Source organism: Glycine max, chromosome 3 (genome assembly GCF_000004515.6).
Source record: "Glycine max cultivar Williams 82 chromosome 3, Glycine_max_v4.0, whole genome shotgun sequence".
Lineage (NCBI taxonomy): Eukaryota > Viridiplantae > Streptophyta > Magnoliopsida > Fabales > Fabaceae > Glycine > Glycine max.
In genome coordinates this window covers 40,201,481-40,324,780 of record NC_016090.4, presented here as the reverse complement: position 1 = coordinate 40,324,780, position 123,300 = coordinate 40,201,481, and the positions used below count along the sequence as shown (strand labels likewise).

The 123,300-nt window shown below is 31.9% G+C and overlaps 15 protein-coding genes, 1 long non-coding RNA gene and 1 pseudogene across 24 annotated transcripts; 8 read left to right on the top strand and 9 right to left on the bottom strand.

The window, feature by feature from the left end:
- The first annotated feature begins 4,386 nt into the window (after positions 1-4,386).
- LOC100811944 (MLO-like protein 3) lies at positions 4,387-11,694 on the top strand. Of its 2 annotated transcripts, XM_003520599.5 has the most exons (15): positions 4,387-4,540; positions 4,659-4,716; positions 4,805-4,962; positions 5,120-5,239; positions 7,364-7,424; positions 9,249-9,337; positions 9,579-9,653; positions 9,770-9,861; positions 9,951-10,000; positions 10,092-10,132; positions 10,228-10,401; positions 10,507-10,542; positions 10,668-10,735; positions 10,843-10,903; positions 11,266-11,694. In XM_003520599.5, the coding sequence occupies exons 1-15, from the start codon at positions 4,415-4,417 to the stop codon at positions 11,545-11,547; spliced, it is 1,491 nt and encodes a 496-aa protein (XP_003520647.1). In that variant the 5' UTR covers positions 4,387-4,414; the 3' UTR covers positions 11,548-11,694. The 2 variants fall into 2 exon arrangements, with proteins under 2 accessions (XP_003520647.1, XP_040870050.1); XM_041014116.1 differs by lacking the exon at positions 10,668-10,735 and having other exon boundaries at positions 4,398-4,540.
- Positions 11,695-12,294: 600 nt separating this feature from the next.
- On the top strand, positions 12,295-14,806 carry LOC102667501 (uncharacterized). The gene is made up of 2 exons (XM_006576949.4): positions 12,295-13,399; positions 13,532-14,806. Exons 1-2 carry the CDS (start codon positions 13,133-13,135, stop codon positions 14,045-14,047), a joined length of 783 nt encoding a protein of 260 aa, XP_006577012.1. The 5' UTR covers positions 12,295-13,132; the 3' UTR covers positions 14,048-14,806.
- A 2,505-nt stretch (positions 14,807-17,311) lies between these two features.
- On the top strand, positions 17,312-18,960 carry LOC100499820 (DNA-binding protein S1FA). Its single transcript, XM_003521333.3, has 2 exons — positions 17,312-17,522; positions 18,564-18,960. Exons 1-2 carry the CDS (start codon positions 17,469-17,471, stop codon positions 18,777-18,779), a joined length of 270 nt encoding a protein of 89 aa, XP_003521381.1. The 5' UTR covers positions 17,312-17,468; the 3' UTR covers positions 18,780-18,960.
- Positions 18,961-20,475: 1,515 nt separating this feature from the next.
- LOC100527489 (uncharacterized) lies at positions 20,476-22,290 on the bottom strand. Its single transcript, NM_001249837.1, is given in 5 exon segments — positions 20,476-20,760; positions 20,853-20,909; positions 20,993-21,055; positions 21,952-21,992; positions 22,162-22,290. Coding segments are annotated over 5 exon segments (351 nt in total). The 5' UTR covers positions 22,277-22,290; the 3' UTR covers positions 20,476-20,685.
- A 1,675-nt stretch (positions 22,291-23,965) lies between these two features.
- On the bottom strand, positions 23,966-26,520 carry LOC100778825 (cell number regulator 8). Its single transcript, XM_003521332.5, has 3 exons — positions 26,068-26,520; positions 25,279-25,481; positions 23,966-24,442 (listed from the first exon to the last, which is right to left on the bottom strand). Exons 1-3 carry the CDS (start codon positions 26,315-26,317, stop codon positions 24,203-24,205), a joined length of 693 nt encoding a protein of 230 aa, XP_003521380.1. The 5' UTR covers positions 26,318-26,520; the 3' UTR covers positions 23,966-24,202.
- Positions 26,521-33,383: 6,863 nt separating this feature from the next.
- On the bottom strand, positions 33,384-34,244 carry LOC102668411 (uncharacterized). Its single transcript, XM_006577646.1, has one exon. The coding sequence runs from the start codon at positions 34,242-34,244 to the stop codon at positions 33,384-33,386; it is 861 nt and encodes a 286-aa protein (XP_006577709.1).
- A 13,053-nt stretch (positions 34,245-47,297) lies between these two features.
- On the top strand, positions 47,298-51,507 carry LOC100778285 (DEAD-box ATP-dependent RNA helicase 57). The gene is made up of 12 exons (XM_041014115.1): positions 47,298-47,521; positions 47,620-47,758; positions 47,849-47,979; positions 48,056-48,147; positions 48,274-48,370; positions 48,540-48,620; positions 48,701-48,933; positions 49,455-49,649; positions 49,760-49,850; positions 50,243-50,365; positions 50,668-50,818; positions 50,975-51,507. The coding sequence occupies exons 1-12, from the start codon at positions 47,441-47,443 to the stop codon at positions 51,172-51,174; spliced, it is 1,614 nt and encodes a 537-aa protein (XP_040870049.1). The 5' UTR covers positions 47,298-47,440; the 3' UTR covers positions 51,175-51,507.
- Positions 51,508-52,636: 1,129 nt separating this feature from the next.
- Positions 52,637-56,102, bottom strand: LOC100810873 (pentatricopeptide repeat-containing protein At3g53360, mitochondrial). Of its 2 annotated transcripts, none has more exons than XM_006577645.4 (2): positions 55,997-56,102; positions 52,637-55,589 (listed from the first exon to the last, which is right to left on the bottom strand). In XM_006577645.4, exon 2 carries the CDS (start codon positions 55,117-55,119, stop codon positions 52,828-52,830), a length of 2,292 nt encoding a protein of 763 aa, XP_006577708.2. In that variant the 5' UTR covers positions 55,120-55,589; positions 55,997-56,102; the 3' UTR covers positions 52,637-52,827. The 2 variants fall into 2 exon arrangements, with proteins under 2 accessions (XP_006577708.2, XP_014629349.1); XM_014773863.3 differs by lacking the exon at positions 55,997-56,102 and adding an exon at positions 55,689-55,979.
- Positions 56,103-57,713: 1,611 nt separating this feature from the next.
- Positions 57,714-61,395, top strand: LOC100777749 (beta-1,4-xylosyltransferase IRX9). Of its 2 annotated transcripts, XM_003521330.5 has the most exons (4): positions 57,760-58,247; positions 58,854-59,541; positions 59,853-60,084; positions 61,137-61,395. In XM_003521330.5, exons 2-4 carry the CDS (start codon positions 58,868-58,870, stop codon positions 61,257-61,259), a joined length of 1,029 nt encoding a protein of 342 aa, XP_003521378.1. In that variant the 5' UTR covers positions 57,760-58,247; positions 58,854-58,867; the 3' UTR covers positions 61,260-61,395. The 2 variants fall into 2 exon arrangements, with proteins under 2 accessions (XP_014629348.1, XP_003521378.1); XM_014773862.3 differs by having other exon boundaries at positions 57,714-59,541.
- A 6,538-nt stretch (positions 61,396-67,933) lies between these two features.
- On the top strand, positions 67,934-72,120 carry IQD7 (protein IQ-DOMAIN 7). 3 transcript variants are annotated; one of them, XM_006576947.3, is made up of 6 exons: positions 67,934-68,176; positions 68,923-69,056; positions 69,132-69,455; positions 70,155-70,376; positions 70,481-70,600; positions 71,095-72,120. In XM_006576947.3, exons 2-6 carry the CDS (start codon positions 68,982-68,984, stop codon positions 71,785-71,787), a joined length of 1,434 nt encoding a protein of 477 aa, XP_006577010.1. In that variant the 5' UTR covers positions 67,934-68,176; positions 68,923-68,981; the 3' UTR covers positions 71,788-72,120. The 3 variants fall into 3 exon arrangements, with proteins under 3 accessions (XP_006577010.1, XP_006577011.1, XP_003521377.1); XM_006576948.3 differs by having other exon boundaries at positions 68,005-68,176; positions 68,961-69,056; XM_003521329.4 differs by having other exon boundaries at positions 68,005-68,176; positions 68,868-69,056.
- Positions 72,121-74,386: 2,266 nt separating this feature from the next.
- LOC121174604 (uncharacterized) lies at positions 74,387-76,020 on the bottom strand. The gene is made up of 3 exons (XR_005890784.1): positions 75,882-76,020; positions 75,338-75,439; positions 74,387-74,738 (listed from the first exon to the last, which is right to left on the bottom strand). It is a non-coding gene; the product is annotated as an uncharacterized lncRNA (long non-coding RNA).
- Positions 76,021-77,657: 1,637 nt separating this feature from the next.
- Positions 77,658-82,279, top strand: LOC100810346 (interactor of constitutive active ROPs 2, chloroplastic). 2 transcript variants are annotated; one of them, XM_006576946.4, is made up of 4 exons: positions 77,658-77,914; positions 79,112-79,208; positions 79,963-80,143; positions 80,339-82,279. In XM_006576946.4, exons 2-4 carry the CDS (start codon positions 79,189-79,191, stop codon positions 81,998-82,000), a joined length of 1,863 nt encoding a protein of 620 aa, XP_006577009.1. In that variant the 5' UTR covers positions 77,658-77,914; positions 79,112-79,188; the 3' UTR covers positions 82,001-82,279. The 2 variants fall into 2 exon arrangements, with proteins under 2 accessions (XP_006577009.1, XP_003520644.1); XM_003520596.5 differs by having other exon boundaries at positions 77,668-77,914; positions 80,336-82,279.
- A 3,415-nt stretch (positions 82,280-85,694) lies between these two features.
- Positions 85,695-87,638, top strand: LOC100776345 (40S ribosomal protein S23-like). The gene is made up of 4 exons (NM_001255569.3): positions 85,695-85,955; positions 86,724-86,879; positions 86,978-87,104; positions 87,195-87,638. Exons 1-4 carry the CDS (start codon positions 85,951-85,953, stop codon positions 87,333-87,335), a joined length of 429 nt encoding a protein of 142 aa, NP_001242498.2. The 5' UTR covers positions 85,695-85,950; the 3' UTR covers positions 87,336-87,638.
- Positions 87,639-89,519: 1,881 nt separating this feature from the next.
- On the bottom strand, positions 89,520-93,453 carry LOC100809816 (mucin-5AC). Its single transcript, XM_003520595.5, has 8 exons — positions 93,222-93,453; positions 92,908-93,099; positions 92,550-92,828; positions 92,274-92,308; positions 91,696-91,794; positions 91,402-91,552; positions 90,659-91,302; positions 89,520-90,432 (listed from the first exon to the last, which is right to left on the bottom strand). Exons 1-8 carry the CDS (start codon positions 93,346-93,348, stop codon positions 89,689-89,691), a joined length of 2,271 nt encoding a protein of 756 aa, XP_003520643.2. The 5' UTR covers positions 93,349-93,453; the 3' UTR covers positions 89,520-89,688.
- Positions 93,454-95,660: 2,207 nt separating this feature from the next.
- On the bottom strand, positions 95,661-96,079 carry LOC100809280 (probable calcium-binding protein CML18; annotated as a pseudogene).
- Positions 96,080-101,489: 5,410 nt separating this feature from the next.
- LOC100820170 (nuclear transcription factor Y subunit B-10) lies at positions 101,490-105,882 on the bottom strand. Its single transcript, XM_003521324.5, has 7 exons — positions 105,599-105,882; positions 105,279-105,506; positions 105,054-105,183; positions 104,839-104,844; positions 104,646-104,720; positions 104,497-104,547; positions 101,490-101,831 (listed from the first exon to the last, which is right to left on the bottom strand). The coding sequence occupies exons 2-7, from the start codon at positions 105,491-105,493 to the stop codon at positions 101,793-101,795; spliced, it is 516 nt and encodes a 171-aa protein (XP_003521372.1). The 5' UTR covers positions 105,494-105,506; positions 105,599-105,882; the 3' UTR covers positions 101,490-101,792.
- Positions 105,883-106,860: 978 nt separating this feature from the next.
- LOC100808740 (probable LRR receptor-like serine/threonine-protein kinase At1g67720) lies at positions 106,861-114,068 on the bottom strand. Of its 3 annotated transcripts, none has more exons than XM_006576943.4 (15): positions 113,818-114,068; positions 112,688-113,222; positions 111,927-112,432; positions 111,648-111,780; positions 111,409-111,480; positions 111,248-111,316; positions 111,096-111,167; positions 110,792-110,860; positions 109,577-109,731; positions 109,256-109,494; positions 108,513-108,639; positions 108,374-108,442; positions 108,059-108,245; positions 107,783-107,918; positions 106,861-107,428 (listed from the first exon to the last, which is right to left on the bottom strand). In XM_006576943.4, the coding sequence occupies exons 1-15, from the start codon at positions 113,912-113,914 to the stop codon at positions 107,093-107,095; spliced, it is 2,802 nt and encodes a 933-aa protein (XP_006577006.1). In that variant the 5' UTR covers positions 113,915-114,068; the 3' UTR covers positions 106,861-107,092. The 3 variants fall into 3 exon arrangements, with proteins under 3 accessions (XP_006577006.1, XP_006577008.1, XP_006577007.1); XM_006576945.4 differs by having other exon boundaries at positions 108,059-108,224; XM_006576944.4 differs by having other exon boundaries at positions 112,688-113,219.
- Positions 114,069-123,300: the final 9,232 nt, after the last annotated feature.

Here is a 123,300-nt window from a genome sequence, read left to right as displayed (position 1 = left end):
CGTGTGTTGGGTGGGGGTACATTACTATAAGGGTGTATGTGTATCACTTCTCTCTCTCTCTCTCTCTCTCTATATATATATATATATATATATATATATATTAGTTAATTAAAAAATATTATTAATGTAAGTTTTTATAGGATTAAATATAATTTTGATTTTCCTATTTTGTCCAATCTATAATTTTGGTCAATTTATTTTAGATATTTGTTGCTTTTATTTTAAAAATTTATAATTTCGATCCAATTCTTAACTTTGCCTAGGTTTTATTTCTTTTATTTTGTTTAAATTAAACTCTAGATCTAACATATTCATTTTAGATACCATCAATAAATGATTTAATTAATTAACATATAAAAACAAAATAAATAAATGTGGACAAAATTAAAGATTGAACCAAAATGTTATATTTTCTAAAATATGGGACCAGAGATCTCTCTTTTGAAATCAAAGAACAAAATTATGTATTTGATAAAATATGAAAACCAAAATTATATTTAAATTTTTTTATACTTAGGGTTTCATTTTTTTTGTTTAGATAATTATTAATATATTATACATTGCAGGATTTTAAAATCTATGAAAATGAAACTAAATCTATCATTGACAAAGGGTGAAATAGATATTTATTTGAATGAATCAACAATAAATGATGATGACGTGGAGGAATTTAATGTACTTCAATATCATAGGACTAAATTTTTTTTTAACAAATTGTCTATAATGACACGAGACATGCTTAATATTCCCATTACTATAGTGAAATTAGAGTCAGCTTTTAGTATGGTGTGTACTTACCAAATAACCTCCACTCTCCCTTAACAAGTTAATATAAACAAATGTTAATTTGCACTCATAAAAGCCCCCTTCCTACTCCATAAGGATCTTTGCGACAAAGTAGTCAAGGGAATAAAATATTTTTAGAACTTAAAGCTACTAATTAAAGTACACCTTCAAATTTATCCAGGTAACTAAGAAATTATAAATGTTAATCATATTAATCCTTAAACATTAGATGCATTAATTTTAAAGATTACCACGGCTGATATTTATGATTCCTTAAAAATCGATGCAGAATTGTTACCTTCTCAATAATTAAATATGTTGGCCACCAAATTTGATCGAAACGGATCCAATGGGCTGAGTCTTAATGTCGTTTATGACCGTGTCTCTTGCGATTCCTTTCGGAACGGAAATTCATTATTGATATTGTAGTCAATCTACTCGTCCTGATCTGTTTGTCTTAATGCTCAGTTGTATATTGTAGTTAGATGTTATGTTCATGCTCATTTCTATCCTATTGCCTAGCTAGAACAAAGACTGGTAAAATCTTCTATCAGTTTTGCAAGATTGAATATTGTAGTTAGATGTGATTATCAACATAATTGGATGTTATGTAACTTATGTTAGTGTTTGCCCTCCCTTTTTAAAAAAAGCACATAAACTTTTCTTCTTTTTTGTTTTATTAATTTTTGTCTTCTGGTAGAAAGTGTTACTCAAGTAATTTTCTTTTATTTGTGAGTAAATTTCAAACTGCATTCGATATCTCTTCTTTTTTGCATCCTAAAAAATATTCATTAATTATTTAACTCACGTTATAATCTTCCCTCCTAGATAAAGTTCAATAATTTAATAGAAAATAGACATATGAATCCAATTTTTTTTACGTAAATCACCTTGTTGGTACACATGTGTTAATATTCTTCATTCTTCTTTTTCTTTTTTTTAGTTCAATTTTGTTAGTGGATGTTGAGTCGTTTGATTGCTGTGTTTTTGTTGAGCGTGTTCCCAACCATGCCTATTGATTGAATATGATCATTTGCTTTAAATTTTAGTGTTTTGTTCCTGCATTTGTTTTAAACTCATTTCTTTGACATGTTTATTTTTTTATGGTTAGGTATTTGATATAATATCTCAATCAAGAACTACAACAATGAAATAAGAGTCAAATATTAAAGGAAAACTGTTATTGGCTTAAGAAAGATTCATTCACATGGTCAATTGTTATTTTGTTATTGAGTATTTAACAAAAATGTTAAGACAATTTTATTTGTTCACATATTTCAATTGATGTTAGTTAACAACGTTAAAAGAAGGAAAGTAAAAGTAATATAAAAAAGGAGGAGTATCATGTGTAATTTGAAAAAAACATAGGGCTGTGAGTATAATAAAGATATTAGAATAATTTCGTTAGGATAATTTCGTCTGCTTACATATTTGAATTGACATTAGTTAAAATGTTAATAGAAGAGTGTAAAAATAATATAAAAAAATGGAGAAATATTAAGTGTAATATGAGAAAAAATACAAGAGGTACATGTATAATTTATTCTTTATTTTTTAATTTCTCCGCCACGACGATGGGAAATTGGAAATTAAGTACTTAAAAAGGAAGAAGCTGAATAAAGATTTTTGTTCTTGATTTAGCACATCTATCATCTGTGTATTATTATTATAGAAAGCAGAATGCTTAAGCTAAGTATTATTATATAAAATTGTGTTTACTGAATTAGAAGTATATAACAGCATTAATTGTTGAAGTAGTCTATACATATAAAATAATATAAAAAGATATATTTATATATATTTTTTACATAAACTATATTTTTATATTATAATTTGAGCCATTTTTATAAATTTGAGCATTCTAATTTCTGATTTAAATATTGGTTTGCGATTAGAACTTTTAGAAAAGCGCATGTTCTTTCCTACATGTTAAAGCATGCCATAGTTTCTTTTAGATTTTGGTAGAAACAATTTCTTATGACATAACTGTCTGTAGCACTCGGAGTTTACGTGAGGAGTTATAAGTGCACATGTAATGTTTTAATTTTTTATGTGCGTTATATATTTATGAAAAATTGTATGTGAATTTATGTATTTTTATTAGTGAAGATCGAGCAAAGATCAATTAATACGATGTTGTTTGACATATAGGATGTTGAGCTGTGTGTTGGTAATTTAAAAAAATAGTCTATCTGTAGATATAGATATATTTATTAATCAATTTTAAGATGCTAAAACATTACATTTAAGAATTATTGTGATAAATGATTTAAAAATAGTCTAGTTCATAAGTGATATATAATGTATATTTTACTAAAGACTATTTGAGTGGTGGGGTGGGGGTTTAAATTCCACCTCTACCACTTTGTGAATTTTTTTAAATTTTTTATTTATCATGTTAACACGTTAGTCGGTTATTATATCAATATATATATATATATATATATATATATATATATATATATATATATATATATATATATATATATATATATATAAAAGTCAGCATTACATGATGTTGATGTCAGCAAAATTTAGTAGTTCAATTAATGAAGAAAATTTGAGTGGCAGTGTGATGGTTTTCACCATTTTGTATATTTCCTCAATTTTTGCTCATAACTTTAGCATGCCCAATCGACCATGTCGGCATGTGTCAAGCAAACACATAAGTGATGACTTTATGATTGTTTCAGTAAAGTCTATTAAATGTTTAACAAATAATGAACAAAAGAACTTGATTATAAATCTTTAACATCATACCTCTGCAAAATTCTCAAATTTTGCTAATTATATCAACACGTCCAATGAATTATTATGTTAACATATGGGTGTTGCATCATTATATCAACTGTCACCTGTGAGTTACCATGCACGTTAGTAAAATCTATTAAATATAAATTATTGATGAAAGAACTTGATGTAAATAGGAGGATAATTGGGAGACTCAATTTTTACTTTTGTTATAACTGAAGATGACTGAAGAACCAAAGTGCAATTAAATCTAGTTCTTTTATAAGGAAAAATATTTTTTCAATAGAAGAGGGATTTTTGAGATTTGTATAGATTGAAAAATAAGGAAAATAAAAAAAAATGTATACTACACAAATAATTAAATATAAATGCGGCAATAATAATATAATATTTAAATAATAGAACTACTTTTTAAAATATTGGTTTTGCCTTTTGGTATAGCTCTGGGCAATTATTATAGCTTTCGCGTTGAATTGGACTTGAAAGATTTATTGTTGAAAATTTGTCTTTTACAAGCAGAAAGTTCCTTCCAATTAGTTTCCTCTGTTGACAGGAGTCTTGAACTGAACCGTGTTAAGGTGTTTCCATGGAAAAATTCTCAGAGAATGACAAAACGGACAGGAATTAAAAAAAAGGCAAAAAGTCACGTATACACATCACTTAATGATTTTAGATATCGACAACATTAATTATTCAGGAAAAGACTTGAGTGGCGCATATTAAGTAGCATGTGGGTAGATGGAAAATTTGTCCACCCTTGAAAACTAAGGAGAGTGATATATATGAGAGAGACAGAATCATGGTCCCTTAAAATAATTTTATATATAGTTTCAACTGTACGAATGAAACAACAAAAACGAGAACTAACTAGGTGAACATGGCAGCAGGGTACGCATCCGGTTATTCTCTAGAACACACTCCAACATGGGCAATTGCCCTAGTTTCTTTCATTCTTATCTCCGTCTCAATCATCTTGGAGCATCTCATTCATCTAATAATCAAAGTCAGAACCTTATATAATGTTCCTTATACTAATTACCTTTGCTTTGTTACGTTATAATCTGATTATTTTTTTCATATACAGTTAGCTAATATCTATCTATCTATCTATATGCTTGTAGTGGTTAAAGAAACATCGGAGGAGCGATTTGGTTGAAGCAATTGAGAGGCTTAAATCAGGTTAATAGAGGAATAATGATTTATCATTTATTTGTCTAAATGGGTATTATGATATATGAATAAGGTTTCCCTGCTTTGTTTGCTGCAGAGTTGATGATCTTAGGATTCATGTCGCTTTTGTTGACAGTAACTCAAGACGCTATAATAGAAATCTGCATACCAGTGATGGCTGCAGATACTATGCTTCCATGTCGTAAACGAACTAACAATGCTACTTCAATTTTGGATTCTTGCAGTGCCAAAAATGTATGTGTATATATAATTAATTAATTACGTACGTGATCAATTAATCATTTAAAACCTAAAGTAAGAAATGTATAAAAAATAAAAAATGATAAATACTGTGATGAGTCGAACCGATTTTCTTGTCTCTTTGATCAAAGTGAACTTGGTTTGCCTGCAGGCCAGTAAAGTTGCTTTAGTATCAAAACATGGAATCCATCAACTTCACATGTTCATTTTTGTCCTAGCTCTCATGCAAATTGTGTACAGTTTTCTCACCGTGTCTCTGGCAAGGGCTAAGGTAAGTAAGAATCACGGACACCAAGTTCCTGAGTTCTGATGAGTTCTTAGTTTCTTGTATGCTTTCTGAAGGTTTTTACGTCTTCTTAAGTCTTAACAAATAGTAACTAATATTTTCCGAGACTAGGGGTGACTGTGGAATGGGTTAGAATGAGTTCATTTTTGTCTCAATATAACTAGAAATTTTGTTAAAGTCATTAATTTGAACTTCAACTCAAATTCAATTCGATTAACACTCGAAATATTTAGAATAAAACTAGGTTAATCCGTTGTAAATAACGTATACCAATATTAACATTTGTATAGTTAAATCATATCATATGTGCGTGAAAGATGGTGGATGCTTCCAAGCAGCAAAAGGAATTTCAGTGAGAAGGAAAACCTGTAATCAGATGCACCCAGACACTCCAATAGTTAGAATGTGTAAAGATGTATACTTAGATAGATATATAAAATATCTAATACATCAGTATTTGACAAGTGAAGTAGTTAGATAGTTGTTTTGGGTCAAGGATCCATGTGAAAGCTCAAAAAGGAGATCCAAAACAACTGGGAGCCTAAGTCGATATTGCTTTAATTAAACAATATCAACTTAAAAAGTCTAGAAGTGGATATATCTTTTAGAATAGTTATCTTCAAGCTGATTGTTTTGGTTTAAGCAATATCAACTTAAGTCTAAAAGTGAATATATCTTCCGAATTAGTATATATAACTAAGATATATTTAGTAATATATTTTAGGTTTAAATATATTTAAGATTTTTTATAAATGATCAAATTTTGTTGTTGGTGTTAGTATCTAATATATTAAAACTTTTATTTTGAATTTTTATTGTCAATTAAATGATGATGTAACACTATCACAACCGTTGATGGCATTGGAAAAATCAATTTATAAAGTGATATGTTATCTCTTAATTGATGGTAGAAACTTAATTAAAACAAAACTTTTAATATTTTAGGGATTTAAAAACAAAAAATTATTAAGAGCTCAATACAAAATTTGTTCATTTATCACAGACTTTAAACATATTTATCTTATATTTCAAGATAAATAATATCTTTAATTCAAAAGATTGACAGAATAATATAAGGTCTGGTTGTGTTCACATAAATGATAACGATTTATTTAACGGGAGAGAATCTATGTTTGATTCTCGTCAGATACAAATTTTCTTTGACCAACAACAATCATATATCACGAGTAAAGTTAATATTTGATCTAAATACACATCGCTGGTCTCTAGAAAAAAAAGATAAATAATATCTTTAACAATAATAAATAAGATATCCCTATTTCATCTTCACTTCTATTTTAAGGCTTTTTAATCCTTTAACTGCTATTAAAAATTGCTCCACTATTTTCAACCTCACACATTAGTTAAATTGATAAAAAAAAAAAAAAATCCGCACCAATTACCTATACACTATGCAGCAAATCCAATTCCAAAAAAAAAAATGCGAATACGCATGCACAATATCAATAATGTCTGTCTTTCCGCTTGTCAATTTAAATATAATAACATGGCATATAAAATATTATTTATTAAGTAAAAAATACTAAATAGTATTATTAATATATAACTATTTTAAAAATATACTTTTAAAAGAATATTAAATTTTGGACTGTATTTGGATGACTGAAAAGATAACACAAAATTAATCTAAAAATACATTGAATCAAATTTTTAAACTCGAACTCGTCAAAATTACCAGAGTTGTGTCTTTGAGATAGATCAATGGGATTGCTTGAGTCGTGAACATCTCTAAACTACACTTTCTGATCATTTACTTGAAATATAATAAATAATTTTTGCATGAATATTTAAATTAAATGAATTGTGTCGGACATTTATTAGTAAGATATAAATTATTTGTTGTTTTCACTCAACGACAACGTAACTTAGAGATTAATTACTGTCTATCCGTTCTTTAATTTAAATAAAACTTAATGCGTGTTAGTCATAAAATTATTTATGTGTTCTTACTTAAACTTAAGCTTATGGGATAGTTTGTTGATGAAAATATTCACATAAAATCAAACTGTAATTCATAAATATCCATATTTTTGTATCTGCCAATTAATTCATCTACTACTTTCCAATATCATTTGAATGATCGTGCAGATGAGGCACTGGAAAGCTTGGGATGAAGAGACTCAAACAGTTGAATATGAAATTGCCAACGGTAAAGTTGTTTTTGAACAAATAACCTAGTTAAATATTCATTTAATAAGATCATATTACATGAGAGTTTGTGACTTGTTTTGATAATCTTTATCATGAAAATATTAATATAAGTTTTAAAAAAAATTATATTCATATATAGACTTAAACCAAGTAATTGCTTTACTAAAGAAATTTAGTTCAATTAGTTAAAAAAATGTATAAGTTTTTTTTATAAATTCTTTAATATTCATCTTCATTCTTGCCAATAAAAAAATCAAATACTTATTTTTTAGGTATATATGAACTCCCCCCAACTTATATAGCACTCTACATTTGGTTTTAGCAGCCTTGATTTAGCTCCTTAACTATTTTGATGATCATACTAGTTATGAATTTTGATGCTTAACATTTTACTTTGGGGGTGCAATGCCTGATCATGAGCCAATCAAATTAATTAGTTTTTTTAATATGATTCTGAATAACTTAACGTACACACTTATTCGTTATTGATTGGAAAGATAAATAAATATTGATTTTTATAATAGGAAAAAACATTTTTTTTTTGCTTGAGCTGTGCATTCTTTCCAAACGGTTTCTCATGAATATCAAAATACTAGTATTATTGCCTAAAAACTTATTATTGACATACAAAATTATTATTAAATTTTTAGTTATTTCATTTTTAGTATAAATTTTTAATAAAGATTCTGTAAAAAAAATTATTATATACATATTCACTTAAAATAGTAGTAATGCGGTAATAATTTATTCAAAATTTAATTAAAATTATATATTGAAAATATATAATATAAAATATATTTATTTATTAATTAAGAAATTTATAATTAATCAAATATATAAAGGGGTCCCCAATTTAATAATTATGAGTGAAAGGCTCTAACTTCGCTGAATTTGTCTTTGCTACGTGTTTGGGGCCTAGTCCCTTTTCTTCACCAAAAAAATTGTCATTACTAAGTACAATTCCATATTTTGATTTTCATTGCTTAGAAACAACAAATGTAAGTTGAATGGATTTATTACCAAAGTTCCGTCATTATTTTTCATATTTAATTTAATCCTCTCCTCCTATTCTTTTTTTTTTCTCTTTTATGTTGTGTTTTTTAGTCAAATTTCTTTTATAATTTTATCTTCAAGTGTAACAAAAAATATTATCTCCAAATGCCGTAATAGATGCGTTGAAACTTGAAAGTACTTATGAAATTACCTATGGACCAAAGGTTTTAATGGCTCTGACTCGTTGAGACGCTCTTTTTTCAGAATTCCCACTAATACGTTGTTGTCAAGAGTTGACGTTGAATGAGTGATGATAGGGATACTGATTGCTTTGCATCAGGATAATCATCCCAACAGAATAATTGAATATTAACTAGTCATAAAAATGTTATAAGGACGGATGATAGAAGAAGGGAGGGAAAAAAAAAAGTCACAGATTTGATTTTTTATTAAAAAAATTAATAATTAAATAACTAATATTTATTGATAAATAAAAAAATAAAAAATATTATCAACACTTCTTTTTAATACTTTTTTTCTCATGGATCTCACTAGAATAAAGCATGTTTTAAAAGTTGACTTGAGATTTCACCCATAAATCAAAGAATTATTAAGTTCCGCTAGCATTCTTAAAATCAACTTTCAGTTACGTCTTCCAATTTGTGATTTGTTTCTACTATTATGTTCATGTTGTGAATGTATGTCCAGGATTCCATTTCCTTTCCGGTAATGCTGACTATATTTGATTTGCAGTATAGAATAGACAACGTGCTATGACGTTTTTGGTTGGAAAATTGACCCTTTTAAAGTTTATGGTTCACGATTTCAGACCCTAATAGATTCAGATATACAAGGCAAACAACATTCGGTAGACGGCACATATCTACTAGTACGCCATCACCAGTATATGTTTGGATTGTAAGCCTTTTTTCTTCTTCTTCTTCTTTTTCATGCTACAATAAAAAAACAAGCTTCTGATTAGACACATTTGCACCATTTCTATAATTCTCCAATTATATCAGCGGTCCTTAAATTAAATGTGACGAGGAAATCACTAACTTGGTTGCTTTGGTTTCAAATAAATAATTGATAAAATCAAGGATATGGAGCATAGTTTTTTATAGCTAACGTTGTTCATTAATTTGTGAAAATGGGACAGAAATGTTTTTTCAGACAGTTCTTTCACTCAGTAGAAAAAGTTGATTATCTCACCCTGAGGCATGGTTTCATATCAGTTGAGTAAACATAGCATATAATCTCCTATTTCCATAACGTCAAACTCTATTATTATTATTATTATTATTATCATAGCTAAACCTTTCATTAAGATGTTCCATATGCACCTCTCAGGCTCACTTTTCAGCTAGGAACAACGACTTCGATTTCCAAAACTACATTGAACAGTCACTTGAGGAAGATTTCAGAATCATAGTGAGCATTAGGTTGTTACTTGCTTACTCAATTATGCATGTGTTTTATCAATTAAGACACTTTACTCACCTAATCACATGTTATGTGTGTTCCCTGGCAGCCCTGTGATGTGGTTCACTGTTGTTATTTTTCTGCTGGTGGACGTACACGGTTAGAATGTTGCCCTCTTTCATTTCCATTCTTTAAAAAGTTTTTCTATGTCTAAGTCACTGGTTATTTTTCTCTGTGTGAACTATATTAGGTTGGCATGTGTATCTCTGGTTATCCTATGTTCCCCTCTTGGTTAGTAATAAACACGTTGCAGTTTCTTTCGTTTGTCTTAATGAATATGCATGAGCATGGCTTCTAATTCAGCTTTCCCTGCATTTTAATTACAGCTGGTTCTGGTTGTGGGAACTAAACTTGAAGTCATTGTCGACCAAATGGCTCTTAAAATGAAAGATGTCAATAATGTGACCAAGGGGACCCCACTTGTTTGTCCAAGTGACGAATTCTTCTGGTTTGGCCATCCCGGATTTGTGTTAACACTCCTACATTACACTTTATTCGTGGTAAACCTTTTATGTACATGAAATATGACAAGAATAATGTTTGTGATTTCCAATTATCCATGATGACATAATTAATCACTTATTAAACTAATTTGATCCTGACAGAATGCATTCGAGCTTGCCTTCTTTATATGGGTATCAGTAAGTTGTCTTTCTATTTGCTTCCTTTTCTTAAAAAAAAAAATTAACATTAGAAATATTGATCCAATATATGTATTACCTTAACACGCTTCTCTTTATTTCTATATTGCTTTTTTGATTGCCAGACACAGTTTGGAATAAATTCTTGCTACCACGAACACAGAACATTTACAATCATAAGGGTGGTGATAGCGTAATGACAAGCATACAGTTTATTATAAATTTTTTAGGCATATTGATTTTCCTGGGGTGAATTTTCTTTTTAATCCTCGGTGACATTTTGATTTACTATTTCTTCAGGGTGGCAGTTCAAGTCCTGTGCAGCTATGTTACTCTCCCCCTCTATGCACTAGTGGCACAGGTAAACTCTATTTAGACATTGATGTATTTGTGTGTTACTCTGTGATGGGTGAGCATTTATAAAATTGATTTTGAAATGAAGTGATTTTTATTTATATACTTTTATCCTAAAAGCAAGTTTATTGTAAAACTTAAGTGTAAATTTTTCAATTTAATGCAAAAGTCACTTTTTATTACTTCTAGACATACTAAGATTTGGAAACAAAATTAATTTTAACTAACAATAACTGTACATCTGTATCCTTACTGAAATCACGTTTGATAGAAAGCAAAATCAACTTTGATACTTTCCATTGTGAAACCAAACAGACACTTAGCACTTCCTATGTCATGTGGGAGTGTCTTGACATTGGATTGTTACAGATGGGTTCAGAAGTGAAGTGCAAAGCATTGGCTAAAATGCTGAAGCAGTGGCATGTTGAGGTGAGGGAGAGAAGGAAGAACCGAGAACAACTCAAGTCTTTTAGTTTTAGGCACACAAACATGTCCTCAGAATGGAGCCAAGTAAATAAGACTGCCCCTGATTTTTCTTCCACACTATGTGAAAGCATTCGTTCTTCTGATGAAGGAGAAATTGTAGAAGAATTGGAGCATATGGATAAAACAAAGGCGTGCTCATCAAGTGATCCACCTGGTGTTGTGTAATTAGTCAAGTGATCCACCTGGCTTTGTGTAATTAGTATTGCCAAATATGAGGGGTACATAATGAATTAGAACTTCAATTAGTATTGATTCTATTCGACGTCATCATATTCATTTTGGGTATATAATTAATAACTTCCGATTTTAGTAGTGTAAGTTGCGTTAATGTTTCAATCTCTTGCATCCATGCATTAATTTGTACTGCTTATATAGTAAAATCTGATGTGACTACAATCGTACAATATTATTTTTTTCAATTACTATAATTGGATATGTGCATCCTGCATGAATTTTTTAGATATTTTTATAAGTTTTCATTTATATTTTTTACTTAAGTTATGAAACTAATTTTTTATTTGAGATTTAATCATACTTAAATTTATTATTTTTCTTTAAATATATGTGAAAATTAAACTTAAATCCTCTTTTATAAGCTCAAATGTGTGTTTTCAATTAAATGGCACTTATAAGATAGAAAACAACTTATATTATCCCGTCTCAAAACCATAACTCTAGTTGAAAATTAAACAATAACCAAACCTTATTCCCTTAAACGTTTTTCTTTTCTTTCTTTCTTTATTCTTTATTTTGTTGAAGGGGATTTTAAAAGCATATAAACAGGAAAATCCTCTTGTAAAGTTAATTTACTTGTGTCGTATCTGGTGAGGACAGGGAGTCATCATATGCAAGGATGAATTTACTTAATAGCTTCCAAAGATCAATAAGCAGTCACCTGAGCACATCCAGAATGAGAAGACTGTTGCAAGTGGTAATAAAACAATTTTCTTTTTTGTCACTATTACTTGACTAAGGTCTTAATCCCATAAGTGGTGTCTCTGGGGTGAAACCAATCATGCAAAATTAGTAGTACTTTTTCCATGTCGGTATACCCCATCCTCACTCTATATTGAACTTAACCAGCTTGCATATCGGATTTTGTTGGTGTGACAACTGTAATGTTAAGATGCCCAAATCCATATTTGGATCGATTATTCCCTTCATGTATTTGCTCTTTTTTACAAACTTTAAGAAACTTTTGGATTTGCTGACAATAAACAATTTATTTGGGGTCCTTGGCTTTGCGTTAGTCTCTTGCTTGCTAGTGATTATTTTTTTATCCCCAAAAGTTAGTTATTATTATTAGTTCTTGGGAGCGTGAAGATTTGAAACCGCCACATTTCTTTCTTTTTCTTCTTCATTCATCACTACACCAATCTTATACCCTTTCTTGTTTGCTAGTGATGAATCATGAACCCACTCTACTTGGTTAGATCTAACTTGTTCTAGCATATGATTTGACATGCAAGTATAGAGCATTGTATTCTCCTTTTGAAGCATGGACATAAGAGTCATTTTATGAGCACTGAAGATGTGGAGTTTAGAATCCATGTCCATGGTGACCACACATCCTTAATTAGTTGTATAAGGTTGTCCCACACACTTCTCCACGTTCATTTGCCTTCACTCGCTTCTCTACTTCTCTTACTTTTCACCACCACCACACCTGCCGACAGGCCTCTACTACTCCCTTCAGCCACCAAGTGTTAAGAAAATCATTCTCTGTCTCTCTCTCACACACACAAAAGAAATGGCAAACAAAAACTTTCTATGCATTATAGAAGAAATGGATAGGCTTTGGTTTCACCATGCTATTCTTTTCTCAGAACCAACAGCATCATTTCTTTCATTACCATCTCCACCAGATGAAGAAAAACCTATTCCCACATCAGAATCTGTGTCTTGCTCATCATCCATTCTTTCTTCACCACCTCCACCAGATGAAGAAACTTCAACGGATGAATCACCCTCTTCAGAGAAACAACTCTCATCAGAGTCAATATCAGTGCCTCTTCAGGTATATAAATTCAAAAGCAGTTATTTTTATTCCTTCTATCAACATTCTATCTATTCTATTTATGTGCTCAATTTTATGCCATGACCATTCTTTCTTCTTCTTTTGCTTATGTTATTTTTTACTGCCACAAAGGATGGTTCAATCAACAATGAAGAGGAAACGAAGGAAGGGTTGACTAGAATGAACCAATCGGATAACAGAACTCGTTCACATTCATCCTCACCATCAACTCAAAACCGTCACAGAAAATTGAGGAAACCAGCTACTACTACTTGTGCAAGGAAACTGCAGAAATCCATAAGCTGCAGAACACTTGGGGAGCTAGAACTTGACGAAGTAAAGGGTTTTATGGATCTTGGTTTCACGTTCAAGAAAGAATATCTTAGTCCAAGAATGATGAGCGTTGTCCCAGGCTTGCAGAGACTTGGTGTAGTGGATGCCAGAGAAACGGTTGAAGGAAATCATATTGAAGCAGAGGAACAAAAGAGAGACATCATGAGACCATATTTATCGGAGGCATGGCTTATAAAGAGACCCGATTCACCGCTACTAAATTTGAAAATTCCCAAATGTTGTTCATCTTCCAACATGAAGAAACATCTTCGGTTCTGGGCTAAAACAGTGGCCTCAGAAATCCACCAAGAATGAGTTATGGTCATTGGTCAATACTCAAAAATAGTCACAATTCACAAACTTAAGCGAAAAGCTCTATAGTAATAGTTCATAATAGGTTTTTTTTAATTGCGTGAGTTGGGTCCAAGGACTCACTAGACCAAGACAAATTTTAAGGTTCAAGAATGCTTATAAAGATACTTACAAATTATCCAGCAACAAAGTTCTTAAATCAGTTGCAAAAATTGAATTCACATATTTTTTTAGATATGAATTCGTTTTTTTATCAACTTGACCATTGTTTATTGGCAACAGCTGATAATATGTGACCAGCAGCCACGTGATATAGTATATGCCATGGCTGAATAATTGTATGTTAATAAAATCAAGCATAATGATAGAGGTAGCTAGCTAGGTGGTGCAATGAAAATGTGATTTCTGAATTCTCCCGTTTCCTTTTTGTCTGGTAGGCAACAAAAGGGAAGAGTTAGGAAGGTTCTTATTGGAAGCAAATATGGAGGCTTAGTTAATGAGTCTTGTTGTCGTGAGGAATACGTTAGGTAGATAAGGCAGCAAAAAGATAAACACACACAACACAACTGAAAGGAGGGGGACCCTACTGTGATGTGTGTTGCCTCACAAGTGGGGTTTCGGCATTGCACAAGCAATCGACAGCCCCATCAGACTGTTCCATTGTTTTTTGTTCGCACATATGACCGGAGAAATCGTTATTCCTGTCATGTCTGGCTTCTTTGTTCTTATTACATGAATAGAGCAATGATTTTGCACCTACTTCAATCCTATTCTGTCCTATCTATATTTAGCTTCTCCACACACTACGTTTGGAAACAAAAGTAAAAACAAGTTATGAATAAGAAAATTAACCGTTTAATATTTCTTACATGTAAATAATAATCAGTAAATTATACTCATCACTTTTGAGGTCTCCTTAAATTACACAAATTCTTCATATATTTTTTTTACATTTATCCTAATCTCTATATTTTTTCAAAAATTAAGGAGAATTAACGTAAAAGAAGATAAAAGCAAGAAAAGTTTGTATAATTTTACAAAATTTAAGAAGTAATTATAATTTACTCAATAATAAATCATCAACCACTTGACATGTAAAACGATTCTAACGGATTATTCTAGTCTGGTTAATTATCTAGAATTTGATCATTGAATTTACGATATTGAGAGAGAGTGAAAGAAAAATTTGTTCTTCATAATAATTTTATTTGACTTAAATATAATTATTTCTGATAGAAAAAACATGTGATCTTCTATAAATAAAAAATAAATAAATAATTTGCTAAAATCAACAACACACTTTTAAGGAAAGACAAATGACTTGAACTGAAAAATTAGTCACCAGATGAATAAAGTTTGGATAAAATATTACTATACTTCTTATATTCAGGATTTAAAAAAGTTTAAATGAGTTACGTCTTACTTTATTATATTTAGAATAAGTCTTAATTAAGAGTAAAAAATACTTAAATAAACTCTTTTTTTTAAAAAAATATAGGCTGGTTTCTTATTATTTGGATCAACTTTTGTTGTTAGGAATGAAAATTGAGAAACTAAATTCTTTTAAAATAAACAAAAACGCGCCTAAAATCAAACCTAAATTTAAGGTATCTCATGTGCACCTTTAAATTTGATGACACTTGTTTTTCAGAAACACTAACCTTAGAACAAATTTGTCAAGCTTTTGCATATTCGAGAATTAATGAGTTGAACTCGATCAACATTAACAAATGATCCTAAATATGGCCAAGATCAAATAGTTCCATAAGCTGGCCCATAGTCACAGGCTCACAGCAAGTCCATGACCTTGGTTGAATGACTCTACACCAACATCCACTGGTTACCCACTCACCCCAGCTATATTATCACCATCACCATTTACCCAGCAATATATATTATAAGTACTGCAACACTGTCGTTTTCTGGGCTATAAATATCTTCCATGATCGCATGGTTAAAATAGATATCAATAGTACCATTTTTGTCTCTCCTCCAAGGTGAGTGATACTTCAAAAACAAATTAAATTAAATGCGTGTTTGAATTGATGATGATAAAATTAATTTTACAAAATTGATTATTGTAAGAATTGATTATGAAATAATGTGATTTTTGTTTACATATTTTTAATTAATGTTGATTTTGAGGTTATAATGATCAAAATGACTTTTAATAATTGTATACAGTTTTATCTATAATTAGATTTACTATATTTTAAATAAATAAATAATAAACATATGTAGGAAGGCATTGATGTGAGGCCGTGAGAGCTAAATTAGATAAAATATTTTTTAATATGATTTATCACAATATTAAGGGTATGAATGTGAGAATAAATTAGATAAAATGAATTCAAAATTAAATAAATATTGCCAGACTTTTAATTATATTTTTATTTTTTCAGATTTAATTATATTTTTAAATCAATAAATAAATAGTAAACATATGATGAGGGTATTTAAGTGAGGGTAAATTATTCAAAATTAAGGTAGAATTGATTTTGGTAAAAGTAGAAGCTATTTCTACTTGTTTTAATTTTATTATGATTTTTTTTCATCAAAATTGATTCTATAATAATTTTGAAAACAATTCAAACATGTAAAATTTAATCAAAAATAAATTTAACTCACCTCACAATAGTCTATCATGATGTTTGAGGTTATCCAAATACCCACTAAATTAGTCACCCAATTTTTAAAAATTTATAAATTTTAGTTTAATTTTTAATTTTTTTTTATATTTTTTTTCTTTTTCTTACATTTTAATCAATTGAATTATTTTTGTATGATACCTTAAATAAATATATTAGAAATAGAATCAATTGGACCAAAATAAAATAAAAATTAAAAAAATGTATAGAAAGTTAAAAATTGAAGTAAATTATTAATTTTTTAAAACTGACTAAATATATTTATTTTAAAAAGAAGGAATCAAAATTGAGAATTAAAGAAAATAGATGGAACAAAGTTTTATTTCACCTTATTTATTAGTATTGTAAAAAAACTGAAATTTGAAACACATTTAAGGATTGGAGAAATAGATGGAGCAACATTAAAATTTTCTAAAAGCACGTCTTCACACATAAGATGGTTTGTCCCAACTTAAAAATATATGTACTATGAACACACGATTATATTTGGATAACTAAAAATAATAATGAATAAAAAGTTATTATTGTATTAACTGTAAAATTAAATAATTAAAAAGAAGGGGCATTTATTTAATAAAAATATAATTATCCATATATATATTTTTTAACTCTTTATACAAACGTGAGGCCGCAGTAGTATATTTTTTTTAACTAAAAAAAAGACACTGCGTATGGATTTGGTTTAGGGTTTAGGGTAAATCCGTGGCTGGTTTCTGGAACTTTTGCATCCGAATCTCCGTTTGTTTTGGCAGAAGCACAGGTTCTCCGCGTCAGCCATGGCCGATGACTTCGACTTCGCGGATAAAGTTCCTCCTTCATTCGATCGCGTGGTACACTTACAAATTCCATTGCAAACCTTTTATTCTATTATCGTTTATTACTTAGATCTGATCTTAATCAATTCCTGCACAATGTTAAATGCTCCTCCTTCCACGTTTTTCATGAATTAATTAGGTCTTGAAGTTATGGATCGAACCTTGCATGTGCTCCTGCCGTGTTTTATTTTCAGATCCTTGGAATCATTAACAAATTTTGCTTCTTTTTTTCTTCTTCTATCTTCCTGATGAACATCCGTCCGAGTTTTTCAATGTTACAAATTCTTAGCGATTCTAATGTTATGGATTCGGTGAAAATCAACTTAGCAATCCTCTTTTATTTTTTAATTTACTGTTCAGCTTTAAAGCTAGGATTTTGATCTGGTAAAGGTTCATGTTCAGATTTAACGAATCAATTATGATTATTGAATTGTTTATTTTTATGGCTATTATATTAGGCAACTTAATTGTTTGTTGCATTGCATTACTATTGTGAACCGATGGAGCAATGGTTCGTAGTGTCAAGCCTTGTTGTGTAGGTTAAAATTTATTATTTTTATTCAATGCATATGCTGATGCCAATCCATGTTTTGGATTTTAAATGATAGCGATACTACAGAACTAATGGTTTGTGGTTAGGTTCAACTTCAAACAACACATAAGAAGACGAAATGGTTTTAATGATTTACACACCCACTCATAAGTTCATTTTAGATATTTTGTTTTGGTCTCAGATCTCAATGAAATGGGATTTTCACACCCACTGATAACTCCAATCATTTAATTGTTCTTTGAGCAATAATTCTATTAAGATCAAAAGAAGTTGCACATTGTAGTCAGTCTTCAATTGTTCAAATGAATGGATTGGAGACTCACCCTTGAAGATTGATGTTATTGTGTAGGATGACTGACTCTGAGTACAATTGTTATTGGTGATGAATTGCATTTATATTTTCCTCTTAAAAATAAGTGCATTTTTGTTGTTTTTTCCAATTCCTTTTTTGCCAAGTGCTTCCTGGTATGGCCATATTTAAGTGCCTTTTTTTTTGTACTCAGGGAAATGTGATCAAGGATTCTGGATCCAAAGGGTTCAATCCAGGATTAATTGTCCTCCTGGTTGTTGGTGGGTTGTTGTTGACATTCCTCATTGGAAATTATGTGCTCTACAGTTATGCACAGAAGACCCTCCCTCCTAGAAAAAAGAAGCCTGTTTCAAAGAAGAAGATGAAAAAGGAGAGACTGAAGCAAGGTGTCTCTGCACCTGGAGAGTAGACTTTGTACTCAGTTTTTGTTCTATGTTTAAATTGTACTATTTAGATGAACTTTCTTGTTCTGTAGTGGTGTGTGCATTACGTTGATTTTCATCGGTTTATACTGTGTATTACTGATAGAAAGCTTAGCCACATAAATTAGTGCTTTGGTAATATATGGGACGGGCTATTTAATGGTTAAATCATTATTTTGCTTCCCCACTGATTATTCTTACATGATGTTTGGATGACGAGCAATTGAGAAAGTGAAAGGAAGTGAAGGGAAGGAAAACACGTTTCCTTATTTGGAACTTCGGAGGTTTAATAAAAATAAGAAAATGCCAGATGTTACTAATTGAAATTTATTAAAAATTATAAAATTATTTAAAAAATACAAAATTACAAGAACTTTATCTCATTTAATGAGTCTTTATTATTTTATAATTTTTAATAAATTTTAATCAATAACACAGTATTAGAAGAAGAAGAAGAATGGCTTCTTCGAGATTGTGTTAATAAATGAGAGTATTAGAGTATTTAGCTAACACTTAGTTTCTTATCTACATTTTATATTCCAGTTTGATTTTTTATGTTTAGAAAGTTGCATTTAATTTCCTTACAGTTTTTGTTAAACCAAAATAGTTATTTTGTCTAGATAAAGGAGATATTTAAGCTTCAATAAATACTGACGTTTTAATCCATGGAAAAATAAAAACTATTGGTCAGGCTTGTCGCACATTTAAAATGGTTATATACCAAATAACGGTTAAAAAATATATATTTTATCATTTGAAAACCATTTTCAAAGAGAGGAACCACCGGGCTCTCACGTCAAAATTGGTTCCACCTAAAATTGAATGGAATGTGAAAGAAAAGAAGGATATTTTTAACTAAAAGACAGAATTGTGTAATATGTCCCTCCTTGGACCACCGGCTCCTTACTCTCATCCATTTGCATTCTCTTCGGATGCTTTCTTCTCATCTACATTAAATTCTTGTGTTGCTTTTTAAGAGAATTGCATTCTTGACATGTATATTATGAACTCAAATTAAGATTTGCTTAAAAAAATTATGTTCACATATTTTGAAATATGGGACAAAATCAATTGAGATCAGATGCCAAACTTTCACATTTACACCAAACTTTTCATATAAAATACGAGTTTAATTAATTTAACCATTGAATTATTTAATGTTATCTTTTTTTTATTATATATATCAAATATCATGTAAATGAGACATTTGTTGGGTATATTATTTACTTATATTTTAAATAATATATTACTCATCAAAATAAGGTGGTGCGTTTAAATAACAATTAGTTTTTATTTATATAAAATTTTAAAACTTAATCTACATTGTAAGACCATTAAATAATATTTTTTGAAAACCTCTTCATCTGTTTAGAAACTTTATTCAATGTTATTTCTCCTTGAAATAAACTTATCTTTCAATTTTTGAAAGATAAAATGGAAATTTATCACCTTTCATTTATTTTTATTTTATTTTATTTTCTGCTTTTTTATTTATTTTATATTTAATTTTATTGGATATTGACATTATTTCATTGTATTGTGTTAAGTATATAGTGATAAACAATAAATATAATTAATAAAAAAATTCATTGTATTGTTTTATATCTTTCTTTTATTCTGTAAAAGAAAATATATCAAAAAAATTATTTATGTACTCACAAAAAACTTCTAAATATATTTTTTACTGAAAAGATTAATTGCATTCCATTCCATAGTATTTGTCATTTTACACACATGCTTTTTTTCCTTCCTTTTTCTTTCTACACAATCAATTAAGAAAGAAAAATTTAAACTTTCTTTTCATTTTCACTCCTACCAAAAAAATCATCTCACTTTTCACTTTTTTCCTTCCACTTTCCTCTCCCAAACTAAGCACAGCCTAAAAGTAAACCACTAATTCTCCTGAGATTGATGACCACAGCCGGTACATGTGTAGAAAGTAGTTTGCCCTTCATCTGCTGATCTCATCTGAAATTAGAATATTTAAAATAAATAAATTTAGGCTATTAAATAAGCTTCAAATTGAATTGGCAAACCTACGTGATAAAGTCTAAAGATACCTGTCTAGTATAATAGGTAGCTTCACCATGGCCACATTTTTCACATTTCTTGCTGACCTGTCAAGAAACAATAACATTTAAACATTCAAAAATCAGCAAAAAAACAAGCTACTTTTACATAGTATTGCAGGATGCATTACCTTAGAATATTCCATCACCGCATGTTCCTCAATTATTTCCATTCCAAGCTCTCTTCTGATATCCTGCCAAGCACAAGGTTACATAAGGAACAATTGCAAATAGTCTACATAAAGTGAAATATGTTCATGATAATGATGAAATCACAAATTAGGCTTATTAAAGTAACTAGTTCATATTATATCAACTAGAATCTGTCAAACACACTCGAGCTGGTCAGCTAAGCTGTTGCAACTATAATGTATCTGTGATCCTATTTGAACGATATTAATTAATTTTCATAAATATTCAGAAACAAAAAACACTCAAATTATTAAGTTCTCCCGCTTGATTTTTTCTCACTTTCTCATTCAGCTCTGCTTTCTATCTTTGCTACATTGATATTATAATTCTAAACCCAGGTCCAAAATTCAAAATGGCTAAACTACTCAAACTCTCATAAGGGTGTTTTCCTCACCAATTCCCACCTGGACAGAGAGTAAGTGTGCGTTTGGATTGGCTTTGATTATGCACATTCAACTATGAATTGACGTCAACTCTTCAAAACTCTTCAAAAAGGACGCAGAAGCTACTTTAAAATACATCAAAGTGACGTGCGTCTTCTCCTTTCAATGCATAACCAAACGGGCATTAAATTAAGGTAGGTCTAAGAGCATGTATGAAAACAATTGTTTCTAAGGAAACAATCACCTATTTTTCGAAAGCTCTCTTAGGATTTAGGAAGTGGGCAAAAATAAGTGATTCTCTCTTCAAAATGAGCCAAACCAAACACACACTAAACCTGTCATTTACTTACACTAAAGCTATCAGTTTATCAAGGATTTGTGATTCTTGTGTCAAAGTTATAGTGGAAGTAGGCATATTCATGTTTCTTTGATAAAACATTAAACATAAGAACATGAAACAGAACATTGTTATATATGCATAATCATATATATTAGGTGACAGAAGTAAAACATACCTCATCAGAAATTGTGAAACTTATTTCCTTATCACAAATATCTGAAGACAAAGATATTCCGTTACAACACATAAAACATCAAAAGAAGAATGTTATATTTATGTACCCATACATAATATAAAAGTAAATATCAGTAAATATGAAATCAAGTTATCAATGAAAAAAACAAGCATGCGAAATAATTTGAAAATAATAAGAAGAGGGTTTGACCTTGTATGTCTCGGCGAGTTTTGCACAGTGGGCATTGTGCGTACTCAGTGGAAGGGACAGTGAGCATTGTCCCACACAAATTACAGAACAAGAAATCGAGCCGAGAAGAAGCCATCGATTTTTGTGGTTAAAAAACGCACAGTTTAGTGTGTAGTGCAGGAGATGAAGCAGCAACTGCAAAAACCCTAACTAATGTGAAGAAGGAAGAAGCATTTTTTTTCTTTTCAATAATGGACCTAAAAACTAACAGCTCGTAAATGGGCTAATCCGGCAAAGCCCATAAGGTGGGGTTAAAAAATCACTCTAATTTTGCTAAACTTAACCCCCGCCCCCTTTTCTCAACTAATACTTGAACTAAACAAATTATAATAGTAAAATATTCTATAAGATACTCCTTTAAATATATAATTATTATTAGTTATTATAAAATTATGAGTAAAACTTATAAATAAGAAATGAATTCTACAAAATTTTGTAATATCTAAAAAAAATTAATCAATAATAAAAAGTGTGTTTAAGAGTGTCGCGTTAACATTTTTTAATCAAACTTTTATACTTTTATGCACAAAAGCTAGCCTAAAGATACTGAAACAAGCCTAATAAGAAGAATACTTAATTTTTTTTTAATGTCTATGGCGTTTTTCACTTTTAGATACTATAAGATTTGTTTTTATTTTTTTCCCTGTAAGTTCTAAACATTTCATTTTAAAGTTCTGAACACTTTTAGATGCTATTCCAATTCCCAGTATAGCAGTAAGAGATTTGCTGTTATGGAAGCACACTGAAAATGGTGAGTATAATGTGAAATCAGGCTACTATGTGGCTTTGGAAAATATGTGAGCAGGTTAGGAGCATCTGATTTCATCCCCCTTGTCTATCGAATTGATCTTTTGGTAACAAATTTCGCAGAATGGATCAACTCCTGGTTATTTTCAAAGGAGGAGGAGGAGGCAACAGGTATGATTTTTTTTTTTTCAATACTCTCTGGGCTATCTGGAAAAGAAAAAATCTATGGATTTTTTAAAATAAGAAGCAACAACTAACAAGGATCAACCTCCTTCCCCAACCCGCGAAAACAATGTGCAGTAACAAAGAGGAGTGGTCATGGCCAAGTTATACTTCTCCATCTCCACTTACCCAACATGTATTACAAATTTCTCTATTTCTTTTCGTCTCATTTTTTTATTATCAATCTAAACAACACATTTTTGCCGTAATCTTCAATTTTTATACTTTTTTTCTTCATTTATTTAGCTTTTAATCCGAAAAAAAGCATTAGTAATTAAAATGTTGCGATCTATTCATAATTTCTCATATGATATACATGATTTTATTTTCATGAGACAAGTTATACTCATTTTTTTGGTGTAAGACTCTTAATAGTTAAAAGTCATTTTAGAAGACGACTGATCAAAAATTCAAAATTGAGTCGATATACCTACTTAAGAGTAATAAAGTTTCTAACACTTTTTATTCATGATATTCGAACACGAGATATTACACAGAAACTCAAGTTATTTTCACTTGATTGTCCTCAATAATTAGTGATAAAATGTCACAGTCACCAATAGAGTTCGCTAATGTTTCGTTAAAAACAGAATTAAGAAAGGAGGTAGTTAGGAGAAAGCAGAAGAGACCGTCAAGTAATGACTGTTACTTTTTAGCTGTCTAATTTTAAAAGAAAAATCCATTTCTATTTATCTATTCATTTAAAAGTTCAAGATAATATTAATTACAAAATTTTCATAATTGAAAGAGAAATAAAATTGTAAGTTATATAAGGAATGTAATTACGCATAGACACTAGGAGAAAAATTTCTCCAATATCATTTCAAATCCATATATGATACAAAACAGTAGGGAAGCAAACAGAAATTATGATGATGTTTCATGTTCTTATTTATAAAAAAAAATAATAATAATAAAGGGCCCTCTTTTAATAAAGTCATCACACGGTTCGACAACATCAAGTTATATAATATAGAGCAAGACAACGGTAATATACGCACGAATAGCACTTCCAAGATGAAGGAGAAAATTTTCAAGCCTCACGTCCCATGGTCTGCTCTCCTGGGGGAATCATAACCAGTACTGGTTGAGCATTAAAGCCAGGATGAGGTAACCTACGACGGAGCTCACGACCTTCTTGACAAAGAGCACATACATGACAGAAGACATGAGTTGCCAAGTCACATGCTGACTCACAATGTTCACGCTGCACCTCATCTTCCAAAATGCTTCCGCAGCACCCGCATGATCTATTAAGTGCTTCGCAACTTCCCTGAAACCCAAGGACAATAAATAATTCATACAAAGATTTGATTTTTTTTTCATAACATGGGAATGTGATTTTTGTGTTTGAGGGAGTGGCAGATTCTAAGCAAAGGCAAATCTCACTTACACATACGCAGGCTTTTCATTTATCAAGCATGGCATCATATATGAAATACTATAAACCAAGTAATTTTCAGCAATACAAAGTTGATATTGAATACACCAGAAGTTAAATTGAACAAAACTTCAGGCATAGTAGCATATAATTTGGCTGACTATCAACTCCCTACAAAATTTACATACAGAATACCGAAGAGGTTTAAAGTGCACAGGTTGATCAATTAATAACCATGCCACCTAACCCCATTCTTGGGACCAGGAGAGTCACATTATCCAATCTAAAATACTTGTGATATAAACGGATCGGATCACACAGAAAAAAGGTACGAACTGTAACATCTCATCATAATCCCTGGTGTCAGTGTCATATTAGCAGAAACATAGATAGATCTACAATGGGTTACAAGACTGAACAGAAGGAAAAAAGATACAGTAGCATAGGGTGTTTGAGATACACCCTCATCTCTCCTATGCACTCCTTGGTCACTACTTCCTTACCTCCCCTCTCTACTCTGCTCTCGTTTTATTTTACTGTAGCTTTCTACAAAATTTCCCTCCGATTTCCCCCAACATCCACGCTGGCAGTTAATTACCCCCAGTCATGCTGCCCAATTAGGACTGTGATCGCCTACAATTCTTCTTTCTCGCATACACCCTCACAAATAGGAGGTTTCTAAACACATCACTAGATTATAAGGAGCATAGAATAAGAAAGTAACATACCTCTAAATTGAACCTGCGACGAATAGCCGTCCGGCTAGGATAGGAAAACCAGGGTGCAAGGCAATTCCAACCAAAGCAGGAATTTCCAATTATATACATTCCAGAATAAGGCAAGCAGTGATTGGCAAATGTCCCACGAGCAGATCCAAGTCTCTCAACATTGCTTCCATACAGCACACAAGGAGCCACACTCCCAAGAAGACCTATCCCATGACATCAGTTCAAGTATAAGAAAAGTGAATAAACTTTCTATGGATCCAAATCGAAAACACATCAAAAGGGGAACGGGAGGCTTATAATCCACAAGCAATTTTTCTTTATAATTATAGCACTTGTTTTGTTTTTTTGTTTCTTCCTGATTTAAAATTTAAAAACAACCCGATACAAGGTAATAACACATGATTTCACCGGTCATATACTCATATCATAAAGATTTAGTTAAGAGAAAATTACAATCTAGATTCAACTAAACAAACTACTCATAGCTGATTCTGATGTTTCAGCAGCTGAGCTCACATACACACACACACACACACAAAATCCTAAATTCCAATTCTAAGGGAACCAAATGGAAACCTAACACGTGCCATTGAAACATTCATCCGAATCAATCCTAAATTCCAATTCTAAGGGAACCAATATAGACTCTAACTAATTAGGTATTTTTTGTTTCGCTCAGGATTCAATTGCACAAGGTGAAAAATGAAAAGAGGAAAAATAATAGAGAATGGAAATGGAGCATAAGTTAGGTCAAAACAGGAATGTGAGATGAGAGATGGAAGGACTGACAAACTTCGAGATCGCTGCTGCAGAAGTGATCGTTTTGGCCGAGACAGGCGCAGATGGAGGAGTTCCAAGGGGCGCGGCCCATGGGCTGGCCCACGACGCTGGCGTGGGCCAGAGGGAGCCCATCAGCGGTCCAGCCGAGGAGAAACTCGGGAGTCTCAGGTGGCGTTGGTGGTTCGGATTTGGGTTGGGGATGGGGCTGGTGGAGAAGAGGACTTGCCTCCTCGTTATTCGGTTGCTCATTATCGGCCATTGAGATTTTGAGATTGAGCTGAACGGAACGGATTGGAATGGGATCACAGGATTTGGAAGAGAAGGGATGTCGGTGGAGACCGGAGATTCCCCGCGTCGTCGTCTCCTCCTTTTATTGCCAAACACTCCAACACGCGTCAAGCTACTATTTCTCACTTCCTTTAATAAGATACCAACACACAACCGTTGGCTTGGATTCAGATCATGACGTGGAGTCCTCCACCTCTTCCATCAGATACTATTATATAATGTATATTTGTTCCCTATATTTTTAGTCAATTTTAGTTTTAATTTCTATATTTTTAAAAATATCAATTTGATACTTATACTTTTAAAAAAATACATATTTAATCGTTGAACATTAAAAAAAAACTAAATCCATTTATTTTTTTGATATTCAAGGACTAAATTCATCTATTTTTTTAAATATAGAAATTAAATCCACCAATTTTTTTAAATGATAAGAGTCAAAAAAATTGTTTTGACAACTATAAGAACTAAAACAAAAATTATTTAAAAGTACATCATGAAAACATATTTATCCTTAAAAAATATATCATCTTGGCTTCATTCATACTCATAATAAATGTAGAGTTATTCCAAGAAAAAATATATAAGTTTTTTTTCTCGTATTCTATGTTTATTAGAGTTTAATAGTTTATACATGATGGTGGTGTAAAAAAATTATGCCATTAATCAATTAAAATTATTATTAGTTAAATAATTATTATAAAAATTAATAAATTTATTATACGTGATAATTTGTGGTTTGATGTTAGTATAAAATTATTTTATATTATTAGTGTATGATTTATTGTCTCTGTTTATTATTTCCATTTTAATGAAAACAATGCATTTTCAATTATTTTTTATAATTTAGTAAAATAAAGATATTAGTTCTAAAATGTCTATTTTGAATTAAACCAACATCTTCTCACCTCAAACCCATTCCCGATTAGATTGTCTGCCTCAGTCACGGATTGGGCGGGCCACTATGCAGATTAAATCTAAGGGTTTGGGCTGATGCATTTTTTGGGTCTCATGAGTCATGACTAACTTTATTATTTTTTTAACATGAGAATTGCTATTAGCATCCTACAACTGAAATTTTAACCCCCAAGTTTCCATTTTTATTTTTTTTATCAAAAATACCCTCGATAAAAACCAGTTCATGTTGTGTTAGTAGGGAGGTGAATTCAAAATGCATAATAGAAACAAGTTTTTGTCCTATTAAACTTTTTGGAAAAAAAATAGTTGTGTTAACATTTTATGAAAAATTATCATAACAATTTTTTTTCCATTATGTTAAATTTAATCAATGAAACATGTTTTTGCCAGTCTAAATACCAAAAGGATGTTTTTGTCTTCTTCACTTTGGTTGGGAATTTTAGATGGTAACTTGGGGATGCCAATAGCAGAACACTTTTAACAATTTTAATTTTTTTAAAGCTTGAGTACTTCATAGTTATAGAATTCGGACATTAAAAGTTTTAATTCCAATGGCCCAAAAGCCTAATTACAAGATTTAAATATATTTTAAATTTTTGATAAATTATCAAATTTTATTTTGAGTCTCTAATAAAAAAAAATCTTTGCGTTGAGTCTTTAATAAAATCAAATAAAATATTTTATCCTTATTATTTTATTTTATTATTTTTAATATGTCTATTTTTTTGTTTTTCTCCCTAAAATACGTAGACCATTTGTCTTTAGTATCTATCAAAATATTTTTAAAAGAGACTAATACAAAATAAATAAAATATTATAAGAACTCAAATGAAAAAATAGGTAAATTGAAAATGACTAAAACAAAATAACAAGCATAAAAAATAAATAAATTGTTTTATTAGGAACTAGGACAGAAAAAAATTATTACGGATTTAAAGCAAAAATTATTAATTTATAACTTATTAGAGATGTAAAACATATTTAAGTCATATTTTAATTAATTTTAAATTTAGAATCTCATGCTCTGGTTGCTTATTTGTGAGATATTTTATTTTATTTAATTGGTCACTGGTTGTAAATTAATTGGCACTCAGGATCATCACTGAAGTCACTTTAGGGTGAATAAGGCCTTTTCTTTTTTTGACGAAATAAGGCCTTTTCTAAATTATACAATTTGAGCTTATTTGAATAAACTTTTCCAAGAAGTACTTTTAGAAAGAAAAAAAAAATGAAATAGTGACTCTATAAGCTAAAAATGAAAAAAGTTTCACCCCACATAAAATAGAAACCGTATCAAGACATTTTGTCCTGAAATGAAATTGCCATTTATCCACAGTAACTCACATTGGCGGTTTCTTTGTATTTTTTTTCCTTGGCGTTTAGATCAGCTGATCGCTGGTGCTGGAAGGTTTTAGATATTAAGTGGTCCCAAATCCGAGATTAGTACATACCCTTCTGGGACCAATCTCCTTGATCATGACATTTCTTTTTGACAATATATGCAAATACAATCTTCCAATGCCTTCCCAAAATCTGTGAAGTTGCAATTCACTGCACCCATTACGCTTATAACCATAGTACAACCTTGCTGAACATTTGAAAGTTGTACAATAATTGCTTTCAGGAAGAATTTTGTTAGATTTTATCTTAAAATCAATTGGCATTAAGTGAAGTTGCTCAACAGATATATAAGTTGCACTCCAAGGATTGAGACAACCGATGTGGGACTTGGGTATTTTCAAATACACCCCCTTCACGCCCAGCCCTTATTGGACTTGGTGCGTGAATCACAAATGGTGGGTGCTCGTCGCAACGGAAGCGAAGGCGAGGTCCCAGGTCAGAGCCTGCTCTGATACCATGTTAGATCTCATCTTAAAACCAATTGACATTAAGTGAAGTTGTCTAACAGGTATATAAGCTGCACTCCAAAGATTGAAGCAGCCTATGTGAGACTTGCGTATCAAAGCAGGCTCTGACCTAGGACCTCGCCTTCACTTCCGCTGATGAAAAACAATCCCAGTATACTCACAATTTCTTAAATCAGATGAACGCCGTTCCTAGCTAGATAGGGTCGTGCCATCGTGGGGAATGGCCCATGCGGTATCGGGATAAAGTAGTCACCTCTAGTTTTTCCATGAGCTCACATAAAGTTGAGGAATAAAATGTGTACAATAAATTTTGCTTTCATTTTTTTTACAATCTTTCTTCATTGTTTCGGTAACAAAAGTAGTAAAATGGAAAAATACTCTCAATACTCTCTATTTCAGTATAGATTTTCTCTTGGGTTTGAGACAACCCTGGCAAAACATTAATTAAGTGCACTTTACTTATTTTTCTAGTCTCATTAGGTCTTTCTTTTTCATTATTAGAGTTGAGAGTTAGTTTTTACAATTATGGACAGAAAATCAACGAGTCTCTAAGATTTTATTATATAAGTAGCATTTCTCAAGTTATTAGAACAACTTTCAATCACATAACGAAATCTGACATCACATTTTAATATAAAATTCTAAGATAGGTTTATGAATTTTCTCCTCGTTTATATGATATTTAACTTTTTCATTTTTATTTGATGTGAGACTTCACCCACACACTTGTACTCCAACAACAGAATAAGTTTTTGTACAAAAACTCTCTCTCCCTAATAGCAAAACAACAAAACACTAGAGGAAAATAGAGACCAAAAAATCGGACAGAAGGAGATGAAGAAGAAGAAAGTAAAATATAAACAAAAAATAGATATACTGATGTAAGGGGGGTCGCCACGGAGAAGGGGGAAGCGGGTGAGATGCGAAGGAGGGAAAGGAGATCAAGGCAGAAAAAGAAGAAAGAAAGAAAGAAGCACCTGTGAGGAGAGAGGGAAAAAAAGGCAACATGAAAGGAAAGGGAGGACAAAAAAAATTTTAAGTTTTTTTAATGAATATTTAATTTAATAAATATTTAAATAAAATATTTAAAAGTGAGATACATGTGAGATTATAAAAAATTATTTAAAATCTCAAAATGAGATCTATCATTAAAAGAAAAAAATAAAAAAAATGTTAAAAAATCTTCGATTCTAGATAATGTTGTATGATCTATTATAAAATAGTCTATTGATACTAATTTGAAACCTAGTAGTAAAGTTACTCTTACCCTTTATTCTAGTTCCTTAACCCTTATGTGCTCGTGCGTAATCAATTAACGATTGCTTATTTTCCATTTTACCTTTGAAAATTCGCACTACGCGTTAAAGAGAAGAATATACTATCATGATTTTTGCACATTATATTTCTGAACGTCCAGAGGAAAAACCATCCTAATTTCATAATTGTATCGGAGAAGATAACATCTTAGAAGCATATCTCTCACACTCAGTGTAAGATAATAATACGTGAGGGAATGTCTACATCTTTGAAGGGAACATGAATGATGACATATTTCATATCTAGCCATTCATTTTTCTTAAAGAAATGCAACATCATGCATATGGATCAAGGCCACAAAACACATCACAGACAAGCTTCAACGAAAATAAACAATCAAGGTTAGAAAGTACATCGACTGTTGGTGTTAGATTTAAACAAGAGAATCTAAACTTATGAAATTTTAAAATAATCGATTTTACATTTTTAAATTTATTGGGGTGTGATAAGGTACAGTTGTATGGTTATTGTTTTGCAAATCATTATATTTTAGTTATTAGAATGAATTTTGCAATTGCAATATTCTTATTAATGCTTTTCATTTTTTTTCGTCAACAAGTGCCATGTTAACTTTAGAGCAATTGTTAACAAGACTTGATTAATAATCAAATCCACAAATTTTAGCCCAATAAATAGTTTTGCTAAGAATATAAATCAATTCAGTAAATTTACTTTTGAATTTATTGCTTGCTTCATCTAAAAGTACTTCTTTGAATTTCAACAAGGCTTCGTTAGGTTCAAATATTCCGTTAACTATGCCATCATAATACTAGAAATGAACGAGATTTTAATGCAGTAACAACAGAAGCAGGGACAAAGATGGACCACTCGTTGTCAACTAGTAATTATCAAGTTTGCTGTCACTTCATCTTATTATAAATGCTCTTCTGAAGAGTCACATGCCATTAACAAACGGAAAAATTCGACAACAATTTAATGTAACTGAATCACTGTCACATACGCATTTTACTTCTGTGGACCGCGGAATATAGTATATGCCTCCAGCAGAAAATAACAACTGTGTGCATTTGAGTTTGTGAAAAAAGATGTACATTGTACAGGTGAATCTTAGGTTCAAAATACCCTTACACATCCATTTTGATTTTCTTTTCATTCTATATATGAATATTGAAATCACTTCGAACAATAAAAATGTAATACATTTTTCGTAACGGTTTTAGTTTACATGTGCCGTTATCAGACTAACAAACCCATTCCCATTGTGACAGTATCCTCCTAAAATCTGAGTTGGAAATTTTAGAGGGAAACAATTCAAACAAGTTATGGAATTTGGTTGAACTAAGTAGTAACTAGTAAACCATTTGTGAGCTGGGACGCCTAAGATGCGTGTTCAAACCTGATTAGAACTACCATCTTCGAAGTATTCTTCCCCATAACATTTATTCTTTAAGGAAAAAAAATCCATCATATAATTTTCGTGTAAAAATGTGAATGGTGTGAAAGTTGTTTAGTGGCAATCTATGACTATGTTTGCCTGTATTTTTTTTAGCAAATTTGAAATGATAAAGGTCATAATAATAGTTGCAGACCAAAGATAATAGTAAAAATATTTTTTATCAGAGAATTTATACTTGTTTTATCATAGAATTTCAATATAATAATGCACAGATCTAAAAAAATAAGTGTTAAATGACCAATATTACGTATATATAACATGAAAAGTATTGAAAAATGTACTAAATAATTATTTATTCAAGCAGAGCAGAGACCATGTGTGTATTTTTTTTATGGCCAAAGAACAAAAACAAAATTGATATTTGTTTCAGGATTAAAATAAGGAAACACAGCTATGGGTACTAGAGTTGTAGTGGTTGTTTTATTAGTATTATTTCTAGCGCTTAGTAATTAAAAAAAATACATGTTTTAATAAATATTTATAACCAATATTAATTGTTAAGCACATGTCAATTTTCTAATGAGTTTAAATAATTTAAAGTTAATTCTATCTAAATCAAATTTATACAATTTAAAACAAATGAGCAATCGTTGAAGTTAGGTAGTGTGCGCTCCCATTGCACATTTCAAGGCTCATTGCAGTATACTTTGTGAAGGAATTCTGGTACTAGCTGCTATTTATCCAATAAATTAGCGTTCTCTGTGCTTATTAAAAATAAATATTAGAAACAAGATGGGGCTCACGGCAGAGTCCTAAATAGTAAAGATACAGAGTTCCAATCCAAATTAACTTTCCACTTTGCACTTTCCACCCAGTTGGAAAGTTGGTCAGAGAATCCAACGATAATCTAAATAGTTAAAATTAAATTGAACAACATTGGGATGAGTGTTATGCTGTTTTTTATGGCAGCTTTAAAAAATAACTTCAAAATCTTACTCCAAACAGTATCTGCGCATTCATTAGCGTAAATTAATTTAGAAACAAAGGCGAAATTATTAAGAAGAAAATTACGCCTAAACCCCATTTTCACCTTTTCTTTAATATTATTTTTGAGATTAATTAATGAACTCCGCGAAGTTCGATAAGTGAAAGAAACAAAAAAAGCAGCACATGAAAGCAAATTGCAGAAAGCAGCGAGTTCAGGTTCTTAACATGGTTGGCAGAGAAAAAAGAAATTCAGACTTCAGGCTTGTGTAATGTAATGACAAGAAATGCATTAACTACTGAGAGGACCGAAAACAAGTACCTGAACTCACTTCTATACTTTCCTCTTCCTTCGTTCTATTTACAATTACTACACGCTCATACCACCTTTTTATGTTACCAACGAGCCCCACCGATTAACGCGTACACTCCAGGTGTCAAAGACTCAAACATATTCAATTCAATTAAATAATTACATATAAGAAAATAAACAAATAAGACTATATTCAAATGAGTAGTAGTAGTAGTAGTAGTAGGAAGGAAGGAAGCAAAATATGGAGATAAGATAATAATTAAAAATAATGGATTAATGATTAATCAAATTCCAACCTTCTTTTATTCAACAAATTACTAGTATTATTTACCAGAGGGTCAAGAAGTCTGTGTCCGGTTCTCGCCGGTTCCGATTTGCACCTAGTGAGTACAGTAGGACGTGATGATGCAGACTCTGTTTCTGTTTCAACTTCCTCAACCTTTTCCGGTTCGGTGAGTGAAGCAATTTTTTCTCTGAGAAAACCTAATTCGGGTTCCGTTTGGGGTTCCTCGGAAGTGTGTTGTTGTTCCGTCGTGTTCGGAATTGGAAACTCCGTTTCTTGGTCCTTAACGGGAGAACTCCAGAACCTACTAGCCAAAGAGGAAGATCTGTACGGCGCGGATCTACAGCGAGTTAAAAGCAAAGCGTTTCTCGGGGGCGTGCTTGAATTGGAAGCAAAATCACTATCCTTATCGACATTCACTCTCTCATGGAACGGTAATTCTGATTCTTGGTCGTGAAAATTGCGCTCGGGCTCGGAGTGATGTTTGAGCGTGGTGGGCTTTCGACGGAAGAAGCTGGGCCAGTTGGGCCAGAGGGGTTTGCAGCGGCAGGGGTGGTTGTTGGGGCTTCGGATCCAACAGCAGTAGCAGCGGCAGCGGCAGCGCGGGGGAGCTAAGTCACGTGAGGTGGTGGCGGCTTGTTTGACTCGGACCTGGCCCATGCACGTGACCTTGGGGGAAGAGGGTTCCTGGGTTTGGGTTTCGATGGCGGTGGTGTTTTTTTTCCTTACGAACATTGGGCTTGATTTGGACCTTCTGGTGCTTCTGCTGGCAGCATTGCTTCTGAGAAACCTCATGAGTGGGGGAGGGAACTTGTCTGTGCGACCCGGACTCGAAATGGGTTTGGCTGATAGCTTCATGGTTTGTGGAGAAGAAAGGAATTTGAGTGCTGCTACTACTCACTTGTTGTCAAACGCAAACCAGATTATGGGGTGTGTCTGGGGCAGCTTTGCTTTCTGCAAAATGCTTTTCCCATTTTTGTTTTTTTGCTGTGGACTTTTTAAATTATATTGCATCTTCGCACGGATGGCTGAACCCGCTTTACTGTCAAGATCTTTTTTTATATATTATTATTATTTCCAGGTCCTCAGCTTCTCTTTCTCCTTCCTCTTTTTTATTTTTTATATTTTAAATATTGTTTTAAACTGTAAAAAATATTATAAACGATACAAAATAATTTTATTTTGTAATTTTAAGAATGAAAAATAAAATAAACACATTTTATAAAAATTAAAATAAAAAAAGTTATAAACAAAAATGAAAAAAAAAATCCTAAACAAGAACAAAAATATATCTAAGTTTTTTCTTACATTTGTTATGTCAATGTTGTTTTCATACTCTTTTTGCTATAATATAGCTTTAGTCATTAACTTTATTTCCTCTTTAAAAACATAATAATAATATTATTGAAACGTTACTTCATAAATGGTAACATTTTGTATCAGTATATGGGCAAAATTACATTATCATATGGCTATAACAACCAATCTTATTTAAGGCTTCCTCATCAATTTGAGCCAATCGTTGTCTTTTGATCTCCCTCAAAGCGTACGTGTTACACTTGTGTTCCGAAAAATGAATTAAATATAAGATAAGCAGTTTTTTTATCTTTAAATGTGCAATTGTATGATATAGAGGATGAATTTGTCATTACGTCATAATCTTTATTTATCAATCTAGAAATATATTTGTCATATAATATTTTTTTAACTTTTTTATCATCTCTAATTATCAACATAATGATATATTTGTTATATAATATTTTTTTAATTTTTTGTCTTCCCACTCTCTAGAAATGTGGGTAAATAGTCACTTTTATCCCTAAATATGTAATTCGCTAGTAAATGTATCTTTAAAGAATGAAAACACAAAATTTAATCTCCGAAAGTGTAAAAAAATATGAAAAATATATTTGGCGATTAACTTTTGTTCGTCACCTTTAATAAAATAGTTAAGATTCAAATAAATAAAATATGAGATATATTTATCTTTTAGGGTAATTTGAAAAAGTTTGTAATGATTGATTTACTATTGCAATGTTTTATTTTGGTAAATTGATACAATATTTATCTTTGATAATTTCTATTGTGACATATAAATTATGATTGATAATCAATATTATCGTTATTATTATGTTTGTTTTAAATTATGTTTGTCAATATATTTTTTAAAGTAGTTGTGTGTAATGTTATGTTTGTAGTGATAAAAAAATGATAAAAATTTATCTTAAAATTATATTTTACCCTTAAATGAAATGAAATTTTGGATTTATCAAATCAAATTAGTCCAATAGAAATATATTGATATTTAGGTTCAATAAAAAATTAATGACATTTTCGTTCAATAATAGTAACTTATTAACATTTTTTGCCCAATAAAATATACTAACATTTAGGTAAAAAAAATACTGACAATTTCCTTTAATAAAAAATATTGACATTTTCGTCTATCAAAAAATTATTGATATTTATATCTAAAAATAATATTTTATTGGTATTTTTGTTCAATTTAGTCAACATGATCACATTGACATTCATTTCAATAAATTTGTCTTTTTATGTCATATAACTATTTTATTAATAGTGACATAAAAGTTAATGATCGAATATATTTATCGCACTTTTTACACTTTTGGAGACTAATTTTATATTTTTATCTTTCAAAAATGCATTTATCAACGAATTACGCATTTAGAAAAAAATGACTATTTATTCTTAAATATATTTCTTTTATTATGCAATTCAATTGTTTTACTGAACTTCATAACCAATGTCTGTTGCATGAGAACAAAACTGATGTTGGGGGTGTTAACTAAGGAGAGTATACGCAAACATTATTATCGTCACTTTTAAAACATGTTTGGATTAATTTTTTTCTCTACTTTTGTGAACTGAACTTCTCAATACACATAAATATAATGTCTTTGTTGAGAGCAATCCTATAGACAATAGAGTTGAGATTGGATCAATCTTCAAAGTTGAGTTTGTAAGGAGACAAGAAAATAGTGACCTTTCATGGTTGCTCATAAGCTAGCACATGCATGCAACTATATATATAGTTTCAATTTTCTACAAAATAATCTTTTTTGTTTAGCTTGGTGCACATATATTATGGCTCAATATATTTTAGTTAGTAAACATCTATATCTATATAGATATAAATATAAATATAAGTATATAGATATCAATTAACATATATTAGCATCTATTAAATATTAAAAAAATTAAGAGCCATAATTCAAATTCTGTATAATATTTATGTTTATGGCGTGTGATAAAAAATACTACGTACATAGAACTAAATATATATTGATTTACCTATTTCTATTGAAATGAAAATAGTTTTTTCTAGTAATATAATGCATTATATTATTATTAACTCGTAATATAATTATATTAATAGATTTTTTTATTTTCAAATTAGATAAAATCATTATAAACAATAAAATTATTCCTCTTTCTTTTTCTGAATATCTAACGTAATTATGGGCATGTCACAATAACTCAAGATAATTTGTTAAATTGAAATTACTCCACCCCATTTGATAGCTAAGTAGATAATAGAAATCAATCTAAAATTAAATCATTAGTTATACGACATTTTTTATACTATATTGTATATTCACGATACCTGTTATCAGTCACCTTGTAAGACTTTAATTAAGCCGTTTTTATGATAATAAAATATTTTAAAACTACCCTTACGATTATGACCTGATATTAAAGATGCCAAAAAAGATTGCAGAGCATATATTTTATATGATTTTTTAAAACTTTAAAGCAAAGAAATAATTAGGGTTTGCTTAGTGGCATAGTGGTAAGAGGTTTAGGTAGTATAAACTAGATCATTAATTCTAATTTTAGTTTCTGCAAAAAAAAAAAAGGAAGTTATAATTTGAGTACAACTTTTTTATACCAAAAAAATCATGATATATTTATCTCAGCATTTTAAATTAACCCCTAAAAAGCACTCTTAATTAGTTAGTTTATTGTTTTCTTTATGATTACTATTTGTCTTCTTTTATTTTTTTTTTTCTGAATTTGTATTGTTGTTGACGGTAAGCAATCACATTATTTTTCAATTATGCTATATTTAGATATTAAGAAAATACCCAAAAATATACATAAAATGAGGTTTCCACATGTTATGAAGATAAAAGAGACGGTGAGAGTGTGCAATCTTATGAAGACTCTTATGAAATCTTAAATAGTTTCCGTACGTAAAATTTACTTTTAATTATTTTTTTCTTTATCGTAGAATTTTTTATTTTAAAAATATATTTTTTCTTATGTCATGTTACGATTACGAGGCAACTATTCTGGACTTGAGACACACGGTTTGCTTTGATAGGTGTAGATTGATGGATGAATATTATCTTCTAAAATACGTGCATTATGCAATGGGACAGTCGGGATCCAGGAAAAAAACTAGAAAGTTATAAGAAAGAAAGAAAGTAGTACTCAGGATACAAGTGTTTCAGACAATCCAGTCCACTCAGTCAATCAAAATAAATTTATTATTGGATTGCTTCTTATGCTTTTCATTTTTTAAACTTGTTTAATTTTGGAGAGCTATTACTCATGGACAGGGGTGTGAAAAAAATGGATTGAATCGTACTCTAACTTTGAATCTAAATCAAATTAATTTTTTTAACTAATTTAAAAATTTGAGTATACTATTTTATAAAATAAATTCCATAATTTTTTTTATAAAATCAGCTCGATTAATTAAATTGATTTTTATTTAAATATATTTTCATTTAAAAAATAGTTTAAAAATTCGACTCTTGTTTAAAATAAATTAAAAATTAATTTATTTTCAAATCAACTTTTAAAACAAATTTAATTTTAAACCAATTTTTAGATTGAGTTGATTATTTGATATAAACCTGAACCGATTAAAATACTTTAAAATTAATTTGGTTTAATTTTTTTACCAAACTAATTTCTTATACCCTAACGAACGAGAAAGCTCCTACACTAATCAGATTATCATCCAAGAAAAATTATAGGCATGATGTTTCGTGCTCCCAGCTCCTTCGTCAATCTCCCCGTATATAGGATGAATATGAATAGGGCCAGTTTCCAAGATTTTGTAGTAGGCAGCACAGTGAAAATTCCTGTATGTATAATTTTTTTCTATTTACAAAATTTAAACTTTAAATTTTATTTAAAAAATCCAAACTCAGTACTTATAATATATATATATATATATATATATATATATATATATATATATATATATATATATATATATATATATATATATATTGTGTGTGTGATAGTTTATTAGAGTACAAGAGAATATTTTAAAATTTAATTAATGATAATAAAGTTTAATTTTTGTGTATTAATAATGTAAAGAATTTTTATACTATCAATTAATTAGAATTCAGGGTAAATATGGTGTTTAAATAATTTTTATAAAATTAATAAATTTATTATTTATCATAAATTTATATTTAATAATCATATAAAAATTATTTACAATAATATACAGACAATTTTCTCACGAAAATATATATTTCTTATTCCCCTCACAAACCTTTAATAGTATGAAATGTGGTGGAATGATATTGAATTATTGATAGAAAATCAATACTATCAAGTAAGGTGGAATGATATTTTCTCATGAAAATGCTAAATATTTTTATAAGTTAGAATTTCTTCAAAATAAATTGATTTTGGTATTGACTCTTGGATGCACGAGTGATTGACCTCACTTTAGTTTATTTATTAACCTTCTTAAATTTTAAAAAAATCCTGAATAATTTTTTTTAAAATGTGTAGCAATATCATATCAATTCGTTTGCAACAAGAAAAATATATTTTTTTTCACGGTGATTATTTTGTTTGCTATTGGACTATAGGTTGTACCATGTACGCCAAAAGAAAACAATGCCAGTGTGTTATGGACTCATGGAGTTGTTTGTTTAAGTTTTTTTTTTATATAATAAGTAGTATATTTTTTTAATGTGTTTCTCTAAATATTTAAAAAAAACACTTTTTTGAGAAGCAACTGTTATTTATTTATGAAAAAAATATTTTTTTTTTCTTAAAAAATTTAAATAAACTGGCCTTGTTCTCCAAAAAATAGTGTTTTTAGAAGTGAGAAGTTGACAAGTTGAAAGCCGAAGCCTTCTCAAACGCCATTTCCAACATCGTGGAACCATAGTTTGTCGTGATTTTCTTTTGTTCAAAACATGTCCTTTTCATGAAACACATCTTAAGAAAAATACTTATTCCGTACTTTAGTCCTGCTTCTATTCGGGCATTGCCTCTTCAGATTAAAATACATTCATCAGAACGTGAATGTCAAATGTTTTGCTAGCCCTGGGAAGACAACGAATAGCCATCTGCGGCATTTTTTAATCAAAACCACTTATCATTTAAGGAAAGGGGACAAAAGGGGTGGTGAAAAGTGCTTGCAAAAATTTGAACAAGCATCAGTGATTGGTTATGGGTTGCCATGAATTATTTTTTCTTATAAGAGAAAAAAAACGCAATCCTCTAATGCATGCTGGCCCCCAATACCATGTTCTCACGCCTTTCCGTGCTGTCTCTCACAACATAGTGAGTCAACCCACACTATGTTCAAGATTCCGTCAATAATTTCTTTACAATCCTATTCTTATGTGGATGCAATTTAGTTCACAGAACCACACAAAATGTGGATGCAATTTGGTGATTTCAGTGTTTATATCTCCCAACAAGAGAGCATAGAAAGTCAAAAGTATTTCAGTTTCAGCAGCCTCAGTTCCTTGTGCGACTCGTGAAGATAGCTTGTGAATCAAAAAGCAATGGCATTATTATGTTATGGCCCCCGAGACAAGAGCAAATCTGAGATCAGTCTATGGAAAATAGACGTTGAAATATGAAATCCTCAAAGATCAATTACTATATTCACATGTCCATACTGCAAAGTACATCACTACATGGGTTGCAACTTGCATGTATTAAAATTTAAAAATATGAATATGGGTCATCTTGAGATCTGCTACCTGTAGAATTAAATGATACATCTAACACAGTAACTTTATAAGCAGTTGTTCTATCAGATTTTAATTTTATCAACTTGCATGTGTTAGATGTATCATTTAATTTTGTGAATGTACTTTGTATGCTCATATACATCAACACTAGGTTCAGAATATATAGGTGTTTTCACATCACCAACTGATAGCAGTGACTTAGAGTCCAGAGTGTTACAGTCCCAATCGCTGGTTCCCTTGTGAGCCTCAGTTTCATGATCTGAGAACAATAACCGATATTAGAGATACAGTTTTTTTTGCTAATAAAGCATAGTAATGCAAAATGAATGAAATAAAGATGCAGTTTCAACCAAACAAAGCAATCATTATGAACCTTGCCCGAAACTGTGGATAGAGGGAGTTCGGAAAGGAGTGTGATGCAGTTCTTTAGTGCCTGGAGTTCAGCTTCCTTTTCTTGGAGTTTAGATTGAGCCACGTTAAGTTCAGATTCCAATTCCGCAATCTGGTTTTTCTGTTGTTCTATCAGCAATTGAGATCATGAGTAAAATCAGATATATGGTGTGGCTACAAATGGGACTATATGTCATATACTTGATCACAACATTCAGGCAGTAAGCAGATTTATAAATTTGATCAGAGAAGACAAGAATAAGAGAATTCTTGTTACAAACAGAGGACAAAGCTAGCTATGCTAAACTACACTAATGATTACCTTCATAATTATTCCTTCCTTCTTATTTCATCACTGTCATATTTATAATGATTTCAACAAAAGATAATATATAACATTCCAAATGGCCATAACAGAAAGGAAAATATCCTAATAACAACCGAATGAGATGAAGTTTGTTATAACAAAAAGATATTTTGGGGCAATAACAGAATTAGTGGAGTTAGTGGTGGAATATCCTAAAACGGGTGCCCATGCTGTTTTGTTAGAAAATAAAATAAAAGTGAAAGAAAATAAATAGTAAAAAGATGCACAGTCTTTAATTAAATAACAAAAATTTAATTGACAGCACATGAAATTAGGGGAAGAAAGATATAGTCTGGGTTGAAGCGCATAAACGCTGTCCTTAGAGAGAAAACGCTCCCACGGGTAAGAAATTCTCTAATTGCGCTCCTCTCCCAAGATACGACAACCCGTTGATTCCGATCGTGTGCAGCGAAAGGATTCCTGGACCTTATGAACACCAATGCTCTTACTCTCAAGAAATAAATTATTTTATAAGAGAAGAAATAGAAAAATATGTCGTTAGATAACAACTTAGAGGTATCAAAACAACCTTAACAAATTATTGACTCATCAAAACAAAATCTTAAGAAAATCTAAAATAAATATTTTATTTTATAAAATAGAATTAATATAATTAATATATATTTATAAATTTTAAATTAAAACACAAATATTTATCAACATGTTTATCCTACACTTCAGTCATAACAGTGTTGCTATCAATTCTGCTGCACAAAAACAAATCTAGGAAGACAAACCACCAATTATCTAAAGAAAATAGAATATTCTACATGCAACTTGAGTTTAGACTAAAGTATATTAAGTTATAAACAACTTGAATGCCCACTTTGGAAACAATAGAAATAAATAGGAATATGGGATGATACTAATTGAATTGTCACGCCTCAAAAAGAAAAGGCCAAAATAGTATTAAAAAATGCGATAACTGAAGAAAAAAAGATGAAAATTTTCTCGTACAAACAAAAGAGAAGATACTCATGAAGTTCACCTCGTCTAATTTAGGCCTTATTTCTTCATGGAAATTAGTGTCTACAGGATGCCCAAGAAGCTTTTGGAGTTGATCAAACTCAAGTTCTGCTTCCAGTTGATCCATTTCCAGTACCAGCGGATCCGAGTCTTCTGTAAGAGCACTAGTTTCACATTCACCATTATCATTTACTGGGAGATTCCAAAATTTGACATTATTGTCTCTGAGTTCACTCTTCGTCTGCTTGAGCATTATTTCATCTTCCCTGCCACTCATTTTGCAACACTCCATACCAATATTGCCAACATAATCCAAAACTTGATGAGCAAGTGATGATTTTCTTATGATGAGCTCATATTTTAGTTCCTCAACGGTTTTTGCCATTTTGCCCATGGTGTTATTATTGGGAAACTCGAACATTCCCGCTTTGTGAAGTTAAGATAGACACTTAGTAATTAAAGGTAGTAATGAAAACACACGATTATAATTCTTCAATATGAAGATTCTTCCACTATAAAAAAAATAATAGTAGGGTTATAAAGATGTATTTACAAAATTGACTCACAATTTTTTATGGGGGTAGTAACAAACCGACACCTTGACAACAATTTTTTCCTCGAGGACATCTCGGATCCAATGATACCTTATGTCAATGTGGAGGAGAGTAAACATCGAATAGATTTACATCGATGGACCACGAGTCACCATAGAAAGGAACTTGACACCACACTTTAACCCAAAATCTTAAAGCTCAGATTTATAGGTCTTTCTCACTTTTACATTTTTACCCGACGTAAGACTTCATCTCATACTTGTAACCCAACACTTAATTAGTTCATTGATCTCAACTTTTCCAGCCATCATACACATCATTCCAAATCTAACTCCCGAATCAAATAAGGCGCTATCTGAAAAAATATATATGATGTTAAAATTTATTTTTTGCAAACAACAACAACAACAACAACAACAACAACGCCTTATCCCACTAGGTGGGGTCGGCTACATGGATCAACTTCCGCCATAATGTTCTATCAAGTACCATACTTCTATCCAAATCATTAAGTTCGAGATCCTTCTTGATAACCTCTCTTATAGTCTTTTTGGGTCTTCCTCTGCCTCGAATTGTTTGCCTTCTCTCCATCTGGTCTACTCTCCTCACTACAGAGTCTACCGGTCTTCTCTCTACATGCCCAAACCACCTAAGTCTATTTTCCACCATCTTCTCTACAATAGGCGCTACTCCAACCCTCTCTCTAATAGCTCCGTTTCTAATTTTATCCTGTCGAGTCTTACCACACATCCACCGCAACATCCTCATCTCCGCTACACCTACTTTAGTCTCATGTTGGCTCTTGACCGCCCAACATTCTGTTCCGCACAAAATCGCCGGTCTTACCGCAGTCCGATAAAACTTTCCCTTTAGCTTGATCGGCACCTTTGCATCACATAACACCCCCGATGCTTTTCTCCATTTCATCCATCCTGCTTGAATGCGATGATTCACATCCCCTTCAATTTCTCCATCATCATGTATTACAGACCCAAGATATTTAAACCGTGTGACTTGAGGGATAATATGGTCTCCTATTTTCACCTCTGAGTTAGATACCCTCCTACTTTTGTTGAACTTACATTCCATATACTCTGATTTGCTTCTGCTTAGGCGAAAGCCATGTGTTTCTAGAGCTCGTCTCCAAGTTTCCAACCTCTCATTCAACTCCTCCCTCGACTCTCCAAGGAGGACTATGTTATCTGCAAAAAGCATGCATCTCGGCGCTATCTCTTGGATTTGTTCCGTGAGAACATCCAGAATTAAGGTAAAAAGGTTGATGCAAACCAACTGTGATGGGAAAATCGTCTGACTCTCCACCCTGTGTCCTAACACTAGTCGATACCTTATCATACATATCTTGGATAGCTCGAATATATGCAACCCTAACCCCTTTCTTCTCTAGAGCTTTCCATAAAATCTCTCTAGGCACTCTATCATACGCTTTCTCCAAGTCAATAAAAATCAAGTGCAAGTCTTGTTGGTCCATGCGATATTGCTCCATCACCCGCCGTAATAAATAAATCGCTTCCATGGTCAACCTTCCCGGCATGAAACCAAATTGATTCTCAGTAACTTGAGTCTCCTTTCTTAATCTCCGTTCGATCACTCTTTCCCATAATTTCATGGTATGACTCATGAGCTTGATTCCCCTATAATTTGCACAATTTTGTATATCCCCCTTGTTCTTATAGATTGGCACTAACGTGCTTCTCCTCCATTCTTCCGGCATGCGTTTTGACCTCATAATTTCATTAAAGAGTTTGGTGAGCCACTCAAGACGTCTATCTCCAAGAGTTTTCCACACTTCAATAGGTATGTTGTCTGGCCCCACCGCCTTACCGTTACTCATTCTTTTCAACGCTTCCTTTACTTCCTGTTTCTGAATCCGACGATAATACTTATAGTTCCGGTCCTCTTCTCTTGTGTCTAGACTGCTAGAGTCGTATCCATATCCATCATTAAATAAGTTGTGGAAATACACCTTCCACCTTTCCTTGATATCTTTTTCATGAACTAAGACTTTGCCTTCTTCATCCGTAACACACTTTACGTGATCCAAATCTCTAGTCTTCCTCTCTCTACCCTTAGCAAGCCTATATATAGATCTTTCTCCGTCCCTGGTTCCTAGAGCTTGGTATAGTCCGTCAAAAGCTTGGGCTCTTGCCTCACTCACCGCGTTTTTGGTTTCATTTCTAGCTATCTTATACTTCTCCCAAGTTTCAGAATTTCTACACTTAGATCACTCCTTGAAACACTCCTTTTTTACTCTAACTTTGCTCTGAACACTTTCATTCCACCACCACGATTCTTTACCCTAGGTCCAAAACCTCTAGATTCACCCAACGTCTCTTTAGCCACTTTAATAATCTCTTGGGACGTCTTGTTCCACATATCATTTGCACTTCCTTGTGATTGTCCACACCATCCCTCCCATATCTTTTGTTGGAAGATTCCTTGTTTCTCACCCTTCAAGTGCCACCATTTGATCCTTGGTGCTACCATATGACTTCTTCTCTTTGCCCTATCTCTAATTCTTACATCCATAACCAAAACTCTATGTTGGGTAGTCAAGCTCTCTCCCGGGATAACTTTACAGTTCAAGCAATACTTCCTATCAGACTTCCTGATAAGGAAGAAATCTATCTGAGAACATGTCCCTCCACTTTTGTAAGTGATAAGATGTTCCTCTCTTTTCTGAAACCATGTATTGGCTATAGAAAGATCCAAAGCCTCCGAAAACTCCAAGATGGATTTACCCTCCCCATTCATCTCCCCTAGGCCAAAACCCCCATGCACCCCCTCAAAACCTCTATCCACGCTACCTACATGTCCATTGAACAAGGAAAATTCAACTTAACAGAAGTCCTTATCTTGAGGTTGAATTATGTTATAGACTAGAAGGCAAATTATGTTTGAAGCAAATTACTAATTTAGCTGTCATGTTGTTATGTAAAATGATACATTATCAGATGGTGCGGAGTGCAGAATCTACAGTTCCTTTGACTAGTATAGTCAAAAGAACAGTGAAAAATTTAAAATGAAGTAGCACAAAATTATACATTGAAAATTAATAACATTGTGACTTAAAACACTGAAAACTGCGCAGTTTAAGTCCATTAAGCACTGCCTTCCACATATCCTTAAGCGAAGCCATTTGCAAGATCATTAATGATTAAACACGTGAGGTATAGCATCTTAAACATTTTATAAACATCAAATAATAACAATTACAGAATAATTGGATCAATCCCATAAATTGTTGCTAATTGAAAATTAAAATAACCAAATTAATTTTTTATTTGACTAAATCAGGTTTTAAGTTTAATTTTTTAAACTGATTTAATTCAATCCAAACTAATTTTTTCTACATATATATAATATATTTTTTCGTAAAATTAGCATATTATTATACTTTTATAAGTATATATTTATAAAATTACAAGATTTCTTTTTTCTTTTTATGGTTTTATTCTCTAGATTATATTTTATTATTTTAATGTATTTATACTTTTTTTTTAGATTTTTGATAAATTAAAAATGTGTTACTGTCATTTAAATTATATCTTAATATAGAATTGAAATATTTTCCTTCTTTCAAAAATCTGATCCAATTCACACATATATCCAAACAATCCAATTTCTCTCCATTTCTATCTAGCACAAAATTGTTATCCATAAGATTCATTAGTTCCATACGTTATTTTTCACCAGCAATGTGTCAAATATGATATATTTGCTACAAAGGTTACTAACCATTTGAAAGAATCTTGTTTCAAATTTGAAGTTGAGAAGGGGAGAAAAACTGTTAACCTTTGAGAGGAAACGATTAAATGTTTATTTGATTCCTACATGCGTTCTTATGAGTACATGTTGGGCCTTGTTGTTATTGTATTTCTTACTTGAGTGAGTGTTATATGTAAAAAATATTTGTAAGGGATGGGAAAAAGAGAATATTTGTAAGAACAGAAGACAAGTAAGTATAAGTGTGGCCTTTGGAAGAACAGAATGCAGTATTCCCAGGTATATTCTTGATGGGTTTTCTCCTCTTGAAAGATAAAGATGCAGTTTTGCCAGATATATTCTTGACGGTGGCGAAACACGTGGATCCTACTGCTACAACAGGCCACATTGAGAGTGAGACAAAGCAATGATGACGCAAACAGAACTACCAAATCAAATCAAAATGTGCATTCAGACAAGAAGAAGCTAAATCTCATGAGATTACTTCCTGCTGATTCTATCTTGGAGAGGAAGGCATGGTAATTTTTATCGTGTAATTCCTTTTTATCGGGTCATCTCGGTCTTTCATTTTTTTTCTTCTTTGTTTCATTTTTCACAAATCAGATGAAAACTAATTTTGTAATCTAAAATTTAGATTATAGGAACTAATTTCCATAATATATTTAGTTGTACTAGGTTACACTTTTCTAAAATTATATTTAAAAATGGAAAGAGTATGTTTTATCAAAAGAGTTAAAAAGAAAAAGAATAAAACTAGCACAAGTATGAAGAGGAAAAGGGAAATGTGGTAGCCACTCCTTGGAGGCTTGAAGGGAGCTATGCGAGGCCCAAATATAAGGTATGGGCCGAAAAAAAGTTTTTTGCTTTTTTTTTAAAAAAAAAACACTTTGTCTAGTTGGGTTTGGTTGCCTTCCTTGAAAAGTTGCAGAACACAGTGGCCGGCCGCCGCGAACAAACGAAGAGTGCAAGTGTCCGCAAAGCCGTTACTCTTACTCATCACATGAACCCCTAAATCCTAATTGCTTTGTTTTCCCCCAATTCCCAATGGCGAACGACTCGTCGTTTTTGTTCGCCGGCATTCGTTTCGATAGAAAGAAGTTCGGCGCCGATATTGCCAGGTTCCAGGTACCAATCTCTTTTCCTCTTCGTCCAATTTACTCATTCATCTATCCACTCTTGTGCCACATGCTAACAACTGTTATTTTTCCATTAAATTTGAAAAGAAAAAAGACAGTGATACTGATTCGGCGATGATTTTGAGCGCCGCCGAAGACGAAGGCGAGAAAACAATAGAACCTCTGGAAGAAGAGAAAGTCGCGGCGTCAACGACGAAGAAGAGGAAGCGCAAGGGAACCTCTTCCGGTAATTCAGATTCTCTTACTACACTATGCTATCTCTTGCATTCAACGTGATGCATCTCACTTTTGCTTCATTTTCGTAAACGCACAAAAGAAACGGTCGAAGGATTCAATGTGTTCAGAAGTTCGACGTCTGTGGCGCAGTCGAATGATGAAGTCCGAGTCATTGAGGAGTCCGTTGAGCTGTATAATAATAATAAGAAGGAACAAAATAAGCAACTCGAGGTTCCTTTTCTGTTTTGTGCAATACGCGTAATTCTCAGTGTTTATGCAATGGCTTCATATTTTGATCTGTTTTCAGCGGGACGCAATATTCAGAAAGCAACACAACATTCATGTCTCTGGTTATAACGTGCCGTCTCCGCTTCAAAGCTTTGATGAGTTGAAATCAAGGTATCTTCCATAAGAATATTATGTTATCTCATTTCTGAGAACCACCTTGTATTCCGTTTGCTTCTCATTCTGCTCATTTTGTTTACAAGAAAGGGACTATTCTCAATCTTAATAAATTGTTTGCAGATATAACTGTCCTTCATATTTGTTGCGCAATCTGAAGGAACTTGGATTTAGAGAACCAACACCTATCCAAAGGCAGGCTATACCAGTACTTTTACAAGTATGGATTTTCTGTCTGTGCTATAATTGTTCTGCTTTTAATTTTTTAGTCTTGAGAAAGTTGTTACTGAAGTTTGATCATGATTTTATATGCAAATTATGTTGTCCTTGAGTTAGGCATTAAACATAATATTGTTTTCGCTGTTGTATTTCTTCAATTATTTGGATAGGGTCGTGAATGCTTTGCTTGTGCACCAACTGGCTCTGGGAAAACCCTTGCGTTTGTGTGGCCAATGCTTATGAAGCTTAAGGTATTGCTCATTTTCTCCAACTGTGTTTGCAGTTCCCAACTTCGGTGTCCTTGGTTCAAATAATCAACTGTGTTTTACAGGATCCGGAAAAAGGCAGCATTCGAGCTGTGATCCTTTGTCATACTCGTGAATTATCTGTTCAAACATATCGAGAGTGCAAAAAGCTTGCTAAAAGAAAAAAATTTCGCATTAAGTTGATGACTAAGAATCTTTTAAGAAATGCTGATTTTTCAAAATTTCCATGTGATGTACTAATATCCACACCACTTCGATTACGTTTGGCTATCAAGAGGAAGAAGATTGATCTCAGCAGGTGTGTGATGATGAATTTTGTCTTATTTTAAATTTTAAATTTTAAATTACTAATCATGCAATCATTAGAGTGCATGCATTTTTTATCCACGAGGAATACTTTGATTGCAGTTTTCTGATCATAAATAATTGATTGAACTATACTTTGTTCATTATCAATCAATTGCATACTTGATATGAAATTGTTTCCTGGGATGGCAGGTATGATAAACTTGATGGACATTTTTCCTTTTAGTATTTATTCCCTTGCTGTTTTGTTACGCAACATGTCTTATTTTAAGCAACTTGTATAAGCAATTGCGTTGTAGATGCTCTCATTTGGTGTTGGTTTTGCCCCTCAATTAGTTATTATATGTAAGTAATGTAATGTAATGTCAACTGCAGTAGGTGTAGCTTCACTTTATAGATCAACTACTTATAATGCTTTGCACATTATACACTTTTGCTGGATGCTTTTAGATGTATGATTTATTACATAGTTCAATGCATTGATTTTTTTTCCAATTATTTTGGGTGCTTCAGAGTTGAGTATCTTGTCCTGGATGAATCGGATAAGCTATTTGAGCCTGAATTATTCAAGCAGATTGATTCTGTTATCAAGGCATGCTCAAATCCCTCAATAATACGCTCACTGTTCAGTGCTACTTTACCTGATTTTGTTGAAGATCGAGCTCGAGAACTTATGCATGATGCTGTTCGTGTAATTGTTGGCAGAAAGTAAGTTTGTTGCAAAACATTTACAAACATGGTGCTCCTAAGCATTTTGTTAGTTAATACAGTTTTCTTCACATTATTTAGTTGATGTCTAATTCTTTTATGTGCATCAGGAATATGGCTTCTGAAACAATAAAGCAAAAATTGGTTTTTACTGGAAGTGAAGAAGGAAAACTTCTAGCAATTCGTCAAAGCTTTGCCGAGGTAAATTGCTAATAATAATGCTTCTGATAAATAACACCAGTCTCAGTCCAATTTTCTGTCAGTATATTGTTTGAAAAGAAATTAGAATTGTCACTGCAATTAACTATTAATATGTATTTCCTATTTTGAAGCCTGATGTTTGTTTTACTGATTATGTGCTGCATATACTATATATAATTAAACATTCTGCTTATTCTGGGTTTGGTGTTAGATAATGTGTCATGTACATGATATAAAAAATGACTTGGAATGCTTATTGCTGTATCACTTTTGGCTTCACTTTGGAACTTGCGGAAAGCCTATAATGTTGTATTCCCTCCTGAGTCATTCCTATTAGTATTTTTAAGTTTGTTTCCTTTTTTGACCTTTTTATTTACTGCAACATCTTGTAGAGTCTAAATCCTCCGGTATTGGTTTTCCTCCAAAGCAAGGAGCGTGCCAAGGAGCTGTGCAGTGAACTTGCATTTGACAGCATTAGAGTTGATGTTATCCATTCTGATTTGTCTCAAGCAGAGGTAGTTCTCAATCCATTTGAACAGCATAAGATATTTATTGGAAAATAAGAAGAAAATATGAAACGTTTCTCCTCACCTCCAAAAAAACACCAAAATAAAAAAGAGATAAGGTATTTGACTAAGAAATGTCAAATTATGATATTCCTTTTGACCTCTGTTCTTTCATACTGCTTACTCTGATTATAATTATTATGCTTAATGTCTTTTAATCATCACCAATAGGTACTCTAATGCTAAAGCATACTTGTTAAATTAGCAGTTTTTGTGGTTTCCTTAATTCTGATCTCTTGCATTGTGTATAGCGAGAAAATGCTGTTGATAACTTCAGAGCTGGAAAAACATGGGTTTTGATTGCTACTGATGTAGTTGCCCGGGGCATGGATTTCAAAGGTGTGAACTGTGTGATCAATTATGATTTCCCTGATTCTGCTGCTGCATATGTCCACAGAATTGGTACGTGCAGTTATATTAATGTTGTTTTAGATTTCAGAAAAGATATTTATGGGATTATAATTTGTATTATTCTCTCATGGAGCCTCTTGATTGCTAGATTAATGAATTATTATTACTATTATTATTTGCTAATAGAAAATGTTGATTTTTCATTAGGTCGTTCTGGCAGAGCAGGGAGGACTGGAGAAGCGATTACTTTTTACACGGAAGATGACATTCCATTCCTTCGGAATGTTGCTAATCTTATGGCAGCATCAGGCTGTGAGGTTCCTTCCTATCTCATGAAGTTGCGCAAAAAGAAGTGGAAGAAGCACCGACCCAAAAGAGATTCAATCTCCACAAAACCAGACCTATAGCCCTGTAATAGCATAGAATGACAACATGCTTTTAACCTTGAAATTTCCAGTGGTGTTTAGTATTTCTTAAATAGGCCGGGCAGCCTAGTGTCATGATTGCCCATTCCCAAAAATGCAACACGATGGAAAGGGAAGGGTGAGGCTAGGCAATTGCGACCAAGAGAGAATCACGTTTTATAGCTAATGCAAGGCAGTGTTGCCTAAATTTAAACCATGATTGTCGTCATATACTCCTCAGCCCTCACTGTAAGCCCCCTAAAGTGTAATCTCATGTGAAATGGGAATTTTTGTGCCTCTAGAAACTAGAATGTTTATTTGAACAACATTTAGAAATTTTTGTGCCCCCAAAACCATTATTTTTATATGCTTATTCAGCCCTCTCTACTGTGTTGGCTTTCCTCGCTGTACAATGATGATTGCCCAAATGCTAGGGCATACATTGCTATTAGAGTGGAAATGAGTCGAGCGGTAAAAGCTAACCAAACTTGTATGTCTGAAAAAGAAAACAAATGGGAAACAAGAATGGTGCTAATTGAAGGATGGGAGGATAACGGTGACGCCCTGGCAACTAGTGGATGTTTACCAGAATGGAATATTAAACAAAAAGGCATAAAACCAATTTATCAGACCTACAATTAGTGCCTTAGTGGAATGAAGACCTAAGTGGCAACAACTACAATGCATTACACAGGATAAATCACATTTTGAATTGAATGATGGGAGGAGATTCCCTTATTCTTAAAGTTACTTGTGATGCTTATCATTCATTTTCTTAATATCAAATGGTTGTAACAAGTAATTAATCTTAATCATTAGATCTCAAGAAAATGAATGATGAGGATAAAAAGTAATTTTAAAAGAGTTACTCTTGAAGTAAGTAAATTCTCCTCTTGAATTATTTTCAATTCATATATTATCTTCTTCCTATATATGTTTTAGCTTTCTATTTTTTTTTTTTCAAAACAATTGATGTTTTAGAATTTAAAAGTCTAATTAATGTTTTTCCCCTCAAATATACCCTTATTTAATGCCTAGGGATACAATTATTAAAGGGTAAAGTATTAAATGAGTGTATTTTAGTCTAAGTATATCAATTTTTAGTTTTATTAAATGTTTCTTAATGTATGTGTAATAAGCTTAAACACCAAAAGATATGGGAAGGAGGTAATACACGTTTGTTCCGTATTTTTTTAAAAAAAAATACATGTTTGTTACGATGTGGGGGAGGCAGAGAGATTAGAGGTTACCTTGCCTTAGGGTAAGTAACATTCAATACAGTATTAAATGCATTATTCTGCTGTTTACGCCTCCAATACAAAGCTCATTAGCACATAGACACACTTTTCTCCTCACTTCAAAAGCAAAAAATAAAACTAAAACGATCAGTTATGAATCGGGTTTTAAAGCTCAGAATAAAAGTATAAGAAATGATTATTAATAGATAAATCACACACAAAAAAACAGCGCCAATTACTATTACATAAAATGGGAATAATGATAACATTTTACATTTTAAAATTAACAACGTCAGTAACCCTTGAGATCTATCAAAACAAAAACTTGTATTTCTGCATCAAAACTATCTAGACTCTAAAGGTAGTTCATAATCAATATAGACTTCGGAAGGGATATAACATAACCATTGGTTACTGCCTACCAAATGCTAATGTCTAACCTCTGACAAGGATCATAACCATCATCCAGCATCTGCAACCACAAATCTTCAAGCATTGTGTAAATGTCGCCCCTCTGTTGATGGGAATTATCTTCTGAGAAGAACACATGGATCTGATCCTTAACTGCTATCCAACTTTGACCAGGAACCTTCTGTACACCCATTTGTTTCATCAAGTTCCTTAATCGGGCAACTTCTTTCCAATTGCCCACAGAAGCATGTATATTAGAAAGTAGCACCAGAGCAGCAGAATTGGAAGGATCAAGTTTAAGTATATTCTCTGCAGCCCGCTCAGCAATGTCAACATTACCATGAGTTTTACAAGAAGCAAGTAGAGTTTTCCACATAGTAATGTCTGGGTTAAAACCCATCTTCTTAATAAAATTCTCAGCTTCATACAAGCATCCAGCACGAGCAAGCAAATCAACCATGCAAGAAACATGCTCTCTTGTTGGTGGAATCCCTAGTTCTATTTCCATGGTGTTATAAAAGTGCCAGCCTTCCTCCACCAATCCAATGTGACTGCATGCACTGAGAACCCCCAGATATGTGACCTCATTAGGCTGGACACCAAGATTCTTCATCATTCTAAAGAGATTAAGAGCTTCATGCCCAAGTCCAAACTGAGCATAACCAACAATTAAACTACTCCATGAGACAATATCTGGGTTCTGGGTTGAACCAAAAACATCTCGAGCATGTTTAAGTGAACCACACTTTGCATACATGTCGATCAATCTATTGCTGACAGAAACATCAACTACCAGTCCACTTTTAACACTAAAGCAATGGACTTGATTGCCAACTTCTAGAGATGCCAATTCTGCACAAGTTCCTAATATGGTAGTAATGGTGATATTGTCAGGCTTATTTTCAGAAAAAAGCATTAGCTTAAATAGTCTGAAAACCTCTCCTGCCTGTTTGTGCTGCAAGCATGCTGATAGAATTGCATTCCAAGAAACTAAATTGGCATTTTCACTTACATCTTTGAAAACATTGAATGCATCATGTAGGTTTGAACACTTTGTGTACATGGTCAGCAAAGAGTTACATACAGCTGCTTCCTTATCCAAACCTATTTTGATAATATAAGAATGTATTTGTGTGCCTTGGTTGATTGTCACTGGGCTCCCACAAGCACAAAGTAAGGAGAGAAAAGTAATGCCATCTGGCATCAATCCCGTATGCATCATCTGACAAAAAAAATATATGGCTTCATTAACATCACCACTGTCAGAAAATGCTGCAATAATTGCATTCCATGACACTAAATCAGGGCTTTCAATTTGATAAAAGGCCCTTATTGCTGAAGGTAAGAATCCAAATTTTGCATACATGTCACAGAGGGAGCACCCAGCAAAAACATTCCTCCCTAAACCAAATTTAGCACACATTCCATGTATTTGCCTTCCAAATTCTGGTTCGAGAAGGCTTCTGCAAGCACTGAATACACTGCCAAATATAAACTCATTTGGTTGATAAAAACCTTGCCTGAACATATCTCTGAAAAGATATAAAGCTTCTATCTCATAACCAAGTTGGGTGAACCCCGTGATCATGGAAGCCCAGGATATTAAATCCTTTGTAGAAATCATAGTAAACACATCTGATGCATGTACAATTTGTCCAAACCTTGTATACATTGAAATAAGAGCATTTTGTGCAATCAAGTGATGATCATACCCTGATTTAATGACATGACCATGCAGCTGCCTACCTAAATCTATATCCCCCGCAATGCAGCAAGCCTTAATTATGCTTCCAAAGGTTAACGGATCTGGGAAATAACCTGATTGCAGCATTTGAATGTACATAATGATGGCATCATTCTCTTGACCATTCTGCGAGTATCCAGAGATCATTATAGTCCAAGAGACCACATTTCGCAGCTGCATTGTGTCAAAAGCTTTTCTAGCATCTTTCAAAGAACCACATTTTCCATACATATTAAGAATATGATTTTGGAGAACAAGGTCTGGTTGACAGTTGGACTTTAAAATATGATCATGAATTTTTTTGCCATATTTAAGAGATCTAATGCTGGTGCAGGCCAAGATTAAATTCCCATAGGTGCTTGATTCTAGCTGGATACTTGAATTCTTAGGATGGAAATTGAATGTATCAAGCGCTTCTCTGTAATGCCGTTGCTTGCACATCAAGTTGATGTAACTGTTGGTTGATAACTCTCTACTGAGACAGGAGACGATTCTTGTTGGTAAAATAGGTCTTACACAATTATATATACATCGAATTTGGCTTTGAATGGTCATGGACAAGGAATATTTAGAAAGCAAGTGAAGTAAAACTCTTGTTATAGTTGAGAACCTTGTTGGGTGATATGGTGTCAGGACAGTAAAGTGGTCACAAATGAGTGTTTTTGATTAATGAAACAAAAAATCAATAATTGGATGAACCCATTGAGAGTACTTCTGTAAAGCCAGGTATTAACTGTAACTTAAGAAACTGCATAATTATGAAGTAGTACCCTTGGCTAAAACCTCCTTCTTGATCTACCATCTCTATCTATATGAATTAAGGAGGTAAAAGCCACCAGCCAGCCAGCCACTGGAGTTTCATGTTCTCTTGTCAGAAATTCATTGAATCCATGAATCCGAGAACATCATCCATGAGTCAAGCCACACCGATAGTCAAAGATGTTACCTATGTTGTTTGATTAGACAGACAAACTGACATGGGATTTCGTCCAATCCATCACTAAAACCAAGTGGAGAGATTCTCCCTGCAGGAACCAAACAAAAGCATAAGATTATTCTACTTAGACATTGTTACATAAAAATCAGAGACCCGTCAATCTAAAACGGTCAATTAGCCAATGTACCTCGTTAAATTTCTGCAACTAACCAAACTATAAACTTCTCAAATGTTAATGCGTGAAAGATGGAAATGAGCCATGTAATAGACTCTGCAAAAATATCTTCCTAGCAGCTCTTGGTGACCATTTTTCGAACAGTTGGTATGCAAAAAAATTGCATTCTCAAATTCGAAATCAAGGAGTTTGGAAAAGCGTGTATGCGCACAAGTGATACTAACACAGATGAAAATAGTTTAATAAAAAAAACATAGAGAAAATTCATCTTCCAAGTTTAATTTTCCTACAACACAACAGTATAATGGAAAATAACGTACCTCGAAACAAAAATCTCTAGTCTCTGTATACAGACAGAGTAATAAGCAACTCTTCAGAGTGCACTCAAACGTTAATTTATTTCTTCTTCTTTTATTCCTGAAAAAGGAATTCTTGACATTAGTAAAATTAAGGGGGAATATTAGATTCGGATTTTAAAGAATTTTAAAAGAATTTTTTTATTAAAAAGTTTTATCATAGAATTTTTAAATATTATAAATAAATTTTTTGTTATTTAATTAAAATTTTTAAGATTTTGTAAGGAATGTAAAAAAAAATAATGATATTCAATTAAGATTTTTTATAATTCATAAAAAGTCTTTTGGTATTTAAAAATATGTAAATTTTGATAGATTTCATAAGACTCTTTACTATAAACATTTATCAACCAATTTCACTCAAATCTTTCATATTTTGTTAGACTTTTTTTTTTCTTTTTTCTTTTACCAAATTTTCTTTTCTCTCATCACATATATTTTCTTATCTCTTTAATATTCTTCAATGTGTGTGTCATATATATTTCTCTTATTCTTTTGAAATAAAAAAAAAATGACAAATATACTCTTCCACTATGCACTTTTTCCTTTGTTTTATATAAAAAAAAAGTATTTTAAAATCCTTTGAAATCTTAATCCAATACATTCTAAATTAATATTTGTCTTATGTGTTAGGATTAATCATGTTTTCCTTATACAAATTATACTTATAACATGTTAAACTTAATTTTTTGTGATTGAGACTCTTAATTTTGTCATCCAGATGATAACTCGTTAGCTCTCTTATCAACTTTCTGCCTTTACTACTCTCTTCTAGTCAATGTTTATTATTGCACCCCATTTAAACATGTTGTTAGATTTATCATTAAATAATTATAGTAATTTAAACATGTTGTTAGATTATAACCCCAAAAGTAAAAATGAGAAGATGTTATTATAAGAAATGTTAGCATATGAGAATATAAAATTATAATTAATATATCTATTAAAAGATTAAAAAAAATATTGATTTTAATTTTTTTATTTAAATCTCATCATTTCTTATTATTTTTTTACTTACTCTTGTACTTTTGAATGCGTTTTTAAAAATTCACATAATAATTTTAAATCTTATAAATTTACAAATTACTTTCAAATCTTTTAAATACTTAAAATATAAATCCATTAAAATCAAAACTATTATGAAAATTTTGAAAAAAATATATGATAAATCATAATATTTTTATATAATCTTTAAAATTCAAAAGACTTTTTTTTATGTTAAATTAATCTTTTAAAATCCTAATTCAATACACCCTTAAATGATATCAATTAATTTTCTTAATTAGTATAAAATTAGTTTTTTATTTAAATATGAGTACAAAAGTAATATATTTTAATTTTTTTTGTCAAGTTGAGTTAGCAATGCTCTCATGCAAATATTGTAATGGGCCTAAGTGAAAGATGATCCTCAACATGTACTGCGTCAGTAGCCCAAAGTATGATTTTGTGGAAAAAACACAATATTTAGTTTGAGGCATTCATATTCCACACCTCCAAAAGACTCCAACAGATTAAATTACTCCTTTGCCAACTATTTTCATTCCGAAACAATTATTTCATAATATGAAAAATTATATTTTAAAATACTTATTCTGAAATATGAAAACTTATATTTTGAAATAATTATTCTAAAATAAAAAATTATATTTTAAAATATGATACATTTTAAAATAATTATTCTGGAAACATATTTCGGAATTTTGTATTCTAGAATAATATTCTAAAAACATATTTTGGAATAGTCTGGAATAGGTGGCAGAACCCCCGCATGGTTTGGGCCACGGGGGAGTTCTCCAGGTCCTCAAAAACGGTGTCGTTCTGGCAGAACAAGGTTTGGGAATTGGGAGTGAGAGGGCACGGAGTGGAGGACGCGTGACTCTGTCTAGAGGAACTTCACGTATTTGTAAGCTTCTTCCAGAAGCATCGCTTGGTCCGTTTTCTTGTCCCACGGCATCAGCTTCTGGAGACACCGTGTTTTCTGGCTTAGCTTCTGACGACGTTGGCGAGCCAGGTTGCTCTGCGGGATCACCGGAGGTCATTACGACTCCACGCGCTGCCACTTCTGCTCCGGCGAGTAGAGGGGAGGGAGGCGGAGGTGTATCTCATTAAGGGTATTTTTGACTTTCAGAAAGAAATGACAGGTGCAAGATACACTATAGGTAGTGTAGGATTCAAAACCTCAAGTTTGAAGGATCCAAATCCACCCACTATAAAGGTTACTTCTCACCCACCCAATTACATTAATTTTATAACTAACTACCAAAAGATTCATTATGCTCATAATAATTATTTTTATAATCCATAATTTTTGTCCAAAATCACAATTATTCTGACAAGAGATTCCAAAGTTTATTGTTAATTTTTTTTCTTTAGATTCCTTATATTAGACTAGTCAACCTCAGATTAAAAATTAAACTCCTAACACCACGAGCATGATTCCTAGTATTAGTTAAATGGCCTGGTACAACACATTCTTTATAGATGGATGTGTGCCATCCCACCTGCTATTTGGTGTTAGATAACAACTCATGGTCTCACACTAGCTTTTCCTTATGTTTATTTTTATTATATTACTTTTACTTCAAGGTGCAACCAAGTGAAGCCACCCTCCTATGAAATGCCTTCAAACGAAAAAGCTAAGCAGTCAGTTTGGCAGTACCAATCATAATAGGCTCAAATAGTTGCAACATTTTCCTTAACAAAAATGTGGTACCCTTAAAGCATCTAAGTTTAGTTTATATTACATTAATTTCACAATCCCTCCACTTCATTCTGTGCCTCCAACTTGTCATTCAATTCCACCCTGAAGATTGTGCTTCAGGTGGTTCAAAGAAGATGGGCTCACTAGAAAGATCAAAGAAGAAAGTCCTTCTATGGAAGAAGGCCATGCTCCATTTTTCTCTATGTTTTGTGATGGGGGTTTTCACAGGCTTGGCTCCAACAGGTAAATCTTCTCTCTTTTCCACCACAGTTAGTGTCTCAAATAGAACAGAATTTGCACCACAACCCAGTGAAATGTTACACCTCACAACAAATGTCAATAGAAGTTGGATAGCTCCAACCCCAGATTCCATGCCCGTGAAGCCTAGAATCCTTGAAAATGAAAAGAAAACAACAACAAAAAAGTTGCATGTAAAAGCACAGCCCCAGTTGAAGCCTAGAAGACTCCTAATCATTGTAACTCCAACAAGCACAAAACTACCCCACCAAGCAGTGTTTTTGAGAAGGTTGGCAAATACTATAAAGCTGGTTCCTCAACCATTGCTGTGGATTGTTGTGGAAGCTAAAACCAATTCCAAAGAACTGCCAGAGATACTAAGGAAAACTGGCATCATGTATAGGCATGTGGTTTTCAAGGAAAATTTCACGGAATTAGAAGCTGAACTCAATCACCAGAGGAATCTTGCGCTTAAGCACATTGAGCACCACAGGCTCAATGGCATTGTACACTTTGCTGGCCTTTCCAATGTTTATGATCTCCAATTCTTCCATCAGCTTAGAGATATTGAGTATGATTTCCCCCCCTTTCTGTTTGCTATACTAATTTTAGTAAACTATTATTTGCATTATTTCTTTGGGGGCCAATTTTTAGGGGCGGAGAGAATGTGCTAGTGTCTAGTCACCACTCACTAGTGCTTATTCTACATTTTCTACTATGTAGTAGATGGTAGTTTTAAACATAAACAATTTTGAGGGCAAGTGGATTTCATCTTTTGGCATACCAAACATGGGTGGTAATAACAATCATGCATCATTTTTCACCCCTCCATGGTGGTTTTTCTAACTGGCATTTCCCCTTCTTAATTATGGATTCATTTAGGGTCTTTGGAACATGGCCAACAGCTTTGTTAGCTGCACACAGGAAGAAAGTGAAAATCGAAGGACCTGTATGTGATTCATCACAAGTCATTGGTTGGCATCTTAAGAATATGAACAATGAAACTGATACTATCACTCCCCCAATTCATATTTCAAGTTTTGCTTTTAATAGCTCCATCCTTTGGGACTCTGAGAGATGGGGTCGCACTTCCTCTGTTCAAGACACTTCTCAGGTAAACATTATAATTTTATACGTTATGAGTGTCCAATACTGTTTAAGAAATATTAGTTACTTGACTTGCCTAAGTAATTGTCCCATTTTAAGTTTTACTTTCTACAGAAATTTCTATAACCTTAATATTACTGCTAGAAAGTTTTTGTGCAAGCTTTAGTGTTTTACACTATTAAAAAGTTATCTCTAATGTTAACATTAGGCACACAACTTATTTTTACGTGCAGGCACTAAAATTTGAGAAAAGATTACCATTTTCTTTTTTCTTCATTTCTTCTATCAGATAAACTTTTGAAAAAAATAAATAAAATAGAGATGATACCACTTTATGAAGAGTGACATTTATTTTCTCAAAAGCTTAATAATTAAAAAATAAAGAAAAAAGAAAATAAAGAGGATATGTTCTCCTCAAATTTAAAATGGAGACAAATATAAGAATCAAGTAAATAGTTTAACAAAAAATTATATTTTCTTTTAATTACTTTAAGTTTAAAAATACATTTTATATTTTTTTTAGCATAATCAATATTTTAATTTTTTATTTATTTACATCAGTATACTAATAATGTGTTAACATTCCCCTAATCATTTTCACCCGTAAAAAACTAGCTCCCACTAGATTCCTTACCGTAATGCTTGAGTACATATAAAATTGGATTAGGTATCTTCGATATAAAGATTTTGCTTATGTTACTTAACGTTTGGCCAACCTCCAACTACTTCAGAAAGAACAAATCAAAGGAAAAAAGAGAGTAAAATATTAGGTAATATAATGACACCTTGATTGACTAGTTGAACTAATCAAAATACTAATTATGTATTGTTTTCTACTCCGGCATAATACCATTGATAATGCATGATGCTTCCTTATATTCCAAGATAGAATCCACTTTAAAGTTTCAATGTTATCTCAATTAGAAAACGTGGTCCATTTGAAATACAAACTGACAAGATATATGCATCATTATCACCTAGAAATAATCTCTAACAAGGAGTTTTGTTGCTTTTAATTTTTGTCCTTATTATTGTGCCTTTCTTTTGTGGTTCTACTAGAATTCGATCAAGTTCGTGAAACAAGTAGTTCTAGAGGATGAGGCTAAATTAAAGGGAATTCCACCAGAGGATTGCTCCAAAATCTTGCTCTGGCGTTTCAATTTTCGTGCCAGAACTCATTAATTTCTAGATTTTAGTCCAAGGCAAAGGGGAAAGACATAAAATAACGAGTGATGAAGCAATATAGAAATTGGCAGTACAGAAATTACTTTCCTACTACTATATAGAATTTATTCATTTTTTTTTTCTCTTTTTCAAATTTATCCTATGTTTAATTGTTTATAGTTTTATTGGTTCTTCCTGTTTTCAAATTTTTGTTAGCTTATGTAAGTGAGAGGGTCTTCTGCTAAGAAGCGAAAACATTTAAAGCATATATGAACTTTTTCAAAAAAAGCTTCCCGAGTTTATGGCATTTTTTTTCTTAATTGGAGAAAAAAATTGTTGTATTAATTGTGTGCATGCTAATGATTTGTTCATGAAACAACTGGATCAAGGTTGAGTTTGGGCCTCCACTTATGGACCTGATTAGAAGTAATATTATATGATGAAGCCCGAGAGAGGACAAAGCTGTCCCTTCATTCCTGTTTTGGGTGAAAGTATGTAGCTAACTTTTTGGGTGATGGTGTTATTGATTTGAAATATCATCAAGAACTTAATTAATTATTTTTAGTGAAATTTTTTCTTTCAAACATATTTTTTTTTTATCTGTAAGACTCACACAATATCTTATTTAAAGATTTCAAGTCCAATACACTTGCACTAATGACTTGTGACATATAAATCATTTATCTTGCGGATAATACTAATAATCTTCTAATAGAAAAAAATAGTCTTTTTCTACGGTGAAGGTTTGAAAACAGAAAAATAATGTAAACAATATTTGGGTACTACTCTGGACATAAAGCTTCATACTCAAAAGTAGCACGGAAAATTTGTCCCAAGAAAATTAATAAGCCTGGAATAGGCGAAAAGCCAATCACTGGAACATGCAACTCCTCGAAGATCAAGGTCAAATTTCCTGTGAAAGGAATTTGAGTTTTATTTTTGAAGAAGTGTGACTATGATCCGGTATAGATTCTGGGACGAATTTGAGTTTTTGTTTCTATAATTTTTGTTACAAGTGTAAATTACTTGAGCTGAACAAGACTTTGATTATCTCAACTCAAAGTAAACTTATTTATTAATAATATACTTCACCGAAAAAACAAAATTAATATACAAGTGGTGTTAGATCATTTGAAAGTTTGTATTCACGTAAATTAAGTTTTTCCAGTGAAAAGAAATTAAGAGAGAAGAGAAAATGTTGAAATTTAAATTAGAAAGAAAGTAAAATAAATAAGTAATTTTTTTTATTTCTAGAGATTGTTGGTCTTTCTTCTTCTTGTTTACTGTCTTTTTTCATCATAACTTTTACTTTCTGGCTAATCAAACAAAGAAAATATGTTTTGTAAAAAAACATGTTTTCTTTCTTTTATATTTTTTCGCCTCTCAGCCAAAAATACCAACAAAGTCCTCATGATTTGAGATATTTATATCGTATCCGAATATTATAACCAATATCTTCACATGATTCTGTTTAAAGAATTTTATATTTTCTCGTATTCGGTCCTATTTAAAATATCGTCTATCCAAAAATATCATAATGGTCGTTGCTGTGGGGTATGATTATTGTTCACTATCATCAATATGTGAGTGGAAAACTTTCTAATAATCTGATATATTGAGAAATATTCATATCTGTTCGAATTTCCATATGCAAACTTCTGTCTATTTATAATTTAATGTACTGAATACTCATATTTTAAAAACATAATTTTTTTAACAAAAACGGAATATGGATAAAAGTCAAAGATAGTCGCATATAAATAATTGAATTTAATGATTGTATAAAATAATTTATCATTTATTTTTTTAAAATAATTTTGTAAATTCTTATAAAAAATTATAAAAATCAATAGATTTATCATAAATAAATAATGAGTTGTAATTGGATGATAATATAAAATTATTTTACATACTTAATATATAACTTTTTTTTCTCTACATAATTACTATTATTATGCTTCTTTTTTCCTTTTCTGGTGAATACATTATGATGCTGAGTTAGTGAACGATTAATTAGCTAGTTGTTAACCAATCGAAGGGTCTATCTCGTTGATTTTAACATCATACATAAGTTGTTGTAAATATATTTTTGCTTCTGGAACTTGCTATAAACATATGATATTATGATATTTGTGTTCGATATCTAGGATTAAAAAAATAGCTATATAGCTGTTACGTAAAAAAAAAACCAGTGATGGTTACCGTTGAGGGGTATAGTTCAGTGTGGCGTTGCCTAGTGGATGGGTATGATGTATTGGGATGTTCATGTATGATATGCAATATGCATAAATAAATAGTAAATGAAGTTACCGAATAAAAAAAATGAAAGAGAACTGAAATACGAGCATAGCTTTCTAGTGGTCGTTCACGTGACTACATATTGACCTTATAATGCGATTCACATGTGCTTAGCCTGAAAATTTTTTTATCAATTCCCTTAATAGTGTACATTATTATTTTTTACGATTTTTGCAGATTATATTATTGTTATTATTAACCTAGATGAATAGTGGAAAACATGGTTGGGTTAAATAATAATAAGAATAATAAAGGTCTAGGACTCTAGGTTAAACATATATATATATATATATATATATATATATATATATATATATATATATATATATATATATATGTTGAGCGGGAAAGCATACTTGCAAGCGTGTTCAAGAACTCGTTAGCGGTGACATGCAGCTTGTTGTTGCTAAGCCAACAAGGTTTGTCTTAAGTCAAACTAATTAAAATTCACAAATACAAAATTTGCCCACAATTTCTTACCTACTCCAATAATAATAGATTGTTAGATGCAAGTACTTTGAAAACGAATATTAGACGTGAAGGGCACCGAATTTGGTCACATGGATGTTCTTATATCTTCCCATATGTTTTTTATTTTATTTTTCTTTAGATATTTTTTCTTATGGGTATTTAGATAATTGTCAGTCTTTTAGTTAAGTTCTAACACAGAGATTATGAGTCCGTCGTGTTTCACACTACTTTGTTAATTGACACGGTTTTTAAAATCAGATTAGTCATTAAATAGATTAAGAAGATAAATTATAGTTTAGTAGTCTAGTAGTAGTTGAATTAATCATAATTAAATGATACTATTTTAATTTTTAATATAATATATTAAACAAAAACAATACAATATTTTAATTTCGTAATATTAATAAAAGTTTCACTTATTTGATGCCATCATTCATAAACATACAACATCCAAAATTAAGTATGAAATCAAATCAAGTATGTCATGACATTTAAGTAAGTTGAACAGTACACAATTCATTATAAAATAGACCCGAAATAGTATAATTGATATGGTTGTATTTGGAAATTTGTTTCCATCATTACAAATAGGAGTCACGCTTTCAAAAGCATAAAATGGAAAGCAAGTTTTTATGTTTTTTTCTCATAGTTAGTAAGTTTCCAACTACAAACCAAACATACATAATCATCATAATATTGAACTAAAATTGTATTAATTATTATAATATTAATTTTTAATTAAAAATAAAAAACATTTTTCCAACTAACCAAATTGTTTAGTTTTGAATTAGTCTAAACAACTTTTGTCCATTCTTTACAAACTTGATTTTTAATTAATGTAGCGATCTAGTGTTTTATTGTCGGTCTATCTTCTTGGTTAATTCAATTTTAATAATTATACTTTTGATATAAAAAAATTATTTTAATTTTTTAAAATTGTTTAAATAGGAATTAAAAAATTATAAAAAATATTTTAATTTTTGTAAGAAATTGATAAGAGTATTTTTACAATATTTGAAAAAATACATAATTTAAAAATCATTTTTTAAACATAAACTGGCTTTATATTTATGGATAACGAAAAATGAAAATGGATTGCACTTGTTAGTTGAATTAGTCAGCACCTTGTGTCCCACTACTATAATTGAAACAAATTAGTAGTATTAACTTATATTTATTAGGCCTAAAACATTCAGCTAAAAAGTTAATGCATAAATAGGAGATACCTATAAAATTAACGAGAAATAAAACGGTTACCGGTAAAAGATAAATAATTTGAAATGTTTTTTTATAGGCAAAATAATTTGAAATGGTGATGGTTTATCAGCTCCTACTATAATTTGATGACGTACTTTATTAAGTTGTCACAAACTCGTAACGGTGGAATTTGCAATTTAGGCACTTATGTTTAAAACCTTCTTGCTACCATATTTAAAAAAGGAAATTGACTTGGCTAGGCTCGATTACCAACTTCATTTTATTTAATACTGCTTAACTGGTTTTCTGCATTAGTATGCACAAGACTTGATGCGATTCAAGAAGTATGAAAAAGGATGTGGTTCAGAACTTCAGACACGGTTGGGCTTTTTGCACCTGCTAGTATATCATTCATCGTTGAATTAATGCACAATTTGCAGAACCTTCGCCAAATTCAAGTTCAAAATTAAGCTTAAACTCACTTGTTAAGTAAAATAAATTAATTTAATCAAGCATTTAGCCTTTGTTTGATTTGAAATAAAGCATGGAAAGAAAATGGGTTTAATAAATATAGTCAATGTAAAAAAAGTTTAATATGATTTTTTATGATAGTTATTATCAAAATTAACAAATTTATTATACATAATTATTTATTAGATGATAATATAAAAATTAATTCATATATTATTTTCTATAAAAAAAAATGTTAGTTTCTGCTCTTTTGTTAACAAGAGAGAATTCAGTGTAGGAAGTAGGAACGTGTTGTTTCTTTTAAAAAAAATAAAAATGCCCCTTAAATAGATAAAAACTGAAACACCACAACAATTCAATGAAAAAACTATTTTTGGTTATATATGGAGCCATCGCCCTATTCAACAAAAGTTTCTCCCTTGTTATTCAACAAGAACCACAAGTTATTTCTAGCATCTTAGGCGAGACCATTACTCAACTTGTACATTTTGAAAACAATGAAGTTCTGAAAGGGATCTAGGTTATGGATTCAATCCTCAGGGAAGTTAATAGTGTTTAAACAACTTTTAGGAGTAGACTTCAATTATATCATTTGATTAGTTAAGTGCATTACATTCATAGCATCCGTTTTTATCTATTGTGAGTTTGACACATGATTAGTTAAACACATTATTCTTAATTTTTTAGTTTTTAACTAATTTTGTTAAATATAATCTTATTATTGATATTAAGTTAAAAAAATAATTTAAAGCAATTTTTAAAATTTTTTTATACAATTAAATTAACAATAATATTAATTAGCTTTTTCAGAGAGAGAGAGAGAGAGAGAGAGAGAGAGAGAGAGAGAGAGAGAGAGAGAGAGAGAGAGAGAGAGAGAGAGAGAGAGAGAGAGAGAGAGAGAGAGAGAGAGAGAGAGAGAGAGAGAGAGAGAGAGAGAGAGAGAGAGAGAGAGAGAGAGAGAGTCCTAACATTTCATAGACATCTTAGCCAAGTCTTTAGATCGTGTTCTTATTTCTCATTTTTTCTCCAAGCTAAAAAAAATACTTAGATATACATTCTTCAACTTGTAAAGAGATATTAACCTTAAAGTTTAATGATTATGCATTAATAATATAAAACAATTTTATATTATCATTCAATCATAAATTACCGTTTGAATTATTTTTAAAATCAACAAACTAATCACACATAATGAATTATGATGAGATGATTATATAAATTTCTGTACACTTTCAATGCATGATTTCTTTTTCATTTTATAAATTTTAATTTAGAATTCAATAGTCCAAATAATTTATATCATAATATAAGCTTTTGAAAGAATGCTATAGGTAAAATGCTAATAGTTAGTTTAGAAAAACTAAATAGTCAGTAAAAAAAATATTTTTTTTTTATCAAAATATGTTCTTACACAAAGTCATAGACTAATTTATTAAAGTATCAAGATTTATTTAAGATAGTGAACTTTTCTAAATACATGTTTTTTACACACAAATTAAAAGATCTAATTTTTAGACTATTATGTTACACAAAATTAGTTAAAAGTTGTAAAATTAATTGGTAGCTAAAAAATTAGAAGTATGTAGTAGAACTAATTATTGAAGTAACTTAAAAATACAAAATGGAAAAAATTATAAATCATGATTTGTTTAAAAAATGTAACAAGAAAAAATGAATAAATATATTAAGGATAAAAATAAAAAATATAAAAAATTGAAAGCTATCATTTAAAAAAATAATAAAAGCTATTAAATTTTTTTATTTATTTAACAGTCAAATAAATTTTTCAATTAATAAAAAAAGTTAAAAATAAACAAAAATATGTTGGCAAATGTAAAGTTAATCACGTATTTACATAACATAGCTGTTTGTTAACTAGTATATCATACCACTTTTTTTTTTACAATAAATACTCAATGAACTACTCATGTTGACATTTTCTTTCCACATCTCAACAAATAAGGTGAGAAAAATTTAAAAATGCTACAAGGCATGAATGCGAATTGTCAGCACCACATTGGCCATCATCACCAACATGATTTACTCGTGAGTGATAATATTGATAATAAATTTTCATACCACATTTTACAACTTACTGTTAAATTTACATGTATATTTCTCCTTTACCTGTCTTATTTTATTTACTAATACTCTATTTATTTCCTTTTTCTATCTTTCCTAAGTTATAAAATTGATTTACTGCAGCATTATCCTTCACATATTAGTGACACCTTGGTTAATTTGATTTGAATCTTTGAACTTGATAAAGCAGCTCAGGGCCCACTGTTACCAACCCAAGTGGCAAGGTCTCAATATTAGCCGAAACAGCTGGTCCTATAATTCAAACCATCCTCTCTTAGCATTTGGCAAGATCTGATTTCCCTCTTCACAAGGAGAGAAATAGAAAGGCATATGATCTTCTTCAAGTTGCAATCTTTTTAGAGAGAGAGGGTTAGAAGAACAACATACTTGAGATCTGTCACTTTGTTTGAGTTCAGGTACCTCTCTCATCTTACTTCTTCATTGGGCTCTAAATTTTTTTAACCTCATCTTTGCTCTGTTTGTTATATGATATCCCATCTCCCACTTTCACTCATTCTCTCTATTCTCTGGAATTTCCTCTCTTATTCTCTTGAGTTACCTCTTCAATTTCTTATCTTTTTTTTTTTCATTTGGTGAAAACCTTCTAACTTCAACTTTGGCTAAAAGACCTGTTCCAGCTGATTAAACCACTTGAATATGAATTCTCGTGTGTCAATTCTATGTGCAAATGCAAAGGGGAGAAATTATTTGACTACTTTTCTTTTTTGTTTTTGACTTTCGGTGCACTAGGTCTAGAAAATATAGATGTGGTGTTTGTTTTTCCAAAAGCGTGATTTACGTCCATTTATGTGGTACCCAGATAGAATTAATGTAGAATTGATATACAACTAGGATTATTAGGAATTTGGATGGATTTTTAGCATAAAGCTTTTTCTTTTTTACCTCTATTTCCCCATTATGTGCACGATATGTCTTGGAGAAGCTTACTGTTCTTTTCCATCTTATGTTTTTTAGACGGAAGAAATAATTATGTTGTATTACAGAATTATTGAGACTCTTTGCTTTTGCCTGTCAAGTTTGGTAGTGCTAATTATGACATTTAATAAATCATCAAAAATAAAATGATGACATTTAATAATATCACAGGATGCCATTGGATTTCTGGTGGAAAATTAAATTGTTTTGCTCTGTGAGGTTTTAGATCTTCAAAGTTTCCTTCCTTGTTCTTTTGGTGCAAAGGATCAAATTAAGGAATGCCAAATGGGGAGGAAGGGGAATTGGTTTTCCAGTGTGATGAAAGCTCTCAGTCCTGACTCAAAGGAGAAGAAAGAACAGGTTTGGGTGAAATTTAATTCAACTTATCTCAATTTTCTGGGTTGTTTCTTATAGTTTTATCAATTATTTTTGCAGAAATCAAGTAAATCTAAGAAGAAATGGTTTGGGAAGCAAAAATTGGAGACTTCAGTCTCATACTCAGAAGCTCATAAAGCACCACCACCACCGCGACCTATTCCTCCACCAGAAGCGATTAAATTAACTGATATTGAAAATGAAATCAGTCATGATCACGACTATGTTGTTGAAGTTGCAACTGCCATGGATGCCGAGGAACCTGTTCCTTCTGTTCAGATAGAACCTGTTAGGGTTGAAGCTGCCCCAATTGCTCATTATGCTGGTAAACCAAAGGATGAAGTGGCAGCTATCAAAATTCAAACAGCTTTTCGTGGATACTTGGTACGGGTTGCAATTTTGATTCAAAGCAATATAAATTAATTAATTATCCCCCCCTTCCTTTTTTCACAATTCATTTTTTTTGGTTAGTTTTCACAATTCATTTAACTCAACATTCAATGAGAGTCATTTTACTTTTTTTAAAAAATCCTACACAAAACTCCCTTGTATTTATTAGAGATGATACAATTAACTCTAGAATGCCAATTATCAAGCAGAAAAGAGTTGTTAAAGGACAAAACTTAGATATTGTTCCATAAGTGCTTTTGGTGTCGTTCTTCAATCAGAATTGGAATTTTGCCTTGGTAATCTATGTTGACCTTTGATGCAAACCTTTATTATGAGCACCCCAAAAAGTATGTAAGAAAATGCGTCTAAGTTTTTTTCCTTTTTGAAATTGGGCCATTAACTCATTGTTTTGTAATCAAATGCCATTCATATTCTTATGGAGCCTTAAAAAAGAACATATTTGTTTAGTGCAACTCCACCTTTAATTGATTTAAAGTTTTACTGTAACAGTAGATTAAATTTTAACTCTTTAAAGTTATCAAAACAAAAAAATTAACTTTTTAAATTTGAATCCATACAATATCTTTGTTAAATGTACTCTTTATACACAGTTATTATGCTATCTATCAATAATTGCCACAAAAGGAATTGTTATTTGAATTTCAACCTACACTTTCTTTTGCAATCTTTTAGGCAAGAAGAGCATTGCGGGCTTTAAGGGGGCTGGTCAGGTTGAAATTATTGATGGAAGGGCCAGTTGTTAAACGCCAAGCCACAAGTACCCTCCACTCTATGCAGACATTATCTCGCTTGCAGTCTCAGATTCGTTCAAGGAGGATCAGAATGTTAGAGGAGAATCAGGCTCTGCAGAGACAGCTCTTACAGAAGCATGCAAGAGAGCTTGAGAGCTTGCGGGTCTGGGTTTCATTTCCTAATTTATTTTGAAATTTTAATCTCATTTGACTTTTTAACATATGGTGTTTGGAATGCTTTTAACTTGCTACAAATTATGATAATAGATGGGAGAGGAATGGGATGACAGCCTACAATCAAAAGAACAAATCGAAGCCAAGTTACTTAGCAAGTATGAAGCTACTACGAGAAGAGAAAGAGCGCTGGCTTATGCATTCACTCATCAGGTTTTTCTATTTTTCTCAACAATTTATACATGCGAGGAAATGAATGAAAAATTTAATATGAACCGGAAAATCTTTTAAAAAAATATCATATTATAAACTCTAAAATGAGAAGTCAAGCATCCTTATTATACTACATACTCTTCATTGTTTCTTTATCTCTTGAATCTGTTACACTTTTCCATCTGAGACTTAGTCCTGATAAGTGCATGAGTCCTTCTCTATCTTGTCACTATCTTCAGAGCCATATCCTCTGCACTCTCCTTTTTCAATGATCTTTTGCATAATCCAATGATATGCTAATGCTTTGTTAAGTTGCAGCATAAGTTCTTCCTCAATTTTGTCAATGGCAGTATTAGTTACTGAAATAAAGTGGCATGCTATATTATGTGCCTAACATATTTTGAATGAATAGCATTCTGCCTATGATATAATTTTCAACCATAAGTGTAAGTTCCTTGATGCTTTGAACAAAATCAGTGTTTGACATTTGGCAGCAAAATTGGAAGAACTCATCTAGATCTGTAAATCCAATGTTCATGGATCCAACCAATCCAAGCTGGGGTTGGAGCTGGTTGGAACGATGGATGGCAGCCCGACCTTGGGAGAGCCGTAGCCATATGGATAAAGAGTTGAATGACCACTCATCCGTAAGAAGCTCAAGCCGCAGTATTACCGGTGGAGAAATCAGCAAGTCATTTGCTCGTTTCCAGCTCAATTTGGAAAAGCACTCTCCAACAGCCTGCCAGAATCCTGGCTCACCTAGCTTTCAGTCCACTCCTTCCAAGCCAGCTTCAATATCTGCTAAGAAACCAAAGAAGGTAAGTCCAAGCCCAAGGGGCAGCTGGGTTACAGACGAGGACTCCAAAAGCTTGGTCAGTGTACAGTCAGACCGGTTCCGGAGGCACTCCATTGCCGGTTCATTGGTGAGAGATGATGAGAGCCTTGCTAGCTCTCCAGCAGTTCCAAGCTACATGGTGCCAACTCAATCTGCAAAAGCCAAGTCCAGGACACAAAGTCCATTAGCCCCAGAAAATGGAAAAGCAGAGAAAGGTTCCTTTGGGAGTGCGAAGAAGCGGCTTTCTTTCCCAGCTTCACCTGCCAGGCCAAGGCGCCATTCAGGTCCACCAAAGGTAGAAAGCAGCAGCTTAAATGCAGAGTTAGCTGTGGACAAGGGTGTGGACAGTTGATCATACAAGTAAAAGGATGGAAAAACATTAAAGTAGGATTGAAAATATATCACTGAAGAAATAAAACAAAAAGAGTTTATTTAAATTGAGTGTTCCATTTATTTATTTTATTTTTATGTGTATCCTAACGTTTCTTGGAGGCTTTTGATTTGGGGTGAAAATTGTTTTACTTACTTTTTTTTATCAATTTGTATTTTCGTTTACTTTCTCACTAGTTGCCCCGAGGGGAAGACATGCGATTCATGAATCATGTTGGTCAAATGATAGTACAAATGAACTGTCCGAATCCTTTCTGTGCTTCCCCAATCAAGGACAAGTATCATTCTGGTCAAAGTTCCTCATTCTTGATTCTTAGTTGTGATATAAATGTAAATTTGATTTCATTGTCTCATTTCTTTGATGCTACTATGTTTTGCTTTGAAAATTGTAATCAAGGAACTGATCAAATATAAAACAAGAACCTTAAATGAATAATACCCTTGTAAACGTGATTAGCATCACGGAATGGTCTGTACCAACATGCACTTTTATTTTATTTATTGCTAATTTTTCGACCTTTTTTTTTTCTTTTTGGGGTGGGGATACATATTTCATTAATCGGTGGTTAAATATTAGTACTCTGCTAGAAGCTCCCAACTCATATTAGTACTAGACTAGGCCTAATCTCTCCCTATCACAATACTTTTTTATGTTAACTGCCTCATTTTTTGCCAACTAAATTTGAAATTTTCAGTTTGTTTTAGAATATGTTAGAGGATAAAGTACACTGTCTGTTTTTCAGATACGGAATTTCAACTTAAAGTTGTAATAACAGAACAAAACAATCAAGCATACTTTTTATTTCTTTAAACAGTAGTGCATTAATTATTTCCTACTTTTTAAATTAATTCAAACACTAAATCTACTCATTTATACTATATTTATTTATCTTAATTTCACATAAAAACAATTAATTATCTACTATATTTATGTGTATTCTTCATAGTTATGAATGGTAATTTTGAATAATAACATAAAAATCCAATTAAAAAATGCCGTAATTGATCATATACAATTAAAATTTAAGATTATCACCATATAACAAATCCACACAAGAGACCCCATCACTCTGTTTTAACTGCTGAGCAGCTACCTAAGTTATAATGGAATCATATAACAAAAGCTGCACGTCCAGAGGTATGTTCAACTTGATGAGACCTTCTGGGGAAGGTTTCCAGACTATAAAGGTTTCATATCTACACTAGTTAATTATTAGAGAACTCTAACACCTTTGTAGCACCTCGGATAACTTTACCTATTGCTAGGAATCTGGTAAAATAAACCATGGTGTAGTGTTTGGATAAGTATAAACATGCTTTCCATAAGTCATCACAGAGCAAGGGTCCCATTCCCAACGGAAATGGAACCATAAACATGCTTCATCACATATCTTGTCTGGTGGGATAAGTATTTGTAAAATTTATTTTGAAATGAAATGATTTATGTTTGAATATTTTTTTAAAAAAAATAATAAAACTCAAGTATAATTTTTTTATCCAACACAAAAATTATTTGAACTTATTGTAATTAAACGTGTGAATATTTACCAAAAAATATAATCATGTTAGCTTTTATATAATCCAACTCTGAACCATAAACTACCTATGCTTTTTAGCTAACAAATTTTATCCCATGCAACTAAGCGACATTTAATTTCCTCTTGTCTGTGACAGATCTCCAAATAAAATTAGCATTATCATGGTATATGGAAATATTAATTTAATGGTATCATTACAAAATTATATATCATTTGATACGATTACAATATTTTCTATTCAAGTCTACTTACAAGGCTAGTAACCTTGATGGTAACAAGTACGTGATTGGCATGACTATAGTTTTCCTACATGGTAGTATACTAGTATGTCTAATGCCTAATGGAATTTCAGTGATATTTGAATTATTCTGAGTCAAGTTCTTAACAAATTATTTTGCTAAATTGTTTGCACGTGTTTCTCCAATAAATGTTTCTCTTGCCAATTTGTAAATCATCCCGATGCAGGTGGTACCATAACCTTGCATCCAAAATTAAAGAAGCAAAAGATAAAAGATAGTGTTACTTGAATACTTGGAAAGACCAAACAGCATTTTGAAGCTGGTTTAATCCTTTCTTCTGCGATCATATATCAATACCAATTTCAATAATTCAATTTTAAGGGTCTTAGGCCAGTATTTTTTCGTAGACTCGATTGCACACTACACAGTGAGAAAATTTAACATGCATGCAATGATGCAAATAAATACATTCATTGAGATGGGGAAGCTCTGTTATAACTTGACTATAGTCCTTTGATAGTTAAAAAGGCTTAAAACCAAAGCATTTTACTTTCATCATTACTATCACTTCCTCGTTCATTTCTTTCCTTATTATTTTGTTTCTCTCCTCTTTTGGTCCTCTAGTATTTACTTTGGTCTTTACATCTAGGAAGCATATTAACCGATTCTTTTTTAATTTTGTTTCTCTTTCCTTTACTTTTTAAAAAGCCATGATCCAGCTGAATAAAGAAAAAGTTCTTCCTCCGTGAGGACAGAAGAATTTTTCAGTTGACATGATGTTGGTATTTTGATACGCGTAAGGAATACGCCACATACCTTTTGTTTTCCCCACTTCAGGTACATTGGTACATATACCGTGTTATTTAGACGCAGAAAATAAAACAAAATGTTCCTTAAACTATAAAAATGGGACAACCAAAATTGTCTCATTTGATTTTAAAGCGTATTTTCCTCGAATGCAGTTTCCTCTTGTCGTTCAACGGGACCTTGTGGGATTCCAAAAAGAGTGGAAAAAATCTTCCTATGGCACACATCACAGAAATAGAAATAGGAGAAGTGGCCCTCGCTCGTTTAGAAGGCAATACCCGTGATATGTATTCCGTCATTCAGGGTGGGACCACTCTATTGTCCAATCCCTGTTTTTATTTATAATTGAAAATGCAAACGTAAGATTCACACAAGTAAATAAAATAAAATAAAAGCTAGTTACAATAGAAAGAACAAAAAGCATAATTTTATGATTCTGCTTTTTTTCTTTTCTTTCTCGAGATACATAATAAATTTGAAATATGTATTTAACACATAAGATTTAGATCGAATCAATTTAGAGGAATCATTAATGTTTGTGTGTGTGTGTCTATAATTAGTGAACATCATCACACTCAAACTTGAAGATGGGCTTGTCAGCTTGTGTCAATTGAGCTACGAGTTGATGGAATCTCTACAAAAACTCCTTCCTATTAAAAGATACCACTGACATGCAATTAAGTATGCTATTTATTTACTGATAAAAATAAAGTATGCTATTTATTTTAATGCATTCTTAATAACTTCCAAAATCTACAATTTAGCCTGCAAAAATGTCAGAAATGAATAGAGGAATGCACCATAAAGGGGTCATGTTATGTATCTCATAAGTAGTATCTGGCAACTAATAATAGAATATATTGTAGAAATAATGATAGAAAACACAGAACATAATAACAGCAATACACAAAGAAGATCGTATTCAAACCTGCCATATGTGTATATGACCAAGAAATCCTGCTAATTCACATTCTGCCTGACTGTACGTGGACTTCAACAATAGAAGTATGCCTCTTGTTTGACACTTCCTCTGCAAGTGAAGTTCTTCAATGTCAAAACCCCATTTTTATATTCAAAATTCAGCTTTACTCATACTTCAAATGACAGTTACACCAAGAGAGACAAAGGAAAGAGGACATGCATTTTAACACAGACTAACATTTATAATTATAACAAAACATTTGCTGTCAGATGTAGGTGAGATGAAGCTATAGCACATTATGGCCTATACAATTTAGAAGAATGATGATTATACAAGATATTCCAGCACACATTAACACGTCTTCTATCATAGTACTACATACTAAGGCCTTGTGGCTTTAGTTTCTTTATTAATAAAAGTAGCTTCAATACGTTGCCGTTGGATAAAGTAAATTTTAAAGAAGATGCATATATTGGATAACTATAGTTTCTTGAGTAACAGACAATTTTCACAATTGAAAGAGCATGGACAGGAAATTTGAACTGAATACCTAGCAACACTTTCCAGCTGACATTAATCCACTTCACTATTGCCAATACAGAAACAAAAGTCAGTGCTAACGAATACATAAAATCTCCTCTTAGTCATGTGCGGTTCATATGGATTAATCATAGGAGCTAACATTGCGGCACCTGCAATTTCAGGTAATCATGAATCACATCAGAATTTATAATGTGTTTCTTCCTCTTCTTCTTCTTTTTTAGGGGGGGGGGGGGGGGGGTGTTGTCAGGTAGAAAAGAGAACAAAACATTCACACAAGAGGAAGGCAACCAAAATTTGATGCATTACCACAATCCACATACTTTTTTTTTCAGTTTCTTTCCCAATAAATTTAGTGAATGCAGATAGTCACAATAATAAATTCATTCTTTCTTATTTTAGATTTGTATATTTCACAAAGAGGAGTACTAGCAACTAGCAACACTAAAAGCTTTCAAAAGGGGGAACGACCAGCAATTCTCTCAGGAATATATCTTAGTGAAGCCCAAGAATCCATCGCTGACGAGTTGAAATTCCGGTTGGGATGAGGATCACTCTCCCTAAACCCAGGAATATCATATGTGACCAAGCGACACCATACTCATCAAGCAATGATGTTTTAACTCCAGGTATACCTACCATTAGGGAATTAAAAAAGCAATAGAAAAGTATAAGAACTCAATTTCTAGGTGCATAAGTTCCTGAATAATAAGGATATATAGGATACGCTGCAATTCTAAGTAAGGCCAGTTTTTTCTGATTATCAAAACTTCTAGCTCTGTCAGCGGGAACACCTTGATCAGGATAAGCCATGTATCTACCATCTGGAAGTAATACGCGGCTAGCACTAGGAGGATGCATGCGCACCTTCACCACTTCAGTTAACCTGTCATGATTGGGATTTATACTTATAGCTGCAAATAAACTTATTTAAGGTCAGTAAATCTTGTGTCAGATTGGTATCAACAAGGAAGATATCATTTGTAAGAAATTAAACAATTTATTCCAAAATCCAAAGAATATAAATACATTTGAAGTGACTGAATTGGTTGGAATAGAGATAGAAAATCAATAAGAGAAAACATAGAAGTTCATTTGTGCTGCAAGGAAATGGGCTGAGAATCTTTTACTTGCATTATAGAAATTCAGTTATTATCTAATCTAGTATTGTTGTTCATTGACAATTGCAATCCTAAGTTAATACATTCATGCGCACGTACATTGTAGTCTCTTCATCAAGTTATCAACATATACAAACTGGAGAGACGAACAACAGAGGACACACTAATAAGACAAATTAGTGAACAAGGTGAAATAAATCATCCTTTCCAAAAGCATTCAATAATCAACTATGTATCCCGTGCAAATAGGTTCAGATAATAAGACAAGGAAATTGAAATATAACAACATTAAAAATGAAGAGTAATTAATTTATTTTATTGCAAGGGGTGGAACCGAGAAATGAAAGTTGTATGGTGAAGAGTACTAGCCAAAAAAAAAAATTCAATTATCAATTTGATCCTCAAATTATTTTAAATAGTTCAACTTGGTTTTTAAATTTAATTTTTTTTAATTTAATTCTCAAATTGTTAAAAATAAATTAATTTGATTCTCAAATTTAAAAAAATTTTAATTAAATTCTTAAATTCTTAGAAATAAATCAATTTAATTCTCAATTTTTTAATAACTTCAAAATCAAATTCAAGTATTTAAAATAATTTAGAAATCAAAGAGCCTTGGAGTGGAAAGAAGCGCGTGGAAGCCAAAGAGCGTAGTCATTAATGATCTATTGGCTTGAAACGTATTTTTGGTGTTGGCTCCTACTTTCGCCTCTGACACAGAAAATACAATGACACAAACTCGGGAACTGAGCAACATCACATAAACCAAACTCAACTCAACTCAACAACCTCTCACTCACCTTCTATTCTTATGCCTTCCCTTCCCTTCCCTTCTCTTCCCTCCCACACTAGGGTTTACCTCTCTTCACACTTCACACTTCACCCTTCACACTTCACACATTGCCATTTGAACACTATTTGGGTGAGACTCCTCATAACTCATTACTATACTCTCTTTCGTCAACTCTTACTGCTGCTCCACATTGCTTCTTCTTTTCCTTCGTTCCACTCTCAATATGCAGTAATTTTTTCAAACAACATTTTATTTTTTTTCTCAAGGGTAATTTAGTTTAGCGTTCCTCGGTTTGCTGGTTGACGGGTTGGTTTGTGTTTGTTTTATTTCTCATTGTTTTGCTTCTCTAACTTTCTCCTAAGAAGAACATTTCACACTTCACTCTTACAAGTTTTTTTTTTTTTTGGTCTTTTGAATGTCCCATTCTCAAGTTGTGATTTTTTTTCTGGCAATTTGCTGGGGGCACTGGTTTTGAGATGAAAATTTTTGTTTTTTTTGTTGCTAAAAGATTATTGGTTGCAACACAACATGTACCTTGTTTTTACTGAGGTAGGTGCAGGGTCTCTGTTCCTGCTGTCTTCGTGTTTATGTTACTATGCCTTCGGATTAGTTAATAGTTATTTGGTTTTACCGTTTTAGAGTGCATGTTATGTAGATCTGGGTTTCTGAGGTCAAAGATTCTTGTGCTGTCATTGGACTATTCAACTTTGTGTCTTGTTCCAAACTGGAGTTTCACTCAACTAAAAAGTAAAAGAAAAGGGGATCAGAAAATGAAAAACTGTTCCTACTTTTCTCAGCTTCATCTGTCTTCTTTTGTTTTGAAAAGTTTGGCAAGGAATCTGGAAATTCACTGATAGCAACAAGGCTTCTAAGTTACATTGCAGAAGAGGAGCTGAAAAAAAATGAAGAACTATTTCTGAAATGCTGAAACTTGAAAGTGTTTTGAAGCTTTGGCTGTCTGTGTGAACTTTGCCTAATAATTTATTATTACGGAATTTAATGTTAGTGCAGCATTATGTGTTTGTGGTATGCTGACGGTCACTGGAGTGGAGTTAATGATAGTAGTTGTTTAAGGATTTTGGTGCAAGATTTTATTTATTTGCTTTTTTTTGGTATTTTTGATTTGGTAGGTGGTAGTGGAGTTAGTTTACTTGGAGTTTCTTTTAAGGGATTATATGCTGTTTGTTTGTTATGGGTTTTCACTTTTTTTTTGTTGTTGTTAAATGCTGATCCGTGGTGGGCATCTGCTGAGAACTATTTCTTTTTTGTCATGTTATAAATCAAATTCCTTTTCGTCTTTAATTCTTACACAGTTTCCTATTGCAGGAATAGTGGGTCAGGGAGTTTAAAGGAGTGGTCTTTTCGTTTTCCTTTGTATCCTTTACGACTTGGGAGATTATAATATGCAGACACCAAAAGCAAGGTAATATTGGATTATCTAAGATTTCTTGCTTTCTATTTTCTATGCCACCTATATGACTGTATAACTATATCTGGGGTCTAAATGAGGGATGTATTACTCTCTTTTATTAGATTTGGATGTGTAAATAAAGGATTGCTAGTTTGTAAAATGAAACATGAAAAAATAATTATGGAAGCATTTTATTTAATTGTAAAGTTGATTAGTAAACTTCGAAACTACCACATTATGAATGTCGTTTAAAGAAATTTTAAAGTAATTTTTCTGTTGCTGGGTGGAAAAATAATTCCTTTACCGGTTCTTATTGTGCTGGAGGCAATCTTCTATGCTTCTCTACTTCATTGCCTGATCCATTATGCTCATGTAGCCCTAAGTTTTAGTTTAGTTTCACTCAGTTGTTATCAGGATGCCTTTACAGTGAAGGTATTAGTATTAAGATGAATCTGAAGAAAGGTCTTTTTATTTCTTGCTACAAATATATCATTCTTGTGCTTTAGCAATTCTTATCAGGTCATGATCATAAAGTTATTTGGCCTCAACTTTAGCTATATCTGAATTTGTCACTGATCTATCATTGAGAAAGCAACACCTGTTTGAATGGTGATGTTTGAAATTAGCGTTGCATATCTTCATCCAATTAATGGATTCGGATGATTTGACCACTTCAGTGTTTTTTCTCAAGATGCTTTTTGATCCACATTCTAAATTCTTACATTTGTTTGTGCATATTAATTTGCTTATGGCTGACTGTAAGCAGAGTTGGTGCTTCAGAAGTGCCCCAAAAGAAATCTCCTGCAACTCCTCGAACTGCTCGTCAGTTGAAGACACCAAACTCTGATGCATACTCTGTCTCCTCTCCAAATGCTGCAAAAAAGACTCCGAAAGATAGAAGTCCAAAGGTTATTGAATGCAGGTCACCTCATAGTCCAATATCTGAGGTATTTGAAGTTAACTCTTGTTTGGAGCTAAATTACCCTATCTTTAATACAATTATTTAAGCACTTCATAAATCCATTGCCTATATGTATATGTATATGTATAAACTCTGAAACATCATGCTATAATGTTATTGCCAGTTTGTAATTTTTATTATTCACTTTGTGATCTCTCTCTTTATTATCTGCCTCTAGAAGAAACGACCTAGTAAGGTCCAGGAATTGGAATCTCAGATTGCTCGGCTTCAAGAAGATCTGAAGAATGCTAAGGATCAACTTAACTCATCTGAGTCATGGAAGAGAAAAGCTCAACAGGAGGCTGAAGAGGCAAAGAAGCAGCTTGTAGACTTGACGAAAGAGCTGCAGGAATCCCATCAACAGCTTTTGGACTTTTCGGCTTCTGAAGAAGTGAGGCTTCAAGAGCTCCGCAAAATTTCTCAGGATCGAGATCGAGAATGGCAATCTGAACTAGAGGCTGTCCAAAAGCAACAGGCAATGGATTCAGCTGCTTTGGCATCTGCCATGAATGAAATACAGAAATTGAAAATTCAACTTGAAAGAGTATGTGGGTCTGAAGCTACTCAGATCAACAGTTCAGAATCAGCTCATGCTGAAATTCAGGAATTGAAGATGGAGCTTGATAAAACTCTCTCTTTGGTAGAAAAGCTAAAAAATGAGGTAGGTGATTGCAAAGAATCTGAATCCAGGGCTTTGGAAGTAGTTGGTAAAATGCAAATGCAATTGGAAACAGCAAATCAGACTGTTGAAACTCTTAGGTCCGATGGGATGAAAGCAGCAGAAGCTTACAAATCTTTAGCTTTTGAGTTGGAGCAATCAAGAACTCAAGCAAAATCATTGGAAGAACTTGTGAGTAAACTTCAGGCTGATTTGCTTAGCAATGCTAACAAAAGTATGTTAGGTCCAACTCCAACCAATGAAAATGAACCTTCTCAGGAAAATGAGGAAATAAACCAGCTCAAAGCCGAGCTTATCTCTGCAAAAGCTGAAGTGGGGCAGTTGAAGTCCGTATTGGATATTTCGGAGGTAAGATACCAGGAAGAGTATATCCAGAGCACATTACAGATTAGATGTGCTTTTGAACAACTGGAACGCGCAAAGTCAGAATCTAGTCAGAGAGAGGTTGAGTTATATGAGGAATTGAGGAGAGCTAAAGCTGATACTGAGGAGCTAAGGGCAAACCTGATGGACAAGGAATCTCAGTTGCTTAGTTTGTCGGGTGAGAATATGGAGCTCAATTCCAAGATCAATGAAAACCAATCTACTAGAAGGCAATCTGAGCTTGTGATAGAGCTAAAAAAATTGGATGCTGATGTTGAAGAGTTGAAGGAAAATTTATTAGATAGAGAGACAGAACTGCAAAATATAGCAGCTGAAAACAGTATGCTCAAGATGGACATAAAGGAGGAGTTGGAGAAGAATAAAATCACCAATGAAGCCCTTGCTTCAGCTGAAGCAGCAAGGGCGGCAGAGCAAGAGGCTTTGACAAAACTTGGCAGCATAACAGAAGAGGCTGATAAAAGCAACAAAAGAGTGGTTCGGGTGACTGAGCAGTTAGATGCTGCTCAGGCTGCAAATTCAGAGTTGGAAGCCGAACTAAGGAGACTGAAAGTTCAGTCAGATCAGTGGAGAAAGGCGGCCGAAGCAGCCGCCTCTATGCTTTCTGCTGGAAATAATGGGAAATTTGTCGACCGAAACTGCTCACGTGAAAACAGCTTCAATTCTGTTACTGGCAAGATGAATTCACCTTATTTATTAGACACAGATGGAGAGTCACCTAAGAAGAAAAATACAAACATGATGAAGAAGATTGGAGTTTTGTGGAGGAGGAACCATCATTAGATGCGGCACAGGTATTGGTAATCATTGCCTACACTTTGATATCTTGGCTAAAATGGATTTAATTTTATATGGTTGGTTTCATTGTTACGATTTTTCGGTCAAGGTATTTTGTGTTATCAAGTTTCATGAGTCATGAACATTGAAGCAGTTCCTCAGGGAAATTGTGATAAACTCGTGACGGATATTGTGTTGTAGTTAGATATGTTGAACCTACAGTAATGGAGCGGCTTCTTAATGGCGCAGAGAACTAATGTAGACCACTGTATTTGTTTCTAGGAATCAAGTCTGTTTTCTTGTCTCTACATCATTATAGTTTACGAGATTATGGGTGGGAAGGGCAATGTGACCCCAAAAAAAGTGTAGGTTCCCTTGCAATGATGAATTTATTATCCGTCATATTATCATATTCTGCTGCTCAGATTTATCCGTCATATTATTCATTCTAAGTAGGTTCCTATCATCGTTTTCGTCTTTTTTTGGTCCGGGAATTGGCAGCGAAACGGGAGGAATGGTGAATTTTTCATTGAGCAAATATTAACTTTTGAGATTGTTTTTAAAAAAGAGGGCTATCATGTTATCACAATAAAAGGGTTTAAAATTGTGGTGATTCAAAATTGAAAATACTCAATTGCTTCGGAAAGGTAACACTGCAAATTTGAGTAAACATTTAAAATGATTTTTTTTTTAAAAGATGAAGAATCAAAACAAACTTTAATAATAAAAAAAGGGTAAGGAACTAGAAATATATTTTAGTCATTTGAATCATCATGATAGGTTAGGATGCGGATCGGTGAAGCTTCAAGAGCATTACAAATAAAGTCTAGAGCTAACTAAAAATTATGACGCTAAGTTGATTATGCAATCTATGTATTAGCCATAATGTCTGCAACTTGGTTAACTTCTCACAGTCATGAACCCTAGTAATATTCCCCCAATGCTTATGAATCTCATGAATTTCCTTAACCAAGTTGATTATAATAACGATGCCAAAGACAACACCCATTAGTAAAAAGAGTAACAATTCAAATTTGAGTAAACTCTGATCTTAGGTAAACCTCTTCCCCACAACTGGGCAGAAAATACAACTATAAATAAATCCAATAAAATAAAAGGACAAGTTCAACCTTTTATTAAGGTCCCTTACCCTTACCTTAAGGGCACTGACCTGGCAAGTGGGAAGTTGTAGGACAGATCCGTTCTTGAACTCTTCACATCCATTATTCAAGGCATATTACTATATACTATATTGTAAAACTATTGGTCAATGGCGAATCGCGATAACTCTTTGTTTTTAATATAGAGATAACCACGTAAAATATCATCTCGGAAAAACATGCATTAAGTTTCTCATAAGAAGACATGCAGTAGAAATCTTATAAAGGGGTTGGATTTTTTTTCCTCTATAATTATTTAAATGTCTCATTTTTAATAAATAATAATTTTTTAAAAAAATTACTATATTTACACATAAAATTGAAACTAATTTTTATATTTAATGATTATAACCTTAACTATTGTTATAATAACAACAAACTTATAAATAATTTTACACTAGTTATCTCTTTAATCATTGCAATAAAACAACAAACATAATTATTTTTACACAAATTTATACTAATTAATATTAATTATTATTATAATAACAACATACAAAAATAATTTTAAACTAATTAACTGTATATAGATAAAAAGTTCGAAGAGAAGGGAGCTCGAATCCATGCTCGCCCCCTCTCGATCACTCCTTGAAGATAGGTAAAAAATTTAATGATTAGAAAAACAATAAAAAAATTATAGAAGAAAACAAAAGTTGAACATTTATGTGAGACAAAATAAAGCACTTGAATTTAAACTTTAACCAATTTCTTAACATTTTGGAAAGTACATTCCGAAAAAATATTTTTTGATAAAAAATTTACTTTTTTAACATTTTGGAAAGTACTTTTTTGGAACACAAAATAATATTTTAGAAAAGTACTTTCTAGAATGTTAAAAATAAATTCTTTAAGAAAATACTTTCGATAATGTTAAAATCGAAATATCGTTCCAGAAAATTACATTTCAGAATAATGATTTTGTATGAATGTTATGGATATAAAAGTTATATGTGATAATAAAAAATAGAAAAAAACTAATTAGGAGTGTGCTTAGAAAAAAGGAAATGGGTATAGCAAAAGTGGAATAGAACCAAAAGTCGTTTACCCAGACCTAATATGGGCACAGCTATGAGTAGCCTCATACGGATCAAGAGCTGATCTGTGGGCCCAATTTGAAAGTTTTTGTTTTTAATTTTTTTAAAAAAGTATTACGAATTAATTTAAAAATTAATAATTTAAGTAAGAATTTAAACTTATGATCTGTGGGCCCAAGCTTAATTTAAAAATATGTGTTATTAATATCATATTCTAACCAACTAAGTTAATAAATGTTATAAAATAAATAATGTTGTTATACATAATAGTAAACTTTCTAATGTATATTTAATGCACATATAAATTTAAATGATAAATTTTGTGATAATTAATTTTGATATAACTCTTATGAATTATTTAATTCGTATAAGTTAAAAAAACACTTACAAATCACTTAATTCATAAGTGTTTTCTTTTTTTAAAATATATTTTTTAAATTTATTAATATATTAAAATTTTTTAATAGTAAATATTTGTTATTTATAGAAAAGTATATGAGGTGGAGCTTATCCATATCTTTCTACAAGTAGGGGTGGATAAACGGGCCTAGGTCCATAGAATGGTCTGCGGGCCCGCGGTTCGGCGGGTTACGGACCAATTTTTTTAAATGATCCATGATTATGTCATATTTTTGGGTCCGCCCCGTTTAACCCGCGGACTTTGCGGGTTTGACCCGCGGGGTCCGCGGGTTGCCCGCAGCCCGCATTAGATTTGATTTGTGTGACCCTGACCTAATTATATTAGGTTTGATTTTCTCTTTTTCACTTTAAACTTTTCTTTTAAAATAACAGATAAAGAAATATATTAGATACGATAAAGATTTAAAGATAAAAGTAAAAGATTTAAATTAAAAGATGATAAACACAACAAAGATAAGATAACAAAAATAAAATATTAAGATAAAAAAAGATAAGTGATAACATGCTAAAAATCTTCATTTTCATATCTGTAAGCTATAAATAATAAAAATATTAATTCTTATCATTTAAGTTAAAAATAATTGTTAAATAAATATTTTTAAAGATATTTCAATATATTTTTATTATAAAAAATAACTCACATCATATTTAGCCGTTATCATTGTAGCAGACTAAGAATATTTTTTTTTCTCACGGTTTTTCTCCACCACGTAGTCACGCACGTGCAAAGTCCTACGACTTTTTTCCTTACAAAGAAAACAAAACGCAACTCACATGGAGAAGGCTCAAGCTACTTATGGAATCATTTGTTGTTGGAGATGTTTAAATTTCATATTTTAGATTTATTGCTTGAATTTTCTTTTATTAAGACATTATTTATTTTATTGATGTAATTGACTAATTATTGAGATTTTATTTACATCTGTATTAACTTAATTTGATTATATTGTATTTTTATTAAAATTAAAATTCTTTTAAAACTAGGCCCGTGGACCGGCCCGTTTGACCCACAGGGTCCACGGGGGAGGGGAGACGGATCAATTTATTTGGTCCGTGTAAGAAGCGGGGTGGACTGGCCCAATCTGCTGTCAATGCAAACTTATGTGGACCGGCCTTACGCGGGACGGGCCGGCCCGCTTACCCACCCATATATACAAGAGGACAAAATGAAGAATTTACAAAAATATTGACTGAGTGCCCTGACATAATAGCCTTCAATCTTTATATAAACACCACGACACTCCTTTTTTAGGGTTAGGGTATTGCACTGCGGCTGCTACTTCGGCTCCATCTTCTCCGATCTCCTCAAACTCTATCAGCGCAGAACCAAGCCTCTATCACCATGGGGTAATGCAACCTTACGTTTTTGACAATTATTATTATCATTCTCCTTTTTATTTTCCTGAACTAATTCATTATTGCAAAATTCTCCTGGAATTGCTGCTTCTGGTTCAAACCTTTGATGTTTTTGTTCACATTGGAAATTCTTACTACCCTAGATCCTTTTGTTGCTCAATTTTGATTAACATTGGATAATTTGCATTTATGGTCTGTTTTTGTTTCAACAAGTAGCTTGTGCCATGTGCTGTGTGTGGTTTAGTTCTTGAATTTATTGTTGCTTTTGTGTGAATCTATGTCCAGTCCAATCTTCTCATGGCTTTTTCCGACATGAAAAGTTATTTTTTTTCTAGTACAAGACTTGTGTAGGGATTGTGCTGTGTGATTTACGTCCTAATGGTGTTTGTTCTACCACCTATTTTGTGGACGATGTTTTCCGAAGGCATCTTTTGAGCTTTGGTATTGCATTCACTAGAACACTGTAATTGAATTTTGTCTGTTCATTGTTTTAAGATCAACTGCCTAGTGGGATAGGACTATTGCTATGGTGTTTTAATATCAATAGAATGCACGGTTCATTTGTTTCCATTAACAATAGTGATTTATCCTTTTAGAGATGATATTCTTAGAATGTCGAGTGGGATATAGGACTATCGTTGTTAAATGCTATTATTCCTTTATGTTTGCAGATTGCAGACTACCGTTTATTTTTATTTTAAATTTTCATGTGAACACTGGGTTAGAAAATTAAATCTTTATCGTTTCCAACTTCTACAGGAAGACACATGGAATGGGAGCTGCCCGCAAGCTGAAGTCTCACCGTAGGAGACAAAGGTGGGCTGACAAGTCATACAAAAAGTCTCATCTGGGAAATGAATGGAAGAAGCCTTTTGCTGGTTCATCCCATGCCAAGGGTATTGTTCTTGAAAAGATGTAAGATTAATTTAACTCATACCGTGTTACATTTACTTGCATACTTCCTCAATTAGATAATCTGATGTTAAGAAACTATTATGGTATTCTATGTGCAGTGGTATTGAGGCTAAGCAGCCCAACTCTGCCATTCGAAAATGTGCCAGGGTTCAACTCATCAAAAATGGGAAGAAGATTGCTGCATTTGTGCCAAATGACGGTTGCTTAAATTATATTGAAGAGAATGTAAGTGATTCATCAATCATATTTACTTTATTTTGCTGTTATGTTGGTGCTGATATGCTTATCCTAATGTTATGTGGTTGATGGTTGTAGGATGAAGTCTTGATAGCTGGATTTGGACGAAAAGGTCATGCCGTGGGTGATATTCCTGGAGTCAGGTTCAAGGTCGTGAAGGTTTCTGGTGTGTCTCTCCTGGCCCTTTTCAAGGAGAAGAAGGAGAAGCCTAGGTCTTAAGCTTGTGGGTCGTGTCCTCTCTATAGTCTATCCAAAAAATTATTATGAATTTTGCTTCTTGAGACTGGATGAGTTCTCTGAACAATTTTGTATCTCTCTAATAGTAATTTTTCTGAAACTTAATTTGGTTCGTCGCACTTCCTCTCCGTTTTTCTTATAGAGAAAGCTTTGTATGAAGTTCGGTCAATTTTACGTCATTTGGTATTGTGAAATATTCACTATGAATATGGTTTTTAAATAATTAAATTTTGATTGAATGAGAAATTTTACAGAAGTAATGTATATTTCGCACAAATTTAAAATTCTCCAATAAATTTTGTTTGGATATTTTAAGCAACTATTTTGTAAAATACTGAATAACTCGTAACAGGGTATTTGAATTGCCAGATTTAGTGCGCATTTGGATGTAAATAAAAAATGCAGAGTTGCACTCTTTTTTTTGTCCCAACCCGAAGGTTTTATATTATTTTATTGTTTCTTTTTTTTCACCTTTCTCATCAAAAGAATGAGGTGTATTTGATTTGAATGATGAAAATAGATTTTTTTTTCCTATTTTTATCCTCTTAGTCAAGCACATTTATTAAAAGACGAATGTATTGAACGAGTGTCCAAACAAGCTGGCTTCTAGAAGTATTTGGCCTAATGCATTATGTCCACCACCTTCAATTCTTTGTCGATTAAGTGGGAAGAATATTTTCATATCCAATTGTTTTTCTTTGCTTAGTTATGAAGTTCTTAGATTAATCTTAGGGGATGTTTGATACATGGGAATTTTTTATTTTAATGTTTGCTTTATTTTTAAAAAATAATATTTTTAGAAACAATGTTTAGGGTGATTTTGCTAAACTAGTCATATATTAGTGCATTATATCATAATTTAGCACTTCAAACCCTAACTAATATTAATTAAGCAAAATTATACTTAATTATCTCTCTAGTTAAGATTATGATTAGGTAAAGCAAGTCTAATTAAGCTATTAAAGTTAGTGTCTTTAATTGTAGACTTTTAGCTAATTGTTGTGTGATTAGTAATTCTAAATTTCTCTAAATTAAACTTAGAAATTGAGGTGCTTCCAAAATTAGGAGTTTTCAGTTACTTGTTTGAGGTGTTTCCTTATTGAAAGTTTTGAAATTTTCAATTTCTGTCTGCTAAACTAAATCTAAATGTGTATAAGTTTTTTTTTTTTTTTGTCAAAGAGCTATATTCATTTCTTTCACCACATTTTAAACTAATGTTTGAATTTCTGAGTCAAAGTATTAACTCACAAAAGTTAAAAATACTAAAGAAGAATTACTTTTTTTTATTAAAAAATGAGATATGTTTTTTTTTTAACTTTTTACTCGTTGAAATTTTTTTTGGATAAATAATTTTTCATGCATTAACTTATTTCTCCTTCTGGCTCACCGCAGTAGTAGGGAGGCCAATTCACTTAAATAATAAAAAATAGAAAAAAAAAGAGAGTAGATTAGCTGATTATGTAACTTAATTCAACGAGTTATATATATGTAATATACATCCTACAGATAGAAATCGATTTCCCAAAAAAAAAAATATGACACCTTTAAAAAGACTTAGTTTAGATTTAGGTTTTTTATTTAGTAAACTTCAACTAAATGAACTAAGACTAAAGCCTTTGATTATTTATTTTATCCAAACTAGTCCTCGCCATTTATTATTTGAATGGTTATAATTTTATAATACTTAATTTAATAATTAAACAATATAATAAAATTAATAACATTTATTTTATCTTATACCAACAAGTTTGAATAATACTAGATTGTTCACAAAAAAAAAAAAAAACAGCTATACTAAATTTAGTTCCGTTAAGCAACATTTCAATTTCAAGGCTTATGAATAAAAAAAATATAATCAAGAGACAAAATCTCACAAAAAATAATCAATCAGATAAAAAATTAATCATCGATAAAGTCAGTAAATATTTGATACCACATGTTTAAAAAATAACATTTACTTTATGCATAGCTCAACTCAGTAATGTTGTTCAAGGTTGAATAAAAAAAAACTATTTATTTAAGTCACTTCCTTATATAATGTTGGCTTCTACAAAACCATATAACAATGCTTAATGAAAATGCAAACGAATGCATCTCAGGCATTTAAATTCCCAATGGGAAACAGAACATGAAATCCAAAAGGAAACACAGCAACGAATCCATGAGTAAGAAATCTAGAAGACCCATCAAATTAAAGTATAAATACTAATAGTATAACAAGTATTTCAAAAATGATAAAGACTATCCATTCATGACTTGGACAGAGTACATCAGGATACCTTTTGCACAAAGCAGCAAACTCCACGAACATATAGTTCAACTTAATTACACAATCTCACTCGTTTTCTTTCATAATAATGCTCTCCGGCACAGGCAAGTGGGTCAATTTTGCCTCTGAAACTGTTGATTCTGTAAAGACAACACCATCCATGTTGCAAAAGGAATCTTTGACCGCAAAGGGTGTCCTTGTTGAAGCTGCCACATCAAAGCTGGTTGGGGAGACAGAAAGGTATGTAGTAGATAAACCATTAAATAATTCGTCTTTCTTAGGACAATCAATAAGCTCTTTGTTACTAGATAACTCCAGACCATTCGATTTATCTTGGGAGCTGATATCATTATGCAATAAATACAGGGAATCACCATTAAACTTTTCCCCTGTCTCAAAATTTATGTCCATATGTCCAACTTGTTTGCTCAAATGATCAATTTGATCGTCATGATGAGCATTTTCCTGGTTATTGATACCATTAAGTGGTGGCAGATCATGATGAGCTTCCTCCACTACATGGAAGTGTGATGTATTTTCAACAGCGCCCGTGGATATGTCAGAAGAGCTTTTGACATTCTGCACACTATTAGATGTCTTAATTGCAACATCTAATGATCCATGAAAAGGATTTGGATGGGGAGCCTCCTGGTTATTGGGATTTGTATTATCAATTGACACGATAGATCTGGATGGTTGCAGCTTCCCGAGTTCTGCTTTGTCTTGGCCTTCTCTTGGACTTTCAGCTCCATGTTTTGGCAAGCCACCAGGTACAATAGACCCACGTGGAGTGCGCACTAAGGGCTTCACCTGCACAACAAATGCAGTGTAGTAGAGAGATCACCAAAGAAAAAGGAAAAGTAAAATATCATAAGTTGCTGAAGCACATATTCCACCTGGAAAACCCACTAAATAGTGTGTGACCAAAGTCATAATGATATGAAATTTGTATACTTTTTTCCAAGAAACTGGTACTAACCAACCACTAACCCACACGGTTACTAGCTACATCAAATATAAACAAAGCAAAACTCACCCCATCAAAAAAACCAATCTTTGGTGAAGGCAGTCGAAGGCCTGAAGCTTTCTTGGAAGCTGGAGGAAGAACTGCTGCTCCAGGTGCTGTCCTTTCCTTCTGACTAATAATCCCACTATGCCAAGCCTCTTGCCTTTCTAATAAGCTTGAATCACTCAGAGGAGTCTGAGGATGTGTACCTTGATCTGTATCAGTGTTCAATAAAACCTTTCTGCTTGACCCACTATCAATGCTGGACCTTGAACTATTACACACACGTTTAGCCATAGAAGTTGTTGAGGATGACTCTGATGAAGACCAGTCACTGATAGAGCTAGCAGGTGAAATACTAGAAGAAAGCTTTGTGGCAGACATCAAGCTTGAAAGACTAGAAATCTCAGGTTCAGCTTTATTTCTTGAAGCAATTCTTGAAGGTGTTTTGACAACCGAGCAACACGAGGTTGGCTTATAACTTCTTTTTAAGTAACTAAAAGAAGATTTACCAATATTGTCAGATAAATTGTTACCGGAAGATGTGGAAGTCACTGATCTAGTCCTGGTTGATACTGTTGGACCAACAGGTGATTTGGATGGTAGTGTTGGCTTAGGCACAGAACCTCGAGAACCTCCAAGAACAGATGCTTTTGCCACTGAACTGACTCTATCTGAAGAGGTCAAAGGAAAATAAAAGTTAACTACAATTCAGAAAATGGAAACCATTATGCCAAAATGAGAAGTGGAAAAATGCTAAAGCAAGTTCTAACCACCAACTGTTTGTTTTGCCTTGTCCCTTTCACTTTTGACATGTAGATTGCCAAGTGAATCTCTCTTGGATGGAAGAGTGGAACTTAAACTAGACCTAACTGGTGCCTTTGATTGCTTTAAAATAGATGACTCTCTCCTTGTAGCCACAGGCTTTTTCAAAATAAGAAATATAATCAGTTAATCACTCAAAATTTCACTGAACAAGCCTGAGTGCTTTTGCTCTCTGCCAATCATTAGCAAGCAAAATTAGAAAAGCCACTGGTTCTCTTCAGTGGTCTTACTTAGTTGCATACCTGTGGAATTTGTGGGAAAATAGGATTATTCTTCTTTGTCATTTTCCCAAACCCTTGCATGCCAGCAATTGGATTCTTAGAAGCAGGTGGGACCTTCATCTAATGGCAATACAAAGTTATTACAAAGTTTTTTGTTTAATTTGCGCGTGTGTGTGTGGGGAGGGGGTGGGGTTACAAAATGGGGCTATAGGAGGCAAACATTGTGCCCCTATTCACCACCGTGCTGCAGTAGAAATCCTCCCCATTTCTCATAGGAAATGCACATCTCCATTTCTCATAGCAAATTTCCTTTACACAAGAAACCATAGAAATGAAGATGTCCCTTTTCTATGGAAATATGGAGAGGATCTTTACTCACCATGCACATTTCTCTGCGGTACCTATGTCCCAAATTGATAATAGGTGCCTCTGAGATGGGATAACTTCGGGGACACATACTACACCCACAAAGTCTTGGTACAGCTGAACCAAACCCACTTGGGCAGCACCATAAACATTTTTTTTGAAGTATTCTTGAGAATCATTCAGACATACATTAACATTACAAAAACTTTCTAGTCATCACAAATGCTATTTACCTTCTTGCGAGAAACCATGCCAACCTTTTTCGAAGCTGAAAACAAAAACCAGAAATCAACAATTTGGCCGATTGGGTATGAATCAATACACCAAAATAAATTTCAAACACTCGCCAGAAATTCAGAATGCACACAGGCAAGATTATTAATTTTTTTTAAGAAGCATCTGAAATGTTCGTCCACTCATTCCATGCATCTAGAACCATTTTTTAATTACAACTAGAACTAAAATCACTTTCAAATAACGTTTATGAAAAACAAATCCGAAAGACATACAGTCATGAGTTTGGAACAATGGAACCGCGGGGGAAGATGGCACTTTGGTGTTTGAAGCTGCAGGGCAGGACTTTTTGCTAGATTTCTGAATTGAAGCTCTTACATCCTCAAACAAATCACCCTCCATGTCCACACTTTCAAAGGTCAAGCTATCACTCGCTAACGTAGATATAGACTCACACGACTTGTACACATCCTCTTGAATAGCCGGTAATTCGTGCTTTTCATCCTTCTCAACACCTTCAATTATACAAGTCAACTCCTCCGGATCCAAAACCCCTAAAAATCACTCATCAATTAAACGCAAAACTAATCGACATCCAATCAAACAAAACAAATTGAAAGTACAGAAAGGTACCGGCGCTGGTGAAAAAGGCACTGTCCCAGGCTAAACTCTTGCGCAGATTGCATTTGCTGTTTTTCTTAGGTTTTCCGTTTCCGGATGAATCATTGGAGTGAGGATCGTGCTCCCACTGTTGGAGTTTGGTGGCGGCGTCTTCGAACTTCTTCGAGTTCGGAGTGCACAACATATCTGAGTGCTCTTGATTCTCTGAAATGGAAGATCTGAATGAGTTTTCATTTGATCTCGAAGGATGCATATAAAACGGCAAACAATTGAGAAGAAGTAGTAGTGTCTTTGCAGTTAAATGAGAATGAGAAGATAAAGATAACCTGAATGTTGGTGGCTGAGAGGGTTTCCATCGAGAAGCGAATCGTCGGCGGAGGAAACGTCGATGATGCTGAGGCGTCGGTCTTGGACTTCCCTCTTTCTCAGGGAACTCGCCGGTTCGGAAATCATCGGAGGAATTGAGAGAGAGTGGTGAAGAATGAAGAAAGGAAAGGAGGGGGGAGGTTTTGGTTTCGGAAAATTTTGAACTTGAGAGAAGCGGCTAGTGTGTAAAGGGATTACACAACTGAGACTTGTTAGTTTTAAAATATTATAAAATATGACACTGGAATGTGCAAAATTAAATTAGTGTTTGGAGACTTTGATAAAATTAATTTTAAATACAATTGATTTTTAAAAGTGATATGACTTATGTGTTTAAATATTTTTATTATAAAATTAAGTTAATAATAAAATTGTATAAAATTTTGAATTTAACACATAAATTATTTCGTGTATATTTAAATAAACATTGATTTTAAAATTATGTAAGTTATACTTGGATAATTTATTATACGAGTGATATAAAGTACAAAATTTTGGGTCAAATGTAAGATATATTCGAAGTTATTTAATTATTAATCAATTCTAAAATATTGTCTAACGTAAAATCAACACATATAAAAAATATATCAAAATTAATTATGGATTCACAATTAATTTTCATATGTCAAACTAAATACACACTCAAAGATATTTCAACCTAAAATTAAATATAAATTATTCTTCTCTAACCTAAAAACAAACATATAAAAATATATTTAAAATCAATTTTAAATTCAAAATTAATTTCTCAACATCAAATCAAATAAGCAAAATGGACAGCGTCAAAACGGGAGCATTTTGTGTAACATCATTTCGTCACCACGTGCGAGTGCCACTGCCATTCGATCATTTTTTGAGTTGGGTTGGATTTGTTTCAACTCTTCATCCAATTCGATCAATTTTTTGAGGTTGGATTTATGTGAATTTTTTATATGCCTGATCGAATTCAACCTGATGAAAAATATGTTGAATTAATTAAGTTTCAATATTTAAAAATTATTTTATATTTTATGAAAATTAATTTTTTTAGAATAATAATTTATTTTTGTTTAAAGTTTTGTAATTATATGATAACTAAATACACTTAAGAGAGGTCAAATTGTAATAATATTTGATTAAAGAATTAATGATTTCAATGTTAATATGATATTTTATTTTATGTAGAAATAATTTTTTGTATTAGCATGTAAAAATATAAATAAAATCAAGATTGAGATAAAAACAACAACTTTAAAAAGAAAAAAAAAACATGGGTGATTTAATTTAATAATTTCATAAACTATATGAACTAATAATTAATGTGTTTTATATTTAATAATTAATTTATATATAATAATACATTTAATTATATGATATGAGTTGAGTTGGATTGGATTGGGTTAAAAAAATTTGTTATCCAACCAACATATGATCGAGTCTTAATGAAATTCGATTAGATTGGATCACGGATTGACCCAAATCCATGAACATATAACAAATTTTTTGTATTCTTTTTATTTAGTGCTTTAAAGAATAATGATTTTTCAAAAAAAAATTAGGAAAGAAATTTATTATAAATTAATTGAATTTAAGTTATTTAAACATGTAATTGATAGCTTTTTTATTATCATATTATTATTATATTAGAAAGTATCTATCGATTTTGTCGATAATTAATTTATGTCAGAGAATCTGATTTGCCACATTTGATGTGATTATTTTTTTTCAATCATATTTTTTAATCTAAAAAGCTAAAACCCCAAATATTAGTTAAAAAAGCTGATTACAATATCATTCTAAACCAAGATTTGTGAAAATTTTCACAAACTATGTACTTGATAGCTTAAGATTTTATAATAAATATTCTATGAAAAAATTACTAAAAAATCATATAAATACAGACAAAATCATTTGGTGGATATCGAAGACAATTGCCTACACTCCGTTAGAGATCCATTTGTACTCATTATAATTATCAAATATAATGGATGCTTGTCAAATGCTACTAGTATTGAACTATTTGACAAGCATACAATTATTGTAGGACTTAAAGCAAAAAATATAAGCCATCACATTTATATACTAGTAGCATAAGATATGAAGGTAGTAGACTAATGTGTAGCCCCAACAAAAATGACAAAATTTGGATAAACATTGTTATTGTCAATGTAACCTCAATGGTTATCTCATTCAACATTGTTTTAGAATCAGTAAGAAAGTGTCGCAATAAAGCACTAAATAATTGATATGATATATTACATGAAGTGATAAGAAAAAAAAAGTCTCAGAAATACGACCATAATTTATGTATTCTCCAAGAGAAACAAAGTAACACGTGTGGGATACGTTTGATATGCGCAAAAAATGGTATTGAATAGAACAACTCTAGTTGTTTGATGTTCTCCTTGTGTTGTATTACATTACCTAGAAAGAGAGAGATAGGGCCAGGAGTTATGAAAAGCAGCAGAAGTAATAGTTTGAGCGAACTCCTTAAAGTTGATCATGTCATCGCCGTTAGTGTCAGCCGCAGTGACGAGGCCGCTCCCGTCGCGGTCGAACATTCGGAACAAGTGCCTAAGCTGCTCCTCTGTGTAAGGCGACTTCGCCGGCAGAAGCTCCGGCGCCACCAATGTGACGAACTCCGGCCACCAACCGATTATTGTTGGTATCCACCCTTTGACTGATCCTGACTCGGCTTCAGACCCAGCGATCGCAGAAGCAAACTCAGCTCCAACAGCGTCAGGCTCCCGTCCTTGTTTCGATCGAATGAGCGAAAGATTTCCCGCTATTCTGCAATTTGCTCCTCGTCCAATTTCACCACCCTCTGCTTTTTGCTCATTTCTTTTATCTTTCTAAAGGAATAATTCTTTTTTTTGCACGTGCACTTTCAAATCACCCTTCTATCTGCACTTTTTGTGTGTATGTGGATGAAGTTAGGCTTTTTTTTGAGTGTTCCAAGAAAGAATAGTTGAAAGATTGATTTTCCAGAGATAATAATAATATAATTACTTGAGAAATATTTTTTAAAGTAACTTATTTAAAATACTAAATTTAATGTAAGTATTAATATAATATTTAATATTATTATAAGATTTATTGATATAATATTTAGTATCTAACTTTTACTATCATATTTTGATTTTAAAATTTATTAGCTTCAAAAGCCCAGAATTGGCACCGCATTCGTTTACTTTCTCAATTTTCCCGCCAAGAAAACGAAGCTCGCTCGCCAAAACTTGTGCGGAAGCAAAAAAGGGCGGCCAAGAACGTCGTCGGAAACGGGATGCACGGAGCATCTGATCGGATCTGTATCCATGGATCCATTCGGGTTAATTGATATACTCGGCACTTACTTTCCTCAGCAACTCTTCACCATCGATGACACCTGGCTCAATCTCACTTCTGCTCTTCTTTCCTTCTTCTCTTCACCGCCGGGGCAAAACCTTGTTTCTCAGGTATCGCAATGTCTCTTCCCTGTTCAACTCTTTCATTTCTTATCCTCGGCATTATTATTGACATTGATTTGTCGAATCCATTCCCTGAGGCACTTAGGAATTTTAGATTTCAAATGACAGACCTGGATTAGGTTTCTGATTTGTGTTTGCGATATTGCATTCGTTAACTACCGCATTTGTTGTCGGTAACAAGATGTTAATGTGTAACGAACGAATGCAATTCTTAAGAACACAAATAAGCAAGAGGAACCTGTATATTAAAATGAGCATCAGAAGAAGCATCTATATCTACCATATATTAAAATTGTTTCTTAGTATCCTATGGAAAATAGTGAATAAAGTAAGAGAAAAATGTTACCAATACACACTCTTTTGATCACTCCCTCTCCAATTGGTTGTAATTTATTAAAAATCACTCAAAATTATAGGTCTTATATCTTATTTAATGATTCTCTCTCGTGATTTTGTAATTTATAATAAATTTCAACTAATAATGAAGTGTGCTAAGACTTGAGAGGAATGTGTTAGAAAATATATTGTTACTAGCTAGCACTCCTTGTAAGTAAGAAGAGTGGAATAAGGATTGAGTTTAATTTCTATGTACCACGAGGGTAACTTTTTTCACACTACCATCTACTTAGAAATCATCGTTTTTAAAATAATTACTGTAAAAATGAACAAACATACCATACAATCCATACAATACAGTTTGTGGTTGGATGATACGGATTATTTTATTGTCTGCATTGTTAGTGTAAAGACTATTTATTCATACGGATTATTTAAATAGTGTATTTTTTTCTCTGTTAAATTAGTGTTTGGTAGCTTTAGTTTGTGAAAACAAAGGAAGGAGAAAAACTGATAGAATCTTTACTCTTTTTGATTTTAAAGCTTTCTAATTAAGCTCCCAGGTTTTGGATACAGTGATAAATTTGACTGTGTGTTATCTTGGGGATGATTTTTGTGTTATGCTGACAGGTGAAAAAACTCGACTTCCTGCAGTTGCAACAAATATGTCATGTGGAGGAATTGTATAAAATGTTAACGGAGAAACCTAAAATCGCTCTCTTATATGAGTGCTGCTGTTCATAAGGTATGCTTGAAGTCCCGCCTGTTGTTGTTGCACAAACAAGTACTTATCTAGTGTTGACCCAGGTTTTATATTATTTAAATAATAAACTGGAAATAGGTTTTTCTTTCCAAATGGGTGAATGGCGATCTAGAGCATGGTGCAAAGGTAGATATTCGTCTTCATAACTGCCCTGAAACTATGATTGCTCTGAAGAACTTAAAAGCAGCTTATATTGGTGTATCATATAATCATTGTAGTGATTTTTATAATTTCTTTTTTTTTGGCTTGCTTGCCAAGGTTGAAGCTTTCCCACTGTATAGGAAAGAGAGCCATTTTAATATTTTATCATCTTTCTGTTATTTTACAGACAAGCAAGTCTCAGTTCGTGGTACTGCTGTGAAAGTCAGCACTGTCAGGCCTCTGGTGGTGGAAATGAGTTTTTGAATGCAGTAAATGTAAACAACCAGTTACACGTATATTTCCTGATGGAAAATATTCTCCACCATCTATATGCAATTTGAATGGCTGCAAGAGCAAATTCTTTATTTCGTTGCGATCTACTGCTCAAACTATTGATTTTCAAAAAATAAGGTCAGCCTGGTGCTTGACTCATTATCTCTATTCTCTCACATACGTTGGAGCATCAGTCCATTAAACCCTTTTCTAATGCATGTGCTGCACTAGAGTTCAAGAATTATTAAAGCCTGAAGACCACGAAGAAGGACGGGTGCCTCGAACAGTGGAATGTGAACTTACCCAAGATCTTGTTGATGCATTCATACCTCCAGGGACGAATCATGACCCTAAATCAGTGAGAATAAATTATAAAAAATAAAATTAATGGATTTAATTACATAAATATAAATAAAATAAAATATAAAATTATAAGATTTTATTTATAAATTTGATAAATTTTAAAAAATAAGGGAATACAAGTGCACCTCCTCATCTCCTCATTTAAACGTAGGTCCGCCACTGCATACCTGGAGATGTGGTGACTGTTACTGGAATTATAAGAGGAATTAACACTTACATGGATATTGGAGGAGGTATGCCTGAGCTTGCATGTCTTTGTTATCCACCATATATGGTTCCCTGTTTTAACACTTGCTTGGATGTTGAAGGGAAAGCAAATCCAAGTTTGTTAGTCAAAGATACCTGAACTCTGAAGTTTTACTAGAATATATATCTAACACCATTTTAACACCATATATGGTTCCTGAAATTGACACTTTCATCGAAAATTTAAACAGTGTTGGTTATCTACTCAAAAGGACCAAAGACATACCAGGTATGATGGCATTTTCACTCCCCGGTCTTTTGTGGTTTGTTTGGCTACAATCTCATATCATAGATTCATTTATAATTTTGTATGATGGCTTTACACGTTGTTTGTATGTGTCTTTTTATTTATTGTACTATAAGCCTATGACTTAACGACAAGAATCTTCACCAAAATGCCTTCACACTCCAGCCACCTCTTTAAGTGGACAAAAATTTAGGATTTTGCCTTTTTAATTGAAAAAAAAGTTAAATTAACTATTTAATGTTTTATCTTATTTTTTGATTCATTTTAGTTTTTTATATTTTAAAAAATTCGATTTCATCCTTTATTTTATTTTATTTTATTTTTAAATTAATTGTTTATCTTAATTTTTTTTAAGTTTGATCCTTTAGTTTAATCAAAATTGATGTTAATAATCATTTAAATATAAATTTTTATTTAATTTAATCCTTTAATCTGAAAAAAATAATAATAAAAGATCAAAAACAAACATTTGAACTTTAAAAAATACACTAGAACGTAGAATGCAAAGTTGTAATTACTATTAGTTAAACTTAACAAAATATATTTTTTAACAAATTCATAATTTATAATTTTATTATACTGCATTTTATCACAATCTTGATAATTTTTCAATCAATGATTATAAGTTGATACTTACCTCTTTTTGAAAAAGTCAAATCCAATTTTTTTTCTTTTTGTGACGAGCATCTTTTTTAACTTTTGCAGGTATTATCCTCTTCCTACGCACGAAGCCTACCGTTTAGGACAAGGAGCTAAACTGAATTTGAGTGTTCTACATTTTCTCCTTATACTGAAGATCCCCTGCCCAAAAATACTAGGATTACAGTCTACAGTAGTACTGTACTAGCTTTTGTAACGACTTCGTCCTATGATTGTTAATATGCCATGTCATGTACGGGGGCAGGGTAACTAATCCCCCATGGTGTAAGTTCTATCTAACTTAAAGTTTGTAGTAAAAGTATAAGATTGCGTTACAAGGCTACCAATCGTTACTAGGGGAGACAAGAAGAAAAATCCAGTGGCAGTGCACAATTAGGACAGAAGCCGAATCACTTCTCATCTCAGTTTCTTTTGCTGTCAATATAAAATAGCAAAAAAAATATTATTATTAAAACAACATACAATATAAAGGGCCAAGATTTGGGGCCGATGACATAAATTTGCGAATATATCTTAAATTGTAATTTTCTTTTCTGATAAAAATAATCATCAATGATTCACATATTGATGTTGAATTTTTCATAATGAACAGTTGATACCTATCTTACATTTTGTTTTTATGGACTGGGGAGGAAGGAAGTTCAATGGCAAGAGGATTGTAATATGAAAGAAAAAAAAAATCAACATTTTTAAATATACGACATGGGTTCTAGCAATGCAATATGATTGAACTCTTATGTCAATTTAAATGAATCATCATTTCTATGGAGATAAATCTTTGCTTAGCAAATTACAAATTCTATCTTGGTAGGACATGTATTTTTAGTAATGTTCTCGATCATAAATATAATGTTATTAAACTCAAATTGATCATTATATACAAATTTCTTCAAATTACAAATAAACATCCTATTTTATTTACCATTACAACAATCTCCCTTGAAGGATACATATTGTAATATTTTTCAAACAATTAAGGAGAATTAATGTAATGTTCTTGGAGCAATTAGCTAGTTTAGAGCAGGTATAAAAAAGGAGGGATATTATATGTAATTTCAAGAACCTCAGGTGTTATATTACTATAATTTGCTCTAATTATAACAATCAAGTTGATGACGTTATCAAGAAATTGCACATGACAAATCCAGCACAATGATAAATACATGCGTTGATTTCAAACCCTTACCTAATAACACCGTCTGATAGAGCCTATCAACATGATGGAATACAATTTTAGCGACTCGTTCTTTGATAAGCATACTACTATATTCATATTTATAGGCCAAATTTAACTAGATTAGTAAAGAATCATGTTGATAGAAAGATAGTGACAAGAGACATTAGAATGGGGTTGAGGAAGGCCATGCATATTAGATAAGGCGTTACATATTTCAACTGCTATGCCACTTTCTCTATTTGCCTGCAAAACTATTAATATCATATGATAAAGCAAGTTATTTACTTATTGCCATTTTCGTGATGCACAATTTATATTAGTTACTGTCCAATAGTTAGGGAGTTTAAATTCTAAAACAATGAATAACACTCACTGATATGGAGTATGAAAAAAAGAGGTGGCGTGAATGGTAAAATATGAAGTGCAAATCAGATAGAAATGGTACAATTGACCAAATCATATCCACCAACTTGTGTTGTGTTAGGGAAGTAAAAGGGCCACACTGATACACGGGTGCACCACGCTACAAATATAAAAGAAGCTCGAGCCTTCTTCATACATTATTGTGCAAAGAAATTAGGAAAAGAATATTCGGATTTATGCTTACAATCAGTCCTAAAATCTCGGTCTTTACCAAGCCGCCTGATGGATTCAGACAACAGGGCTCTAGGATTTACAATATAATAATAACTTTCAAATAATAATTCGAATCCAAAGATAATATACAAACCTTAATTTAAAAAAAAAAACGGACACAAGAACCAACATCTCCTGTCAGTATTCACATAACATAAAAAGACATTCAATATGCCGTGAGCACTTGGTAACTGGCGTAGAAAACATACGTTACAACAAGAGGGTCAATAATAAACTTGATACCTACTCCGGGCCTTGCATTGGAACCATCATATGTTGACCCTGAGAAGATTCAAAAGAAGAAAAAAACAATTAACATCACAAATTCATCATCTGTAAGAGTTCTTTTACTTGTGATAACATCAATTCCTAAAATTACGATATAAAATTTGCAAACCACAGCGGAAAAAACATGTGTATCATAGATAACTATGTAATCTGAATCATCAAATCTTATGTTCCTTACTAATGGAGAGGTTCAACGGACACTTAAACCACAAGGTTGTTCACCAATGTGGCATCTTTAGGGATCAGTTGTGCACTTAGGTAGAGTGAGACGATTTGTACTTCCATTGAGTTGGCCAGCGACAAAGGGGCAAGGAAAAGATAATTGCCTTTGAAGGGTCAAAGTGAAATCAATGTTGTTAAATAACTGTTATGGCACCGCCATAACATGGCATTTTTGGACTCTTCTGCCATTTGCCATCTGTTATTTGCCGTTGTATGGCGCTTTTAGTCTATGATTCTGTTGTTTTAATTTATTATGCTATTTTTTGCTGTTTATTTTAGTTTTCATATACACATACACAGGCTTAAATAACCTTTTAGTCCTTAATTTTTTTATTTTAGTCCTTTTAAAATTTTGTTTTGTTTTAGTCCCTAGTCTCAAATAATAACATTAAATGATGACTCGCAAGTCGCAACCCATTGACTTGCAACGTCATAAAGAATTTGACAGGACAGTCACATGTATGTTATTTTGGTAAGTTGTCTATCCTCATTTGTTTAAAACACTTGATAACATCAAACTAATTAATGTGCGATTTCAAAAAACATTTTATAAAAAAATAACATGTAATTGGCTTGTCAAACTCTTTGATGATGTGACAAGTTAATGGATTGCCAACACATTGTTACTTAACAACAAATACTAAAAAAAAAAACTTATTTTATAGGGACTAAAAGGTTATAGGCTCCCCCCACCACACACATATATTATCTTTTTTTGTCCACCATGGCTTCCGTCATAGGCCGCCACACCATCCACTATATGTATATGGCAATCCATTCCAAGTGGGCTATATTACTGATACCAACAATCAAAGACATTATATCCCACATTGAGTAAAGACAACAACTTAAGTCATGAGACTCTGCTACCCAATAAACTAGTTTTATGGCATGGGCTCTTATAAGTTATAACATTCATGATAACAACAACCAGACTAATAATATATCACTTATACAAAATGCTGATTGCAAATCATCTTATTACTACTATGAAATAACATCACCATTTTCACCCTTTATTAGTTGGGTAAAAACTAAGTTACTTTTGGATTTTTTTATTCAAGCACTGAAAATTTAGCTTTGATATTAAACAATAACTTTTAAACTTCTTAAGAGCTATGATAAAATGATTCCAGAGTACTTCAGGAAATCCAGTTCTTACATCAGTCACAATTTAAGGATCAGGTACCCTTGTAGCTTAAAATACTTCAATGAATTTGTTTCATTCACTCAGAATTCACTGCCAGAAATATTTTGAATTTAAAATCATGACCACCAGCATTCTTTTGTTACACGTTTGCAAGAAATAAAATACCTATCTTAAAAACAAGGTAAACTTAATGATATTTTAACAAAACCACAAAATAATGTCCCATTTGTTCCTAAAAATAGCCCCGGGAAGTAGGCTCTAAAAAATCTATATATAATACTTCAATAAACAAGAAGGTGGGGAGCAAAGCTTGAGCTATTCAAGCCAGAAATTTCAGCAATCAAGCTTAAGAATAAATCTTAAAGATATATAACTAATGACCCTTATCCATATTCAATAGCATGGACCAATCCATGAGTGATGTACTGATGCCAAAAGCATCATTCACACACACCAATGCAGATTAGCACAAAAAACTATATACATAGGGGTCTGAACTGCTAAGAAACCTCCAGCCAACCACCACCACAGGATCCACAAAACCTCATTCAATCCTAATGCATTATGTAAAAGAATTTTAAAGAAGCCTCGTGCCACAGCAAATTTACATTTATTATTGTGTGTGATTTGTACAATCCATTAAGGAAGAAGAATTTTCAATAACACTCAGTGCCCTAACAAACTGAGAAGGACTGCCCTTCAAAGATGGACCACATATTAAATAACCCCAAATCAACCAAAAAAATGTTAAAGTAAGTGGGAGACACTGAGACAGTATCAAGAGATAAAATCATTGAACCTAAATAAATTAAAAAATCTGCAATTCACACAACTTTTTATATAGGACTTTAATGGGTGAATTGATTGTGCTACCAACCAAAAGTAGCTGACGCATTGACAAGTAACATTAAGCACTAATTCTAAGATGGATCTTTTACATATGCAGTGCAAATATGTTTTCTAAATATCAAATCAAAATGGTATTAGAGCCAGTATCGTGTGGAGTATTTTGACTAAAGTAAGATTAAAAGATTTTCCGAGGAAAAGGGATTAAAGTTAGTTCTGCAAATGGAAGTATCAATGAGTCACATTATTTCTGTCACAAATTCATAAAAATATTTTTACACGTTTACAGTAGTACTCAATGTTGGAAACAGAAAGTTATACAGTACTCACAATTCAGAGTTCAAACAACCACCTTAGAACCTTCATTTAACATTCAACATTGACAGCTCGGAAGTACACAAAGAAAGGAGACATAGCATCAAGCAAAGAGAGCAGAGTTACCTGAGAATTCGGGTAAGTAACATTTTGTGAGAAAGAACCTTGATGAGCAAGCTGCAGATTTCACAACAAAAAGACGCCAAAATCAGATGTTATTGTATTCTGCGCATATTCCCACAAATGCAATCAAGCATGATTCGCGCGAATTCTACCTGAGCATTAGGACTTGGCTGAACATCTCTCTTAGCAGATGAGTCTCCACCCTTGGCAGAGCCCTTCGTATCACCCTGAAATACCACATTGAAAAAACAGTAACATAGAGGTGTGCACAATGAGATTCAACAAAAAAAAAATTACAAAGCAGAGTAGTTATTCAATCATTAGAATAAAGATATTAAAAATTACCTCCATCTGTAACATTTCCAATCCGCCCACAACAAAGCCATAATCAAAAATAAAAAATTACCAATCAGTAAAATCCAGAATCCAACAGCAGAAACCCGTAAAAAATGTTAGAAAATAAATCACACACCGTAGACAATATTGTTTCCGGGGGCCAGAAAAGCTTTTGAAATTAAAAAAAGAAAGAAAGAAAATGAAATTGTGTAAATTAAAATTACCTCTCGGTATCTAGTGAGGTAAATTTTAAGAGGATCCATATAATCCTCGAAACCGAGAGTGGCCATCGCCCAGAGCAAATCATCGCCGTTAATAGTCTTTCTCTTTTCTCTCTGACACTTATCAGAGGCCCTACAGAATTCAAGGAATTTTAAATTAAAAGCAGGCGATGATAAATAAGAAAAACGGAGGAGAAAAGAATCAGAAGAAAAAAAAAACACACTAACTCGCTGGTGATGAAGCTGATGAACTCGGAGACGCATTCCTGAACGGTCTCTTTGGCGTCCTTTGCGATTTTACCGTTGGCAGGAAGTGCCTTCTTCATGATGCGGCTTATGTTAGCGATAGGGAGGTACCTGTCCTGCTCGCGCACGTTAGAGCGAGGGCTGTGGTCGCCGCTCTCGTGGCTGCCGCCGCCTGGGCTAGCCGGACCGTCGGCCATGCTCGCCGGAACCCTAATTTGAGAAAGGAAAACATGGTGAAAATGAAACCCTAGCTAGAGAAGAGGGAGGGGTGTGTTGGGGAAGGGAAATGTTAAGAAGGATACCTGGGTTGGGTTGACACGAATTTGTATTTGGCGCGAGATCGGTGAGAGAATCGGACGCTGGAGAAGAAAGCAAGGTGGAGACGATTGAGATCTAGACTGAAGCCTATCACCACCGTTCGTTTTCTTTTATTAAGCAACACTGCCCTCACTCGCTTTTCGCTTCTTCCTCCACCTTTTTACTTCTCTCTCCTCTCTCTGGATTATTTTATTCGTTGACCCCTCAGGCTCAGCCCTCAATGTGCTTATAAACATATTTATATATTATCTATTACATCATGCCAAAAATTAAACCCATCTTCTTATTCTTATTCTCCTGTCATATAAATTATGATTTTTTTTTTTATCAAGTTAACCAACCTTCTTTTTTTTTTAATTTCTGGACGACTAACGACATTATTTATTTTAGAATCTTACTAATAAGTGTTTTTTCTTATGTTACTGAGAAATTAAAAAATATATTTATTATGTAACATAAAGAAATTAAAATAAACATAATTTTATGTATTTTAATAAAATATTATCTTTTAATTTTTAATTAATATTGTAAAAACACTTGTTAATATTTGTTGATTTATTTTAAAAGGTATTACTGAGATGATTTATTTTAGAGATTACATTTATTTACTTATTGATTATTGAAAGGTAAAAGCCTCTCATCCAAACACAGTTGAAATTATTAGTTAGATAAGGATACTCTTGTGCTAATTAGTGTAGTGCTGTGATAAAGACAATGAGATAAATAAAAATTAGCTTATTTTTCGAGCGTAAAATATAATATATTTTTTTTAAAAAAAAAGTATGATTAAAAGATGTTTCTGGTGGTTCCTTGGTGAATGTCATAAATGATTCTGACAAGGTGCATGATTCGACCACGTGTTGGGACTGTGTAATGTACTCGGAGTCCCTCCTTTCTTTGCCTTTTCCTGTTTGTGCGGTTCCTTCTTTAATGCTTTCCTAATTGCTATCAGAACTCGTTTCCTCCTTTATATTTACTGGGAAACTACTCAAACTGGACTTTTGAAAAACGCTTATTTATTATAAATACTATTGTTGCGAATTTTGTTAATACAAAACTCATATACGAATGACATGGGATGATTAATTTCTCTAATTTAACCTATCTACGAACCCTTAAATGATTATCCAATCAAAAGTAAACAAATAAATTCGTGCAAGTATTTAGGAAAAGTTTTCCTAACAAAAAAGTAATGTTGTTCTACCTCAATCACGATTAATCAGCCTGCTATGGAACAAAGAATCAATATTTTTTCAAAATTGACATCCTGCTATGGCAATTCAATGTATACAATGCCATCAGTGCTTGCAAAGGCAGAAGACATTAACTCCAAATACATACATATAGACTGTTCATTTGTTTAGGAGGTGGCACCAATCATTAAATCGCATATTAACAAGGCCTCCACATACAAAGAAGTAATGAAAGAAAAAATAAAATCCGAAGAAGGAAAATTTGCTTTTGTTTACAAGAGAGATCTATCTTGCTGTGGGCTGTGCAATTGATTCATCAATTGACAGGTAACTCTCAGCTCCACCTAGATCCATTGACCCCATGTTCATGGAAGAATGAAAAGAATGTTTTGACATGTCATCTGAATTGCCTTCTCTTAATGCTTCTGCCTGTCTCTCAATAGATATTGCATCTTGGATCTCCTTTATAACTTCTGAAATCGTTGGCCGCATATGTCCGTGGGGCTGAACACACATCAATGCTTTCTCTGCTATTTTCCACATCGATTGAAGGTCATAGTCATTCCGCAGCAAGGGGTCGATAATACCCTGTATATCTCCACTCTCAATGTGTAATTTTGCCTGTGAAAACATTGATGCAGGCAACCAAATTTAGTTGATGTAAATGTAATTTAACATAATGTGGCTGGTCTTCATGTCTTTATAGTTCATTCAGTGGTACCTGTTGCACTATTACCTCTAGTCTGAAAATATTGCTAGGTTAATTTTAGGGGAAAACTTACTTTTGTTTTAGTAACAAGCATACACAGAGATCCAAAAGAATCATATAGCTTGCCAACTTGATAAATTTACACGTGCAATCTTATGCATGTTAAATGTTAATATGACTTTTTTCAGCATGCCAAATTAAATACAAATCATTTCATTCATTGGAGGGGAAAAAAACTTTGAAGACTTCCTTGTCACCAAGCTTACCCATTGGACTATGTTTCGGCAATTTACACCAAAGCTTTCATTCGATATTGCTTCTTGACCAGATATGAGTTCAAGAAGAATTACACCAAAACTATAAACATCACTCTTGTCAGTCAGCTGCTGGGAAATATAGTACCTGTCAAGAACAGGTTTCAAGGACAAGTTTGAGATTACTTGGAGCAAAGGGAATTTGAGTTTAGTCATCCAACCAAGATCAAGGCATAATAAACTTTGTGCTTGAACACACAAATTCACTGAAAATAGATAAGGCCTTACTCAGGATCCAAATATCCTACTGTCCCCCGAACTATGCTTGAAACATGGGAAACTCCATCAACAGCAAGTTTTGAAAGACCAAAATCTGAAACCTTGGCTCTCATGTGCTTGTCGAGAAGAATATTGCTGCTTTTTAAGTCTCTATGGATAACGACAGGAATGCAACCTGTATGAAGATATTCAATTCCTGAACAAGCATGAGAATATATTATAATGTGATTGATCATAAGAGGCGGAACATTCAATCAGAAAATTAGAGGAAAAATAATTATATATTCTTAAATGCATTAGCTTAATAATTCAAAAATCATAAACCTTTGGCAGCATCTTCTGCAATCTCTAGGCGCTTAATCCAATTGATACTCCGTCCATGCACTAATGGGCCTACAAGAAGTTTGGCATAATTACTGAACATATGGATTTCTGCTCCATGATTTAAATCATGCGGGCTTACCATAAAGATGTTCCTTGAGAGTGCCATTATGCATGAACTCATAAACAAGCATACTACTCTCTTCATCTCGGCAATACCCAAGCAGCTGTACCAAATTTCTGTGATGTATTCTTGAAAGAAGGGTAACCTGGATCAAAGAAAAACATCAATTCAATTACAATAGAATGGAAAATGGAAAACAACATCTGCAGAGTAAAACCATAGAAGAGTTGATTTCAATTACAATTACAATAGAATGGAAGACATGCATTATTTTAAAGTTCTCTGCACAATTTCAGTCAATATAAATTTACTCATGCAACTTTGTAAAACCAAGTTGCCACTTTGGGACAACAGTTGGCCTCAGATGATAAATACCAAAAAAAGATGTTGCAATTTTCTGCAAGGACAACCTTCTGTCCTGTTCAAGAACATGGTTTTACACAAGGTTTTTATTTATTTTTAAATAAGCTGTTTTAAGATGATTAGTGTATGAATATTAGCCAGTATATGCATTCACTTGTTCTTTTAAATTAAATTAAAAACATTTATGCCAATTAGCCACAACAAACTTTTATTTCTCAAGGGATCGCTGCAACAACTTTCTGTTGGTCCATGCATTATTTCCATTATTGACAAATCTGTTTTACATCCATGAAACAAAGAAAAATCTCAAAGAACATAAAAAGAAAATGCCACAAGCAAAATAATAAGGGACAGTGCTATGCTGGAATACTTAGAGAGGTTTATTAAATGCAGGTTACCTCGTTGGAGAACTCTCGCTTGCCTTGATAGGAATTACTGGTTAAAACTTTAACTGCTATCTCTTTTCCATCTTTTAGCTTGCCATAGTATACAATTCCAAAACCACCAGAACCAATTTTTGTCTCAAAGTTATTTGTAGCATTTTCAATTTCCGGAAAACTGAAGCAGTGAGCAGCTTCTGCAGGATCATCGCTCTTCCAAGAAGCCAGCCTTTGAGTAGGGAGAGAATCAATGCGATCTATAAAAGTGTAAGCATATAAAGCAAGTTTTATCATCTCAAATATCAAACAGACACGATAAATAACTGTTTAGAATTCTACCTTGCTCATGATATCTTCTCTTCCCTTTACGCATATACAAGCAAGATATAATAGTAGCCAAAAGTAGAACAGAAGCTCCAACTGATGAACCAATAATAACATACATGTGTCCCTTTATTCTGCTTTCTCTGTGAAGATTAATGTTTCCAGAGTAGCTGTTCAGGAAAAAAGAGTAGTGGTTATCACATAAATATGGTGAAGAGATAATTAGAAAATTTGCAACAAAAGAATAAACAGTGATTTACAGGAAATATATTATTAACTAGATTTAAAGCAATTACATTCTGAGAGAAAAAAATTATGCATACTAAAGTAGAATATTACTAAGAAGATTAGCTCATAGATACTAAATATTTATCTAAGCAATCAAAGAAATATGACATTCAGCTGAAAGTCCAAAAGAAAGAGATAAGGATAAATATACAACAACAACAACAACGCCTTATCCCACTAGGTGGGGTCGGCTACATGGATCAACTTCCGCCATAATGTTCTATCAAGTACCATACTTCTATCCAAATCATTAAGTTCGAGATCCTTCTTGATAACCTCTCTTATAGACTTTTTGGGTCTTCCTCTGCCTCGAATTGTTTGCCTTCTCTCCATCTGGTCTACTCTCCTCACTATAGAGTCTACCGGTCTTCTCTCTACATGCCCAAACCACCTAAGTCTATTTTCCATCATCTTCTCTACAATAGGCGCTACTCTAACCCTCTCTCTAATAGCTCCGTTTCTAATTTTATCCTGTCGAGTCTTACCACACATCCACCGCAACATCCTCATCTCCGCTACACCTACTTTAGTCTCATGTTGGCTCTTGACCGCCCAACATTCTGTTCCGTACAAAATACAAGTAGGGTAAGGGAAGAAAGTGTGATTGGATATTTAGCCCATTGACATGAAACTTAAACATTCTTAAAAAAACACACTCTAGGCCTTTCTCCTAAATAATCTTCACCTTAATGGATCAAACGTGGCTTGTTACTTTTTCTAGTTACATAGCAGCCAAATTTGTTTCATGTTGTTACACATATCAACACTTTACATGAACCAGGAAAATATTATAACATCTAGAAGAAAATAGTTAACAAGATAGAAATGTTTATCAATTATCCTATAAGACGAAACCTGCCAATACTTTCCTCCATTTTCTTATATAGTAATGTTGCATGGTCCCAACTTATGTTTAAGATAGAAAGTTAAAACTGTACTCACTTCAAAACCAAATCTTTGCTTAGAAGTTCTGATGGTATTGTTCCTGATAACATATTATTTTGCACATACCTGCAAATATCATAAGCATTACATAATTATCTCAAAATAAAACAAAAGCACAAACCATAACAACTTAAGTATTATTTTAAACATGACTACCGTCACCAGGGTCATCAACAGAAATACAGATTTTAGGATTTTGGTAGAGGTATATATTGTATTTAAGATCATAACTGAACGTATCAGAAGTATAAATGTTTCCAATTTGATAAAACAATTGATATATAAGTTTTAGAAATCTTACAGTTCTCTCAAGCTAGGAAGGTTTGTCAAAGAGGTTGGGAGCACGCCTGTCAATTGATTGTTTTCAAGATGACTGCAAAGGAAAAAATTGCACTTAGGTAACTATTACATAACTCCATAACACGACAAGTGGAAGAAGTTATCAGGGATTACATGATCTTTAAGTCCATGCATCCAGTAAAATCTGGAAATGGACCAGTCAACATATTTCCATCAAGCCATCTGCATTAAAGGATTAAATCATATAATGGATCAAACATGAGACATTGACAGCTCAGTACCAAAATATTATAAATTAAGATGATGAAACTTACAGTTCAACCAAACCAACCAACTTGGTGATATCCATAGGAATATTTCCAGTCAAGTTTTTATTGGATAACAATCTGTCACCACCAGGAAAACAAATTAACTATATATAAGATTCCTTGCACTTCTCTTTCAAGTTTTAAAACATATATAAACTGAACTTTTCCTTTCTCTTTTCCTTTTTGGGCTAGAGAAGGAAACCATACTTAAGCAAAACTAAAACCTAAAAAAAATTAACCTTTACATTGAAACTATTCTTGGTTGTGGATCAGAGTTACATCGAACCCATGACCATGGAACAGGCAAACATGGATCACCACCTTCTTGGGCCCAGTCTTCTGCAGAGTAGTGTGAAAGTATATTGGAAATAGTTGCTCCTACAAAACATCCCATCCACATAGTGCATAAATTAATCCACACGGTACAACAAATTTTCTAAATAGTTATTATACACTGTTGCAAGTTAGTTAAAAAGGAAAAAAAAAAAAACAAAACACATGTAATTTCTTATTAAAGAACTAACCATCTAGAGAACCATCATTTTTCTCCAAATACATGTTTATCTCCATGGCATTAAGGAGAGGTCCCCTAGAAGAATCATATGTCTTGCCAAATCTAAAAGAAAGCACAAAGGGTAAAGATATATTGGTAAATCCTGGTTCATAAAGACGATATTTCCCTTGAGCATTTTCTTCAATATTTACAACAGCCTTGCTAATATCTGGCTGACCCGGAAGTACTAGCCTGAATTTTCTAGATTCATTGGGATCCAAATCTTCAATCTCTGCAAAATAGGTGAATGCCCAACCAGTACCCGGAAAACCATCCAAGTTCAACCGGTAAGTTAGAGATCCATTAGTACCCACTACAGCTGTTTGCATCACTTTTACCGGAGGCATTTCATCTCTGTTGACATCGATTGGTACTGTTGTAGAAATTTTCTCAGTTCCAGCAGCAACATCAACAAGATAATTAGCTTTCTTCACAGAATCTGACTCCCAAATTCTATCAAAAGGGTCATCAGGATACCTGAAATTACAGAATTGTGAACTTCTTAAACGAAATGAAATAGTTATATGATTTTACCTAGTCTGCTAGTCAAGATGGATATCAATATGTAAGGGACGTGTACATGTTGAACAATATGGTTCATTGACCACGTAATACTCTTACATACTCAACCCATCAAAATTAATCCATATCCACACACTTACAAAAAATTCTTTCAAATGTTAATGTGTAGGAGAACAGACTATGAAGCAACATATAGAATGACTTAAGTACCTAATTGGAGCATCACTCTCTGCACCAAAATTTATCCTTGCAGAGACACTAAGATAAAAGTGTTCCTCAAATTGTGTATAGTAAACTGAACCGTTGAATTGCCGAAGTTCTAGCGTAGATATGAATGGTTGTCCTGTTGTTGCATTCGATAAGCATACACTTACTGTAGGACTTGAAGCCAAAAATATAAGCTCTCGCATTTCTATGCTATTAGCATCAGATATAACAATAGTAGACCAATGCGTAGGCCCAATAGAAATGTCAAATTTTGGATAAACATTGTTATCGTCAAAGTTCCCGTATAAGAAGCTGGCCCTCAATAGGTATCTCGTCCTGCTAACAACTTCAAGAGTATAACAGTATTTCCTGGAATCAGCGGGAAAGTGTCGAAGTGTTGTATATTGCTTCCTTGTCTCATTTACAACTGATATAGTGCTTATTTGTCCATAAGTAAGTTTATCATCAGGAGTCCAATGAAGACCAATTTCATCAGCAAATTTTTCTGTACCTCCACAGTCCAAACTTACAAAACCTGCTAAAAAAAGACATTTTGTAATTCGTAACAGCCTAAATAAATGGAATTAATTCCTAACTCTAACAAGTCAAATGAAAAATATTACATAGAAAGTCCAAGAGATTAACCATCATAAAAGATTTCTAAACAACAATAAATAAAGCTTCATATAAAGATTCATTCTTTAATCATCATAAAACTCGATCTTAGCCGATCTCATATCCAACTGAACCAGTATGAATCAATTTATCAACTGTCATCGAGGCTTAGATCTTAGTCTTTTTTTTCCTATCCTGTTTATCGTTAATGCGTGCACTGTGCAAAAGCGTCAATAATCACCTCTATCTATCTAAAACAGGATGGCAAATAAATTTATTTTGCTCCATAGGATTCATAGCATAAACCAAAAAGACATGAAATTTTTTAAAAGCAATGAAGAAGAAAATAAAAAGCAGAAATGTTAACAAACCAAAAAAAGCAGTGGCAGAGAACAGAGAACTACAGCAACTGCTAAAACAAGGCGTCCTTTGCAGTGTAAATAAAAGTGGTAGAGCTGAAAAGGTTTGGTGTTGAGAAAAGACAATCAGAGAATTAAATGAAGAAGAAAGAAAGGTACCTTGCATGATCTGAGCAGAGGAAAAAGGTGAGTGGAGTATGAGTGAGAGCGAGAGTGCGAACTTGAATGATGAGAAGAAGAGTAAGATACTCTCCATTTTTGCCTAAGGTGTGTGGCTTTGATAAGATGAAACCATGAAAGTGGCAGAACCCAATACAGAAAGTGAACTACTCTCTCAGTTTGTTTCTAGGCAGAAGAAGAAGAAGAGCATACCAGTATAGAAGTTGGTATCGCTTTTCGCTGTTAGTCGCATTCTAATACACTAAATAATAATAGATGTTGATACTTCCTAGTATATAGATAAAAATAAAGTAAAAGATATTTTTTTAAAATTATTGTGTCATGCATTTAAAGACTAAAATATCAATAGCTATAACTTACAACTCGACAGAAAAACTTGTGTTTATTTTTTTATTTTAAAGGTTTGGATAAAAAAATTTGTTCAGAATCTCGTATTAATTTTAATATGATTATCATAATGTTTTTAGAACGGTAACTTTAGAGAAGTTTTATTTAGTTAATGTCCTCGATCTGTGGATTAATAATTTAATATCACAGATTTTTTGTCATAGAAAAAAAATATTAAAAAAAATTAACTTTCAAATTTTATAACTTATAGCGATATTATTTAATCTATTATTGTATTATTTTCCATGCACAATAAATTATTGAAAAATTCATTATTACTATTTTATTGTAAATAAATTTTAATTTGGAATCTTTGTTAATGTTTTGTTTGTGAAAGTTCATTATTATTTATTAAATAGTTAAGGGTTTCAATTTTTATAAGAAATGAAATTAAATGTTATTAATATTTTCATTTTCATAAGAAAATGTATTATTTATTTTGGTCAACCAAAAACTATATATTTGTTTTATTTTTTAAGTATAAATAAAGTACATTACACGAGTATTCTAAATTTCTAGTGTAATAATGATTTAAAAAAGAGAATTAGGGAATTGGGATAGTGGTAGCGTTAGCACGGATAACAGAGGCTATACAGCCAACAGGCTTCACTTTTCAGTGTCGTATCTGTGCTTAGTGGTGCGTGGGTCCCACGGCTTCATATGAGGACCCATGTCATATGATCGCGTGAGTCGTGACACTATGTCACATGATCCTGTTATTTGCTCCAATTTTTTTTATTTAAAACATGGACTTTTTTTTTCTGGATTCTTTAATGGGGATTTTTTTGGCACTATTTTGACGGTAATATATCTTCCTTAAAGAGGAGTTAAAATAATTTATCCTAATGTTTGTTTTGGTAAAAAATAAAATAAAATGAATGGAGAGAAGATATAAAAAATTCTTCATTTTATCTTTCATTTAGTTTAAGTGTATGATTATCGTGAATTAACTGAAGTATAGTTATTTTAATTTAATTTGAGAATTCAATTTTGAGTCTTAGATATGGAATTGTTAAATATTTAAAGGAATTTTTTTTTATCATTGATCATATTTGACTCAAACAAGATAAATTATTTAATGAAGAATAAATATGATTTAGACAAAATCAAGCAATATTTGAATGACATATAAATACTTATGTATGCACACTCAAGTAAGCTCTCATTGTAATCAATTACGTGATCTCACACAATAATACGTTTATTTATGCCTTATGGTCTCACAGAAAGGACCATTATGCAAATTGTTTTATCCGTTGACTTCATGATAAAAGTCAACGGGTCAGGTGAGTGAATTGTGGGTTGAGGTAGTGCAGGTAGAAAGCTTTTTAAGCTGAGTTTTGTTGGGTAGAGATCGCTCAGCATCATTTGGGCAGACCATTGATTAGACTTTTTTATGGTTGTCATTTTCTGGGTGAATTCTTTTTAGGTGTCCAAAGCTTTCACTTCAGACCTTAACTTAAAAGAGGACAATTAGTCCATGACCACATATGTATGTATACTCAAATAAGATCTCATTACAATCACTTTAATAATGAAATAAATAATTTTAGTTATCGATAACAACGTCAATAATTAATATTATAATATTTCTATAATTAAGTATATATACACACATAATATTAATATAAATTAGTCACTTTTATAGTATCCGGATGTCAAATTGTGAATCCCACATTAACAAAGTGCATTGAAGTATTGATTGCAAATCATAATGTTACCGATACGGGCATTAGGAATAGTGGAAGAAATTGGGTTACTTTGACCCTACTTTTGATAGAGAGGAAAGAAAATGAGAATATTTTTTTAAAAAAAAATAAATTGAAGAGATAATGAAAGATAAGAAAAATTAAAAAAAAAATATTTTCTGAAGTTAATTATTTTTCTTTCACTTTCTATTTAATCAAACAAAAGAAAAGACATTATAATTCATTTTTTTTCCTATTTGTTCCTTTTACTTTCTTCTCTTCCACACAGACTCTAAATGGGGAGTTTTACCCAATGGGGGCATTTTTTTTTTCAATTTTTTCATATGGAATTATTTTCAAATTATTTCTAAAAATTTTAAATCATTTTATTTAATTATTTATTAAATAAATATTTTTAATTTTACTTGCTGTTAGTTTATATTTAATATCTTGTATATTTTTTATGGTTTTGTTCAATATGTTATATAATTTTTTAATATTGTTTTATTTAAAATATTTTATATACTTTTTTAATATTTTTTATTTAAAATATTTTACATATTTTTTAATATTTTTTTATTTAATATATTTTGTATATTAAAAATTTAGATAATCTTTTAATAATGTTATTGAATTTGAATTTATAAAAAATGAAATAAAAAATTAACTTAATGATATTTAATATTTTTTAAAATATTTGTTTTATTTACGATACTTAAATTTTATAAACTAAAATTTTAAATCAAATATTAAAATATTTTGTTACTAATATTAACTTATAATTTATGAAATAATATTATTTATTTTGTGTAAAAGAATTTACTATTAATAACATCTAATAATGTACTAATAATTTATGTCAACAAAGTTTTCAACTATTAAGATTCTCATGATACATGTCTCCATACTTGTTTCAAATTCATTCTACCTTGAATGTTTTTATGAGTCTCACAAAGGTTTAACATCACTTTCAACACTATGTCATCTACATATAATCTATTACCATCAAACTCACTCTTGTCATCGTTCATCATTACCTATTCAAATGTGTGACATGAGTCATGAACATGAAGAGGAAGATGATGATAATGACAACGATGGTTATCATGTTCCTCGACAATATCAAATCAAACAATTATACGTTATCATCCTATAACAAGATGAGGTAGAGGTCATAAAATAAGAGGATAACAATCACTTACAAATTCAATATAACAAGATGAGAAATCCTCGACGTGTATCTAGAAGAACTTGTTTAGAGATAATCTCATTATTAATTTTTTTGTTAAAAAAACACATAATTTTCATTTAAATTTCTTGAATTTTTAAATTAAATGTTTTAAATTTTTAGTATCTTATTTTAATTTTAGTATCTCTTTTTAGTAAAAGATTATCTAAATTTTAAAATACAAAATATATTAAATATAATAATATTTAAAAAATAAAATATTTTAAATAAAATAATGTTAAAAATACATAACATATTAAATAAAACCATAAAAATATACTAAGATATTAAATAAAACCAATAACAAATAAAATTAAAAATATTTATTTAATAATTAAATAAATAAAATTATTTACAATTTGAAAAAAATAAAAAACAAAAGAAAATAAAATTCACGTAATTAAAGTGTAAAACACCAAAAAAACATTACAACTTCAAAGTCATAAAATAAAAAAAAAACTTATAACTTCAAAGTCATATAATAAAAAAAAACTTATAACTTCAAAGTCATATAATAAAAAAATACTAACTATTTAAAGTCGAAAAAAAAATATAAATTAAAATCATAAATAATTTTACGAATTCAATTAAAAAAAATCATAACAAATATTATGAATTATAACTCAAGAATATGTTAGACTTATCTCGTTTTAAATAAAATTTAAAAACAAATCTCATATAAAAAAAAATAAAAAATACCCATTTCCTAAGACTCTCCCATAAATGCTCTCACCTGAAGGACACGCTATGTCAGAATCCAGAACTATTTTTCCTAGGTACAAGTAAATTGGACAAGTTTGATCCACAATACAAGACCACAATTACTTAAAAATATTTTTACTTTCCTCTATTAAATGTGAAAAACTTTTTTCTCATGTCACTTTCTCATAAAAATATTTTTACTTTCCTCTATTAAATATGAAAAACTTTTTTCTCATGTCACTTTCTCATAATTGTTTTTTATGCTTTATATGCCGCCTGCCACTAAGTTTTTTTTTTTACGTAACCACCTAATTTAAGCTTAATGTATAACACAACCCATACAACTTATTTCCATATATGTTAACATCAATACACCAAACATGCTTTGGAAATAAACTTAACCCTTAAGTTACAGAAAGCCGAAGTGGACAATAATTTTGAAACATAACTAAAAGTATTTGACTTCCATTGCAGTATTATACTTTTCATTGTCAAAATGAATCAACAAACATATTTTCATAGTTGTATAAACAAACAGCATACGTAATATAATATTGTATGTTTCTTAATTTACACGCTGAAATTATAATAAAGAAAAGATTCAATGGCAAATGGATGGTTGCACACTTGCATCTTGAAAGTTTCCGTAACGAACAGAAGATGCGGGGAATGAAACAAAATGGTCACTAAAATTTAAAGATCCCCACATGCCTTTCTATCGTGTTTAGTCACTTTGGTGACTTTCTGAAAAGCACAATCGATCCATTTTCTTCTTTTATTGACAAAACTAAGAACAATTCAATTTTATGAGATATATATGAGCACGGTCTTTAGCTTTCAAAAAGATGACATAATTGTATTGGTTTTCAGTGGCCTTCACCTTTTCCACTTTTGCTTTTGGACTTTCGATGGAATCAAAAACATTAGAGGCACGCATTTTTTATTTCTAAAATACTAGCTGACTGCCCACTTTAATTTGGCTTTGCCTTTTGGTTTAGGATTTCAAATGGTAGTTCCAACGATGACTATTATATACTTTGGTAAAATGTGATTTTGGTTCTGATAAATGTGATTGAACATTCCTTTTATTCTTTGAAATTTTTTTATTGATCTTGTTTCTGTTATAAAATTAAAAATTTAATAAATGAATTTTACATTTTTAATTTTTACCATTACTTACTAATGATGTAAAATGCATTTTTGACATATTACATTATACGTTATATCAGAATAGTTACTAATATGGTATCTACATCACTATTAAGTGGAGACATGTTTTTTCTTAAATTAAAAAAACAATAATAAATAAAATTAAATGACTAAAAATAAATTCAATCATATTTACAACAATTAATAATATATTTAAATTTTGACAAGAATTAAAAAATATATTTAAATTGATATCTTTAATAATAATTGAATTTCCTTAAAGTTAAGTAAGTATAGGGAGAAACCTTTTTAATTTTTATTTTTAAACGTTTTTACTGACTATTTTCCTTAAGACAATTGTCAAAGAATAAATAAAATAATTGTTACCAACCAATTAAATTCTACCAGTTTAGTTCCACCCAATCTTTAACCAACACAGAGTAACTAACACCTTAAAGCATTTCAACTGGTGTGCTTGTCGCTGCCATAGGATTCTTATGATAAAAGTCAGGGGCCTTAACCAATTAGGTCAAACAATTATGTTCCCTTTTTAAATTTATAAAATCTGATTCATATATTGTATCAGTTTACTTCCACGTAACTTTTAACCAACACAAAAAAGTAACAGCTTGAAGCGTTTCAATTGGTCCTTCATTAATCAATTCCCCACTGCCATTGGATTCTTATGAAAAAAGTCAGGGGCTTTAACCAATTTTTTTGGTCAAACAAATCTATTCCCTTTTTAGTTTTATAAAATCTTATTTATGTTCTTATCTCCTTATTTTCTTTTCTCATTTATCATATAAGTTCTTTCCCCCCTATTTTTCTGTGTTTCATTTTTTTCAAGGATATTTCACATATGCACGTACATACGAGTAGAAAAAAATTCATAGCACAAGGAGTTGAAATTGTCTTTATAAAAAAAAAAAAGGAGTTGAAATTGTATTGTAACCAATAATATCAATAGTCCAGTAAGTGTCATCTGCTCAGCATTTTTATTCCGGCCCAATACCACTCTATTTATTTTTTTATCATTTATTTGTTTTTGTCACGAAAGCTTTCAGAGACGCATCTTGCCACTGCCCACTTACATGTTCCTAATGGGCAATTGCTTAGCCGCTCCAAATTTGCTTACTGTCCTTAATTTCTAACCTTTCGAAGAGCCTAATTCGAAATATAAATTACATTCAGAATTAACATGCAGGAAGTAACTGCCTTCCTAAAGTTAGTGACAAACTCCTAACAATACTTTTTACATGCATGCTAGAGTTTTGGGTTTTTTTGAGAGTGCATATGCTCTGCATTAGATTGGAGCAGTAAAATCTTTATTGGTCAATCTTAGACTTAAATTATAGACCTCTTCACACCAGATCCATTAAAATAGAATTGGCTGTTTCATTCTCAAAAAAGTTTGATCTACTAAAATATTTATAAAGTAGTCATTTTTCATTCAATTTTCATTAATAAATACTAATAGTAATATTTTAAGCATGCAAGATTTTTTACACCCGTGTAACATGGGTCAGTATACTGGTTTGGATGAGAAAAGGGGTAGAGTCCAACAAATTAATATTGCACAAGTGCTGCAAATATTTTGCATTGGTGTTCAGGGAATGTTATGCCTCGCCCATAAGATGATCCTAGAAATATGTTGTCAGCCTCCGAACTAGTTTAAAAAATTTCTTTAGATGCATGTTCAATTTAAAATTTCTTTGGCAAACTCGTTCGTTACAAGGTTATGTGTTCTTGCAGTTTTCTGATTTGTTCACTAGATATATGTATCTTGTTAGTTAGTAGTATAAGGCAGTGAGCTAACATATTTATTAACCTCAAAGTGTTTTTTTATCGAGACAGAAAATTGAGTTCCAGATGAAGGGATCTTGTTTAGGTAATTGGGTTGTGAGTTCTAAAGTAACTCCTGAAGTGACCTACTGGTAATTAATTTATGGTGGTGATCCAGCACTAATTTTTGTGTTGTGTACTTGTGTGACTTTCTGAATGATGAAACATTAGGTATTCTGTAATAGGGTTATGCATGTGTACACTTCCTCCAGAAACAAGTCCATCATGTTCTGGTTATTTGGCTAATAGTAAAATTGTTTATATAATGTTCCACAGGTCCTTGTGCTTGTTCTTGATATGAGAAGATCAAGGGAAGCTGGAAATAGTTTAATTCTGAAATAAATTTTGGTGGTGATTTTGTACCTCCAAAGTTAAATAAGCCTTCAATTGATGGAAATTCTCAAATATTGGACTCAAATGTTGCCGAAGCTGTTGTGGAGAAACTTCCTTCCACTGCATTGTCTAACTGTGAAACTTCTCTAGCAGTTTTTGTCGGCAATAAGCAAGATATGCAGCACCTATTGTGAGCACTAGCTTACCAAAACTCTCCAAGCCACACTGATTTCAATATTAACAAAACGGTTGGACCTTGTTCAAATTGGGATGTTCTAGACTAATTTTCACAGTTATCATCTATTAGCAGGTGTGATCTTGAAGGTTCTTTCCATAATATTTTTTGTCCAGTGAAACATTTGCAATTAGCCGGAAAATATTGGCAGGATAATAGATGCTCAATTTAATGATCCCGCAACTAACATAGGAAAATATTGGAAGTTGGTAAGTGGATGCTGGTAGATACTAGATAGGCTAGATAATGATTTTTTGACATGGGATGAACTTTACTTCCTCAACTAACGTTGTATTTTTCTCATAATATTGTTTTTCCTCAGTGAAACATTTGCAACGATGGGACGATAGTAGATGTTCAATTTAATGATCTTGCAATTATGGAAGTTAGTGAGTGGATGCTGCCATGCATGCTGGTATATAGAAAGACTAATGCTTCTTTTGACATGGGACGAACTTTCCTTCCTCAATTTAGTCCTGGCGAAGATGATGCTATAGATAAGCATAATCTGTTAATGCAATAATCCATAACTTAGGTTTGTTGATCAATTTCAACCTAAAAATCCATCAATTTACGAACAATTGCATTCCCCACAGTTCAGTCGTAATGTTTTAACATTAAATAGTCAGTGGGGTGGTTGGCATGATGCCAAGAACTAAAGTGGCCGGCCTAGGTGCCAAATATTATTGAATAATGAGAGAAAGGAATATAGCAATTTCATGTAATAGTTATGAGAAGAGAAATATTATTTGTATGATAAATTTTACAATTAAGAGAGAGAAGTTTGAGATGTAATGAATGATGGAATAGCGAAAGATAACTAAAAAATAATAATAATTTTGTATAAATTGTTGTAGGAGTTATTACGTGGATATCACAACTAAAAAGAGAAGAAGATTGAAGTTTTGAGCACCCGCGGTCACTGACAATTTCATTGAAGAATATTGTGCATTCAACTGAACTGTAATGAATTATTGGGGCTTCAGATCATATCCTTTAATGCGAGTTGCACCCGTTTCTTAAATGTCATGATTCCTTGATTGTTTTATTATGGTGGCGGGGTTAAGGCAATTTGAGAGTTGTTTATGAGAATTTGCTTAATCGGTTTTGAATTGAGGAACAAGGGTACCTTTAAAGGTGTGGGAAGTAGTTGTTGGTCTTGATGCATTTAACATATATAGCAGAGTGAGGCAGGAACAATCGTAAGGCCCAAACTCCTGTATTCATATTTTTCGGTTTCCCTTTTGAATTCCTGGTACACACGAAGTTCAGTCGTTGAGTTTAAAAAATTATGATAGATTTGTGGAAAATAAATAGCCTTAGCGGACGGGTCCATTAGCGTTTGTGTTATGCCAATTTATTGTTTATGGCTTTCTCATTTTTATTTTTCATTCAATTACTGTTATACCTGTGAGGTTGTTTAGGTACTAAATTCGTATCACTCTACTTAAATAATGTAACTTCTACCGTTTATTTAATAAGTCTCATTTATAATTTAGTGAGTTTTCATTTTTGGAAACTTATATTATTATTGCAAAGTCTTTAATGACTTTTTTTTTTTTAAGAAAATGACTTTGTTAATCAAGGGTGGATCCACTTACAGAATTATGGGAATAATTATTCCCATAAGATAATTTTTTTTACTAGAATATAATTAATAATTCTTATTTTTGTTCCCATAAAAAAATTGTGCATTTTTTATAATTTTTTAAAATGATTTAATGTAAAAAAATGCAAAAAAAAAAAAATAATATTAATTTTACAATTTTACATTTCTTATTTTTTTCTAATATTAATAATAAAAAAATCATACAACATTTTTAACATATGAAAATACATTGAGGATAATTATAATTTATGGAAGATTAAGCAGAGGTAAAACACTTTTGTTCCATTTT

Coding starts and splice junctions, on each gene's coding strand:
- LOC100811944 (XM_003520599.5), top strand. CDS start 4,415: ATGGCAGCAGGGTACGCATCCGGTTATTCTCTAGAACACACTCCAACA. Junction 9,862..9,950: donor AGAATCATAGTGAGCATTAG/GTTGTTACTTGC, acceptor GTTCCCTGGCAG/CCCTGTGATGTGGTTCACTG. Junction 10,001..10,091: donor TCTGCTGGTGGACGTACACG/GTTAGAATGTTG, acceptor GAACTATATTAG/GTTGGCATGTGTATCTCTGG.
- LOC102667501 (XM_006576949.4), top strand. CDS start 13,133: ATGGCAAACAAAAACTTTCTATGCATTATAGAAGAAATGGATAGGCTT. Junction 13,400..13,531: donor CAATATCAGTGCCTCTTCAG/GTATATAAATTC, acceptor ACTGCCACAAAG/GATGGTTCAATCAACAATGA.
- LOC100499820 (XM_003521333.3), top strand. CDS start 17,469: ATGGCCGATGACTTCGACTTCGCGGATAAAGTTCCTCCTTCATTCGAT. Junction 17,523..18,563: donor CTCCTTCATTCGATCGCGTG/GTACACTTACAA, acceptor TTTTGTACTCAG/GGAAATGTGATCAAGGATTC.
- LOC100778825 (XM_003521332.5), bottom strand. CDS start 26,317: ATGGCCGATAATGAGCAACCGAATAACGAGGAGGCAAGTCCTCTTCTC. Junction 25,482..26,067: donor CAGCAGCGATCTCGAAGTTT/GTCAGTCCTTCC, acceptor GTCATGGGATAG/GTCTTCTTGGGAGTGTGGCT. Junction 24,443..25,278: donor GTCGCAGGTTCAATTTAGAG/GTATGTTACTTT, acceptor CTTGGGTTTCAG/GGAAGTTGCGAAGCACTTAA.
- LOC102668411 (XM_006577646.1), bottom strand. CDS start 34,244: ATGAAGCTATCAGCCAAACCCATTTCGAGTCCGGGTCGCACAGACAAG.
- LOC100778285 (XM_041014115.1), top strand. CDS start 47,441: ATGGCGAACGACTCGTCGTTTTTGTTCGCCGGCATTCGTTTCGATAGA. Junction 48,148..48,273: donor TTTGATGAGTTGAAATCAAG/GTATCTTCCATA, acceptor AATTGTTTGCAG/ATATAACTGTCCTTCATATT. Junction 48,371..48,539: donor CTATACCAGTACTTTTACAA/GTATGGATTTTC, acceptor TTATTTGGATAG/GGTCGTGAATGCTTTGCTTG.
- LOC100810873 (XM_006577645.4), bottom strand. CDS start 55,119: ATGACCATTCAAAGCCAAATTCGATGTATATATAATTGTGTAAGACCT.
- LOC100777749 (XM_014773862.3), top strand. CDS start 58,868: ATGGGCTCACTAGAAAGATCAAAGAAGAAAGTCCTTCTATGGAAGAAG. Junction 59,542..59,852: donor CATCAGCTTAGAGATATTGA/GTATGATTTCCC, acceptor GGATTCATTTAG/GGTCTTTGGAACATGGCCAA. Junction 60,085..61,136: donor CTGTTCAAGACACTTCTCAG/GTAAACATTATA, acceptor TGGTTCTACTAG/AATTCGATCAAGTTCGTGAA.
- IQD7 (XM_006576947.3), top strand. CDS start 68,982: ATGGGGAGGAAGGGGAATTGGTTTTCCAGTGTGATGAAAGCTCTCAGT. Junction 70,377..70,480: donor GAGAGCTTGAGAGCTTGCGG/GTCTGGGTTTCA, acceptor TTATGATAATAG/ATGGGAGAGGAATGGGATGA. Junction 70,601..71,094: donor CTTATGCATTCACTCATCAG/GTTTTTCTATTT, acceptor GACATTTGGCAG/CAAAATTGGAAGAACTCATC.
- LOC100810346 (XM_003520596.5), top strand. CDS start 79,189: ATGCAGACACCAAAAGCAAG. Junction 79,209..79,962: donor ATGCAGACACCAAAAGCAAG/GTAATATTGGAT, acceptor GACTGTAAGCAG/AGTTGGTGCTTCAGAAGTGC. Junction 80,144..80,335: donor CTCATAGTCCAATATCTGAG/GTATTTGAAGTT, acceptor ATCTGCCTCTAG/AAGAAACGACCTAGTAAGGT.
- LOC100776345 (NM_001255569.3), top strand. Junction 86,880..86,977: donor GGTATTGTTCTTGAAAAGAT/GTAAGATTAATT, acceptor TTCTATGTGCAG/TGGTATTGAGGCTAAGCAGC. Junction 87,105..87,194: donor TAAATTATATTGAAGAGAAT/GTAAGTGATTCA, acceptor TGATGGTTGTAG/GATGAAGTCTTGATAGCTGG.
- LOC100809816 (XM_003520595.5), bottom strand. CDS start 93,348: ATGATTTCCGAACCGGCGAGTTCCCTGAGAAAGAGGGAAGTCCAAGAC. Junction 91,553..91,695: donor TTTTCCCACAAATTCCACAG/GTATGCAACTAA, acceptor ATTTTGAAAAAG/CCTGTGGCTACAAGGAGAGA. Junction 90,433..90,658: donor AGATTGGTTTTTTTGATGGG/GTGAGTTTTGCT, acceptor TTTGTTGTGCAG/GTGAAGCCCTTAGTGCGCAC.
- LOC100820170 (XM_003521324.5), bottom strand. CDS start 105,493: ATGGCCGACGGTCCGGCTAGCCCAGGCGGCGGCAGCCACGAGAGCGGC. Junction 105,184..105,278: donor ATCAGCTTCATCACCAGCGA/GTTAGTGTGTTT, acceptor TGAATTCTGTAG/GGCCTCTGATAAGTGTCAGA. Junction 101,832..104,496: donor TTACTTACCCGAATTCTCAG/GTAACTCTGCTC, acceptor GAATCTTCTCAG/GGTCAACATATGATGGTTCC.
- LOC100808740 (XM_006576943.4), bottom strand. CDS start 113,914: ATGGAGAGTATCTTACTCTTCTTCTCATCATTCAAGTTCGCACTCTCG. Junction 113,223..113,817: donor CTCTGCTCAGATCATGCAAG/GTACCTTTCTTT, acceptor GTCTTTTTTTAG/CAGGTTTTGTAAGTTTGGAC. Junction 107,919..108,058: donor GTAGGATATTTGGATCCTGA/GTAAGGCCTTAT, acceptor TGTTCTTGACAG/GTACTATATTTCCCAGCAGC.